The following is a 130646-nucleotide window of genomic DNA, read 5'->3' on the forward strand; positions in this document are numbered from 1 at the left end:
CCATTGCCCCATGGTGCAAAGGTGGGATGGGCACATTCTGCTGGGGTTAAATGTACACACAGCACTGGGCACTGAGGCTTGAGAGAGAGCCCTTGCCTTTGCAGTTTGGCTGCTCTAATGAAAGAGCTGACTGTGGTTACAGCCCACAGGGCCCTGGGTAAAGTCAGGCTGCTGCTGATACAATTTGCTTGTAGCTAGCCAGGATTTAAAATCATCTTTATATATATACTTATTTTTTTTTCACTACCACAGCATTCACCAGTTGATTTTTTGGCTTGAGCCACTTGCTCTGTGCATCCCATGTAGAGACAGGGCTCAAACTCACACTGAGTGAATTTACACACTGCACAGTCAGTGGTTCTAGGGCTCGTTTCCCTGGAGTTTGGGGCCACAGGAAACAGCCATATCCCCTTGTGACTCCTTGCAAGTAGCTGGTCTTTGGCTGCAGCTCTGTGGTGACTGATAACTGCTCAGAAAGGATTTTAACTGGAAACCTGCTGGGTTTTTGGTGCCTGAGCAGCTGCTGTCCTTGCTCAATGTGGGTATTTACAGAGCTGATGTTGGGTAACCCCTAGGAGAGCTCATGGACTCAGAAATGTGCTTGACAGCACCCTCAGAGGAGACCAGGAGCTTCTTCTTGGCCTGGCTCTTCATCCAAACTTTGGGACACTAATCCTGATGTTCTGATATGGTTGTCATTCCCCTGTTCAGTTACTCTATGGTTCACCAAGTTTTCCAGGCTGGGAATTTCATCAAATAATCTGTGAGTAGTGTGTGCTCCCCTGGGAGGGCTCCCTAATGAACAGAGCCTGCCTAACCTGAAGACAAAATAGCATCAGAACCATCTCTGTGGAGTTTCTGGTGTTGGCTTCTTGTCCAGTAGCTCTTACAATCATCTCCTACTCCCCTGCAATGCTAGAAAGGGCTTTTCCAGCAAGCTGCAGGTGTTCACAAGGTAAAAGGTAAAGGTAAAAGTTACTACATTTTTTCCTAAAAAGGTGAGTGCCTGTGACCGTGTTCACAGGGGTGTTAGGATGAGGGAAGAGATGAGGATCTGACTCCATGTTTCAGAAGGCTTGATTTATTATTTTATGATATATATTATATTAAAACTATACTAAAAGAATAGAAGAAAGGCTTTCATCAGAAGGCTGGCTAAGAATAGAATAGGAAAGAATGATAACAAAGCTTCTGTATCGGACAGAGAGTCTGAGCCAGCTGACTGTGATTGGCCATTAATTAGAAACATCTAACATGGGCCAAAGATCCACCTGTTGCATTCCACAGCAGCAGATAATCAATGTTTGTTCCTGAGGCCTCTCAGCTTCTCAGGAGGAAAAATCTTAAGGAAAGGATTTTCCATAAAAGATGTCTGTGACAAGTGCCAAAGTCATTGTCTCCCTACTGGATGATGCTTCTCTCCAGTGATCTGTCCAGGGGCATTAATGCTGCTCAGTGCTTTTCTCTTGATGGTCTCACTGTAGACAGGGAGAACTTCTGCCTGCAGCCATCTCTCACCTCAGCACAGCTCTGCTGTGTGTGGAGGGAGCAGGGGAAGAGCTGCACAAGTTCAGCTCCAGTTTCAGTAGTTGAAATAAAGCTATTTAGAAGGCAGAGTGTCCCACAATGTTTCCATACTGTAACCTTTGCTTTAAAGATTAAAAGCACACAGGGATCCACCTCTGCAGGTCTTCAGGAGGTGTTTTAGAAATCCCTGGGTGCCTCAGGAGCTGCTTGGATCAGGGCTTTGCATGCCAGGATTTGTTTGGAACCTGCTTTGTTCCTGTGCTCAGGGGTGCCTTGTAAACAACAGGGTAATGCTGTGTGCCAGACCCAGCAATTACAGGAGAAGAAAACCAGATTTGGTTCAGTTTGGGGCAGGGTTTGCAGTGCTGGCTCTCCCTGCTGGGGACAGGGGGCTGAAGATGCTGACCTTGTACTCAGTGTTTAGTTGTCCCTCCATCCTGTCAGACTGAGATTCTGTGTCGCTCTGCAGACAGGAGCCCCCAGCTCATTGATGTTTAAACAATGGTCTGTCAGCGTGCTCCTAATTTGCATGAGACTTGGGGCAGATAAGCTTTTCTTTTGATGTAGCTAAATGAGTTTTCTCATTGCTGTATCTACCTCTAAATGCCAGTACAGATGCAAAGCACCGATTTTCAATAGTTTATTGTAGGTACATGATATGTGTGCCTGAGGAACAATAGCAAAATAGCTGGGGAATATTGCTGCCATGAAAAAAAATCACCATTCATTAGTGCTGTCTGTATTTTTAGGATAAAACAGATTGGAACCGTCTCCTGAAAAGAGTAAAACAGGCACAAATTCTTTCTTTACCTGCTCTCCTACCTCTTCATTCCTGCTCTACTACCCTGCTCCTGGGACACTGATACAGCAAATCCTGCAGCCTCTGCTGGGCTTGGTCTGGGATGACATTTACTGAGTGGAAATCTCATGGAAAACAACTTCTGAAATGGTCTGTTGTTGGGATTTCTATGCTTTTGAAATGAACTGCTCGGGTCCCTTGTACAAATGCTTCCCCAGTGTCACCTGACTTCACTGTCACTGCCTTCAGAGTGACAGAAAGGATCTGTGTTTGAGAGGAAACATCTTGCACTTCCAACTTGAACATGACATGATCCCCCGTGATGGCTTTGATGGGATTTTCCTTTCTATCACTTAGAATTCCATCAGGAAAGTCCTTCAAGCCAGTGTTGCACTCAGCAGGCATTTTGAGAGAGGCTGGCAATCAGGTATTCGGTTCCAATTAATGTATAAAATGAAATTATCAAGAAGTTATTAAATTCTTGGTCACAAGTCTCCTAACTACTATGATGCAGCCCATGGACAACCTTGGAAAAAGGCGAATTTGGGTGTTTTGCTGTTCCATTTGTCATGACCTGGGGCTTACAGACCATGTATCATCCATAGCTTGGTCAGCACAAATGTACTGACAAGCTCAGAGGGGTTCTGCACGTCCCTGGGTACAGGCAGTGCACGAGGCAGGCACAGCCATGGATTTCTGCAAGGTTTGCACTTTGATTTTAAGGGAAAATGCTGCCACTGAGCTGCCACCAGAAACTGGCTCCTGGAACTCACTGGCTCTGGCAGAGTTCACCCAAAATATGCTGGGGTGGGGTGCTTCCCTTCCTGCTGTCAGGGAATTTGTTTTCAGCTGGCAAAGATTTATTAATTGTGGTGGTTTGATGTAGAAGGGAGGGGATTGAGCCAGAAGAGATCTAGTGCAGAAGGTATTTTTCTTTTGGATGACTGCTGTGGGGTTTAATGCTTTGTTGTATCTGGATGTGTTTGGAATATCTTGAGTTCATGGAGCTGCACAGTTTCCAGATACTCAGCACAGAAAATGGCCTTTTCCCTTTCAGCCTGCTTCTGATTGTCCCTCAGAGGATGCAAAGGCCCCTGGCTCCCAGATTTCAGAAATACCTGAAGCTAAAGGCAGCTGCTGAGACTGGGGGCATGTGCCAGGGGTGTGGGGCTGCCATGCCCCTGTCATCAGTTTAAAATGCTTTTCCCCAGCACACCTGTGGGGTGTGGAGGAGTGGCAGCTCCCACTCACTGCTGCTGCGGGCACTCCTGAGCACTCCCACACCGAGGTGGCCTCGGAGCTCAGCTGCTTCCTCCACCCTCTCCTCCTTCTCACACTGAAAACTTGGTCCCTGCTCCTCCCTGGAGGTGCCAGTGGTTGAAGGGTTCAGTCCTTCAGCCTCAGTTTCTGAGCAGCCCCTGCAGATGTTTCCAAGGCTTGCAGAGGGGGAGCTGCTCTGGAGGTGACCTCCACCCTCCTCTCCCCAGTGGCTGGGCTGACTTTGGCTCTCCAGCTTTGCTGTTTCAAAGGCTTTCAGATGTGTGTGTGGTCCCTATAAAAATAAATCTCCAAAGGAAACAAATGTTATGTGGTGAAAGTCTGCCAAGTCCCCATTGCTTGTTAGCTCGTAGTATTCTGTAGGAGGAACTTTAAATCCTGATATAGGATAACTCTCTGATGAACTCTTTTGAAGATTCAGATTTAAAGGATGTTGCTCTGTAGGGTTGAGATTGAGGCACTGACTTGATGGGATTTCAGCTGTGAGTGCCTTGACACCCTTGTCAGACCCCTGAAATGACAATTTGTCATTTCAGAGAGTTTTGGTGTTTGAGTTACATCAGTGCTTTGACAGCAGTGATCAGGGATGATAATTTCCACACAGTCCAGAAACACTTCTGGACTGTTTAAATAAGGTTATTTAAACAGGTTAAAATAAGGTTAAAATAAGAAATAGGTTAAAATAAGAAATGTAACTAAACACGTGCTTCCAAACAGACTGACTTGGAGATGGTGATCCAAGACTTCCTTCAAACCCAGTGATCACTTGGTTTTTCTGTGATTCTGTGGTACAGAAGCAGCCAGACCTTGGTTGCTTATCTCCTGTTCAGACAATGTGCTGTGCCATCAGAGGCAATTTTTATATAAGTCAGGAAATTACATAGCAAAGCAGCAGGGCATTGACACAGAGCATTTGAGACTGCAGCTCCTGGTGATGCTAAAACCTGGATTTTCTAGGTGTATGTGAAGAAGTTAGCACACAGCATCTCACAACCCCTGTCACCTGCAGTCTGCCCCTTTCCAAAGTGTCACAGTTGCTCAGCAATGTCAACAAACATGTATTTATATGGATTTAGTGACACAGGCAAAAGTCTAAATATTACCTTCCTGGAGGAAAGATGATTCACCTGATTTGAAGTAGATAATTTAATGGGAAGAGCTAAATTTATCTTTCCTTTGCAGCTAGATGAAATTATTGATGGGAAGTGGAATTTTCTTTCCAATTCTCAATCACTCACGCTGCCTAAAATTGTTTATAGTATGATGTCTCAGAGGGTGAGTCTCTTCTGATGTAAACATGTTTTGACTGGCATTAACTCCTTAAGGCCAGGGAGGAAGCTCTGAAGAAGAAATGAAGTCAGGAGCAGGCCCTTGCTCTCCTCAAGAAACTGCTGCTTGTTCCTGGCTGATGTCTGTGGTCTGGGGTGATTCTGTTCTCACCTGGAGAGAAGCAGCTATGGTGTGATTTCACTGAGGACATGTGAGATCACTCTGGCTCCAGGCCTCTTCACCTCTGATGATGCTCTGCCTTGTGAGATCCTCCTGGTCTTGTGGAGGGATTAAAGGAGGTGTTCTGGAACACTGGGGGTGTTCTGGGCACTGTTCAGGAAGAGCTCGAGGTTTTACCCAAGATGAGCATTACCATGATTTGCTGTGGAATCCTTATCCTTCAGCCAGGGACAAATCCCAGTTCTCCTGTTGGAGTAATTAGTTTAAAATGCTTTTCACAGGAAGTGCCTGTGCTTGAAAAAGCTTCTGTCCCTGTGCTGAGCAGAGGTGTCCCTGCAGACACACTCATCTCACAGTGGGCATGGGCTGGGGTGCAGAAAGAAGAGCCACCTGTTAATGGTGCTTGGCACCCTTGGCTGTCCTCAGAACTTCCCATACAAGCCAAATTTGGGAGATTGACACGTTGTGGTGCAATTCCACCTGGGTCTACATCATCCTGCCTGGTTACTTTGGTGTGGTACCTGGATCCTGAGCCACCAGCCCAAAAATCTTCCTCTTCTCTCTCAAAGCTGTGTGTGCCACTGAAGGCTGAATGAGGACTCTCCTTTTCTCTATTCTTGCTGCTGCTGTACTTGGCACATGCTGAATGATTCATATTTTTGGCAATTTTTTAAAGCACAGGCAGATTTAGATTTACAGCAGTATTGTGTTAAAGGAAAAAATTGTTGATTCTGGACAGATTAAGCTCATGGTGATGAGCAGCCAGCAATTATCTAATTCAGAAAACAGGACCAAATGGGAAGGACAAGGTTTGAAGTCCCACATACCCTTTACTGAAATATACCCTGGGGAGGACAGACCCTGTTCTTCCTCTCAGGGGCTGATTCCTGAGGGAGGAGAGCAGCTCTGTCTCCTCTGCAGTGATCTGACCATGCACACAAGGGAGCAGCCAAAAGCTCCAACAGAGGATGTGTGGGAGCCTTTGAATAAAAGGCTGGTTTCAGGGAATAAGAAACTTTTTACAAATGTCATGTGTGAAAGTTGCTGGCAGACAGAGACAGTGGGTTTGTGTCAGTGTTGCCTGGACTATCATGCACAGGGCAGACAAAGCTGGAATAAATACCAACTCCTTCTGTGTAAATGTGATACTGCTGGGATGTGCCAAAATGACAACATCTGATGTTTTCACTCGAAACAGACACAGTGTTGTTAGGAAAGGTTTCCTTCTACAGATGGGAAAACTCTCCCATTTCCAAATCCCATTCTTTTCTCATGTAAAGATGAAGCCAGCAGCAGTGGGGTTAGGAGCAGGGTTAGTGGTGCTGCAGCATAGGAATCTCCACCCAGAAAGCAGGTGAAAGATTTTGCTGTCAAAGTGAAAGAGCTCAGTACAATTTTTTAACAGCTGGCTCCTCCTGTAATGGAATCAGAAAATAAACTTCTCTTCCAGTGGGATATGAGCCACACTGGATCTGCTGGGTTTGGCTTGTGCTGGATGAGTCCATCCCGAAGCCCCTGGGGGTTTGAATGAACTGGGATTCAGCACTCTGGCTTTGGCTTGTGTCCAGTGTCAACAGAGAAAAAGCATTCAGGGGCACCTCATGCAGAACCACCAAGTGAATTCTCCCTTTCTGCTTGCCAGTGTAAACCACAGATGCTGTGTAAAACCAGCACAGGAGCAGGACTGTGCCCAGTTCCACTGGTCAGAGATTTTCTCAGTTGCCTTCCTAATGCACAGGAGTCTTGTGCCAGCACAGTGTCACACTGTGGGATTGTGACTGTGACTCCCCTGTGCTGCTAATCCTGTAGGATTGGGGTAATTATCCTGGCTTTTTTTCCCTTTTTTTTTTTTTCAGTTGAACCAGATGATTGCTTGGTACAACTGGATTCAAGGGGAAATTTGCATCCTTCCCTTCCAAACACCACCCCCAAGCGTGCCCTTCTAAACCTTTTGTTTTCTGATTTGCTGACCTATCCAGGGCTGGAATCAGCACCTCGTTTTCCCCTCAAACACAGCCTGTGAGCAGCCAGCTGATGGTGAGAGTGAGAATCACTGAGGCAAAGTTACCGTGAGGGGATGGAACAAGGCACTAGGACCTAGGAGGCGTCTCATCCACCCTGGCAGGAATTTCTTGCTTGGAGCTCAGACAACAAAGGCAGAGTGAGCCTGGTTTTCTTTCTCTGAGCATCTCCACCCTGCACGCTGAAAACCGGTGAGTAGAGCTTTCCTGAGTGACTTGCATGCAGAAAAGTAACAGAAAGGAGGAATCTTTTCTTGCTGCTTTACAGCATCTGCAGCTCATTTTAAAATCAAAACCCCGGCATCCTCTGATTCATTCCCGAAGTTGCTTGGCTGTTTCATTGTTCAGTGCATGACACCAGACTGAATCTACCCGGGCTGGCATCGTGGGGGGAGCGTTCCCAACTCGGGGTTTCTGTGTGGAATGCCTGCATTGTCATCTGCCTCCCTGCAGCCTGGGGACAATGATTTTTTTCTCGCATGGGTCACGCTGACATTGTAAAATACAGGGAAGGAGCTTCGTTCCGGCGAGTGTAAAGGGCGGGGATGAGATAGCAACAGCTTTTCCTGGGTTTATACCTGGCTGCCAAGCGCTGTAAATCCCCTTTCAGCCCTGTGTTAACATGAGGACCACATCCATGAGGTGCATGTGCCTGGTGCTGCTGGGGGAGTGGAAGGGTCTCTATTGCAGCGTTGAGGGGGGGGTTTCCTTCTCCTTTTGTGTTGGGGTTTGGTGCAGGAGAAAGGTTCTCGAGCATAAACTAGAGACAGTGCAAAATTCCTGCTGGCTGGGTGTCAGCCCCAGCCCCGGCTTTGCAGTGCTGGGAGCCCCCGTGCTCAGAACAATGAAAGGTGAGGAGCAGGGGCGGCGTGTCCCTGGGGCACGGGCACTTCCAGCTATTAAATCACTTAGGGCTGGGAGCGGGGGGTGGAAATAGCCCCTTTATTTTCTCCTCCTCATTAAACGGGAGCAAAAATGCAATTCAGAGGGGGCTCGGGCTGAAAAGAGCTTACCGAAGCTGCGTTTCAATGACAGATTTTTCTTTGCAGTCATTTCTTCTCGGAGATGTAGGCTGGTCCTGGGAATTGATTGATGGGCTAGGAGGGGGCTGCGGATAGGGGGAAGGGTGGGCTGGATCTCATTGCTAACCCTTATTGAACAGGCTGTCACAAAGAAACTGCTTATTCCCCTGTGACCATTCTTTCATAAATGCCAGTTTATTCTAATGTTAAACATTCAGATGCTCTGGGTCCTTCCGTGATTCGACAGATTGAAGGGCTGACTTACTGGGATCTCCTTGTTTTCTGTTGCCAAAGGAAACCTCACAGGGCTCAGAGGTTTAATTCATTGCCAACTGGTGTTTGGATGAGTTTTTTTGGGGCCGGGTTGTGATTGCCATGTATCCCTTTGGCCCCAAGTCCCAATTTGCTGCACTTTGAAAACTCCCAGGTGCAGGAGGAGCAGGCAGCTCTCTGGAAACGTGTTCCCTGCCCCCAGTAGTTGGATCCCTTTCAAAATGCGAGGACCCCTCCTACTCTCAGTCCCCAGAATCGATACAAATCTGGGTCAGGGGAGGGGGCGCTTCCCAAATGCATCTGTCCTGCTCCAGACACAGCCTTAACGTGGTTTTGCTCTCCGGATCGCGGCTCTAACCCATCCCTCCGCCCTCCTTCTCTCCCCATCTCCTTTCTGCCCTTCAGCTTCAGATCTTTAGGGCTCACCAAACTATGGAACTTGATTTTGGACACTTTGACGAAAGAGACAAGGCGTCCAGAAACATGCGAGGCACACGGATGAACGGCTTGCCCAGCCCCACTCACAGCGCTCACTGTAGCTTCTACAGAACCCGGACCTTACAGGCGCTCAGTAACGAGAAGAAAGCCAAGAAGGTTCGTTTCTATCGCAACGGGGACCGCTACTTCAAGGGGATTGTATACGCCGTGTCCTCCGACCGCTTCCGAAGTTTTGATGCCCTCCTGGCGGACCTGACCCGCTCCCTGTCCGACAACATCAACCTGCCCCAGGGCGTGCGCTACATTTACACCATCGATGGCTCCAGGAAGATCGGCAGCATGGACGAGCTGGAGGAAGGTACGAGCATCAGCATCCCTTGGTGCAGTGAGGAGGAGGAGGGAGGCATGGGCAGGGGGCTGCACCGCTCGGGGCTGCCCGCAAGGTCACCTTTCCCCGGCCCTGGGGCTGCCGAGCCCCGCTGTGCCCGCCCGGGGCTGGGGCCACCCCCGCCTGTCCCCAGCGCCCTGCAGGTGTGCGGCTGGAGGGGCGTGTCCGGCTGCTGGCCGTGTCCGTGTGTCCGGATGTCCTGGCTGTGTCCGTGTGTCTGGCTCCTGGCTGTGTCCGTGTGTCCGGCTCCTGGCTGTGTCCGGGTGTCCTGGCTGTGTCCGTGTGTCCTGGCCGTGTCCGTGTGTCTGGCTGCTGGCCGTGTCCGTGTGTCTGGCTGCTGGCCGTGTCCGTGTGTCCGGCTCATGGCCGTGTCCGTGTGTCTGGCTGCTGGCCGTGTCCGTGTGTCCGGCTCATGGCTGTGTCTGGGTGTCCTGGCTGTGTCCGTGTGTCTGGCTCGCGACCGTGTCCATGTGTCTGGCTGCTGGCCGTGTGCGTGTGTCTGGCTTGCGGCCGTGTCTGTGTGTCCAGCTCGTGGCTGTGTCCGTGTGTCCAGCTCCTGGCTGTGTCCGTGTGTCAGGCTACTGGCCATGTCCGTGTGTCCAGCTCGTGGCTGTGTCCGTGTGTCCAGCTCGTGGCTGTGTCCGTGTGTCTGGCTGCTGGCCGTGTCCGTGTGTCCGGCTCGTGGCCGTGTCCGTGTGTCCGGCTCTTGGCTGTGTCCGTGCCTCAGAGTGTCCCCACGTCTGTCCGGGCTGGGGTGAGCCCGGCTGGGTTTCCCAGTGGGGTGGGTGGGGATGAATGGAAAGGGAAGAGGGGCTGAGGTATTCCTGAGTGTGGGATGGGCTGGGAAGGGTTCATGAGCTCTGTGTGGGGTTTTTGGGTATGGCACACATGATGTGTATGCACAGGGGTGTGGGATGGGCTGGGAAGGGTTTGTGCTCTGTGTAGGGGTTTTTGGGTATGGCACACATGGTGTGTGTGCTCAGGGGTGTGGGAAGGGTTTGTGCTCTCTGTGTAGGGTTTTTGGGTATGGCACACATGATGTGTATGCACAGGGGTGTGGGATGGGCTGGGAAGGGTTTGTGCTCTCTCTGTAGGGTTTTTGGGGTATGGTGCCCACAATGTGTGTGCTCAGGGCTGTGGGATAGGCTGGGAAGGGTTTGTGCTCTCTGTGTAGGGTTTTTGGGTATGGCACACATGATGTGTATGCACAGGGGTGTGGAATGGGGTGGGAAGGGTTTGTGTGCTCTGTGTGGGGTTTTTGGGGTATGACACACACGGTGTGTGTGCTCAGGGCTGTGGGATGGGCTGGGAAGGGTTTGTGCTCTGTGTGGGGTTTTTGGGGTATGGCACACACGGTGTGTGTGCTCAGGGGTGTAGGATGGGCTGGGAAGTGTTTGTGCTCTGTGTAAGGTTTTTGGATATGGCACACACGGTGTGTGTGGTCGGGGCCGGGTGGGCACCTGGGGGTGTGGAGAGGGGTGCTGGGGTGCGAGGGGTGTTGGGAGGGCACGGGGGTCTCAGTCTGGGGAGCTGTGCAGGGATGTGTTGGGAGTTCACACAGCCTGATTAGGGAGGGGATTTAACGAGCGAGGCTCGTGAATAGAGAAGGGCGTTTGGACAGGCTGTGCGTGGTGAAATTTGGGGTTTATGCGTGCGGCTGTGAGGAGGGTTAACAACAGGGAGCTGTGGGGGTTTCTTTGCGCTGGGGATCGAGCCCAGGGGGTGTGGAGGTGTGTGGGGCTGTCTGTAAGGGGCTCTGGGGGGTCTGTAAGGGGCTCTGGGGGGTCTGTAAGGGGTTCTGGGGGTCTGTAAGGGGCTCTGGGAGGTCTGTAAGGGGCTCTGAGGGGTCTGTAAGGGGGCCTGGGGAGTCTGTAAGGGGCTCTGGGGGGTCTGTAAGGGGCTCTGAGGGGTCTGTAAGGGGTTCTGGGGGGTCTGTAAGGGGGCCTGGAGGGTCTGTAAGGGGCCTGGAGGGTCTGTAAGGGGGCCTGTAAGGGGTGTCTCTCAGGGGTGTGCACGGAGGGCACGGGGAGTTCGTGCACTGCAGGGCTGTGAGGAAGGGAGCGCCTCGCCGCCTTTGGGGAGCGGTCGCTGCGCTGGCTCTGGAGCATCCCGGGGCTGCTCAGGGCCGAGGTGTCCCCTTGTCCCCAGGGGCTGTGGCTGTGCCTGCTCCTCCGCGGGGTGAGGGATGAGCCCGAAATCGATGCTGCTCGGAAGGGGCGCCCTGGGGCAAGGTTTGCTCAGCTGCCAGCCGTGGGTGCTGCCCTGCTCGCTGCCCTTCCCGGCAGGGCCAGGGATGGGATTGCAGGGATGGGATTGCAGGGATGGATGGACAGATGGATGCTGCCTCCCTGCCCATCCCATCCCAGAGCGGGGCAGCTCTGGCAGAGCAGAGCGGGGTGGGCAGAGGGCACCGCAGCCACGCTGCTTTTCTCTGCCCCGAGCAATCCATTCTTTGTTCGGACCTGGAATATCCCGTTGCAGGAGGGGAGGTGCTCTTCCCTTTTCCTTGGTGTTTTTCCCCAAGCAGACATCCCTGGCCGGTTTGGTAATTACCAAAAAAATCCGCGAGGCTTTTGCCTTTAGCGAAAGACAATGGAAGTGAGGCACGAACTGCAGGGGCAGCCTCGGCTGGGAGTCATTGTGTGACCTTGACTAAAGCAGCTCTCCCTCGAATTCCTTCTCTGTCAGGCAGGATGCTCATCTCCCCAAAATACTTCGCAGGGACAAGAACGTGGAATAAATCTTGGTTTCCATAGAGGAGTTTTCCTGGGAAGAAATTGCTGCCGTTCAGAGCTGTGATGCTTCCTGGTGGAGTTATTCTCAGCCCGTTTACAGCTGTCGAATGGAGGTGTGGCCTCCCTTAATTTTAGAGATTCTGCCATGTTTCATTCTGGTCTCTTAATATGGCCACAGCCTTTCTCTAATGGAAGCTCTCAGTCCTGCTTGTCCTAGGTTTTATGCAAATCTTCAGAAATAACTCCAGGAGAAAATTGCAGTTCTTTATTCTCTTTTTACACTCTTCCTCCCCTTATACTCCTCCTTCTTTTTGTCAGTTGAGAAAGCTTTAGTTGTTACACCTCCTTTAAATGGGCTTTGCTGCAGGTAAGGAGGTACCTACTTCATGGAAATACATTTTTCTTGTGAGGTACAGACAGGAGATGCTGGCATTTGGGTTCTGGCTTTGTTCTGCCAAAATGGCATCTGGAAACAGCACTGAAGAAGAGGCACTAAAACCAAAATGGGATTGTCTGTGTGGCTGTGTCCTCAGCAGAGCATCATCTGGGAAAATAAAACCTGAGCACAGTGAAGACAAAGGAATCCATTTTTGACCATGCCAGAGTAGGTCTGCACACTGTTATTGATCCCATATTTCTGGGGGTGACCTACACTGCTGTTGCAGAAAAGCAATTTACAACACCATGGTTATAACCAGCCCTTGTGGTGAACTCTGCCCTCAGCTTGGGTGTTTGCATAGCTGTGTACAAAATACCTGAGTGCCAAAATACAAAATACCTGCATGAAACCCAGAATTTGGGAGTAATTCTGCTGTGACACACAGGAACAGTGCACACACAACCAGGGCATGTCTGCCTTACAAACTGGCTTTCTGCTTGGAGACTGAGGGTAACCAAACCAGTGCTTGTTGCTATGATGGGGCTAATTTATCATTGTAATTTCCAATAAACCAGTAGAATCTAGGAAAAGTCATCAAAGAGGCTCATCTCAGTGGTTTGATGGCAAAAACTTGTGAATTACTGGCAATATTTCACATCATGTTCCAAGTACCTGATTACTTCTGATTGAAAAATGTACTTGCATAGTGTAGCCTGAGTGTAGTCCTGGAGGGTAGAGAATGATATTGCACAATATCCTAGAGACAGAGATTTCAGGGGAAAAAAACCCATGTGGTGTGCTGTTAATTAACTGGGGCTTGGAATCACCCTTTTGTTCTCCAGACCCAGAGTTCTTCCCTGGCACTCAAGGTCACTCCCACAATGAGAACAAGTGAAGTTTTTCACACTCTTTTTTCACTTTCCTTCCATCTGTTGGGCTGAGCCTCTTGGTCCTTTCCTGTACTGCCCCCTAAGATGTCACATTTTGGAAGCCCTCAGAGCTCTGTCCCACAGGTGCCTTTTGCTGCCAGCTGAGTTCTCCCTCACTGGTCACAGGTTGCTTTTTCCATTCTTTTCCAGGGAGCTGTCTCATCTCCCAGTGCCTTTCTCTCAAAATCCTCCCACCTGATCCTTTTTTTCTTCCCCTTTTCAGTCCTAGCAGCCATCTTCCATCACTGTAGTCATTGTCTCAATCCTGACTTTCTATTTTCAGCATTCAGCTTTAATAGAAATAAATAATAAGCTATTATAATAAGTATTAGTAATAATATAATAATAAGCTTTAATATAAATAAATAATGCACCTTCTGATGTTGCTTAGGACTGCATTCCTCCTTAACCTCTGTGCTGGCCAAATGCAGGGCAGATCCTGTTCCAGCTCATCCTTCCACTCATGTCCCACTGCCTTGTCTGGGTCAGGAGTGGATGTTGGCCCAAGGTGCTGCTATTTATGGTGGCAGATGAATTTTTTGGAAAACAGCACCATGTGGGCTTTATTCCCCTTCATACAGAATTGGTTCCAGTGGCCAGGGCTTTGGGAAGTTGATTTGTGGAGCTGCATTTACTGGTGAGTCACTTGTAACTGATAATTCTGTGCCTTGTGCTGTGATCAAACTTGCATGTGAAAGATGCTAAAATAATCATGTGCCATCCTTTGCAGCCTTTCTCACGATGATCATAGAGCAGCTTGCATTTCATCCAAGTTTCAGCTAAAATTTAGTTCCTTTGGTATCTGGACGTGGTGGTTTGGTTCATTTTGAGCCTCTTCTTGTAGACTTGATGTGATGAGAAGCTGTCCCACCTCAGCTCTGATTATGGTTTGTGCTTTAATGGAGGGCTGGGTAGAGGTGGAAGCTGATGCTGTGCATTGACTTCAGCAGCAAAGGTGGCTTAGGAAATGCTGCTCTTGGCCCCTTGTTCCAGTCCCCATTGTCCCATAAATTAATTCTTTGTGGGACAAAAGGGATTTTTTTTAGCTCTCTTCATAATTTTGCTGCTTTCCCATATTCAACTTCTTGACATAATGAAATGGACAGTGAGGCACAACCTGGGAGGGAAGGCAAGGCACATCCCAAGGTGGATTTTATGCCCTGTCCTGGGCTGCTTGCTTGAAATTTGCCTTTGTTTCAAATCAAACTCTAGAAAAAGCTGAGTAGGATTTGTTTTGCTCAGTGTGGTTTTATTGCAAATGTTCTTGGGCTGTGTGAGATATTCCACAAAGTGATTCCAAGCTTTTTGTATCCTGTCATGCCCTTGGGAATATTTTCCATAATCTTGTCCAGGAGTATTTAAAGTAATCATAGGAGGGGCTCCACCCTGGAACTGAGGAGTCTGGTGTGTGCTGGGACTGAGGGATTTATAGGAAACATCCTGGAACCTCCACCCAATGTGTGTGTGTTCCAGTTTGCCTGGAAAAGTGAAGTTCCTGTAGTTTCATACTGAAACCTTGGTAACCTGAGCAATTGTTTTCTGTGGGTGTCTGTTGGCCTGATAGCTCAGCTAATTACATCCTACACAACAACATTTCTCCATGGGGCTCTGTTTTATTTGCTTGCTCACCCCAGCTAGCTGCAGCCAGAACTGATGTACTGATGTGGGCCCAAAATTCTTTAGGGGCATCGTGTGGTTCTGAAGGTGATTTCTAATCAAGCATTTCTTCCACTTCTCCAGCAGAACAAGAGGTGCTTCTGTTCATGGAGGAGCCAAGGGAAGGGAGCTCTTCCAGGGCTCATTGTGCCATGCTGGAGTAGGTCTTTCCAACTGGAGTAGGTCTTTCCAACTGGAGTAGGCCTTTCCAACTGGAGTAGGTCTTTCTAACTGGAGTAGGCCTTTCCAACTGGAGTAGGCCTTTCCAACTGGAGTAGGTCTTTCCAACTGGAGTAGGCCTTTCCAACTGGAGTAGGTCTTTCCAACTGGAGTAGGTCTTTCTAACTGGAGTAGGTCTTTCTAACTCATGAAGCAGCAGCAAGTTCATGCATTTGAAACTCAAGGCCTCCTCCAACACCATATGGAATGAACTCTGCAAGGTGTTAAGTCCACTTAATTCCCGCTGCAGCCCTGGTAAATTCCATGAAACACAAAAGCTGGGCACAGTAGCACATTCTCAACTTTGCAACTGCAGATCTAACAGCCAGAATAATTGACTGCTGCCCACAGAGACTGTTCCTGGAATAACTGTTAGCACTTAGACTTTCAAAATGGCCTCAATCCAGCTTTCCTGATTTTTCTCAAAAGACTTCTGCCCACAGTTCATTATCCTTGGAAAGTTGCTGGTGCATGCTGAGGAAGGATAACTTTTCCTGAAAGCACAGCCTGTCATTTTTAGTATTGTCACAGGGAGCTGCTCTAAGAGGGTTGGAGGATTAGCACTCATCTGGAGCTTAGGGTTTTTCTAAGGAACCTTCTCCAAGACAAACCTTATCTTTGCTGAGATCATCCCTTCTTTAGGAGCTGAATAATCTCCTTGTGCTTCCAGCAGATCGGTACCACTGGGATGTGCCCTGCACTTGGAGTAATTCTGTGTGATGCAGGCTTCAAATGGCAAATATGATGGTCATGACAGCAGCTCTGAGGTCTGCAGCCAGCCCAGCCATTGCTGAGGGCAGGCAGGAGCAGTGAGGAAATGCCTTGGCTGCTTTGGTGGCACCATAGGAATTGTGACACCTCTGGAGCACCCTGGCATGGTGACAGTGCTCATCCCCCTGTGGGCTCTGCAGTGTAAAAAGGGCTTCATGCTCTGAGCTGGCCCTGCACTGAACCAACACCGTCCTTGGCACCAGGGCTTTTGTCAGGATGATGCTCTCAGCCCCAGAGCATGAGTGTGTCTCTTTGGGGCTCCCTTTTTGGGGTTTGTTTGGAATTAATGACCTGGCTGTCCATTGTACCTTCTCTGGCTTGCAGTGGGATTTCTGCACAGCTGCTTGCTGGCTTGAGACATGCTCCTGAAAATATTTGTGCACAGATTTTTGTGCTTAGGGCTGGGAGCAATGTTCTTCTTGGAGCTGTTTCTTTTGCTCGTGACAAGATCTCACATCCCCTTCCCATCCCTTCTGTTATGCTGAGCACATCTTCTGCTCTCACGCTGTGTCTGTCAGTCATATTTCTGTGCCTGGCACAGTTGTACACCTTGACTTCTCATTACAGGCTTAGCACAGACAGATGTGGCACAGAAACCCACAGAGAGCCCACTCCTCCCTCCATGGTAGCTCTTTTCCCTGTAAGATTTCTCTTCTTTATCATCTCCTGGCCACATTGTGCAGTTCAAAGCTGCAAAGTTCACAGGTCTCCAGCCTGTGCTTGCTCAATCCTGCTACCACCATGGTAAGGTTTGGGTAAAACTCCACTGTGGGAGGTGAAATACACTGTGGAAAGTGTGTTCCTGGCTGGCAAATGCATGTGCCTCAGTGAGGAACCTGAATGATGATTTTGCTGCTGTTTGAGGGTCATAAACTGAGTCAGGGAAGATATTAGTTGAAGTGGTTTTTAGATGAAGTTAAAGCTTCAGGTCACATCCTTAGGTCAGGGAGGAAGGGAAGAGAAGCTCCTCTTCCCTGGAGCTGTGCTGCTGTGACTGCAGAGATGCTGCTGGGAAGAGCTGCTGCTCTGAACTGCTCCTCTGGAGTGTCTCTCCAAGGATATTTCTCTCCACTTTCAGAATGGAGTACACAGCACAGATTTTATTTGCTGGAGTTTGGGTTCAGTGGGAGAAAGGGCAGGTTCCATTTTGCACTCGTGAGTGTGAGCACAGCTCGAGAGGCCAGTGTGTGGATGTGCACAGCTGCCCAGGATCACATCTGTGGAACAAGCCCCACAAGAGCTCTGCCTTCATACACTGTTCCCTTTGGTGTACAGTGGTGTAAATCCCCCAACAGCTGTGCTGTGCTGTGAGCAGCTCAAAAGGACTCAGCTGGAACTAAGGGTAATGGTACTGTACCAGACAGATCAAGAATCTCTTCAGCTTACTTTAAAATATGCCACTTGTTAATGGAAAATATGCTCCAGCACCTCAGGTGTCTACAGAACACAGTGCAAATGTGCACTTTCCTTCACTGTGAAAATTATACAGATGAAGTTCAAATGCAGATGAAAGCCAAGCCTTGCCACACTTCAGTGGCTGATGGTTTATTTCTGTTTTTCAGGTGGGGAAGCAGAGGTGAATGTGAGGTCAGGAGCTGGCACAGGGAAGCTGGGGTGACAGCAGCATTCAAATCACTAATTCTTAGTGCTGCATTTAAACAGAGAAATCCCTTTTCTCAGAGGATAATGCACAGTTCTGCTGAGCACACTTAGGAGGGCTCTGCTGCCCGGGGATTATGGGCTTGGGAGGGCTCAGGTTCTTAGGATGGTTAATTCCTGGGAGCATTCCAGGCTCCTTGCTGCCCTTCTCCCAGTCGTGGAACTGGAGAGAAGCCTGGGCCTGCTCTGCACCAGGTGTTCCTTGGCTGAAGCAGATGAATAAACCACAACTTATCACTTATTAATCAGAAAGATCTGAAGTATTCAAAGCTTCTGGAAAAGGATATCCCCAGAGGGAGTTTTGTATAATGCATGGTACTCTGGGGGGTATATTTGAGTTTTTATTGAGTCAGACTCACAAAATGTTGGGGATTAAGGAGCTCCAGCTATGGGCAGGGCTGCATGGTTGGTTTATTGAGGGCTGTTGCTGTCAGAAAATAGAGATTTTTACTGTTTGTTCAGGCCAAAAGAACCTGCTGGTGGGATTATTGCTGGTTTGGGCTATACCCACTGACAAAATGCCCAACTGAGTGATCATCACGAACCTTGTCAGCTCTCTTCTGTATTTGTATTCCATCTTTAGAAGGGGAAACAGAATATCTGCTTCCTGTTGATCAAGGATTTTGGTCATTTTTATACACCTGATGGAGAAGAGATGCAGTTAGTGATGCAAACACTATGAGTGGGCATCACTGTGGCAAATTGGGTACAAAGGTGGGGTTAAAATAAGTGAGAATCCTGCATCTTTTCTATGGCTGCTTGTGGCATCACACCCTGGTCAGTAATAGGGACAGAAATACAAAGAGGGCTGTTATAAACCTGTTAAAATCTGTTTATTGTGTGTCTGCTGTGGTCTCACCATGGGTTCTGGTGCCTCCATCAGAAGTGCAATTTAGTCAGCAGAAGGAGCTCCAGTATGAAATTTATCCTGGGCATGTTATGTGCCTGGGCCACGTGAAAATCAGTGGGATGTTTGGAAATCCATATTTTGCCAACTGGATGTCAAATCCTGTCCTAGAGATCCCTGGGTGGGAAGCCAGACTTGGCTGTGGGATAGGCTTTTCAAAGATGTCTGAGCCTTGGAGTTTGCAGTCAGGGACAGACAAGGAAATGCAGCCAATCTGTTTTTGGTAAAGAAGGAGTTTCTTTTTTTTTAAAAAAATTGTCTTTCAAAATAGTCAAATCTGTATTTTGATTTCAAACATATTGTAGTATGTGAAAAACTTAATTCTGTAAGTTCAGACAAAGAAAACACCAGAAGAGACTCTAAAATCCTACATGTCATGCCTTCAGTTCCTATTAAAATTTTATCTAATGGCGAGACGAAAGCTCCTTCCTCCAGCAGTGAGTGACTTTTTTTCAGTGCAGCCTGAGTCATTTCAGACCAGACAGCTACATTCCCTTAGGGATACTGGTTTACAGTCTCATTCTAGTAATAACTCTTCCAGCATCCATCAGATTTGCAGGCCCAAAAGAAGCTCCTACAAATCCTTTAAGGTGCTTTTAAAACCTTGGATAGATAGGATCCTGTAAATTACAGACAAAGCCTGAAACTAATTTTGGGTGGGATAGGGAAGGGCTTTTTGGGAATTACTAAAAAGACCCTGTAACTCTTCTCTGCCATGTCTGAATTTGGATTTGATGTATTTTTGGTTGGTATCAGCCATGTAAATCAAGGAGTGGTATTTGGTACAGTGTTTAATCTCAGCTGCCACTAGGTCTGTTCCCTAATAAACCACTGATGCTCCAACAGTGCATAGCTGTTATGCCTGCTAGATTTATCAAGGCTACTTTTAGTGGAGACTGTTCAGGACAAGATTTTGATTATTCTTCAGGCATGATGCAAAAGGCACTTTGTGGATGAGTGCTGATGTCCTCTTGGCAGGGAATGACACACTGAAGTAGCACCTAGGTCTGTAAAGATAAAGGAAAAACTGGTAAATTTATAAAATAATCGAGGTGGTCAAATGAATTTGGTGTTCTGAAGCTTTTGAAAGCTTAGCTGCATCTTCAAGTACCTAAATACCTTTATAACTCAACCTCTCTCAACCCCTGGTTCATTATATGTATTTGCTGATGGCTGACACGCTTACTTTGTGGAAATACCAGCAATATTTAAAATAACCATAAACATAGCATTAAAACAAGGCAGATTGTTTTAAGAACAAGCTGTCGTGGGAGTGCTAATGGAAGCAATTATCAATGGTGTGCATGATTTGTGGGGGAAGAGCACAGAGCTGGTGCTTACTGCAGAATCTCGTTTCTTCCTCAAGGTGAGAGTTACGTCTGCTCGTCCGACAACTTCTTCAAGAAGGTGGAGTACACCAAGAACGTCAACCCCAACTGGTCTGTCAACGTGAAGACCTCTGCCAACCAGAAAGCACCTCAGTCCCTGGCCAGCAGCAACAGTGCCCAGGCCAAGGAGAACAAGGATTTCGTGCGCCCCAAGCTGGTGACCATCATCCGCAGCGGGGTCAAGCCGCGCAAGGCCGTGCGCGTGCTCCTCAACAAGAAGACTGCCCACTCCTTCGAGCAGGTCCTCACTGACATCACTGAAGCTATCAAACTGGAGACAGGGGTGGTCAAAAAGCTCTACACCTTGGATGGGAAGCAGGTAAGAGGTTTTTACAGATGTTACGTCTTTTTGTCCCTCTTTGTTGTGCAGCTTTGCTGACTCAGAGCAATTCTTGAAGGCTAAAATTAAGCTGAGATGATTGCTGCCATCTGTTGCCTTACAAGTATGGCTTCTCATGCCAGTGGTTAGGTTACTAAATTTTCCCTGATATTAATACCAAGTAAAGAATGTAGCCGTGGGTCTGGGTGGAGCAGATGCTCGCCCTGCACGCCGGCGTGCGGCGCGTGTCTTCTGGGCCAGCTAAATAAATAACAGGGGGGCTTGGGCTCACAGCCTCCAGCTGCACTGGCTCTGGACTCACTGGAAGAGCTCTCCAGCTGTGGCTCCACTCAGAGAAGTGCTAAGATAAAGCGATTGATCCAAGCCTGCTCTTCTGGCCAGCTCCAGAGTGAGCAGGGAAAGTGTGGAACTGTGGAGCATTTCCTTGACTAAATGCAGGAGGAGGTAACGTGCAGAAAGAGTCAGAAATATTTAGCAGGTCATCAAAATGTGCTTCATGTCTACATGTTGCTGGAACTGAAGGAAACATCTGTGTCTTGTTAGCAGCTACACAGCTACGAGCCATTTCGTATTGCTGTATCTATGAAAAGCCTTAAAGGAATGTGGGGGATCATTTTTAGAGCTGGGAAGACATAGATTCTTCAAGGACGATTCTGAGCTTGATTTAACTTTTCTGTTTGTTGTAATTGAGGAATGATCTTATTTTTGTCACTATTTTTCCTGCTCCAGATTCTGGAGTCAGGCAGCACGCCTCTTGTGTGGGTTTGGACGCTGGTTATTCTAGAGATTGATGGGTTTGCATTAAATTAACTCTGTCCTGTCTCTGCAGAAAGTTATTCAAGGACTAGCTCTGCCCAAGGAAATGCAGATTTTACAAATAAAAATGTTCATCCCAAATGCAGGTTCCTACAATGTCCTGCACAGTCCAGGAGTGCAGTGTCACTCTGACCTGATAGTCTGGTGTCCCTGCCCATGGCAGGGGGCTGGAATTAAGTGATTTTTAAGGTCCCTTCCAACCCAAACCATTCTGTGATTCTTGCTTTGTCCCATCCTGTGTCCTGCACATCAGTTACTGTCTGGTTCCAGCTTCAGATGCATAAAACATCCCATCTGTCTGACAGAACTTTCCTTTCCACTTGTCTCAACACAGCCCTTTTCCCTCCTCAGATGCACAGTTTGAACATGAGAGGGTGCCTGTCCACAGACACAAAAACCTGTTGGAAATGAGCAGTGATACCAGGACAGGTGCCCTGGAAACCTTGGGAGAGACCAGGGAAGGAGGAAGGGGATTCTGAAATGACCTGTGCTCGCTGAGGGGATCACACCTGGGCACAGGCCATGCCCTTTGGGTCACAGCAGCTTTGCAGGGATTCCATGGCTGGATCTGGCCTGAGAGCAGCTCCCTGCTCATGCTGACACAGAGTCCTGCTGTTCTCCCAGCTGGGAAGGGGGATCCTAATCTGAACCTGTGAGTGGCCTCAGTTCTTTGAGAGCTGCTGGCAGCTTGGGGCTGAGATGTTGCTTTGGATGTTGCAGAAATAGGGATGCTCCATGAGCTTCCATCAGACTGCTCTCTTCTCCCCCTTTTAGCTGTTTGCAGGGGCAAGTGGTGATTCCCTTTCACCTCTGGCTGGAGAGCAAGACAGGATCAGCCTGTTATGACATTTAACTTGTTTCTCTGGCTTTATAATTCACCATTTTATGAAATCAGATATTTGATTGCATGTTGGAGATGCAGCTGGGAGTTTCAGTGTGTGCAAATGTACACCCAGAAATGCAGTTATTGAAAACAGTGAGACTGTGATTTGGCAATAATGGGATGTTTGATATTTGTTTGCAGCACCAATTACTATTGGAGCTTCCTGAGGAGCAAACCTGGGTTCACCAAGGCTTTGTTTTTAGTGGAAGATTTCCTTCAATGCTTGTTCTTTATTACAGATGTGTGTTCTTAGTGTGGAAGTCAGAGCTAGAAGGTTATGCTGGCTCTTAGGGTTTCCATGACATACTGCTCCATAAAATCTGACCTCCTGACATGACATTAGGGGGTTTTGCATGTCTGATGCTGACATTAGAAAGAGATTACTGCGTGCGTGGTTCTGACAAACAGCGCTTTATTTTCAGGAGGAAATATTCATGCAGAAATGCAAGCTGCTCAAAGCTGAAATACTGACAAGAATCCTGACAGTCTGTCTCTTTGAGTGCCATCAGAGGCACGTTTCTCCCTCTGTTGTGAAATGATAAAATTTACAAAAGGAACGTACAAAGGGAAATCATCCTGCCTCAGTCCACGAGCTGGAACTTAATGAGGGGAGATGATTATTTTATTTATAGGCATTTCCATAGTGCTCATCAGTGCCGTAATCAAGATGCTTTAGAAGTACAGACAGTGGTGGCAGTGACAGGGTGGTGTGTGAATAATTACATTTCTGTGCACTGCAGACCTGCTGCAGTTGGAGTGCCAAAGCAGCTAATTGAGAGCTGGTGGGCTGTGTTTGAATAAATGTAGCACTCAAAACAACAGTGGGGTTAGGTTATTTTAATGAAATTGTGTCTTTTTATGTCTTGGGTTGGCTGGAGGAATATGGTCCTTGAAGCTGCTAAATTAGCATCTTGTGTTTAAGTAGTTTATTTAACTTGCACATATTTCTAACGTCTGTACTCAGGCTCCTTCCCTCCCTGGAGCACAGCATTACCTCTTGATGCACATCCCTGAGCCCAAAAGGCTTTTCAAACAGTTGACCAAAAATGAGTGTGACAGGGGATCACAACAGAGATTTAACTTTGGAACTTCCACGGCTGTACAGGAAATGGAGTGGGTGAGAGAATTCAGTGCATTAAGCAGATGCTGTAATGGGCCAAATTCAGTACTTGGTTCTGTGACTACAACTGCTGTAGTCTTGAGATATAAATATAGACAATTAAAATACACACATCCAGGATTTAATTTGGTCAGGCCTGTGGATCATGCTGGAAAAGAGTTATTTTGGTAGATTCTTCCTCCTTTTTTTAAACTCCTGGTTCTACCCCATGTCCCAAATAAGTCTGGGTTCCTGGGAGCCCTGGCTGCTTCACAGACACACGATGACAGTTCCTGCCCTGGCTCGTTAACAAGCCAAATTAGAAAGCAGAATTTGAGACCGTGGATGGAATTGCATTGGGATGTTTTGAATGCAGTAGGCTGAGCTGGACCTTGCAGAGGTTGTGTGGATTTCCTGTCCTGCTCATGCTTGAGCTCCCTCCTCACCATGGTGCACAAAGGGTCGGTGTTCACAGAACCCACCCCTGGCAGCCCAAAGCTGCTGCTGTCAGCACCTTGCTTTGCAGGTGGGCTCTGCCTGCATTCCCCCTGCCTCTCAGTGACCTGTGAAAGCTGATGTTCTGTGCGCCCTGAACTCCTCTTTGCCTGCCCTGTATTTTATTCCAAGGCCTGTGAGTTGTTCAGCCAAGTGCCTGAAGAGATGCAGTGACAAAAATCAATCCTTTTTTTATTGGTCGTTGGCTGAGTTTGGCGATACTCTGAAATTCATCAGGCATCAGTCTGAAATTCATCAATCCAGTTGTACTTTAGCATTAAGATATTCTTTTGTGACGTGGAATTTCTTCTTTTTCTCCAGCTGTTTTATTGCCATGCCTTAATTAACTAAACACCCCATTGTGTGACCCAACAATTATCATCACCAAAGCATAAGCAGAATAGGCGCTGTTCAGAGCAGGGAGAGCTTGTGTGCTTCAGCTGCACATAAATAGAGATATTCTGGTCAACAAGCAGGGAGCAGATTGTGGTTTTAGCCATGATAACATCAGTGATCTCCTCTGGCCTTTGAAATCTTCAAACATGGGGAGAAGTCTCCCATGCTCTGCTCATTGGCTGTTCCCTTGCCCAGACACTGTGCTGCTGCTCCAGCTGAGTGTTAGCTGTCTCATCAGATGAAATTACATCCATTTCCATATGTCAGGGCACTTGTGACTGCACTCCCAATAGAATTTCCAGTCTTAATAAAATGGTCCCCTCTAGCAGCCTGAGCTTTGATAAGGATATCAAGTGGCAGGTGATGAGGGGAGCTCATCCTGTGTTTGCAAAGCTGATGCCAGTGCCCCAGGGCCCAGCCCACCTCTCCTGGCCAGGCAAGAAGTTCTATTTCATTTTAGATTTCCTGCATTGAGGGAGGGCAGCAGCCATAGAGGGAGAAGCAGGATGACAAAGCTTACAGCAAGTTTGAGGTTGGGACTTGGTGATCAAAGTCAATAAATTAGTTGATAATAAAGCATCTCCTATTAGTTGATAATAGGAGATGTTGATTAGTTGATAAGTTGATTAGCATCTCCTAAATTAGTTGATAATAAAACATCTCACTGCACTAAGGCATCTCTACAGGTTGCACTGGAGAAACCAAACTTTGGAGTTGCTGCCCTGATTTTAAGCTGGTATTTGGAAAAAAAGTAATAAAAAGTTAATCACTCAAGTGTTGATAACAGCAGTGGACGAAACTCTTCCAGGATAATGTAGATCTATTGATTGTATTAATGAAATTGTATCAATGAGACGTGGAACAAGGTTTGTGCTGAAATAGAAAAATGCCTCCAACAGCTGTAATCTGTAATTGGTGCTGAGGAAGGAGGTGACACCTGTGTGACTGTGCCCATAACATCTGCACTGCTGGAAGATCAGAGGGAGCCTGTTCCCTGCAGAGCCCTGGCAGGAGTTAACTCACACCCTGAGGCACCAGGTTCAGGGTTACAAAGTGAGCAAATTGCTTTGTGTTACTGCACGTGTTATGGAGAAGGATGTCAGAACAACTCCTCCCTCTGGGCTGTTGGCTGCCCTTTAGGATGCTGAAGAGCTGCCTTGGAGACACCCCAGAATATGCATTTCCATGCACTGGTGTTGTCTTCTTTTTAAAGTTTTTTTAAACTTTCTGATGTTGACATTCTTGTAATGAACTTTCTCACACACTTTATGTAAATAACTTATTGTTTTGCATTCTTTTACAGAAGAGGAGAAATTTGATGGACTGTTGGTTTGTCCAGTGTCATTGGAGAGGTGGCACTGTCACCTTCCAATCCCCTGTCACTTTTAGAAATCTATAAATGCTGGAGTCAGAAATTAAGCACCCTCTTTTTTTACTTTAAGAGAGCTGTCTTATATTGAGACACTGGAGTTCAGCCTTGGAGGAAATTGGAGGGAAGAGCAGGAGAGGGGTGCAGTGTGTTCTGTGTCCCACCTTCTGTAAAGCTCCTGCAGCAGCCAGTGCCGAGGGCAGTCCCACCTTCCCTCCCTGCCTCACAGAGCTGGAACAACAAACCCAGATCTGCTTTGCATCTGCTCCTCAGCCCTTTCCTCTCGCAGCTTCTTCTGAGATTTACCAGGCCCTGTGTAAATCTCCCATTTTGATGGAAGAGGCCAGGCCTGGCTGGGCAGAGGAGCTGAGCAGGCAGGATCCCAGCCCACACCCCTCAGGATGGGGAGGAACCCCAGCTCCCTCCTGCCCAGGCTGCTGCAGATGCTCTGGCCCGGGCTGCTCGCGTGAGATCACCGCTCTGCAGCAGCAGGGAGCCATGCAGGGAGGATTAGTAATAATGTATGGGCTGGAGAACTTCTGAACCCAGCCACTTACAGAGCCAGACAACACAGCCTAGTTCTCCTTCTTCAGGGAGCTCTCAGTGCAAGCTGCAGCTCCAGCACTGCCTGATTCATGCAGTGACTAGACACTAACACAGACAAAACCAATTAGTCCACAGGTATCCCACAAGGATTGCAGCACTCACTAGAATGAACAAGCTCAGCTTCAATGGGTGTGTAGCTAAGTACTTAGGATAAAATATTCAGAAGGCTTCCTGAGATGTTATTTGGAAACCTTATGCTTATTAATTTCTGTTTCCCCTGTGTCTGTGGGCCACAGAATCTGGGTGAAGAGGGCCCTGTCTGGAGTGCTGTGAATCCTGATTCCTGTGTTTCCTAAAGCTGGCACAGGCTGATCCCAGCAGCTGAACTCTCCATCAGACCTGTTCTCCTGTCACCTGGTTACCACTGGTGTGGTGTCCAACCACTCCCCAAGACAGGTAGTGATGGAAACAGGGGAAAATGGATTTAAACTGTCAGAGGGCAGATTTAAATTAGATATTGGGGGGGAAAAATTCTTCCCTGTGAGGGAGGTGAGGCCCTGGCCCAGGCTGCCCAGAGCAGCTGTGGCTGCCCCATCCCTGGCAGTGTCCAGGTGGCACTAAATGAGCTTTAAGGTCCCTTTCAAGCCAAACCAATTCTATAATTGTGTGTGTAGAGCAAGGGGAGGCAGTGGAGGACAACATCATCTTGCAGACTGTGCTGGGTGTTTTGCCATTGCTTTGCCTCACTCTCAGGCTCTGGAGGAGGTGCCATCCCCTGCCTGCCATGCACAGGGCTTTGTGCACTCACTGGCACATTGCAGATCCTGGCTGGGGTAAAAATCTCTGTAAATCCATTTTTCTCTCAAGGCAGTGAAGCTCCCAGTCCATGAGCAGGCTCCAGAGCTGCTGTTTGCTGGAAATGGTTGATTTTAGAGCCACGCACTGACCACGCTCCACATGAACACCTGCTCCTCGTGCCACAGATGGCAGGCTGTCAGAATTATTGAAAGATGCAGTCAGAGCTGACCTGGTGACCTGGGAGTGTTGGCCCCTGGTTCTGCATCCTGGTGCTATTCACACCCCGAAAGAGACGTGTGCTCAAAATTCGATCCTCAGTAGCATCTTTATTTTAGCAGCCCTCTCTGTCATACAGAGTGACACGTTCCCTTTTCACTCTGCATCCCAAGAGAGAAGAGGATTATTCACTGTAGTGCCAGAGGGTTTATCTTGGAATAAATGGGCTGAAAATGAGGAAGGGAAATAAGGCTGAATATCTGGAGCTGTGGACAGGCCAAGAAAGCCTTGTTGTTTTTTCCATTGTGAGTTTGTGTCATTACGTGAAACTTGAGTTTCTGGTTCCTTTTTGATGCTTCAGCAGCAATTCCAATGTGAATGAGAGTCCCTCCTTTTCTGAGAGGGAGAAGGTTACACTTAAAATATCCTGAACAAGGGTGTGGATTCTGGTAAATGTCTTATTTTGATCACCTGAAATAATCAAATATGTGAATTTCCCCGGTTTGTAATGGGGAAATATCTTGCATATTCTGAATTCACAGAATAAGCAGAATTCTGTGCTTACTCTGCTGTGCCAGGGTCCTTATAGTTAGGCTGTGAGTGGCATCACACATTATTTTTTGCTCACCTCTCCTTACCTGCAGTAGCTCAAAGACTGAGCAAACACCCCTGAATTCCCTCAGGGGGCCACTCCTTGAGGATCTCCTGGTGGTTGGTGCCACCTTCCACATCTTCTTGCAAGTTCACCTCTTTTTCTTCACTGCCTGAAACCATTTCTTCTTTTCCCTTCCCTTACTGGCCTTCAACCAAAGACCAATTCTTACTGGCCTTCAACCAAAAAGCTGTTTTCACTCAGTGGCAGGCAAGTTATGAGACAGTTCACACTTTTCTCTAGGAAAAGCCTGCTCTAGGTGTGAATAAAGGCAAACAACCAGGTAACAGAGGCTGGGAGAAATGCTGGCATAGAGCTGTCAGCCAGCACAACAACATCTCCTTCTCTCTTGCCTCTGAACCTGGCTGAGCCAGTGATTATCCATTTTTGTGTCTAGTGCCTGTATCTGGATGGAGCTTAAATATTAAGGGCTCTGTGAGTGTGGGAGGTTCTCAAAACCCTCCTCACCCTGTGTTTTGGCCCTGATGCCAGTGGCCACAAAGGTGTTTTTATGGCTCAGTAAGGGAAGGAGGGATGGCCTTCTCCCCTGCAGAGGATGCAGCTTCCATCCACCCTCAGCTCTGCCAGGAGTGACAAAAGACATGCAGAAATGTGTCTTATAACTGTGTCTAAAGGAGCTGAGGAGGAAAAAACCAAGTTGGATGCAATCCCTGGAGCTTTTCCTGGCTGTCTAAGGCAGCCCTGCACACGTGGGGAGGTGCAGAGAGGAGCTGTGGGAGCTGAGGGCTGTCCCTGCGCTCCTCAGGATGCAGCAAATCGATTAAAACAGAGCTGAACTGCAGGTCTGCTCCTGGAGATTTGCTCAGCCTGAATAGGGGGGAATAAGCAGGGCTAATAACCAGAGCATTCCCTGCTCCCAGCCACAGGCACACCCTGTTCCCTGTGAATGTGCAGCCAGGCCTTGCTGGGTGTTATACAGTGGATATTTAATAATAATTACACTATTAAACCCAGTTCTAGTTCCCTGGTTAACTGCAGGCACCGTGTGTGTGAGTAAACATGTTTTTATCTGTATAAATACATTTTACTAAGTGTTGTACAACACAGCTCTGCAGCTCAATTTGCTGTCTAAGCAATCCTAACTCTTCCTGCAGTTAAAGAATCCCAGGGACTGGGATTGTTGTGCTCTGATATCCTCGAGCCATGTTATTGTTTTTGTTCCCTAACCCTAATAAATCAAAACCAAAGACACCTCACTGCAGTCTTTAACTGCATTTTGAAAATGTTTGCTTGCTTTTACATTATTCCTGCACATAAATGTAAATCTCAGTGTTTATTACCAGTTTTTAAATTATCCATGTAATCTAAAATAAGTAGGAAATTAATGTGTATTAGCTCATGGTGCTTTTGCATTTTTTATCTTGAAAAATACCTCAGAACAGGGATTTTTCAGCTAGAGTGGCTGCAAGATCTATGCTACCTTTTACTGTTTCTTTTTTCCTTTATTTTCCCACTCAAATGGGGGATTTAGTTATGAACAAACCCTGACATGGGGAAGATGAGATAATATGCCCCATTCATTAGCAGGATTTTTCCAGGGGATTTTGCTCCAGTCAGAGCTGGCATGAGAGGTCAGTGCTGCCAGTGCTCCAGGTCTGAGCTCTGTTATCTGGAGGACAATGAGCTCAAGGAGCTTTGATTGGCTCCACAGGAATCATTATGCAGCCCCTGAGCCTGCGGGGCAGCCGGGGAGAGCAGGGCTGGGGCTCCTTCCTCCCTGCCCTGCCCTGCCCTGCCCTGCCCTCACCATCTGCTCCCTGCTGCTGCTGCTGCTGCTGCTGCATGCCCTGGGGCTGCAGGACCCCCTGCCCAGTCCTGTGGGCATCAGTTCCTGGCTGTGGGCATCCATCTCTGGCTGTGGGCATCAATTCCTGGCTGTGGGCATCAGTTCCTGCCTGTGGGCATCCATCCTAGGCTATGGGCATCAGTTCCTGTCTGTGGACATCAATCCCTGTCTGTGGATATCCATCCCTGCCTGTGGGCATCAATTCCTGCCCATGGGCATCAATCCCTGGCTGTGGGCATCAGTTCCTGTCTGTGGACATCAATCCCTGGCTGTGGGCATCAATCCCTGCCCCTGGGCATCCATTCCAGTCTGTGGATACCCATCCCTGGCCATGGGTGTCCACTCTTTCCCCTGGGCATCCATTCCAGTCTGTGGGCATCAATTCCTGTCTATGGGCATCCATCCCTGCCTGTGGGCATCAATTCCTGTCTGTGGGCATCAATTCCTATCTGTGGATATCCATCCCTGGCTGTGGGCATCCCTTCCTGGCCATGGGCATCCATCCTTGCCCATGGACATCAATCCCTGCCCGGGGACATCCATTCCTGTCTGTGGGCATCAGTTCCTGGCTGTGGGTATCAATCCCTGCCCATGGGCATCCATCCCTGGCTGTGGATATCCATCCATCCATCTATCCATCCATCCATCCATCCATCCATCCATCCATCCATCCATCCATCCATCCATCCATCCATCCATCCACCCACCCACCCATCCATCCATCCATCCATCCATCCATCCATCCATCCATCCATCCATCCATCCACCCATCCATCCATCCATCCATCCATCATCCATCCATCCATCATCCATCCATCCATCCATCATCCATCCATCATCCATCCATCATCCATCCATCCATCCATCCATCATCCATCCATGGATCCATCCATCCATCCATCCATCCATCATCCATCCATCCATCATCCATCCACCCATCCATCCATCCATCCATCATCCATCCATCCATCATCCATCCATCATCCATCCATCCATCCATCCATCCATCCATCCATCCATCCATCCATCCATCATCCATCCATCCATCCATCCATCCATCCATCATCCATCCATCCATCATCCATCCATCCATCCATCATCCATCCATCCATCATCCATCCATCCATCATCCATCCATCCATCCATCCATCCATCATCCATCCATCCATCATCCATCCATCCATCCATCCATCCATCCATCCATCATCCATCCATCATCCATCATCCATCCATCCATCATCCATCCATCCATCCATCCATCCATCCATCCATCCATCCATCATCCATCCATCATCCATCCATCATCCATCATCCATCCATCCATCATCCATCCATCCATCCCCATCCATCATCCATCCATCCATCCATCCATCATCCATCCATCCATCCATCATCCATCCATCCATCCATCATCCATCCATCCTTCCATCCATCCATCCATCCATCCATCCATCCATCCATCCATCCATCCATCCATCCCTCTCTATGGACATCAATCCCTGCCCGTGGGCATCAGTTCCTGGCCGTGGCAGAGCAGTCCAAGCCTGAAGCACCTCCCTGTGCTCCTGGCAGAACAGTTTCTGGCTGCAGGTGTTGTTTTTTCTGTCTTTATTCAGGTTCTCTGAGCAGGGAACAGAAATGGGTTTGGGAAAGCATCTCCTGGTGTGTGCACTCTTCTGTGAAAGAAGCATTTCCTCAAGTTATTGCTGTGCCCCTGCACTCTGGACATCTTCTCCTGTGCCCTTCCTCACTCCCTCATGCCCAAAATAGTGCAGGAAGAGGAGCAGAGTGGGACTAATGGTACCTGCTCTCCTCTGTGTGTCTGGCAGTGAAAATACACCAGGAAACTCAGCTTCTGTGCTGGATAAATCAAGTGAAAGACAAAATTGTGAAAAAATGTGCTATAACATGCAAAAACCCCTTTCACCTTGCTGATCTATTAATATAAAATAATAAAACCATGGATGGGGGAGAGCCAATTAACATTTGGACTTCAAAATTCATAAGGAAGGAAAGGCTCCTGTGTAGAAACCTGAGGTAGTGATAAGAAGTGAAAATGTTATCACAGATTTGAAACATGTTTAGAAGAAGAAACCAGGGTAGAAATAACTTCTTATCAGGGTAAAGAAAAATACCAATAAACAAGTGGTGTTTACTATCTTCTGGAGTGATCTGGAGGTGGGAGCACTTGGTGAAGATGATGAAAGGGCTGCTGTAATAAAAAACTTGGGAGACTGAGATGAACAGGCAGTGTAATGGATGATCATAAGTTCAAAGCAGCACTGGTAGAAATTACTCTTATATTTGTCTTTTTAAACTAAAAATAGCTATTCTGGAGAGAGGATTGCCTTGCTGAGGCGGGCTAGTAAATAATATCTTAGCAGAGAATGAAAACAGCATGCTAAAGCATATGGTATCCATTCAAAATTCACACAGAAAGGAGCAGCTTTTTAAAATATTGCTGCATTCCATTTATCTTTCCACTTTACCTCTCCGGGTTCTCAGATGTGTCTCAGAGAATGAAGGAAATAAAGAGCTGCTCCAGTGGCTGTGCTGTGCTCCCACCTTCTGCAGCCTCCAGGAGGGCTGGGCTGGCTCCTGCAGGTGCTTGGAAACTCGAGTTCATGCAGGGTTCTGGAGCTTGGTGAGACACCAAGGGGGCTACAGATGGTCAGAGCCTCTTTGCTCTGGAGTGCTGAGTGCTGAATGACCCCTGCTGCCCAGTCTTGCTGTATTTTTGTGCCTTTGAACCTGGGAGTTTGGCTGTGGCTGGGCTATGGAGGTGACCTGGCTGCCAGCTTCACTTATTTTGGAGACCCAAAGCTTCCAGTTGTGCAAAGATGCTGAGAGAAGCTGCAGCTGTAGCTCTGCAGATGGGGAATACCCTGAATTTCTACAGCCAGGTGACACATCTTATCCCCCTGCATGGCATGGCATGGTGCAGCCTTTCTGTAAATAAAGGGGGCTTCAATAATGATGAAGGCACATTCTTAGTCTGGGACAAGGTGTAATGGTTTTAAACTGAAAGAGGGTAGCTTTAGATCAGATAAAACAAAGTTTTTTTGCAATGAGGGTGGTGAGGCCCTGGCACAGGGTGCCCAGAGAAGCCCCTGGATCCCTGGAAATGTTCAAGGCCAGGCTGGACAGGGCTTGGAGCAGCCTGGGACAGTGTAAGGTGTTCCTGCCCATGGCAGGGGGCTTGGATGAGACTCCCTCTAAAAGTTCCCTCTAACACAAACTGCTCTATGATTCTGTGGTAGAACCTTTGAAATGAGTTTGTCAAAACTGCATGGAATGACCCTGCTCTTTACATGAGGGACATAAAATTCAGTGTTTGTAGATGTCTTGGTCTTGATGGATATGGACTGTCCATCCTTCAGTCAGATGTGCTGCAGAGCCACTAACACAGCATTTGTAGCTTCTCTCAGCCATTTCTGTAACTTTTGCTTTCCTCTTAACTACCAGATAGTAAAAATGGAGTGGAGAGAAAAGTACACCCCTCCCTTTCCTCCCCACCACCCACTGTTAACAGCAACTCATAAAATATTTTACTAATGGAAAAAAGCAAAACTCCAGTGCAGCCATTTCAACTTGGTCAAGAATTATAAACTTGGCAGATAAATTATTTGGGGAGAAATGCTGAGAGGCATTTGCAGACAAGCAAAAAATCTGTGTGAAACCCTAAACCTGAGCAGCCTTCCATCATGGAGCCCAGCTTTAGCCCATCATGAACTAAACTTCTCCTTCTCAAATGTGCAGATATCAGGAACCTTATCAACAGCTGGCAGGCTGCAGGATTACATGTAAATGAAGTGTATCAAAGACTCGAGTTAGGTAGCCAACATTAGGATCTAAGAACGTTATTCTTGCCTACTTGAAAGCCCTTCATAATGGATTAGAAACAAGAACTAACATCTCTTAATACCAGCTGAAATTTGAAGAATCTTTTTTTTTTCTGCTTCTAGTGAATTTTAATATTTTGAGAATAAATGATACTGGGGATTTCCTTCATTTTAGACAGCTCCAGTCATGGAGGTTTGCAAAATGATGTGTGCATTTCACAATCAAAATGAAAGCCATAAGGCTGAATTTTGTGCAAGAGACTCAGTAGAGTTGTTGGCAAATGTTATTTTTAGCACTGTAAAGCAACAGAGATCTTTACAGTCTTGGCATTTCTTGCAGTTTTAAAATGGAGAACAGCTCTTGAAATGTCTGCTTTTCCTTGAATTTTCATCCGTATCATGAATTTCTTCCTGAACTTTTTGCACTGCTCTTGGCAGCAGGTAGTGATTTAGTGCCAAGCAGTGCAGAACTGCTCCATTTTACACCATTTCTCCAGAAGGCCCTTTCTTCCAAAAAGGAGATGCTGGAGAAAATGCTGTCTGATCCTGCCATTCATTGTTTGGGTTGTTTCCAGTTGCATGTGCTCAGCGTGGTGTAAACCGGACAGCAGATAAGGAAAAATAAAGTTGGGCCAAAAGTGCACTGAGCACTTTTTTCTCATAATGAGTGAAAACCAACTTGTTTTTTTTCTTCCCAGCCCAGCTGACAAAGACCTTCTTTCTCTCCAAAGCAGAAGAAGGTAATTGCCCCAGGAAATATCTGATGTCACAGATGAGTGGCAGTGTGCTGCAGGTATTCAGGAGTGGCTCTCAGGGCTCCTGGCCTCAACCCAACTGCACTGTGTGACCACGAGCAAGGCAATTAATTTGCTGTTTTCAGACTGGGCTGCTGTGACACATTTAAACTCACAGGGAGCTGAAATGAGTTTGTCAATTTGTCTTTAATGTCCGGGTTGGAAGAGTTTCCACACATCTCTGTCTTAGCTGCCTTTAGATAAAACAGGACTCATTTGTGATGCTGCTGAGAGCTGGGCAATGCTGGGGCTCAGGGAAGGTGCCAGCTAGGGTTTCTCAGCCCTGCCTAAATCCTGCAGGAGGAATGTCTATTGCCCCTCTCTTAACAGTGCTGTACAATCAGGAGCAAGCAGAGCACACTTTGTATGGCCATTTATCTCTCCATTCCCCCTCCTCCCATTTTATTCACTCCCTGCCTGTGTGCATGGGGATTTGCCTGTTTGCTTTGCTTTCCTTGCCATATTGTTCCAATTACCACACGATCTTTTTTCACCTCCACTTGACTTACACGTGGGTGTGACTTACAGCTGAGACAATGCAGTCGTTCTGGCAGCTGCATCGTGGGCCACATTCTGCTGCTTTTTGGACCACCAGCTAAGACTGATGGAGAGGAGAAGTGTCAACAGCATTGTAACAGACTGAACCCCCCCTTCTTTTCATTGCACAGCTCACAGAACACCTGATCTCAGTTCTTGTTGGAGCGCTGGGGATAGCACGGTCAGGATGGACAGAGACAGAGATCTCTGCAGCCAGGGCTGGAATTGGGGTTCATTGCAAAGGGCCTGGGGGCAGGGCCCTGCTGGGAGCTGCCAGGCACAGCTCAGAGCAGGACTGAGAGGAGAGAGGGGGAGAGAGGGTGAGAGGGTGAGAGGGTGAGAGAGCAAAAGGGGTAAGAGCGTAAAAGGGGTAAGAGAGTAAAAGGCAACAGCCAAGAGGCAAGAGCTAAGAGAGCAATGTTCCCGTTACAATACAATAAATCTTCTGTGTTGAATATTCTGATTCTCACTGACCAATCTATTACAATACACAAATCCTACAGCATTTACATACAGCCTATAAGAATCATTACATTACCATACTGTGCTACATTTTAAACCCTAAAACCTCCTCTTTGGGCCCTTCTGCCAAGCTGGCAGGGTCTGCTCTGACCCTTGGGCCTGTCTGCAAGCAGAGGGTGTTGTTCCATCAAAAGGGGATCACCTTCAGCTGGCCATGCCATTGTTTTCCAGTTGTTCAGTAACTGAGGGATCTCAAAGCTTGCTTTCATTTCAATCTCACTTCTAGTTTCCATATTCTCAAAATCTTTTGCCAGGCAATCATATCTATAAGGCTCTCCTGTTTCATCTTCCCCAACAAGTTCTGCAAGGGTCTGGCTTCTAGAACAGAGTAAGCATCCGGTTTCTGCCCCCTCAGCGGGTGGGATGCACTGGGGGCACTCTCTGGTGCCATATTTAGGCAGGAGACAAAGCTGAGATTGATTCAGTCCCAGCCTTCACGTGTGCTTCCTTTCCATAAGTCATGCTTTCACCTCCCTGAGCCTGGCAGCTGCCTGGGCTGGTTGCTTGGTGACGCTCTCAGCAGCACAAAGAGCTCTCAGCTGGGAGGCCGGGGCTGTCTGTCCGCCACAAACAGCTGGGATAATTTTATTTATCTTTCTCTTGTTCCCAGTAATTGCGAGGACCTGAATCAAAGTCAACATAATAGAAAAGGGAGCACCAGCAGATACTATTTATGGCTTCTTTAGCATGCACCTTTTTCTCCCTGAGTCAGGGAGGTGACAGCATGTGCCAGAAGTGGCCTGTTATTTCAGAAAAAAATGCAGGAATGAAATGAAAAGCTGTGATTGCCACTGCTGGTTCAGGCAGGCTTTTACCAGGTTCTATATAAAAGCAACATGTGAGACGGGGATTTGGATTTATGAATCATTGTTCCTTAATCCAGTGTGTGACTGCCTGCCTGTTCATTCTTTGTAATAATCCTGTGCTGTGCAGGTCATATCTGTGAAATAGCTATGAATGGCTCCTCCTCTGCCTCAGAAGAGCTCACTGCTCCTCGGGTATTGTGAAAGATAAAACAATGAATAATATGTTGGTTCTAGTCAGGTGTTAATGGCTTTTTGGTAATTTATTTATGCAAGGTGCTATGTGGTGACAAATAAACCCTAAAAGTTTACAGTTCACTGCTGAAATGCACACTAACATGGATAAACTGATGTATGAATGCTGTTAAACTCCAGACTGGGAAGTGTTGTTGGTTTCTGGCATTTTCCTCCTAGATCAAAAGCCCTGAGGTGCCAAGAAGTAAAACTACCTTTTGAGAGTTTGGGCTGCTCTGCTCCTCGGGCTAAAGTCAAGAAAGATTGAGGAACATGAGCTGAAGTGGAAATGAACCTGCCTCACTCAGTGCTAAATGTGGCATGCAGAGCTGCTGAGGCAAAGGGAAAGGGCTGCATTGGTGTGATCTGCTCATCTGATTGTGAGAATGAGGACTCTGAATTTTAGTGCCTCACACTCATGAGCTGTCATAGCAGATGTTGTAGTGGACACCTGGGGGCTTTGGACCTTTATTTATGCCCACATGCCTGCACAGGGCATTATCACATGGACCTTTTCAGTGAATAAACCGCAGCTGGGGTGGAATTTCTTTCTTAAAAAAAACAAACTTAAGCCATAATCTCTTTCTTGCCCTGCAAACATTTTGTCACTCTAATACAGGCACTTCTTGCACGGTTTTCATCCCTGAGCTGGTGCTTCCCAGATGCTTTTTGCATGCGTGGCATTTGCATGGATTTTGCTGATTCTAAATCTAGCAGTTCTCCTCACCGATTCCTTTTGGATGTCTGGAGACAATAATCAGGGCAATCCTCCAGCTCATGCTTTGGGGTTTACAGCGATCACTGAAGGGATCAGGGCCTTTCCAGGCAGCATCATGCAGAAAGATGTAAGTACATTTGTGAAGGAGGAGCTTCCCTGTCTGCTGAAACAGGGAATTCAGCTCTCAGCCCCTGACAGAGGCTGTGCATCAGCACCCATGAACGGATCCTCTGTGTCAAATCCTTATGTAAATGCAACAGCCTAATCCCCCTGCCCTAACAGGAATTTCACACCTTAATCCTCGCTGTGTTCAGGGGCAGAGACATTCCTACCAGGCAGTTTGAGGAGCCCATCCTTTTTGAGGGAAATCACTGGGTATAAGTTTGTGGTGCTAGGGAAGTCCAGTCTATGATTTGTAGGGAAGACTGAAGCATGTCACTAATAAAAGAGAGGGGATTATGTTCCTAAATTGTCAGTGGATTTCAGGGGATTTGCCACACCAAATGAGGCCATTAACCTTCCAAGTCCTTCATTTTGCCCCTGGCTGACTCATTGCTTTGGCTGGAAATGCTCCCTGGGCATAGCAGTAGGGTGTGCAGGAGTGGGAGGGACAGGATTCCCTCCTGAGCCCTGCAGCAATGCAGGCTGTGCCCTGAAGCTTGACACAGCTCCCTGGGCTTCCACTGCTCCGGTTGGAGGAAGTGTCCATCAGTGCAGGTGGTGTCATTCTGAATAAACCTGTAATTCACATTATTATGTAACCTCCAAGAGGTTCTAAAAAGGCTGGAGTACAGCACGTGGCAGGGACTGGGCAGTGACTTGAACTCATCTTTTTTTATAGAGATGGGTATGAATCTCTCAGGCATGGGGATTTATTTCTTGCCCAGCTGCAGAACCTTGTCCAAAGCTCACTGAAGTCTACAGAACACTGCCATGACCTCAGTCTGATGCTCCAATGCCTTCCATGACAAGGGGAAAACCAGCACTGCTCCTGAATTGTCACCTCTGACAAATTGTCACCTCTGCTTTCCCCTCACAGGGAGGGGAAGTTGCCTCACACACAGAGGCTCCTCTCTCTGCCTCAGAAGGGCCACGTTTGTCTCCCTTGTGCTCCTGGTTGTGGAGATCATTTTGGGTGCCAGCTGACCACCTGGATGTGCTGCCATGGAGCATCACTCCCCATGCTGTCTGCTCTCCTCCTCATGCCTGAGCATGGGTCTCACCTGGGATCCCAGCATGGTGTGTGCACAGCTTTACAAGCAGCAGTGATTAGTTGGCCATTTGAAGGAAACCTGTATAAATGTGTCCTGTTTTTCCCACTGCCAAAGCTTTCCCAGACCAGCCTTTTGTTTTACTTCATTCCTCACTGCAGAAGCTTGTTACTCCCTGCCTGCTCTCTTGTTGTGGCTCCAGCCCCTCTGGGCTGCTCTTTGTCTACCCTGTTGTCACTCCATGCTGCACTCTGGACTTGCTTTTCACCAGTGCACGAATGAGGCTCTTCAACAGTCCCCCCTTTATCCCCATTCTCAGCAGAGCCCATTCTCCCCTTGCAGCATTTGCATCCAAAATGCCAGCACACTGACTCAAATCTGCTGCTACACAAAATAAGCCTTGATTTTATGGTTCTTTTTTCCCCCTGGCCAGCTGGCTGTAGAAAGTTTTGTTCTTTTGTAACTCTAAATGCTTGTGTTGTTTTAAATTGGATTTGACTGTAGCTCACTTAAAGTTTGTGGCTTTTCCTTGGGAATGATATCACTGTCCCAGCCAGCTCCTGTGGAGCAAGGACTGGAAAAAACTACTTAAAGGCAAACTATAATTTAGGAATCAGCAATGTCTGATGTAGCAAGAAATGCAATTTTGGAGGGGAAACCATTACCCGGTCATTTAAATGCTTCTGTCATTTGGAATAAACCCATCTGTAACAGCAAAGGTCACAGCATCCCCAAGAGCTGCTTTTATTCTGTATTGTTTTATTCGTGTCTAGCATGGAGCTGGTGACCTGTGTGCAGGTCTGTCCCCTCCTGCAGATGTCCCTGCCCTGGCTGGGCTCAGAGTGTGGTTTTAGGGAACCCCTGAGAAAGGCAGAGGCAGCTGGGGCAGTAATCAAGTCTCTGGGTGGGTCCCCTGCAAATGCAGCCTTTTCTAATGGTTTTGATAATTGCATGTCATTTTTTCAGCCTGACTAAAGCAATTCTGATATTTTCTGGTCTTGATGCCCTGCATCATCAGCATTTTCTTGCACTAAAGGTGCCTAAGCAGAGCCTGTTCTCTGTTGCCCAGTGCTTTTTCAGCACTTTCTGCTTTTTCTCCCATAAAAACAGTGCATCTTGTTGAATGCAGGAATGGACATGGCTGGAGCTGCCTCAGCCTTATTTCAGATTTTAAATAATACCTGTAAGAGGGAAAATATCCAAGCTTAGGGAGAGACGAAGCTCTGTGACACTTTGCAGGTGAGGACCTCAGCCCCAGCCTGGGAACATCCCCAGTGCCACACTGTGTTTGTAATAACTAGGCATGATACTCAAGGTTTCCACCCCTTTCCTCCTTCCTCTTAGCTGGGAGCAAGATGCTGAGCTCTCAGCAGTGGAGAGCTGTGGAAGAATGACTTGTGGGTAGCACCCATGTAACTGATGGCACAGGGGTGGAGATGCTATTTCTGGTAGCACTCAGAACAAACATATTCCCAAAGCACAGTGCATGCAGGTCTAGACTTTGCAGAAATCCATTAGCAGGGCTGGTATGGGAGTTGTCTGGCTGTCACATTTAGGGATGTATTTGCAAGAGAACTGTTAGGAAAATAGATCCCTTTTGACAATGGAATATCCCCAAAGCAAGAATTTGAGACGCTGTAAACAGGAAGGTCTGAGGTGCTATTTGCAGAGGAAGAACTCACATAAGCCTGGGTCACTCTATTAAAAACAGTGCAGATTTATTGACTTACACTGGCTGGTAATCTGTTCCTAAAGCTGCTTTTAAAACCAAAGTAATGTAGTTCATATTGTTTTCCTTGTCCTTCCTAGCAGTGTTGCTCCTGTCCCTTGTTTAAGTGCTAACAGTTTAAAAATGCATTTGGAAAGGGTGTACAGAGGATTTTGAGCATGATACTGTTAGCAGGAGCATTCTTCTGCCAGTCTCAGAAATTACCCAGTTTTCTCTTAGGGCAAATCTGCCATTTTATCCACTTAGGCACCAGACAAAACAACCTTTACTATTTTCTCCCTGCCATCATCTGAGGCAGCTCCAGGCAGGAGGTTCAGCATTTGTCCTCTCCATGGCTGCAGAGGAAAAACAAAATGTGCAGAAGAAAAACCTCTCCTAAATTATCCCAGCCGAGCAGCTCAGGGTAATTTCTGCATCCTTGCAGCAGAGTTCTCTGAGCACAGGGGAGGTGAGGGCACTGGGGCTGAGCATGCAGCATCTCAGTGCAGCTGGGCTCTCACATCTCCCCAGCAGCAGGGATGGAACCCAGCACATCCTTTGTCTGAGGAATTGCCTCAGCCCTGTGGAAAAGCTGAGCTGCTCAGGCTGTGGCAGAGGAGCTGCATTGCACAGGAGAGAGCTCTAAGAAATACCTTCTCCTGCCTGCCTTCCAAGGGATATTTTCCTCTGAGGTGCTTCCCTAATTATCTTATTTTCATTCTGTTTGTGTCACTGGCATGGTCAGAGATGGACTGTCAGCCACCCAAGCTCCTGCTGTCCATGATGTGGCCCCTTTCCCTCTGCTGCATCACTGGAGGGTAAAACAAACACCTTCTGAGATGCTGCTCTGGCTCATTAATGTACAGGGATGTGCAGAACAGACTGGAGCAGTCAGAAATACTGGGATTCAAATCTCATCCGAGAATCTGTAAGCAGAACTGGACTTTATTAATCCAACCGTTTGTCTGTTTACCTGCAGAACACAAAACAATCTCCCAATTCCAAGCTTCCTCCACTTCTATGGGGGTAATTTTCAGATTTTTCTTTTGCTTAGTGAGCAAACATCTACTCCAGCTTGCACTTGGCTTCTCCACTGTGCTGGCCATCAGCAGGCACGAGTTGTGAGTGCAGCAGCAAGTGACAGGGAAATGAACCTGGACAGAGGCACTGAGCTAGGGATACACTTAATGTGCTGAGAGGAAAATAGGAAAATGGCTGACTGGAGAGGAGGAGAGCATTATATTGAACTTCCAGATACAAATGTGTGTACCAAGAGGCTCGGTGAGCCTGCCCCAGAGCTGCCACCTGTGGTGTCAAGCGCTGCAAATTGAGGGCACGGCCCCAATCTGATTGTTTGTAAACTTGACACACTTGTAATTTAGCAAGAGTCTAATCCTATTAGTGGAGGTGCTTGTTTATTGCCCAGCTGGCCACAGAGCCCCTGATTTTCTGTCTTCCTTTGCAGTCTGCTCTCACTTTATGTTGGTGTAAATGGCCGAACGAAGCCTGGCGCTGCTGGCAGTGGGGTCTGAGGGGAGCTCTGCTGGTGTGAGGTCCCCAGAGCCAGAACAGACAGAAGCAGGGCACATACAGGGCTGCTGTGCCTTGCTGTGGTAGCTGTGCTCTGCACACAGCCCTGGTTCACCTGGTCAAGGCCCAGGTGCTGCAGCAATTCCATCAGCGCAGGTGGCTGGCGGGTCAGCAGCAGCAGCAGCTTCCACACGTGCCCGTGGAGGTGAGGAAAGAGACATTTCTGCACAGCCCAGTGGGCAGAGGATTCAAACATGTGTCTGTACAGGTGAATGGAAGGATGCCCGTGGGATGTGCTGCCTCCTTCCTGCAAAAAACATTAAAATTGTTTAGGAGGCCAAATGCTCTAAATCCAGCACGGCTGGTGCACTAGACTGGAAACGTTCATCCTCTTGTGGAGCTCAGGAGGGGAATCAGGAGGTCCCAAAGTTCATTTCCTTGGTTATAAGAGGTATCCAGTCTGATGATTATTTCAGCCTTATCAAATAGGTCACCTGCATTTGCTTGCTGGAGCAGATCTCAAGTCTGAAGGGCCTTGGGTAAAGGTAAGCACTGGTTCTGTCAGGGGTCTGTCTTGGGGATATCTTGGGGATTTTATATCTGTCTTGTCCTTATCTTGGGGATAAGGACACTGAGCAGAGCCATTTGCTTGGCATCTCCATCTGTGGATCAGTGCTGCTCTAAAAGTTGTCACTGGATGAATTATAACCAAGAGACCAGATCTTGGAAGTCACCAAAAAAAAAAAAACCACCCCCAAAACCTGTAGGAGGCAAGTGTCCAGTGCCTTCTTAAACTACTATAGTGAATTTGACCAGATTCTTCTCCATTTTATTCCAGCATTTATATAAAATACGTGGACTGAAAATTAAGCTCAAACACGATTTGGTCCTTGAACACCAGGAATGAAATTCAGTTATATAAAAGAACCAACATTTACCTCCTGGGGAGATGTTATAATAATTCCTCTTGCTTGCTATCCTTCTCTTTCTCCCTAGAATAAGAAAGAATATGGATATTTTAGTGTACAGGTTACCAATGCATGGGGCTTGGATGGGTTTTTTTGGTATCTCTTCAGAGGAAAAAATTAGTGCAGGATATTTTAAGTGATGTACTAAGTTAGTGCAAATTAGTCTTGTTTATTTGCCTGATGTAATGGAATAAAAAGAAAGCAGTGCAAAGGGAGCCAAGTCATTTTCTTGCAGTCTGCAGGAGGGAAGTTCAGCACATCTGGAAGGCAGCAGCGTGGAGACAGAGTATTTGTAATTGAACTGGCACATGGCAAAAGAAATGTTGTAGCAAATCTGCCTCAAAATAAGGGTGGTGTCAAATTGGGCTCAAATTCAGTAATCACAGGCGCCAAATGGATGAATTTAAGTTCAAAGTTTAGAATTGCTGTGATCACTGTGGTTATTCTGGGCTCCTTTTTCAGACGGTCCCAGCAGGCGGCATGAAAGATTAAAAATTTTAATGTAAGGACTCTGATAGGGAAAGGCACTTGCTCCTGCAGGAATTCGGAGTGGGAAGTTCAGGGAATATTGATGAAATGGGGAAGTACTTGTGATTCAGTTCAATATAGGACACTCTTTAAGTTTTCCAGCCCTCAAAAGCTCAGTGGTAACTTTGGTAACTTGCATAAATGGATTTATGCCTCAACAAAACTGGATTACTTTGGTTGAGCACACCTTTTAATTTGGGGGAGAAAGAGCACCTTCCAAAACAAGCAGTTAGTCAGGCATAAGAACACTCCAGGCAACTCATGCTTGATTAAATTATTCAAGGTTGAGTCAGACCAAAACCCAGGGAAATCAAATACATTTGGTGTTGGATGTGGGAGGTGATGCTGCATCCTCAGGAAGGACATGCAGCTCAGGTATGTTACAAATTAAGCCAGTGCTACATCTCATTTTGGGGTAGGAGATGTCACTCTGGTCCTAAAAGCAGCCAAGACCCCTTCCCTCACTGATCTCTTTTTATTTTACACCCTCAGCCCTCTTGGCTGGTGCAGGTCCCCCAGCAGGTACCACAATGGAGAGGTTTCAGCATTTCCCTCCTCCCCTGCCCAGCCCAGTGATCCTTCCCACACCTCTCTCACTCCCCCCACTAAGGTTCCCTACAGTCCTTGGAAGGTTTATTTCTATTTTTCCTTGTCAATTAACCAGGCTCCCAGCTGCATTGTGCTGAACTGCTGCACTGTGTGCACTCCATACCTGTTCGAAATTGCTCTTCCTGGACAAAGCACGTAGGCAAATTCCATTTATCAAAGTAAGGACTTGGAGGAGAGCACAATTAATCTCCACTTATCCCTGGAGGACCTCCAGGTGGAAATGGGGCCTGTAGGTGTGAGCAGCTGAAATAACTCGATTTTTTTTCACAGCTCCAAAATGAACAAAGAATTTCTTGTGGGGGGAGGTGTGCATGGAGAGTACAGGATGAAATGAGAGGGCAACAAACAGGCTGGTGACCTGAAGCTTGGGATCATTACTTGTGCCATCTGTGGCTGGTAGAAGAGCCTCTTTATCATTATTTTGCCATAGGGAATGATTTGAAAGAGCAGGAGAAGGGAATTAGCTAAAGCAGAGTCAGCAGTGCTTTTGCAGCATCCTTTGCAAACACTGAAGTTCTGTTTGGTAGAAGATGCTTTTCAAGCGGCTTTGCTGGTTGGATAAATGGCCTTACCTGTTCCTGAAGCACCTGGATGCCCAGGGAATGTCCTGCCCCTGCTGATGCTGGCTGCAGGAAGGGAATCCTGCCCTCCACCACACCAATCCTGCCCTCCTGCCCCACCACAGAAACACATTGGGTGGGTGTACCTGTCCCCCACCATGCACCAGGCAAAGTGGAGAGCTGCAATGGACTGATAAAAACCACCTTGAAAGCATGGGCTGGGGGATTTTTCAAAAACTGGGTAAACATATAGCAAAGGCCACCTGAGGCTGGTGGCACTGCCTGTCACCTGCAGGGGTGACACTGGGGCAGTTCTTTGCATTGTCAGGACACATCTCTGGGGTTGGTTCGTGCCAGTGCTCCTTATGCTGTGTAGATGGGGGATTGTAGTAATTACATAATTACATATCCTCTGAACAGAGAGAGACATGGTTCTCCCAGGAAAATCCTGGGAAGCTGTGTAGAAGCTGTGGGAAACTTAGGGGAAAGAATTCCAACAATTATTATCTCTCTTTCTGTTGCCATTGTCATAGGTATGGTTTTCCAGAGCGTGCTATTCATAAGTTCACCAACAGGTGAGAGAAGATTCCTAAAGGGCAATCAGGTCTTAGGTCCACCATGGTTTCTATAGGAACTGTGAATTTCTAACAATAAAGTGTCTTTTGATGCCTTCTGAGGATGGAGTCTCTGTATCACCTTTGGCTGTCCCTGCCACCCCTTTGGTGCCAGGGCATGGTGGGAACCAGCTGGGTTAAGTCACCCTCAGAGAGAGAGGAGAATGACTGAGTTTAGCTCAATTCAGCCAGTTCAGTGCCTGTGCTTTACTGGCCCCAGAGCAAACTTTGAAGCCTGCCCAGACAGGATTCTGGCTGCAGCCATGGCAGGGATCCTGACCTGTTCTCCAGCCTTTGTATCTGTGAGATCCTGTCCCAGGGGCCTCCTGTGCCCATCTGCTCCTGGGAGCTGGGTCTCAGGATGCTAATCCAGCCCTTTGGAGCCGGCCAGGCTGGGCTTTGTTCTCTGCCCTTCTGCCCAGAGAACATCAAGAGGGGGGAAAAAGCCTGCAAGGCTGTCATTTGCTAAAACACTTTTTTCTTTCTCTTTTTATTTCCCTGCTCCTCTGTTACAAAATCAGGGTATTGATTTGGATTTTCAGAACTGCAGATAATTTGGGGCATGAGCTCCTGAGAGGGCTTCTCTTACCTCAAGTGTTGAGGCATCAGTAAAGTGAGGGCTCTGAGGGCTTCCCAAATCCAAAATCCAATACCTCAGGGGTAGCTTTACCTTGGAGGCCCTCACACTTGGACACTGCCTTCCCAGTGGCCTGAAACACATTGAAAAAGTGTTAGTGGTGCCCCTCACTCTTGTGTTTCCCTGGGCATCATTGGGTGCCCACAAAGATGGTAATTTTTATATCTATATATAAAAATTTATATAAAAATTAAATATATATAAATAAATAACATATAAATATAAATATATATATTTATGTATATTATAAATAAATATATTTTTATATATTTGTATATAAATATATAAAATATAAATAATTTATATATAAATTAAATATATAAAATTATATTTATAATTCTATATATTTTTAATATATAAACAATAATAATGGAATAACAATAAGAAATTAAATAATTAAATAATTAAGTGGAAGAATTAATAAAATTTAATTAAATTATTGAATAAAAATAAAGTTGTAGACATAATTTTATTGATATTTATAACAGTATTTTATATATAGATATTATAAATATATTGTATTGTTAATATATATTTATATTGTTAAAATATATTATATTGTTTATATATTTATTTATATATTTGTAATAATTTTTATATTTTATTTTTATATATAGATATATTTTTATATTATATATATTATATAGAAATAAAAATATATATTTTAAAAGATATTTAAAATTAATTTAAAAGTTTAAAAAAACCAAATATATATATATATATATTAAAAATTGCCATCTATATATATATACACACACACAAATATATACGTGTGTATGTGTATGTTTCTTTAATTAGTTTCTGTAAATCTGCCCTGATGTGTGTTGGGAAGGGGATGTATTTTGTACTGCTAGAAATAAATACATACAAATTTATTTATTCAATTTCTCTTAGGGAAACCGCCTAAAATTAATGTGTTAAATTTGAGTGCAAAAACACATATGGCATTTGATTAAAAAGACATCACTCTGCAAGTGGATTGATTTCAATTATTTTGATACATTCGCAGAGCTTTATTCAAATGCTCCAAGTTCTAACATGGGTCATTAAAGCCACCAGTGATTTCTGTAGACAGGAATCTATTTCTTTATAGGAACTAATTTGATGTAGGACCTTCAACAGCTGCTTTGACATTTTGTCCTTGAGGATCTGATGGTGAAACCACGACCTCATTTCCTCTGGGATATTGTAAAATATTATATTGTGTGTTCTTTCAAGATGTAAAATCATCTTTGTGTGCTTGCACATAAGGATATAAATATACATGAAATATATAAACATAAGCAGACGTGTACAGCTCTGCAGACATGATCTTTTATGCATTTTTAGGTGGCTCTTTATAGGATTAGCTTGGGCTGTGGAGTGAACTGAATCATCAGACTGCTCTACATCCTTCTTGCTGAGCTCTTAAAAGCTGGGAGACTCCTTTGGTGGGTGAAATAACCTGTTGGAAATAATGTCCTGCACAAATATTTGTGGTTTCCATTGCCTGATCTTGCAGAGTGTGGTGCACTGCCCTGGCCATCCACAAGCCAGCCTCTTAACTCAGAAACAGCAGCTCAGAAAAAAATAAAAAAAGATGGCGAGCATTGGCTTTATCTTTTGTGCAAATATGCATTTTTCTTTATATTTTACCAAATAACAATCTGTATTTCCATGAATAAAACTTAGTCCAATCAGGATGACTGTGAGTGAAAGTAAAAATTCAAGTTTTTTTGGTTTATGTGGCCATGTAGAGTGGCCATGGATGTTGTATCTAAAAAGCTGGAGGGTGAAAGTTTTCAGGAATGGCCTGAGTGGAGCTGGGAATGGCATCATTCTTGTGATGGAAAATCACGGGCTGAGAAACCCAGGGAGGGAGAACTAAACTGGAAGCACTACAGAAGGAAAACAGGAGCCTGGAGGGATCATTCCCTGCTTGGGACAGGAGGGAATCCCAGCAGTCACCAACACACAGGGCTCCATGCAATCATGGCTTATTAGGCACCATTGCAAAAGCAAAATGCTGGAGGAATTGGTACAAACAGTGCAATAAAATATGCATCAACATGATGAAATATGTATTGGAATGAATGCTGAGTGGGATGAGCATTATTCTCAGCTGAGTGCTGGCCTTGGCAGGGCTGGGTTAGTGGCTGGACTCAGTGATCTAAAGGCTCTTTCCCAACAGAAACCATTCTGTGATTCTTTCCTGTGAGGCAAATCAGACAGGCTGTAACTTTTACTGGGGATTTGTTATGTTTCTTACTGCACAAAATGCTCCTCCTCTATGCTGATACTGTGCTTTAAAGGAGGATTTAGCCCCTCCTGGTTTCCCCTTCCCAAGGAGGGCAGGCAGGGGCTGTCCCAGCCCCTGGGGAAGGACAGTGTGTGCTGATGCAGGCTCCAAGCCACAGGGCTGTGCTGGAAGTGGAATGTCACATGTGAGAGTTGTTTTGGTGACAGTCTTTACAGAAAGAAGGAAGAGATGAAATATTTTCTGTAACTCATTCCCACTCCAACACATGGAGAGGAAGAACGAGGCAAACCCCAAGAGGGGAAGCCCTGGGCTAAGTTCTGCCCTGCCTGATGTCATCTTCAATTTTCCTGAAGACATGAGAGTTGGACAGGGCATAAAGGAGGCAAGGCACTGCAATTCTGGCAGTGAAATGCCACTGAGGTCACAGAATCACAGAATTCACAGAAGAACAGGGTTGGAAGAGACCTTCAAGATCATTGAGTCCAACCTGTTCCCTGACACCTCAACTAAACCCTGGCACCCAGTGCCACATCCAGGCTCTGTTAGACACCCCCAGGGATGGGGACTCCACCACCTCCCTGGGCAGCCATTCCAGAACTTTATCCCCTTTCTGGAAAAAACTTTTTCCTCGTGTCCAACCTGTATTTCCCTTGGTGCAGCTTGAGGCTGTGCCCTCTAAGGTCTCTTATTACCAACTCTTCCCAGGGATGTGGAGGCTTGTAAAGGTCTCCAGTCACTGTGGAAGGACACAGAGCTCTGAGTACATCTCCACCAAACAAGATCCCCTCAGGAGGGAAACTCCAAGGCTCCTGTGGTTGTGTTTCTTAGTAGCTGTTTATGGGTTTGGCTGTGATCCTATTGTAACTATTACTATTAATCATATTCCTATCATATTCCTGCAAAGCACCAGGGAAGGTTTTCCTGAACAGATTAATCACTAATGAATCTGTAATCTGGCTTTGATCACTCATTCCTTTTGAATGCTGGTAGGTGGAGTTTACATGCCAAGATTTTCTGAATAATGAAGATACTGCCCCTAAGGACCCTTTGGAATTAATTTTTTCAAATTTGGATCTAATATGTAAACTGGGTTCCCATAGTTATCAAGAAGAAGGGACTCCAGCAAATAATACAGATACAGAGGCTTCCACGTGCTCCTCTGGAAATAAAAAGCAACATTCCCTCTCCTTGTGGAGAAAGCTGGAGCAGACAGGTAGTAGAATTGCAGTCACAAGGGCAGACAGGGTGTTATCAGAGGAGTTTGAGCAAACAGCTCTTGAAAGGTTCAATCTCTGATCCTTCTACACTGTGGCTTCCAGCACTGAGCTCTTTTGCAATGTCAGCAGCACCTGACAGCAAATATCCAGCCAATAATTATGATCAGCTTTGACACAGCAAAGTGTAAATCTCGTGTCTGGTGAGGCATGAGTGTCAGAATACGGTCTGCACAATAGCCAAAGGCAGTGCAAATTGTAATTAAAAGCATTTAATTTAAGTTAATCTTCATTAGAAACATAATTATGTCCGCACACAAATTGCTTCAATGTAATTGTCACAGTTGTAAATACCTAGTTCTATTAACCAGCTTTTCTTCAGAATAAACTGGTTGGGAGATTATCAACTGTTTTAGAGCAAAAACCCATTAGTGGATCTGTGGCACGTGTGTTTGTGTGGAATTAGACCAAACTCAGCATTTTGTCCCTTCAGAGTGGGACTAGCTCACACATCCCCCAGGGCTCCAAATCATCCACTGTGCAGAGAGGAGAGGATGCTGTCTTGGAAGTTCATTAATTTATTAAAAATTGGTTGTAGAAAAGCAGAACAAATGGCCCTCCCCCAAAAACTTGGCTTTCCAGGGGATGTTTTATCTTCAATGGCACCAGCTTCAGGCTTGTTCCTGTCTTGTAGGTTTGAACATATGGGAAAAGTCCACTTTCCATGAAGTTTTCCTTTTCTAATCTGATTATCAATGAAATCTGTCTGTGGATTTGCCGTCCTGATGCCCACATGAGAGCTGCAGCTTTTAGGAGCTGAGTTCCATCAGCAATGTTCCTCTGCTGCTGCTCAAGTGGCACCTACCAACCCCTTTCTGGAATTCTCTCCCTCAGGTCCTTGATTTCCATGGGGATTTGGGCAGGGAATTTCCCCAGTGGGGTCTGTGTGGTTGGAATCACATCTGCTGCAGAGGAGTGCAGAATGTGACACGTGAGGCTCTGACAAGGGCAGCCTGGCCTGAACCCAGAGAAGTTTGGGAGTGCAAGATTTATCTTAGGAAAGGAACAATTCAGCCTTCTTCACTGCCTCAGGAAACAATGCCATGAATACATGTAAGAAATCAAATAGCACTTGGGAGATGAGCAAAAATAACCTTGTAAGTGGAGTTGAATGCTTCAAATGGATGTCCCAACAACATAGTTTGAAAGTAGAGGGAGTTTTTAACTCTTGTCAATGCTCTTCCCAAATAATCTGCACTGTTTCTGCTAATTGGCATCAATCTTGCCCTGTAATACCCATAGCAGAGATTTGCACAGAATCCATTGCTAATCCTATAAACTGGTGAGTTTGATAAAGTGGGTTGCTCTGGGCATTGCTAATTTTATTTCCATGCTTTCACTTGCTATCATTCATTAACCCCCAAACAGCAGGCTGGGCTATGTACACAAACAAGAGAGCAACATCATCTTATTAGGGGCTGTGAGCATGAGTGGGAAATTACAACATGATGAATATGTACACAATTCAAATGGGATCCCTTTCCTTGTGTGTTGCTGTGATGCTACCTGCTGGAAAAAAAAACCAAAACAAAACCAAAGCAAGTTGTCATCAGCACATTCCAAATTAAATCTAGTTCAAGGAAATTTTACATTGAATGGCACTATTTTTCACAGGTACCCAAGGCACCTCCAGGTGGGACACAGCTGCTGTTTGTGATCCATTTTTTGTTTCAAAGTACCTGTTTCACATTGTTCCAATTCTGCCCCACACTCAAGCCCTGATCTCAAGGGCTCAGACTTTCTCTCTGGGTGTGCTGCTCACCAGGGTAAGCCCAAAATTCCCCCAAATTCTGGGACATCCCTCATCAGCATTAGAGGAGCTGCAAAGGATGGAATAAAAGCACCCCAGGGCTCCTCAGAGATGTCCTTTAATGCAGAATTGGAGTGGATAGCTGGAGCACAGTGGCAGATCTTACAAAAGTGATGCTTTATTTCTAATTCAGTGTAGGTGAGTTGAAATGGGATTAAATGGGCTCTTTAAATGATATTAGAAAGGCAAAGGCTCATCATAAGATAAGACTTCCCAGATTTCCATTTGCATCCTGAAGAGAAGAAAAAAAATCCCTTCTGGAAAAGACTGGGAACTTTTTCTGCCACTCACTGGCCTAAATCTTACATGAATAGCACTCTTTTGAGTCGCTATGTTATTGTGATATAATGCTTAGTTCTATGACCACCTGATGGTCCTTAATTAAAAGTATATTTACACATAATGTGTAAATACACATTTATACATTATAAATAAATGTATATTTACACATTATGTGTAAATATACATTTATACATTATAAATAAATGTATATTTATACAGCCTCCCAGTGAAGGAGATCTGGGTGCAAAACAGCATCTCACTGAGTAACCAGGAGAGTTTGGTTTGCACACATGGTCAGAAGCCAGCTGAATAAAACTGTGAATTAATTAAACACACCCAGGGACAATGGGTGCATCTACAGGACCAGATCAGAGAACCAGAGGAAAGGGACGGCAGAGTTCTCAGTAAAAACTGAAATACAAGTCAGCTAGGATAAATGAATTTAATACTTGCCTTGCTGCTACAAAAAAAAGGGAAAAGGAGTTGCAAAGAGAATGTACCATTCATTATCTAAGGCTGATTTTCTAGGCAGCCAGTATTTTTCTTTTGTCTAAGAAGGCTGCCTTGGAACTAAAACAAGACAATAGTGTAGATTATGTATTCTCTGGGGGAAAGAAACAAAATATTTAGCCTGGGCTACAAAGGGAGAAGAGTGTCAGGTTTTTACAATTACTTTGGCATGTTTGAGTTCAAGACAGCAAAAGCAAAATGCTTGTTAAGCTGTTGTAGTGTGCAGGTATCATGGCTGAGTTGGTGTTGCAGGAATCGACTGCACCAGCATGTTAATTGTCAGGACATGAGTCCCTAATTCTTTCATAAGGATGCTGGTGTTGCCTTATTTGGTTACAGATGTTGCACTGCCTGGGCACACAGGGGGGAATTCGAGAAAGTTGTTTTAGCACAGTGACATTTCAGTGAACTCCAGCACCAAATTCCGGATGGAAATGTATGTTCTGAACAGGATTTCTTCAGAGACACCAGGGAAAGCACAACACTGGTTTTGTTACAACTACCTCTCTCCACTGATCCCTGCTATCCCAAGCCTCAGAAATGCTGTTTTTCTGCAGTTCTTGAGCCCAACTGGAATTGCAGACATTCAGTATTTCTTAAAAAAGCGCAGCCCTGGCTGTCTGTGCTGGATGTTTATGGGAGTGCAGGAGCAAACTGAAAGCACAGCACTGAGGGGAGGGAGAGGCTGATACTGCTGGATTACCTGTCAGAAATGATCTGCCTCTGAGATGGAAGGGCAGCAAAGGGAGGCTGTAAAACATTTGAGGGGGAAAAACTAAAAATACAGAGTTTCAGAAGTGCTGTCAGTATGATCAGGGAGCAAAGCCCGAGTGATGCTCTGTGGAGTTCTCCCGTGGATTTGCACCAGGAGGCTCATGTGCCAGTGTGGCCTTGGCCCTTCTATTTACATTCCTGCTCATGACTGCATCCTCAGTGTCTGTGCAGTGCCTGCACATCCATTTATGTATGAGCAGCATTCCCATCGTGAGCAGACAACAAACCTCATTTCTTTCTTGGCATCCACAACAAAATTAAACCCTGAAACAAACAAAAAACTCCACAATTACAAGCCAAAAAGGACACCTGCATCTTTAAATGGGTATTATTAATGTGTCAGCTTTGCTGAACCTAACAAAGGGTTATTTAAAAATCTTTCTGTTTAACTGCAGTTGCAGAGTTTCTGATCACAGTCACAAAGAGGACTCAGAATGCTTTGACCCTGGGCTGCTGGGCACATAATTGAGATCAGAAACTGAATCAAAACCTGCAAAGGAAAAAAAAAACTCTTTTGTGCAGAGGTGAGGATCAGCAGGAAGGGTCAGGGGAGGAAAGAATCTGCACTATCCACCCCTGGCAAGGTGAAGAGCACTGTGAGGTGCCCCCTGTGTTCGTTCCTGCCTCACAGCAGGGTGGGGATGCCAGCTCAGGCCATGCCTGAGGCAGGACAGGCAAGCACTGTGTGACAGATGCCAGGCTGGTGTCCTGCAGGATCCATTTACCATGGAAATGACACTCAGTCTCTAGGGGTGAGGGCTGGGAAGAGCTGGACAGGGAAGGATGGGTGAGGAGCTGAGGAATTCATGCAGTGAGGGACAGAGGAGTTAAAAATCCTGGTGCATCATTCCTGGGGTTCAAAGAAGCAAAGCAACACCCAATTATCCCAGAGAGTGCACAAAGGGAATGTCAGGGAGTGCAGCCATCTGCAGCAGGCTGATCTGGGAGCCCTGCAGCCACCTCTGCACCATTCCAGGGGTGGAATGTGCTGTTTCCTAGAGATTGGCAAAGAAACAGACACACTTCTGCTTGTAAGTCTCTGGCCACCTCCTGTTTCCATCATCTATCTCTTGGGGGAATCTCATAGCAATTAGTTTCTAATTGCTTCAGTAGTCTACAATTGATTTGATGAGAAATGCCATGCAAATGTAATGGCTCTTGCATGTTTCACAGGAGCAGAAATTAATTGCATCATAATTTTAAAAACTGGCGTTCTTTCCATTCCCCCTTCCTTTCATCACATAATATTTTACATGGCAAAAAGAAAGGTCAAATATTACAAAGTCATATTTTCATTTCTCTAATCAGGTGCTCTTCTGCCACTGCTCAGTGGCCCAGCTCCACCCTGATGTGCTCTGTGTGTTTATTGCTGAGCTGTAATTTGAGTGGCTGCTCCCCAAAGCAGTGTGAGCCCTGTAATGCCTCTCCCAGGTGCTGTTTCGTTGGGGTAGGAAGGTTTTGACCTCCTGCCTTCTGGAATCCCTCCAGTAAATCAACTGCATCTTGGCATCCTCTCCAAATGAAATCTGCTTGCCACGCAGCAGCGAGGAGACGTGATGGGAGTGTAAAACAGGACAATTTTTCACTGCAGAAATACTTGAACTCACTCCAGACAATTATGCAGCCTGCCATTTTACACATCATCTATTTCACTATTCCTGCATCAATTATTCCATTAACGTTGCTGCACACTAAGCTAGAACCTCTCACTGGTCCTGCAGGCGTGGAAGGGATGAAATACATTGCAAAAAAAAGGAAAAAAAAGGTATTTTTATGTGAAAGGCTTTGGGACATCCATTTCGGCAGCCTCTCTACATGTGCTATACAAAGTATTTTTATCTCCCAGCCTGCTTAACACTGTTAATTTCTACCCTAATATGGTTTAGCTCAGGACATAAAGCTGAATTTTCCACTACTCTGTTCTCTGTCAGCTGAGTTGAAAAGACCTGTTAATTAGAGAAAAAAATAATAGCTTTATTCAAAGATTAACAGAAATTAGGGTGAAAACAAAACTCTTCTGATAGGGAAAGGATATGCATTAGCTGTAAATTCAGGATATCTCCCAAAACACAAAGAACAGGTTCAGACTTGTAATTAAGGAAGAAAATTTAGCTCCCTGGAAGAACAGCTTGATAACAATTGTTACTTTCCTTTAGATTTCATGTAGCATCTGTTACAATTTAATTTTTAAAGGCCGCCATTTTTAATTCCCATTAATCTCCAGAATTAACAGTGTGATAAAGATCCTGGCAAACATTGAAATTTAACGAGTCAAAATGCCTCTAGGAGCCTTTACAGAATATTCAAAGAATCGAGCAACAGCACTGATGCTTTGAGTGAGATGAAATGCAAAGCCAGTGCTAATTAGACACAGACCAGTTGCATCCTCCCTTAATTCAAGAATTTGGGTGACTTGGATCCATAGGCTGTAAATGAATTTGTACTGTTGGAGGATAGGACATTTATCCCTCACTAGGTTTGGAAATGCATTAGGAAGATTTATTTAGTATTGTATTTGCAGGGACCCCTGTGGCAGGGAGGAATGATGCATCTGACTCCATGTTCTCAGAAGGCTAATTTATTATTTTATTATACTCTATTATATTAAAGAATACTATCCTATACTAAAGAATACAGAAAGGACACTTACTGAATGCTAAAAAGATAATAATGAAAACTTGTGACTCTTTCCAGAACCCCAACACAGCTTGGCCCTGATTGGCCAAACAGTGAAAACAACTCCCAGCAGAATGCAATGGAACAATCACCTGTGGGTAAACAATCTCCAAACACATTCCACATGAGCAAAACACAGGAGAAGCAAATGAGATAAGAATTGTTTTCCTTTTCCTCTGAGGCGTCTCATCTTCCCAGGAGAAAAACTCTGGGCGAAAGAATTTTTTCAGAGAATGTGAATGCCACGACTTAGAGGTTGGATACTTCACACTGGTGTCTTTTTTCCATGAAGGTTGATAGCAGGAATTAAAAATATCAACTCCTTGACATGTCACTCAATGGGGGCATGTGTAGGATTGTACAGATGCACAAAACAGAGGGGCAAACCCTGTACCCGTGCCTGGGCCCCTCACATCCCAAAGGATTGGGGCACACACCCTGTACCGTGTCTGCCCTGGGCTGGGAGACCCAGCAGGGCACACATGAGTCCAAAACCATTTGCCAAAGTGCCAAATAAGATGGAGGGAAAGCATTTATCCTGTTACTCTCTTGATTTATTGTGTTTTGTTGTTTTTTGGGGTTTTTTATTGCCACTCTTGAAAAGAAGGTGATGTAGGCCAAACAAGGCCAGGCTGCTGTGAGTGAGATTTGTGGGGTTTTTGTGACTCACTCAATCCTAACCAACATCTTCTGTCTACCACAAGTGCCAAGGAGGACGAGGGTGTCCCTTTGGAAGTGTGTCAGTGTGCTGCTGTGCCAGGAGAGACACAGACAGTGCAAAATTTGCTCCTCCAGAGGAATGCTGGAGCCTGACTTGAACTGAAATGTCCCCAAACTCTCCTGATGCACTGATAAAAACAGCAAGTCTGACACTCATTTCTCCCCAGCACCTATTTTAGAAGGCAGTTACTGATGTCAGCAGGATGTGGGATAACCTGAAATAACTCCATTTCTGAGAGAGGCTGCTTCAGTGAGTAAAACACATCCACGTGCTACAGGGAAACTCATCAGTCATATTTGATGTCATGTCCTTTGTCACTCTGGGTGACTACTGAGGACAGAATTTTCTCTCACGTCTCTTTACACTATATCACAGAGGATGTAGGAACAAATACAGCTATTTTGTGTAATCCCCATTTTCCCAGACCTTTATTTGTGCTGGGATGCTGCCCTGTCCTCCCATGGCTGCGTGTTGGGCAGCAGCTGGGAAGAAGGGTGGGTTGAAAAACAGTGGATTTCCCCCTGGAAATGGAAATGCATGGATACATCAGTTTTGTCCCAAACCACTCCATGCTGGCACAGAGTACTGTGTTTGTGTTGTAAGCAAGGTGAGGATTTATTTCCCAAAATCTCCTCATCACTGGCAGTGCCTCATTCAAGAGAGACCTGCACAGAGCTGAACAACAGCCTTTCCCTTTTGTGAAACTGCACAACAGGACAGCAACAGCTATAGATTTTAGGGTTTTTTTGGAGTTGGAAATCCCATTAATGGATATTCCAGCCTCACCTTTACAGCCTCCCTGTGTCCTTACTTTCAAGACTCCCATTTCTATTAGTCTTGCTTGACCTTGGCCATGTAGTTGTGCTACTTCCAAAGTCTCTGCTGCTCTTCTGTCATCCAAAACTGCAGTTTCCTCTCAAGAGTGATGAGGGGATGCTGATTAGGATGCAGTTTTCTGAATTCCTAAGTGCTACCTGTTCTGGGGCTATTTGTGCTGGCAATCTCTCCTTTCAAAGTCAATCTGTCACCCAGAATTCCTCATTTTATGGTTTTCCAGTGGAGAAACGGTGATGTTTTATATATTGGTGTGAATGGCTGTGCTCTTTGTTCCCCCAAACTTCACAGCACGTTTATCTCAGCGTAATACCCTCATGAATGCAAGAGCAAGCCTTTCTTCTGCTTAAAAAGAATCAACAGCCTGAATATCTGTTTCACAGTCTCCTCCATATGTATAGGCAATGGGGATAACAAACTAACCTTTCTCCCAGAGGCTAATTGGATTTCACACAGTTTGGAAGCACCACTAATTCATCAGAGATATTAAAATTCAGCTTTAACATTCCTGCTGGGTAGCTTGGCTCTTGACCTCCCTCCCTCCTGTTTTTTGCTCCATTCTGTTTCAAACTTACCCATTTCCAGTTCTTAGATAAACAGGCCCTGTGTGCTGCAGCCCCTTGAGAGCAGCATTTCTTCATGCATGAACTCTTACAAGCTGCTGTGGACATACATGCATGAATATTCCTTATTCCACTTAAATAAGCATCACAAATGTTTATCCTAGAAATAATGCATATTGGTCAGGAGCTGGTGTCCCTACTCTGCTTCAGTTGCCTCATAAAGTGAGCATAAGCACTCATGATCAACCTGCTGGAGTTATACAGCCTAATTAGGAGGATCTGCATTTTTCAGCAACAAAAAGGTGTAAAGCTTCCCTCTGGCATCAAAGAAAACATTTGGTTTGGTCATGACTGGCCCAGAACTTTCTCTTCTGTAGGTGAGAAAGGAAGAAAAAAAACCTCTGCAGGAGAGTGAGTTTGATTGTTTCAATCAAACTGTGTAGGTAGGGCCTGAATGGTCTCTGTGAACACAGGAAAAAAGCTGAGATCTCTGAATAATGCATGAAGAAATGGGAAAAATCTCTGTGTTTCTATTGAGAGGTCACAGAGAAACCCAGATGGCAGAGGTGACTTCTCCTGCCCTTCATGGTGCCTCACAGGAGTAGGGGACAGCATGGCCAGGCTCTGGCCAGGTCCCCACGTGGACATTTGGTGGCCCAGGGGGGCAGAGATGGAAGCACAGGTGACAGAGGCCCCTTCCCTCACTGCTGGGTAGCTCAGAGAGGGCTCCCCAAAGTGCAGTTAAAATATTGGTGTGACACAGGCTGGGCATGCAGGGGTGCTCTGGGTCCACTCTGCAAGGTCAATATTTGTGCTTTTCCTGCTCCTCTTTTTATTGCTTATCAATTCTAAGTAGTATTTTTTCTTCAGGAAAGCAGACAAGTAATTCTCTTTCTGTGAATGCAAATGTGGAATCTATTGAGTGGGTGGGTGCATGCTTTAAAGAAATAATTGAATCCAAACATCTCTTATTTTTAAATGCAGGAAACCAGAATCTAATAAAATGTAAATCAATTCAGTATCTGCTTTGGGCTTGCAGTCTTCAGACTGTTAAAAAGAAAAATGTATTAAGTGCTGTGCATTCCAACACCAACATCTTTATTTTCCATTGCATTGCCTTAACCCTTCAGTCTTCTGCAATCTTTTTCTTTGTGGGTGTGTGGTGAGGACCTTACTACCCATGTTCATCAATTCCTTCTGAATCTTTGTGGGTCAGTCTGAGTGTGTTTGGTTTCTGTGCTGGGCTTTGCTGATTGCAGACACCCAAGTGACACATGACCATAAAGCACAATCTCCTTTGTGATGTAGGGCTTTGGCTCCTCAGACCTGAAACAAGCAGGCCACTGCCAATCTGCCTTGGAGTACAGCTGATGGAGTGTAAATAAATCCCTGAGATTGCTGCTGTGAGTTAAAACAGAGTTTAAAGAGGTTTTAGTGCCATTTTCAGCTCATTTAGCTCTTGGTGCCTGTCTGGCTGCTGGTCTGACTTGCTCAGCTCAGTGCTGAGAAAGGACAGGAGCAGGCACCTAAAGCACATTAATTGGATTTATCTGATTATTGGTTGTGCTCGATTTTACAGCACCTATCAAAGCAGCCTAGGAAAGAAAAGTGTGTCTTAATTCATCTCTGTTCTTACAGGCATGCAATTGTCTTCTGGGGTCTTTTGGGCCCTTTTTGCCTTTTTCTGTAGACAGTTTCCCCCCTGTTCTGACCTTCGGAAGCCTACAAGCTGATTCTTTAAATCTTTCTACAAGCTGATTCTTTAAATCTTTCTGATTTAAAGAAAGCAAGTGGAGATCTGTTTTCTTTGAACATAACCATTAGATTTGCAGAAATTTAGGGACTTTGAAGCTACTTATGTACTTATCATTGTTCTGCTGCCTAAATTCCTAAATGGGAGGGAGATTGCACAGAGAATGGTTTACAAAATCATTATGACTGAGGGAGAGAGATGAGAATAAGAACATTTTCTGAGTGAAAAGGACACTTCTCTAAAGGGTGAAGAGGATGGTTCAGTTCACCCTCTGTCACTGCTGTGTCCATGATTGTCCTGGAGTGGCAGGGAGGGACAGGGAGGGACAGGGAGGGACAGGGAGGGACAGGGAGGGACAGTGCCCATCTCCTGTGAGGGACACTGAGGGGCTGAGAGGGGCAAAAGGAGCTGGGAAATCCCAACCCCTCAAAGCACCCCAGGCTCTGCACTGCTGGGTGATTCAGGCTGAGGCTGAAGTCCTCAAACTTTTTATTTCTAATTCTTTTTCATTGTTTTATTTCTGAATTAATCCCAGTTTCTAAACAGTGCTGCTGCCTCCTGGAGGAAGCTGGGGACAGCCAGTTACTCTGAGCTGTGCCACTGTGCATCCTGTGGTTTTACTGCTCCTTTTCCAGGTGAACTCAGAATTCCTGCCTGTGCCAGCACAGGCATTTCAGCAACCTGTGAGCTCACATCCAGGGATGTGTGTGTGTGAGGCAAGCTCCATTTTGTCAAAATCCTGAGAAATGCTTAGTTCTACAAGTGCTGTATTAAAATGAGGCAGGGGCTCAGCAGCTCTCACAAGGCTGCAGCTTTTCCTCTCTGCAATTAAAATTGCTGCAGCAGACCCTGATGGACTGTCACTGCAGAAACCTCAGCTAGGCTGCCCTCTCAGGGAAGCTTTTTCTCATATAAGCAGAGAAGGATTTAATTGAACCAGGGAAACCTAAGGAATTGCAAACTAATCTCTACAGCCTTCTGTTTCTTCCATAATATATATTATAAGGGGGTTTAAAGGTCAGACCTTGGCACAAAGAAAAATGCTACCATCAGACCTATTAGGAATAATGACTTTGTAAGAAATAAATTGACTGGGCTGTGAAGATATGATTTCCTTCCTTGGAATTGCTTAAGCTACAGGAATTGGAGAGTAAACATTTCATGCATTATGATCCTTTCCCAAGTCAATATTGTCCTTTCAATCCTGAATTTCAAATCCAATATTATCCTCCCTTAAACAAAGGCATGCTTGGAAATCAATGCTATTTATCTTGTCTACTGTAGCCATAAACACCAGTTTAATTTTTTGTAATAGATGAAAATGCTTGGAGACTGAAAACTGCAGAAAGACAAATTCTTCCTATTTTGCTGGCTCCTGGTGTCATTGCTGAGGGTGCATGACAACAGCCACCAACAAAATCACCATTTTCAAGTGGCAGCATTGCTCCTTGCACTATCTGACTATTGGGTTTTATCCTGTGCGTTAATAAATTTATAAGTAAAAGAAAAACACAGCATTAAAAAAAAATATTTTCAGGTTATCATCTGGGGTAAATTTTTTGTTGTTATGAAGCTTCTTTCAGGTTTGTTTTTTTTTTTTTTTTCATGGTGTTCCAGGTAAATTATTGGATATAATTAGAGTGATAGATCAGAGTAAGCTAAAGCAGAAAATATTCTTTCAAAAAGTCCACACTGATTGGGGGGAGACTCATACTACATTTATCTATCTATCTATCTATCTATCTATCTATCTATCTATTCATCTATGTATTTATTTATTTATGTATGTATTTATTTATATAAAGAAATAAAGAAATTTATTTATTTAAATAAATATAAATTAATATATATAAATTTATTTATATAAATAAATATAAAGAAATTTATTTATTTTCTGAGGAAACATCAGAAAAAAGACTTCTGAAGGATGCAGAGAAGACCAATAATGTTATTTGGGAGTCACTAAAAGCCTCTACAACATTAGTGCAGGTAGAGGTTTGGCCTTGCCTGTCAAGAACAGCCCTTAAACATTCCACACTGGTTAATGAGGTCTCAAACCAGTTATCCCAGCATGGCCTCACTTCCCAGCTTCATGTCCTGCAGGGATGAGCATATCCAGGGCTTTTTCCATTTTCCCTTTTCCATGCCCCCCTCAGACGAGCTGGCTCTGGTGCTCTCAGATCCAGCAGAGAAATCACATTTTTCCCCAAAGAAAGTTCACTCCAGTGGCTTCCTCTGGGCAGGAACCATCTGGGACGTGTTTCAGGGACTCAGAGCAGTGATCAGGGTCTGGGGTTGAATAAACAAAAGGTAAATAGAAAATACCACACACGTGGTGAACATAAGCAGCAGAGCTACAGGCCCCACAGCACAGGAGCCCAGTTATTTTCTGAGCTTTGCAATGTTTTGCACTGTTTAAGGAGGCTGGGGTTGGGTTTTGGCTGCCCTTTCTGCTGTGTTGTGGTGAGCTCTCAGTAGTGGAAGTTACAACAGGAAACCAAAAAGGAACAAATAGGGCAAAGGCAGAAGTGATTGTTTCCTGAATATTCGGAGTTCAGCAAGTAGATTATTGAATTCTGTACCAGCCTCCAGTGCTCACCAGCTGTTCATAACTATTATTTTTTATATATATATATATATATATAAAAATATAACTACAGTGTGTATTTACACACAGTAACTGCTCCCTGGAGGAGCAGGCATGCAGAAAAGTGAATTGCAAGTGTCTCTGTTTGAAATGCAGTCAGGTTCCTGCCCATGGACACTCTGGGACTTCTCCATTGTGTTTGGACCCTTGGATCTGAAGATTTTCTTGATTGCCTGGACTTTGTTTTTGCTTGGGGTGGTTGTGGGCAGTCAAGGACAAAATCCACACTTGGACTTGTGACCTGAAGACAACAAAAGCCTCTGTGGGTTCTTTCTGATGTCATACAAAAGGCTGGGAAATTTCTGAAGCCTTTTGATCCAAGTTTAGATCACAGATTTAACTGCACAGTGGAGCAGAGCAACCCATGGGTCTTTTCAGTGGCACAAGTGTGGTACTTAGCATTCAGATGGGAACTGGTGGGTTGAGCCAAACCCAATTATTTGCAAATGAACCAGTGCCACACATCCTCAGGGGGAGGGCTGTAATACCAAGTGCTGGTTTGAAATGTCATCTTTTCTTTGGGAGAATTCTCTGTAGATTAAGTTAGCTATTTTCAATCTAATTTTAGACAATCAAAAATAGGAATTCACTGGAGTTAGCAGAGGAAATTTTAACTCTGATCATCAAAGGCATGGCAGATTTCAGCCTGCTCCATTTTGAAAGTCATGACAATGTGAAAAACATTCTTTTCACTAAGGTTTGGCATTGTAACCAGAGCTGGCACTCACGGGCAGTGCTTTAATTATACATTATCCTAACCAGTGTGAAATACTGAGCCTTATTAAGATAGCCAAAAGCCTTCTTTAGAGTTGATTTATTAGAGCTTGAAATTAACTTTTCACAGTCCAGCTCCAAGAGATCAGCAGATACAGAAGCTCAGCTCTGCCTCCAGTGAGCTCCCCATGGTGATCTCCAGTGCTCTCTGCAGTCCCTCCCAGTGCCCAGACATGGTAAAACCCTGCTCAGCAGCAGCTCCCAGCCTCTCACCTCCATTGCAAACACCAGAGCTGACCCTGGGCTTGCCTGGAAGGGTTTCCTGGGAAAGTGGAGCTTTGGGAAGCCACCCTGGGCTTGCTGGGTGCTGGGTCTGTGGCTGCCCCAGGCTGGCTCTGCTGGAGCTGTTCCACCCTGGGGTGATTGCAGGTGAGCATTTGGGCTGCTCCTGACACAACAGTTGGTCAGGACATCTGGGATATCAGGAGAGTGTTAGGAATTGTTAAAGCAAGTCCATCATCTGCAGATCTTTGCCAGCTGAAAATGGGGAGGAGCTCCCAGCCTGATGGGATTTTAAATTTTTCTCTCAGCAACCTGAAAGCATTTTCACGTTTCTAAACTCCCAGCTATCAGTTCTCTGACTAAATCCATGGATCTGGGGCTCCCACATCCTGTGCTTTGTTTCTGTTTGATGCTGCAAGGCAAGGCAGAGTTTGGATCTCCAGGTGCTGCAAGATAAAACTTCCTCCTATTGAGGGTGGCAAAAATGGGGAGCAAGGCACTCAGTGAGGGAGAGGCTGGCACAACACCTGCAGTAAATCTGGATTTAAATGGTGCTGTGGTGGGAATGCTGTCCTGTCATACTTTGGGTTTCTTCACCAATAGCACAGAAAAACGTTTTGGCTTTAAATTTGTCACCAGGATTGCTCAGGAGGAGTCACAGCTCTACACCTGTGCTTGTCCCCAGTGATTCTTTGAGGGTTTGGGCTCTGTGGGTACCAAGACAGCCCCAGCACAGGCAGTGGTGTCACAGCCCTGCCAGTGTGGCACAGGGGGCACCTCTGTTGATATTTTAGAAGTTGCTGTGTCATTCCTTCAGGTCACTGATGTATCCTGTCAGCTGGGTGGGAAAGGCCAAACCTCCAAGACCTTGCAAGGGAGTTGTTTGGGGGTCTCATCTCTGTTTTTTGGGGTTGTTTAATGCCTCTGTTTGGCTTGACCAGCCCTGGGCAGTTGTGTGTGATGAGCACCAGCCCTGGGGAAAGCAGGACCACATTAACCTGGGGTGGGGGAAGAGCAGAGAGGCAGAGCCCCCTTCTGCTTCCCCAGAGCTGGGCCCCATCAGGACGCTGCTGCAGCCCCACATTTCTCTTCACAGAGAAAAGCAAGGCACAATTCTTCACAAGGATATTCTTATCTCATTTGCTGTGCCTGTGTTGTGCCAAAGTAGAATGCAATGTGGAGATTGTTTACCCACAGTGATGGTGTTTTGTTTCCTTGGCCTGTCAGGCCCAGGTGTGTGTGTGTGTTGGGACTTTTGGGGGACAGTCACGAGATTCTGGGCAGTGTGTGCAGGGTTGAGTGTTGGGAAGGATGAAAGTTTGACAAGAAAGTCTCACAATATGTGTGCTTGGCAGAAAGATTTTTAAATGTTGAGTCTGATGAAGGAATAGAGATGGAAGCAAGTTTTGATATAGAAGAAAAGAATTGCTGAGCCAGTCTGACTGGATAACCAAGGGTGTGTTAGTTAGAGGGGTTTTATGGCTTAGAGCAAAGGATAAACCCACCCCAAACAAGAAGATGTTTTTACCAAGCAGAAAGAGAGCACAGGCAAACAAGGCAGCAAAGCTGCAAGTAGAAAAAAGGTCTCAGAATTTTCCACTGCAAGAAAACTGAAAAACAACTTCTAGCTTAAACTGTAATGTACTGACTTTGAGTGATTGGAGAACAGTAACATGAATATGGTAATTATAGTAGTTATGATAGGCTAGAGATAAAAGTTAAGGTATAGTTTGGTTCTGCTGTATTAAGATGCTCAGCAAAGAAAAGTATAGAATGCATTGTAACCTAAACCAAAGGGTGTCCAGGCCTGCCTGCAGCTGGAGCTGGCAGCTGTGGGCACAGCTCTGTCACCCACAACCCTGGATGCTATAACTCTTGGGTACAATAAACTGCATTTTGGAGAGCCCCTGGAGTCCCACATCCCTCATTCAGGCTCTTACCGTCGAGTGCTTGGCAGATTCTGTTTAGATGTAATGTAACACTGTATAATACAGTATAGAATAATATAGCACAATAAAGTAATGAATTCCCACTGAAATGCATGCCTGTGCTCTCCCTGCAGGTGACCTGTCTGCACGATTTCTTTGGGGATGATGATGTGTTCATCGCCTGCGGCCCCGAGAAGTTCCGCTATGCACAGGACGACTTTTCCCTGGACGAGAGCGGTAACACCAAACCCACCCTGAGCCTCTGCTGCACTGCCCTTCCCCTGCTCCTGCCTGGTCCCAGTGCTGCATGCTTCTGGGCTGGTTTATGACACCCTGTACATGGAATTTAACTACAGGAATGTGTGTGACCGTGTTCACAGGGGTCTCAGAGTGAGGGAAGAGACGAGGATCTGACTCCACGTTTCAGAAGGCTTGATTTATTATTTTATCATATATATTATATTAAAACTATACTAAAAGAATAGAAGAAAGGATTTCATCAGAAGGCTGGCTAAGAATAGAAAAGGACTGATAACAAAGGCCCGTGGCTCGGCTCTCTGTCCAAGCCAGCTGACTGTGATTGGCCATTAATTAGAAACATCCAACATGGGCCAATCCCAGATGCACCTGTTGCATTCCACAGCAGCAGATAATCACTGTTTACATTCTGTTCCTGAGGCCTCTCAGCTTCTCAGGAGGAAAAGTCCTAAGGAAAGGATTTTTCACAAAAGATGTCTGGGACAAATGTGTTTTCTGTTGACGGAGTGACAAAACTGTCCTTTGTCTCTTCAAAAAGGAAAGAAGCCCAGAAGTTTCTCTCTTTGAAAAAAGCCACTTCATAGGCTCAGGGGACAGAATTTCAAACTTAAGGATAGCTAATTGGACAGAAACCAAAAAGTCTCACTTGGGCAATTTACTAGAAATAGAAGAGAACAAAGGAACTGATGGCTTTTGTGGGGTGTTTTACCAGGAGCAAGAACCTCCTGCACCTGGCTCGGTTTTTCTGTTTGTTATTTTGCCTTTTCTTAAACCTTTTTGTTTCCAACACTGCAACAGAAGCCATCCTGCTGATTTAATGCTTCCAAAGGTAGCTGAGCTATCTTGGGTGTGTTATAGACCTCCAAGAGCTCATGAGACCTGGCTCAAGAAGGCTGCTATAACATTTAACATCCTTTTGGGATACTTATCCAGTCAGCAGAATTATAATCAGGCAAATACTGACTGAGGTATAGTCAGAATAAATTAAGTCCTACAGAATTTTGACATTTACTGCAAAATCTGGGAGCGTTTATACTTTCAATTTTTTCCAGTCATATTCAGAGAGATGCATTTTTCTTGAGAATTAATCATCCTTATGTAGACATATGCATATTAAAAATGGAAACAAGCAACAGTTGAAAAAAAAAATCACATTTCCACTGCTTACTTCTACTGATTCAAAAAGCAGGGCAATAATTCCCTTTTTGGGGGCATGGCTGGGACAGCACTGTTATTTTTCCTTGTCACCACTGCCAGTAGAAGTCTGTAATGATGTGAGTCTCTGTGATCAATTGCGCCATGAAATCTTTGATTTTACAGAATATACAGAGATTGCTTGTAGGACTTACCACCCACCCCACCTGGCAACTGTACCCACCTGTCTGCAGGTGCCAGTGAGTGCAGCAAGAGGAAATTAATGTCATTTTAACCATTTAAACTGAAATAAAGTGCTCTCCAAGCATCTAGGCACACTTCCCAAAGCTCGAAGTGTGTTGTGTGAGGAACACAAGCCCCATCCTGTCCTATATGCTGCAAACTGGCTTTGTATTGAGGACCAAAGAGGATTTTTGCTGGATGCCAGGAAGCCAAGCAGCCTCTAATCTCCAAACACTGAGTTTTTTATTACTCCCTTGCAAGCCTGAGTTTATTTCAGTGCTTCTAAAGTGCTTCTTTAGGTACTTCTGACCTGTGTACTCCAGATGAACCCATTTGATGGTCTTGGGGTAATTCAAAGGAAGTTTCCAAGGTTCAGCTGAGCCTTTGCAGGCAGAGAATAAAGCCTGTGTCGGGCTGGGGAAGTGATCTGTAAGCTGAGCTTCACGGTGTTTTTCACCACTCAGCAGCTGAGTCAGCTCCACAGGGAGCTCCACGCTGGAAAACAGCTTGGATGCAGCCCTGGCAGAGCAACTGGATGGAAATCCCAGCCCTCTGCCCCCACTTCTGGGCACTGCTCACTTCTCCAGCTTGCATTTCTCTGGCAGAAGGAAGCCAAGTTTGCTGTTGGGAAGGCAGTGAGCAGCTCCAGGGGTGTTTTTGGAGGAGCCTTGCAGCTCGCAGGGAGCAGATGAGGAGCCTCAGCAGTGTTTCCCCATTGCACACCCATCACCCTTCCTCCTTCTGGAGCAGATGCTGCCAGGAGAGCTGCAAATCCTGAGCTTTTGCAGATGAGTGTCGCTGAATAAAATCTCCTCTGTCATGGGGGAATTTCTCCTGCCTGTTTGCATGACATGCACCAGGATTGCTGGTTATTGTGTTCACTCTGGCAGGACGTCAGGAAACAAAACAAGAAACAGCACAAGACAGGATTATGTCATCTTTTTCCTCCTGGCTGCCCACCACAGCTTCCACCCTCTAATCCTGCTGCTGAGCACCTTCCAGATGACATTGCTCTGTCCCTTTTGTACCCACTGGTTTCAGCATGGTGGAAATGTCACACTTTGGTGACATTTAGAGGCCTTTTCGCACCAAGCTCAGCACAGCCAGGTTTCCACCTCCTGCAAAAGCTCAGGGATTGCCTCTGACACTTGCCAAGGGCTGAGCTGGAGGAATTCCTCAGAGTCAGCCTTTCTGTGCTGGAAAATGCAAAGCCAGGTTTCCTTCCAAGGAATTACTCCCCTGGGAAGAGCATAAATTTGGAAGCTCTTGCAAAGACCTAACATGAAGTATTTTTACTTTTTTGGTTTATTTTTTTTTTTTAGTGAGTAATTCAGGTGACTAAACACAGCTGTCTGACACCCTTTGAGTCCCCTCACAACAGCAGAACTGCTCTTCATGTATAATAGAGCCCCAAAAAATTGGGGCTATATTGGGGCTGGACCTCTACAAGCCTTTCAAGTGACATCATCTGTGAGAATTCAAGTATTTTTGAAGGAAAAAAACCACAACCTTTTCTACCCCTAATTTACAGTTTAGAAAATTGATTTAGCAGGAGAGAAAATAAGCTGACTGTAGGTTTAATTCTTGCCATGCAGCATCCCTGGAGCACAAGGCCTCCTCTCCTGACATTCTTGTGCTGCATGGCCCAACAGCAAAACTCTCTCAAACCATCCAGAAGGAGCAGAAATGGAGCCTTGGCTGGCTGAGAATGAGCAAAGCCTGGGGAAAAATTGAAGGCAATTACATTTTTGTAGATACACTGATATATAATTAAATAACACATACATTTAGGTCAGACAGCTTGCTTTTGGTTGACCAATTATTTATCTGCTCTGTGCTGTCTTAATTCCATTGGGGACTCCATTCCAGGGGTCCTCAGTGTGGAGCATGTGGGGCTGAGCTGAACTTTTCCATAAAAAGCTGCCTGCATGTGGAACACGTAATTCACATCTGGAAAAAAGACACATTTTTCACATCTTGGTGAGGACAAGCTGTTAGAGGAGATGAGGTGGAACCAGCTAACATTTGACAAAAAGGAAATCCCTTTTTTATTGCCTTCTTCTTAACTGGGTTAAGTTAATAATTTGAGGGGTGGAAAGTTCCTTTTCTGTTAGCTGTCAATGTAAATAAAACCCAGTTCTGAAGATCAGGCGTGCCTGAAATCCTGGGACACGTGGAGGTTTGTTAGCATTTCAGTTCCCCTCTGCAGGACTCTGTAGACCATGTTTACATTTTCCACTCTTCCTGGCCTGTTTAGTTTTTAAGGAAGCACAGTTGGGGTCCTCATCTGCTCACATCTTCCAGTAGATAAATCTGCTGGGCTTGTTTATACAAACCTTGCTGAAAGGGATGAGTGGCCAGGACAGAGGATGTGCTTTGTGAAACCATTTTGTCTCCTGTGTTTTGAGCATCTGAAAAGTTGCAGCTTGTTGAGGACAGAAGAGGCTGGTTCCAGCTGGGTGAAAGCCTCCTGGGGCAGCTGCCCCATCTGCCACTTGGAGGCTTCATTTACAGCACACCAGGAGCTGTTTGCTGCCTTTCTGCACCTGCAGAAAGGGCACTCATCATTCCTGGGACTGGGTCTTCATGGGAGTTTGACCATGTTCACAGGGGTCTCAGGTTTAGAGAAGAGATGAGGATCTGACTCCATGTTTCAGAAGGATTGATTTATTATTTTATCATATATATTACATTAAAACTATACTAAAAGAATAGAAGAAAGGATTTCCTCAGAAGGCTGGCTAAGAATAGAATAGGAAAGAAGAATGATAACAAAACCTTCTGTCTTGGACAGAGGGTCTGAGCCAGCTGACTGTGATTGGCCATTAATTAGAAACAACCCCATGAGCCCAGTCCCAGATGCACCTGTTGCATTCCACAGCAGCAGATAACCATTGGTTACATTTTGTTCCTGAGGCCTCTCAGCTTCTCAGGAGGACAAATCCTAAGGAAAGGATTTTTCATAAAAGATGTCTGTGACACGGGAGGGTTACAGCAAATTAACTGGATTTTCTTGAGTGTTCCCTCAGTCAGTGTTGGCCATTGTCATTGTGCTCAGGAGAGCCAAGGGAAGGGCAGAAAATGTTTGGTGGGAGCCAGCCTGACAGCACAGAGCCTCAGCAGCTCCTCTAGAGCAGCAGAGCTGTTCTCTTTGCCCTCCCCTTGATGAGTCTCCTTTCAGCCCTGGAGAACAAGGGACCATGTCAGCTTTTCCCTTGCCCTTGGGATTCCCTGCATCTCTCTGGGGACCAGGCACTGAGCTGCCCAGGCTGTTCCACAGCAGGGCCATAACCAGGTGGGTCTGTGTTCCCCCAGAGTGCCGGGTGATGAAGGGGAGCCCAGCAGGTGCCACGGGCAGCAAATCCTCTCCCACCCCTCAGAAGAGCTCGGCCAAGAGCCCCGCGCCCATGCGCCGCAGCAAGTCCCCGGCCGATTCAGGTAACCACCAAGATGGTGAGTGATTGTTTCTTGGTGTCTGCCTTTCACTGTGCTCCAGGGAAAAGCACAAACTCCCTGTGCTTGCTAAGGAAACTCAGGTGTCTCTTGGAAACAAGGAGCTGATAAATATTGGGGAGGAATCTCCTGGTTGGTGAAGTGCGGTCGCGGCTTGGGGTTGTTCCAGCCATAGGCTCACAGCTCCTTCCCCAAAATGTTTTAAAAGAAGTTTCTGTTCCCCAGGCAGGAAATCAAGGCCCACAGTGCTCTTAGATGGTCCCTGCAGATACAGAGTGATTTAGGGTAACCTCCTGTGCAAAGCAAATGGTGATTATTGCACAGGTCAGGAATGGCTCCTCGCAATGGTTATTTAAAGGAAACCAGTGACCTTGCAATTGCAGAACTGCTGATGGGTTTATTGATGGGACACTGAGACACTCATTCAGTAATGGAAGAGAGGGAAAATGGGAATCCTAATTTGCTGCAGCAGCTTGCACCATTTGAAATGGTTCCCTCTTTCTGCAGCAGCACCTGGGTTGGCAGCACATGTGGGGAGCTGCAGGGCCGTCAGTCCAAGGCTGGGCTGCATATTGCAGAAATTCTGGTAATTGACAGTCTTTAGAGTCATGGAGACTTTCTGGGGTTATGATTGATCTCTCACCTGCCTGCCTGTTCTGTTGCAAAGGAGAACCAGACATGGCCTCTGACTAAAATGGCCAAATCATCAATTAAACATGTCAGAGTTCCAGGAGAGCTTCACAGCTTGAGTTCAGGTGTCCCACACCATCAACACAGCTGATATAAACCAAAAATTCCTTTTCACCATCATGCTAACATGCTGCATATTGCATGGGAACATCACACAACAGCTGATCATCAGTAGAAATGGGATTATTAGTCAGAAAATTCTCTTGGCAGTCGTCAGAAGGATTTCCCCCAGGAAGCAGTTCATTTATTTAGGGTGTGTGGGTGTTCTTCAGCTACCTAAAGGGACAGTGTGAAACTAGTTGGCACATGCCAAGACTCTGTATTTTTTTAAAAACCATTTCTTTCTGAGGTGATTTTGCATTCACAAAGTTTTTCTTCAAGATTCCATTGTTGGCTATTCTCAAACTCAGGCTTGCCATAATTTAACCATTTTCACAAGCCCAAATGCCTGCTGAAGCTGTGTAGGCACATTGAAGGCACAGTGGGAAATGTGATTTACAAAACCCAGAAGTAACACTCAGTGATGTGGGAGTCAGCTCATGCATGAGCAGCTTTAAACCTTCTCCACAAGTATCAGGTGCTGATTCCCACCAGAAGCAGAGTTTACTGCATGAGCATAGAGTTTAATATGAAATGGCAATTATTGTGTGCCTGATTTTAACTGATTGAGCGATTCCAGGCCCAGGATGGTGACTCATCTGATGAGCTTTAATGAACACACTTAGCAGAGCTTTTCAGGGGGGGATTAAAACAACCAGAAAGGCTGAACAATAACCAGTTCCTGGAGTTAAGGTCAGTAATGAAGAGCAAATCAGGTTTCTTTAATCCATCCAGACAAGAGTCTTTCGTGCTTTCCTGTAATTTCAATAAAGGAAAAAATGGCACTTGTCCTGCTTAATGAGAATAAAAAAGACTGAGCTCTTTTAGTACTGAAAAATAGAAGACTCTTGTTTTCTCAGGGCAGAGAGAAAAAAGAATACTATTTTGTATTCCTGTATTGAACTGGTAATAAATTAAGTGGATTTACACATCTTTTAAGAACCAATATTTACATTTAGATGAGATTTTGGAGTTATCACATTCAAAAAGCAAAGAAAGCTGAATGAAGTCTGATTAATAAAATATGATCTGACCTATTTTTTCCCCCCAGAATCTCACCCATTTAATGTGTGAAACTATTTTAAAGCAGTTTTACTTCAAATATATGCAATATTTCTGCTGTGTGTTTGCTCTCCTACCCATTTGTACCTTTTGTCTTTGTTGTTTTTCCCTCTGCTGTGGTTGTCATGTGGAAACTCACGAGCGTTTCCTTGGTTTTGTGTTGTTTCTGTTCTTCCCAGCTCTTTTCTGTGCAGGTTTCTGTATCCTATTCTCCCACCAAGGTCTCCAAGGCCATTGTGACATGTCTGGGCACTGATGTCTGGGCAGGTTTGGAGGGGAATCTTTGGGTGACAGGAGTCTGAGCCCAGTGAGCCTCACTGTGGAAAGCTCAATCCCTTTAGGCAGCCAGAGCCCTTCAGTTCCCAGGATATCCAAAAAAGTGAGGTGGCAAATCCACAGAAGCAATTTAAACATTGTTTTCTTGGCACAGCGCTTTTCTCTTACCATGCAGTCATTTAAATGAATGAATGAAAATTAAATGAATGAATGCAGAACAAAGAAGTGTCTCCCTGCTCCAAGGATGGGGACTCACCCCAATCCTTGTATTCCCAAGGGAAATCCTTTCTCCTTTCCCTCACTAACACCCAACCCATATCTGTCCTTCCTAAGTAATGCCAGTGGATTTCTGGCAAAATTGGAGTTACAAAGCTTCTGTGTATTTCTAACCTCAATCTTTCTTCCTAGGGAGTCAGCTTTGCTAAAAGACCCAGCTCAGAGCAGTGAAATCCATACAAACCTCACCTGCAGGGCACCAGCCAATTCCTTCTCCTAACATGGCAGAGGAAAACTGGGCATGAGGAGCCTCTGTGCTTCTGCTCTGCTCCATGAGATCTAAATGGAGTAGGGTCAGCATGAAGTTTGGCAGAATTTGCTTAACAGACTGCTCCAATAAGGAGTCAGGCTGAGCTAAAGCCAGAGCTAAATCTCAGGGGAGAAATACAGGAGAGAAAATAATGATGTCATTTACCATTCTTTCTTTGTTAAAAAAACTTGAATTTATCTTACACAAACTGACGTGCCAAACAAGGGTTCAGTTGTATAAAAACATGTGTTGTGATGGGAGAGCTTATGATTATTAAAACCAGGACAGTCACAGGTACCTGAACTGAAATTTGAAAATGTCTTTGCCTTGATTTGGCCCGGGGAGAATATGAGCAGGGCTCTGAGGCTGCTGCAGGACCTTCATGTCTCAGTCCACTAATGGACAGAGGGACAAAAGCACATTCAGCAGGCAGCAGCAATTAGCAAACAGACCCAGAGTGTCCGTCTGTCCTGGCTGCAGGGCTGCTCCCAGGGGTCATTATGGATGAGTGTGTCCAAGGCAGCAGATGTCTGGGGAATGCCATGATGCCTCAGGTTTTGGCTTTTCCATTTTTCACATTCTGTGCTGCTTTAGTGGGTGGGTCTGGGTTTCATATGAGGGGATGCTGAGCTCTGTGCACAGAGCAGGGAGACAAAACAATTCCTGCTCCAGCTGGGGACCAAGGACAAATGATCCAAATCTCAGCCCAAGAGCACAAACAACGTGGGCTGAGAGAGAAAAACAAGCAGGATGGGACTGCATGGGCTGGAGCTGGAATGGGACAATGAACTCTGGATCCAGAGCCCCAGTCATCCCAGCAAACCTAAGCAACACTCAGGGAACAATTCCATGTGAGAAAACTGCCAAAAAAGGACCTCAAAAAAGGCTGAAGAGGGACTTTTGACAAGGGCATAGAGTGATAGGACAAAGGGGAAATGGACTTAAGCTAAAGGAGGGCAGGCTTAGACATTAACAAGAAATTCTTTGCTGTGAGGGTGATGAGGCCCTGGCACAGGTGCCCAGAGCAGCTGGGGCTGCCCCTGAATCCCTGGAAATGCCCAAGGTCAGGCTGGACAGGGCTTGGAGCAGCCTGGGACAGTGGAAGGTGTCCCTGCCATGGCAGGAGTGGAATGGGATGAGCTTTAAGATCCCTTCCAATCCAAACCTTTCTGTGATTCTAAAATACCTGTGGGGGAAGCAGACAGAGAATTCAGTCTCCCTGGACCTCTCATCTCAAATATGACAGGAATATTCTCCATCCTCCCTCTCATGTGCTGGACAAGTCTGATTTCTCTCCTGAGTACAAACTGCCTCGTGCACAGGGGGAGGTGAGGATCCTGTGGAAAAAAGGTGCACATGCTCCTTCAATTAAAGAATATTACAGATACACTTTAAGGTAAATTGATGTTGCAGAACAAATTCAATGCCACGAATAAGCCATAATGCACAAAGAATAAAATGGTGGAAAACCCCCAAAGAATTGAAAGGAAAGCTGGTTCTAAAGAACAGTTCCTGGTAGCTGAGTGTAGGTGAGATCCTGAGCTACCCTAAATCATCAGCAGATTTTAGTGGAGCAGCAGTGTTATGCACCACCTGGGACCTGCTCTTTGCCTCCTGTTATTTTCTTGCATTTCAGTTCAAAGGAAATGCAGGCAAGTTTGCTTATGAGCACTATTCTTCATTAGCAGGCAGAGAAAATTAAACTGGGCTTCTTCATTGTTGCTCCTGCTGCAAAATTCTGCTGTCTTTGTAATGATATCCATCCATCCCATTCCATTTCTGATCTGGATGTCACATCTGGTTTTTTTGTTGATGCTCATAAAATATTTACATGCCTGCTGTAGCACTTAAAACTCTCATTGTATTAGGGAATTTCTGTCCTGCCCTGCAGCAATCACATCCATTTTGCTGCACACTGGCTCTGCTGTTGTTCCAGTCTTGTTTGTGGAAAGGAAATTGGGGTTTCTTGCAGAGTTGTTAGGTGGCATTCTTCAGCTTAGGAAGGATCAGTGACAATTGGAGATAAAAAAAGAGGCATTTTAGAAATTGGAAATGGATTCTAGCTAATGGAGATTATATCAGTCCTCTTGTTCCCCATATTTTCTTTAATAGGAAACACAAATTCACTCAGTGAAATAAAACATAAAAGAGATCCAAGTTCTTTTTTACTGAATTGCCTTCATTATTTGGCATACAGTTATAAAGAACTCTACTTTTTTTTCCCACCAGCCTGGAGGGCAGCTCATTTTGTAGAGTGGCACAGCTCAGTGCAGGAGCCAGCAGGAAACAGCTCCTGCTTTTCCAGAACAGGTTGTTTCCCCTATCAATAAAGCATGGTTTGAGTGAGATAAGGAGGTGAAGTGTCACACTGTTCCCCAATTATCTATAAATCATTATTTCTTCCACCTTTTAAAAATATCCATTTCCTCACTTAGGTGCATTTGTGATAGGAAAAAAGCTGTGTGTGGTGAATAACCTCTTCCAACAGAGGAGGAAGTGCATGGAAATGATGGATGTGAAGGCAGAGGACCCACACCACCATGAATTTGTTGCTTTAAGGTGCTGGCAGCTCCTCCTTTGTCCCAGGGCTTTGAGCACGTTTCTTTTCACACCTGCTTGACCTCTGCCTTTGCTGCAAACCTGAGCTGCTCCTGTTTCTCACAAGGAGGTAACAGAGGAGAGCACTGAGGTTTTCTGAGGCTTTAAAGTGAGAGTTGTGCTGGTTTAACTCTTAAAAATACAACATTCACACATTTTACTCTATGACACTTTATTACACTTCTTCAGTCTCCTCCAGACACTCAAGTACTTGATGAATTTTAAGTAACTGATTTGTAGATTCAGCTGTCACAATTGAGAGCATAATTCCATCAGGCTCTTTGGTCACTTAATCCCACCCAACAGCAAACTACATCCAGGGCATTCCATGCTGCTGTTTGTCTAATTTTTCATTTCTATAATTGACATCTCACCTTGCTTGGGTAGGATTCAGGATATCTTCAGCCTCTGGTTTCCAGTCATGCCCTTAAACAGTTTGAGAACACAGAAATTGTTTTTCTGGTGATATGTGCCTTGGATTGTCTTGGTGAGTATTTGTTGGGTGAAATATTGCTCCCTGAATTTATTTTGTATCTCACTGTATTTTGCAGCTGAAATCCTTGAGTTTTCTTTACAGCTATGCTGTTCACTTGGTTTGTTTGTTTTTTTTCCTCCTGCCTAACATGAATAAACCATGGTGTTAAATGTTTGGAGGCCTTCCATCTCCCCAGAGGAGCAAAGCCTTCCCCTTGCTTGCCTGATTTCCAGCTTGTGTCTTGTTTCCTGCCAGCCAACGGGACCTCCAGCAGCCAGCTGTCCACCCCCAAGTCCAAGCAGTCCCCGATCTCCACGCCCACCAGCCCCGGGAGCCTCCGCAAGCACAAGGTATTACGTTTCTTATACCTTACTACACCTCCTTCTGCCTCAGCCCCTCAGCTCTGGGGGACCCTCAAGTCATGGCCATACCCTCTGGGAAAATAACAACAACTCCTGGTGTTCAGACAGGGGAGTTTGGCCCTTTACCTGTAAAAGTTGTCCTTTAGGGCATGGTGGTGAGCAAAGCACTGGCCTGAATGGCCCTGGAGTTGATAATGTGTGCTGGAGACCATCCAGAGGTGGATGGAGAGACCTTAACCATGAGTTTGTACCACTGTTTGAAAAAATCATTGATGGATGTGGTTTCATGTCAACCCTCCTGGCCTGAAAAGCTTCAAGTGTTGGCAAATCAGGCCCATTAAAGAGCAGAAGCAACACAAATGTTACTGGAGCTCTCAGACATCACTTTAATGATGCTCCTGAAGAATTTAAGTTTTTTTAAATTATTTAAGGCCATGCCCTGTTTTACAGGAAGCAGGTGATTCTTGCAGCTGGTGTGGTAATTGTGTTGTGGAACAGGCCAACAGGTAGCACAGCATCCTGGCAGGGACCAGGAAACCTGTGCTGGCTCATGGATAATTCATGTATTGATTTATTTAAAAGGTACAGCAGCTGTCACAGCTTCTTCAGTTCCTGTTATTCAGGGCCACTCTGTGCTGAGTTCTGACTTTCATTTCTGTGGGCCTTTGCATTTCTGGAATAGCCACAATGCTGCTTCCAACAGTTTTCACTTGATACGGGAATTGGAGCTTGGGCACAAAAGTGGGTGAGAGAGGAAGTCAGGGGGGTTTCTCTTTAGTAAAACAGAATGCACCTCTCAGCCTGACTCTGAAAGCATTGACTCAAAGATTTTGAAGAGTAATTTAAAAATGCTGGTGATGCTGAGGTTTTTCAGTCAGCAGCCACGTGGAACCCACCGCGGGGCAGCTTGCAGGGGTTGAACCAATTCTGTTTAACAAAGGCATAGCTGAATCCAAATGAAAACTGTGTTTTCCTCAGGACCTCACTCTGCTCTCAGCTGCTCAGTCTAAGTTTGAGAAAACACACCAAATTTAACACAATGTGTCCAGATTTATTGTTTATTTATAATTGAGGACAGAATCTGGCCCATGGTCTGAGTTCATCAGTTGAGCAGAAGTAATGCTGCAAACTGCATCCTTTGCTTCAGCATTAGGAACAATAAATATTTTCCAAACTTTCCATCTCATTGAGAACTTTGCAGGTGAGGATTTGTTCCTTGGTCAAGACAAGTAAAACTCACCTTTTTAATGTTTTATGTATGTTTGCAGCTGGCTGATTTATGACCTTTCCAGTGCAGCCCTGAGACCATTTGTAATAGATGGTGGCTGCTGAGGGCAAAGCCAACCCAGCTATGATTTTCTCCACTAAGTTAGGCCAATCAGCAAACACAAATTCAGCATTTTAGGTTACCAGAATATTCAGGCATCATTGTCTTTCTTCCAGGAGCAATTTCCTGCTTATGATGAAATCACTTTTCTTTTTTCCCCTTAAAGCTCAAGTGATAAATGCTTAGGTTGAGCTCACCACAAAGTCCTATTTTACCTCTTCTTATATCAAGATTTCTGTGAATTTCCTTCCTGAATATTTGGGTTTTACTTCATTTTGCTCAGTTATTACCTGTGTGTGGGTCAGAGCTCAAAAAGATTCCAGGAGAACTCTTGAGCTCGTTCCTGTACCTTGTCCCACACTGGACTTTAAACAAGTGGAATAAAATGGTTACCCCAGAAAGGGACACTGGAGAAACTTTATATTGAGCATTTGATCCAAATAACAAACTTGGGATTATTTTATTAACCTTTCCAACTGATTATAAGTTACTTTAAAATAAAGAATAAACCATGGAACATGTGATTTTCCTGGAGATTTGTCCTGAGGGCAGCTGTCAAACCAAGGTAAGACTCTTTATTGTGGACTTAGGTTTAAAGAGGTGTGTTTAAGGCACGATGCTGCTCTTTCATGCATGTGCTGGAATGGCCACATTGATCCAGAACAATAAAAAAAACCCATTTCTGAAACTTATCCCTGAATAGTCATCAGGAACAGAGATGCACTTGCTGGAATGGCCACATTGATCCAGAACAATAAAAAACCCATTTCTGAAACTTATCCCTGACCAATCAGGAACAGAGATGCTCTTGCTGGAATGGCCACATAGATACAGAACAATAAAAAACCCCTGAAACTCATCCCTGACCAATCATCAGGAGCAGAGATGCTCTTGCTCCTCTGTGCAAGGAGCCTGCCTTGGTTTTAGCCTGTTGCTCCCTGGATTCTGGTGATCCCAGCCCAGTCACCAGCACACTCCACCCTCTGGAATGTGAATTTCAGCCTCTGGGCTGCCCAGAGCCACTCAGCTGCTTCCCTTTGCGTGGCCAAGGGTGGGAGCTGATGGTGAGGGTTAACATTTTCTCTTTTCTCCCTACAGGACTTGTACCTGCCTCTGTCTTTGGATGACTCGGATTCCCTGGGAGACTCCATGTAGAGTGAGATGTCCACGTTGCATTTGGGATACAGCAAAGTACCTCTGCCACACAAGCAGATCGGTGACTGGTGCTTTCAAGTCAAAGGACACACAGTTAAATGTCATTTTTGTTCTGTGATTTCTCCTCTCTGTGCCACAAACCAACACCTGCCAGTCTATAGAGATAGAGGGATACCATTCTTCTTAGTCACAGGGGTGCAAAATGGGCATTGTGAGAAATTTGGGGCCTCCGTGCCAAGGATTCCGTGCATTTCCCATTTTCTTCTGTTGTTTCTTCTGCTGCTGCAACCATGTGGTTTTCCTGGTGTTAGTAAAGTAGCTCCCCTGGAGGTGTGCAAATGGAGCCCTTGCTGGGCAGTTTGCAGGCTGGAGCAGGGCAGGTGATGCTCTCCACCTGTGCAAACTGCCAGCTCACCTGCTCCTCATTCACAGCCCCAGTTTTGGCACCTGCATTCTAAAGAGTCTTGGTTTTATTGTGGAGAGCAGGAAGGGAATTTCTAGTTGGATGCTTAATATGCCAGCAGAAGCTTGGATGAGATTAGGAATGATTGTGTCAGATGCTAAGTAAGGTTAGTACAATAATTCAAATTATTCAAATATTGTTTGGGATTTTTTTAATAATTAAGTAAAACCCCCCATAAATCAGCTGAGTTATCTGGTGTAGAACATCTTCCACATGCAATGCTGCTAGCTGGTAACAAATATTTATACCTCCCCTATGGTATCTCTCTATCTCTGTTTGTAACAGTAATGCCTTGTGAACAGCCAACACTGAAAACACTGTGAGAATTTGTTTTCAGGTTTGACACCCTATAGGTCACTTTTTATAGCAAAAAAATCAATACACTTTTTATAAAGGAAAACCTTTTATCTGTGTTTTGGGAGTAAGGATTCAAGCTCCTTCTTTTTTATAAAAGCTGGTAATTTTCTTTTGTTTAAAAAACACGTTCAGAAAAAAAAAAGTACAAAAAAAACCAACCACAACTGCAGAACAATAATAACAGCAACTCAGTTTAGAAATCCTGTCATCACTGCCAAAACAGACACGTGTAGGGGGGAAAAAATGGTCAATTCAAAATATTGAATGTTTTGATAGTTTTTGTAATGTTTAAGACTACGTATTTGGTTTTTTACACTTCAGTATTCCTAACTATGGCCAGATTCTCTACTTATATAACAAATGAAGTTTTGTGGTGTTCTAAAAACCTGTATTTTAAGAAACTCTTCTATCTGAGAAAAACAAACTCGCTGTATTTAGAGAAGCTTTTGCTTTTATTAATCAGTAATGCCTCCTCCAGAATGCAAAGTTCATCTCCTCACGCAGGCCTGGTGGTTTTTACTGCGCCAAAGCTTCGTCCTAGGCCAGCTGCCACTGCCTCCCTCCCTCATGGAATAAGCTTTGATGAAACTGATTCTTGCAGAACTTTACCTAAATGAAATCTGTGCAATCAAGCCTTTCTTTGTTGCTCTATTTGCTTTTTTTTTGCTTTTTTTTTTTTCCAACATAGACACCTACTCCCTGTTGCCTTGCAACCCCTTGTGGTTAGGATGGATTTCATCCTTGTGATGTTTGATGCTCCATGAATGCTGGGTTGTTCCCAAAGCCACTCCAGGTTTTGTTTGCTTGCATTGCTGGGATGAAACAATCTGTGCAGGCTGCATCTTTTGAGGCTCGTGTGATCATACTTATAATGCAACTTTTTAAAAGAGATTCATCAGAGAGAGGCCAGGATTGGGAATTGTCAAGGGGTCAGAGTTATCATGCACCAAATTTGCACCCAGTAGTCTTAGTGCATGATCATTTACAGCCAGAGTTTTGCACAAGGGGCCATTTGTTCTCACTGATAGCTTCATTTGATTGAATAACTCTCTGACTGCACAACTGCTAAATGGTCATTTTAAATATTGTAAATAGAATCCTGGGGTTAGTTCACAGGCTAAGGGCTCGTTGAGGGTTTGTGGGGGGAAGGATGGTGCTGTGGACAAAGCTTGGGTGCAGCAGTCAGCACACCTCTAAGCCCTTGGCATTGCTGAATTTTGTGTCTGAATGGGAGCAGGTCTCTGAGTAACCCTGTGCCTCAATCTGTCTGTCTCTCCCTGCAGGGACAGCTCTGTTCTACCTCACTGGGGGTTGTGAGGCCAAATGTTGGTTAACATTTGTCAAGTGCTTTCAGATCCTCTAACAGAAGGTGCTGAAATATTCTGGGTGCAGATTTGGTTATGGGTGCTAATTTTTGGCTGTTTAATCCTGTGAGTGCTACTGTAGAAGCTGGTCATGAGCAAAAAGGACTTTTTTAAGCATAAGGATGTCAAAGGCCTTGGTTATGCTAATTACAATATTATTCATCAGAGCTTTTGTCTTAGGGAAAGCTTTAGTGGGACAGACCACTTAACATGCTTTTACCCTCTCCTCTGTTCTGCTGGTGGAAATCCCAGAGTCCCTCCCTGAGTCTCTGCCTCTCCAGGGACCCTGAGCAGTCACCACAGATGGACTGGAACTGCAGTCCAGGGTGTTGTCACACTGTGACAGAGGCCATTCCTGTCACAGTCAGGGTGAGCCTGTCCTGCCACCTTTCCTCAGACAGAGCAGGAGACCAGCCATGCAGTCCCAGCCAGGTTCTCGTGCTGCTCAGTGCAGGATGCTCACCACAGATCCAGCAGGAAACTCAAATCTGGGCTGCTCTGGGCTCAGCAGCCTGAGCTGCTGGAGCTGCTGGTGGAAAGGAATCTGGGAGATGCTCTCACCCAGTTTGTGTAAGAGAAAGCAGGATCCCAAGGGAGGAATGATGCTTTGTTTGGATGCTTGTTGGGCAGGGCTTCCTTTCCTTCCTGCCAGAAGCTCTGTTTGGTTATTTGGAGATGCTTTTCCTGGTGGAGCATCACTGAGGAATCACTGAGCTCTTCCTCCTGAGCTGCACCTGGTGACACATCTCAGACCTGATCCTGCCAGCTCTCCCTTGGGAATGCAGCTTTGTTTGCATGAGGATCATCCTGTGGTGGGGCTGAGCCCAGCAATTCCTTCAGGGAATTAGGGGGACCTTGAAAAGGCCTAAAAGGATTAGAATTAATTGTTCAGTGGGAAAAATAGCCATTCAAACCAGCAGAAGCCACAAAGAAAACAGGGTATGAGGTCAGACTCCCAAGTTTTAAGAAGCAATTTTCTGGGTAGAAATGCCTGGGCAGTGGAAGTCAGTGAGCATTTCAGCTGTAGCATAGAGTGAAGTCTGTATTAATGCCAATATTGCATGAGTTCTTGTACAGAAATGCATGTGGAATGTTACATACATTCAGAACTAGTTACCTTTGGCTTTGTAGGATCCCTCATCTAGATTTGAATACAAAGAGAAACAGTGCACAGGCATCAGACCTTAGTTACCGAAACAGAAGAGCAGCTGTGATTCAGGAAAAAACCTAAAAGCTTAAATTTTAGCAAGTGCTTTACTCCTGCTGACTTTTCACGAGATTAAGCTTGGATTTGGTCAGAAAGCTTTCCTGAACTGCTGTGAATTAGTAATTACTTCCAATTTACTATGGCAATTCCAGACCCTGTGAGATCCTGGAGCAGATGATAGTAATTCCACTATATACTCCACAGTTCACCTTTCATATTGATTTTTTTTTTTACATTTACAAGCACATAAACTCCACATGATATGAGGATTTGCCATATTAATTCTGCTATAAAAACCCTGTCTAATTTGCCTCATGAGGCTGCCTTTAGTGCTTTCAGAGACTAATTGAATCACTGAGACTATATTGTTTTAAAACAATACAGTATTTAAAAACAAAATGGAGAAACTCTTAAAATAGCAGGGCTTTGTTTCTTTGAAATCTGTCTTTATTCAGAATAATTTAGCAAATTTGCATATTAAGATCCCTGTTTCAGACACAGTCATTAGGAAGGAATAGTACATATAGAAGGGTTTAGCATTTTTACACTCAGGTGATGGTCTTGACTGTAGAAGATGAGAGGAATGCAGCAAAACCTTCAGCCTTGGGATTTTTATCACTTGTAAAGCATTTATAATCCTGAAGTTTCTGGTTTAAAGCCTCATCTGGTATATGATTTGGAGCTAGTTCAGTTCCACCAGCTAAATATCTTGAAATGATTTGGAAAGAGTTTGATAATGAGATTTTACTTTGCAGTGGAAGTTGGAAGCAGCTTTTCCCTACCACTGTCTGTGTTTCCAGTATCTGCACATTATTTATTGTCTTCTCAGGAGCTAGAAACCTTAATTGTGTTATTTCCATCGATAATAGAATAATCCTGCTTAGAAAACAACTTCCACATCTCTCTCACCCTCAGCTAACACACGTGTAGGCATACAGAAATCCACACACTTGGTCGAGCTGCCATTTCTCTCTCATCTGCTTGTTCAGTACTTTTGAAGGGGAAAAAAAGGAGGCAGAACCAAAAACTGTGGCAAACAGCAAAGCAGTGTCACACCCAGGCATTTCCAATGGGAAGCAAGGGCATTAAAGTGTTCCTTTCTCCTTATCCACATGGAGAACATTTCCTGGGATGCCTTTTCATGCCTTTGAGGTCAGTGCTGCTCTTCCTGCTGCTTCCCAGCACAGCGTGTGGGAGTGCTCTGGGATTCCAGGCTGGATCCCTACCCAGACACTGTTCCAGGGACAGCCATCCCTGGAAGTGACATCTTCTCTGCAGGGCCCCAGTGTGGGTTTTGCAGCCTGAGCCTTCCCCAGCGTGCTGAGAGCACTGCAGTGATTTTGCTGCTGACCTCCGTGGTGCCCCACAGCCATGCAGAGCAACCAAGAGTTCTCTTCCACTCTAGTAGAGGCAGAATCATTTTTAGAGAAAGGGATAAAAGATAGCCAAGTGAAGTAGATATAAAATTAGCCTAGAAAGTGTCTCCTCAAGCTAAGACAATCCATAACCAGAGAAAAGCTCTGTAGAGGTGTGTTTGCCACACACCAGGTGCTGACCATGACCACAATGGAATAAAACAGCTTTTTTTTCCTTGTGGTGACTTAGGCTCCAGGTCAATTTTCTGGTTGCTGATGGAAGCAGGCTGGGACAGTGTTTGGGACTGGTGAGGTTCTTTGTAGAAGCAAATGGATGGCACGAGGTGAGGATCTTTTTTCTGTGTATCTAAAGAGTCAGGCCAGTCCTTACAGCAGGACAAGTGCTTTACACAAGACACCTGGAAGGGATCCAGCTGGAACCCCACCCTGGTGTGATGAGAGCAGGAAGGTGAAGACTTTAAGTGCCTTCTAACATCCCCTGGGCTTCAGAAGCAGGACTGTGCATGTGCCCAGCAAGGCCTGGGGTTCAATGGCCTTGACCAAAGGAGACAGGGCACACTTGAATTCTCGAGGTATGAAACCCATCTCTTGAAAATTGCTGTCTCCAGAACCACAGAATTCTCCTGGCTGTCCCATCTGCATGAATCTGAGCCTCTCCACAGTATCTCAGGAAATGTTAAAGCTGAGTCTTGTGTCTCACTGTGGAGTGAACAGGGCTGGGTTCTGCTGCAGTGGTGGTTGATTCTGCTGTTCAGATCTTCTTCCTCCTCCTCCTCCTCTGCTCCTGGCTCGAGAGCTGCTTTCTCCTGGTGCCTGCAGGTGAAAGGCTGGGAGCAGCAATGTACAGACCCCCCTTTGCTTTGTTTTGTTTCCTCTGGAACAGTTCTAGTCAGTGATGACTGAAGGTCTGAGGCCAAGGTGACAAAGCCATGTTTTAACAGGGAGAGGGGAGATTTTCAGGGAATATAAAGTAGGTGGATGGAAAGGGTTTTTCCAGCAATGCCATTGCACAGCTGCTCTGGCAGGATCCCAGCTGTAGAGCATGGTGTGAGTGCTACACCTGCAGAGGAAAATGTGCAGTTTGGGGTCACAGACCACTACCCATCCCTTGGGACATTGCTTAGAGGAGGTTAAACACATCAACACCTATTTTTGGCCAACAGATGAGCTTCTGGGCAAATGAGAGTCAAACCTAGTGGATTCAGCAGTGGGTTTCAGAGCTGTTGGGGTGTGGCACACTCTGGACAGATCACTTCTCCTTGTGCCAGTGCACAGGGGGCTGGTCCCAATACTTCCCTCCACCTGTAGGGTGCTTTGAGATAAGCTGATACAAAGAGCTTGATTTTAAAGTGTATTCATTGCTCAGCAAAGTCTGAACACGTTACAGAAGCAAACTGGCAACTCTCTCACAGAACTCTGGCTCCCTCAAAACTCTGCTGTAAAAATGTTTAAGTATTTCAGTCATGGGGAAAGAGAGACAGCTCATTTTTAGTTCCCCATTGAAACCATGGGGGAGCCAGCAACAGCCCTGGGAGGAAGGAGGTGCCCTCATCCAGCAGCCCCTTTCTCTCCTGCCTGATACAGCCCCTACTGCCCCTCTTTTTGTTAGATGTACGTGCACATACCAGGGCAATTCGTGCTAGTAGTCAAAATATGGGCCTTCTGTTTACAAACAGTGATTAAGTCTAATTATTTCAGTGGCTTTCTACCAAGAAAACAGTGGGCCAGGTGTTGAAAACCTTCTTGTTTAGAAAGTGTTCATGGTCTACATGGGAGAGAGCAGTGTCCTTGCTTAGTGCACCTGAACTCACCTCCTGTGGCTCTTGCTCTTTGTCTCCCTGAACTCAGGGCTCTTGAGCCAGTTTGGAGGTTCCCTGGGTCTGACTGTTTATCCCTCAAACTGAAGAAAAAGGAGGATGCCCAAAGGGAATTAACAAATCTTGGCAGTAATTAATCTGTCAGCTGGAAAAGAGAAAGCTGGCATCATCAGGGAAGGATGGCATGATGGAAAACACAGGGAATGAAGGGAGAAGCCTGGTCCTTGGAGGAATGGTGGGGGGTGTTTGTCAGGAGGTAGGTGCTGAGTCATGAAATGAGCTGGAGCCTCAGAGAAAATCCAATGGCAGGGAGAGCACTGGACATGTCAGTGCCACTGATGTGTGGGAATAATGAAAGACAAAAGGCAAGAAATTCCAGGGACAAAGAAAGAAGGAGACTGGGGCTAGCTGAGGATCTGTGGCTTGGTGTGGGCAGAAGAGCAGCAGCAGCTCCTGGCTGTTTGTTGGGAGCCGTGTCCCTGCAGGGACCTAGGCCAGGGCATGGTGTCTGTCCACAGCAGTGTCTGTCCCTCTCCCCTTGGCAGCAATAAGGCCAAACCTGGCTGCAGGCAGGAGGACCTGGTGTGAAGCTCCTTCCCTGCTGCTGTTTAGTGTGACCGTGTTCACAGGGGTCTCAGGCTGAGGGAAGAGACGAGGATTTGACTCCATGTCTCAGAAGGTTTGATTTATTATTTTATGATATATATTACATCAAAACTATACTAAGAGAATAGAAGAAAAGGTTTCACCAGAAGGCTGGCTAAGAATGGAATCAGAAAGAATGATAACAAAGGTTTGTGGCTCGGGCCCTGTGTCCAAGCCAGCTGACTGTGATTGGCCATTAATTAGAAACAACCAACATGAGCCCAATCCCAGATGCACCTGTTGCATTCCACAGCAGCAGATAACCATTGGTTACATTTTGTTCCTGAGGCCTCTCAGCTTCTCAGGAGGAAAAAATCCTAAGGAAAGGATTTTTCATGAAAGATGTCTGTGACAGTTTAGCTCTGCTGCCAGCACGTGCCATCCCTCAGGGGGAGAAGGAAGATCCAGGTTTATTTACACTGCTCCCTGGGTCAGATCAGAAACAGCAATCACTGATCAGCCTGCCCTGGCCTGGAGAGGACAGACCTGGCACTCTGGGGGATGTAGGAGAATAATGAGGGCACCTGAGAGCCTCCCATCCCCTCCCACAGGGCTCAGCCTGCTCTGGGGAAGGGGGCAGCCAGGGGGAAAAGGCAGCACAGACTGCTCAGGGTGTGCTGTGTGGGCACAGAGCTGATGCTGATCGTGCCCAGGAAATGCCCAGCCCCTGTGTGAGAGCTGCTGCAGCCACACAGCCATGGGAGCTCTGTGCTGAACAAAGGCACCTGTGTTTGCACCGCTTTTCTCATGAGATCTTTTTCCTAAATTCAGTTGAGTTGCTTATGAATTTAATCCTAAACCACAAAATAACTGACTCATCCAAACACTTTTTTGCTCTACAGTCTCAGATTATTTATTTTGTTGCATAAAGATTGCATCTCTTCTATTTCCATAAATTCTCAGACACTCAATATAATGCAAATGGAACCTAATACACCTAATTTTCTGCTGCTTTAACCAGGCAGAAGCTCCTCTGTAATTAATTTATGAATCTATCTGGTCCGAGGTTGGTGTCCTGTTTCAAAGATTGATTGCAGTTGATAATTCTTGTGTGATTGATTACTTGAGTGCAGATTCAGTTTCCTGGGTGACAGCTGCAGCCTTTGCAGAGAAAACCTCACTGACCCCAGTTATCAAGTGATCTCTTGTATGGACCTTGAATAGCAAGTTGTAGATGGGAGATATTTTGTATAGTTGAATTATAGTTACTGATAAAGCTGAAACAGTTTGCTGAAATACATTACAAGTTTTAGAATTGAAAATTAAACAAGGAACCTCAGCAAATCAGGGCCTCCTCCATAGTTTTTGCTCCTAAAGAGTGTTGACTTTATCTCACTTCACTCTCACTCAGTCTACCAATAGACATGCCCTGAGCCCAGCAGGTTTATGGGACTAGAAGTAGTATTTCTATTTTTACCAGTATTTTTCTACTCTAGTCCCAGCTAGTACCAGGCAGAACAGAGATTTGTGGTTGGCTTGGTTTTTAGAGAAAAGCATTGCCAAATGCCTCTGAAATAAAAAGGAAGGTTGGGGTCATTTCAGGTGACTCATCTAAACTCAAGGCAGCTTTTGAATTTTATCCAAGCTGGTTCTTCCATCTCTCTTTTCAAGAGTTATTGATAGGAAGTGGAGCGAAATTGGAGTCACATTTGCACAGGGGGTTGTTGCAGAGCACTGGGGCTCACCTGGCCCGTGCAGGCAGGATGGAGCACGGTGGTGGCACCAGGTCAGGGAGAGCCAGAACCAAACCCTGGCTCTGGGAAACCCATGCAGAGGCTCAGGCTTGGGAAATACCTGTAAGGGACCAAAGGATTCCAACCTTGGCTCCAGGCCCAGTTCTTAACGTGACAAATTCTATTTTCAGAGAATCCCTGAGAAACATTTTGTGGGGTTTATTTTTGTTGTTGTTTGGGTTTTTGGGGGTATGTTGGTGGAGTATTTTGTCTTCTTTTTTAAATTACAGCATGGCTGCTTTTCTCTATCTGCTTCCAGCCACTGCAGAGCATGTATGGATGGACTTGTAATTCACTTTCCTCAGCAGGTGGCAGGTGAAATCCTGTGATATTCTGTTTCCCTCTCATGCTGACCATACAGTCACAGGGGGGTTGCAGAACACACAGCTTTTTTTCCTTTCTCTCCCTCTCTTTAAGACAGAGGAGCTTTTTCCAGATTTAGTGTGATGTCTAATGATGCATCTGCCTAAAAAGAAGAATGTCTAGGGAATTAATTGCACTTAATTGGTGTTTTTAGATATGGTGAAGCAGGAGTATTGAATGTAAGAACAAGGAAGCCTGTGAGTTATAATTACATGCTGAATTCTGACATGTGAAATTGTTGTTAGTTTGCTTCTTATTTAAATGATGGGTGATCCAAGCAGCTTGAGCACCATGGCAATCCTAGTACAGCTGTGATTAGTAATTAGAAGACACCCAGGGTCTTTTGGAAAGAGGAAACCCGTCTAGCCAAAACTCTTCTGTTCTCTGAAATGACACATTGCCCTCCATAATTCTCTGGATTTTGTGACACAGTCTAGTCTGGAAGCACAGGAAAGGAGGATCAGCCTGCTGGCTTTGCTGTCACTAGCCTTTGTCTGCTTTCTCAGTAACAAATCCTGTCCCAAGCTGAGGTGAGCAGCTGCCAGCCTGAGCTCTCACACTGCTCTTGCCTGGGGAGCAGGAGCTGCCTCTGCTCAGGACCCTGTGGCTCCCAGAGCTGCAGAGCCACCACCCAGCACTGCTGAGGGAGGGGATGTGCAGCTGAACTGGCACCTGATGGTGGATTACTGTCTCAGACCATGCATTGAGTTCGTATGATTTCCTCATTAACGACAAAGCTGCAATATAATATAATAAAACTGAGAGGCCACGATGGATTTTCTCTTGTGGTTCAGAGGGTGGGGGTTGGAGGGGCAGCTGGGTTTAAAGTTTAGCTGGTATACTTTAAACTCTGTGTACATAACCTTGGAGGACACGGGGGTGGGAAGGGGTCTGTGGTTATTTTGGTGGGATTGGTAAACTTCAGGATGTTTTTGTTTAAAGAGTAAGGTATTTAATTAATGACATTGTACAAAGAGTTATTAATTTAAATGGTGCTTTTGTTCTCCTACCCCAGACCTGTCTAACCTTTCTTTTTGGCAAGCCTGCAGCAATGCTGATCATGTTGACTTTTGTACCTTGGGGGAGTGTGTGGAAGGGGAGGGGAAATGCTTTTCTCTTCAGACAAATAACGTTGCCCATAGTTAACTTCCTGCTTGGATATGTACCTTGAATTCCCTTTATGCCGAATTTTTATGTGAAGGTCTCTTCAAAGGGACAGAACAAGCAGAGGTTATTCCAAAAGATCTCAACTGTATCATCTTGTAATATATTGCAGCTTTATGCCAATGATTCCTTGCTTACCTGTACACAATCCATGCATGTTTTGAACTAATTTTGCATTCTCCATTTGTGGTGAGTTACTTAGCATTTTAACCACCTTTTGTGCCATTCAACTTGTACAGAAAACATTTTTATTGACGTTTTAAAGGGAGGGGGAAGAAAATAAAAAGACCCCTTCTGCTCTCTAGTTGTAGGTAGAACTCAGTTACTTAGCAAACAGATGTAGATGAGTGGTTGTAGTGTTAGAAATGTTGGCTTGCTCGTGAACAAGCTCTTGAGAGTAAATGCATGGTCCTGTACCTCTCTTTTCTTAATTAGCTCTTCCTTTCCTCCTGGAAAGATTCTCTCTCTCTCTCTCCCTCTCTCTTACTCTGTCTTTGTCTCTCTCTCTCTCTCTCTCTCTCTCTCGTGGTTGTAAAGTACAGATTTGGGCATAAATAAAACGATAAACGACCAGGTTTGAAAAGCAGTTCTCAACAGGTTCTCTCGGGGACCGTACTTCTCGCAGTGCCTTGCCTTGGCACGTTGATCAGACCCAGCTTGCAGGATACAGCAGGAGGAGATCAGTCCCCAGCGCCTCTGCCCGAGGAGCCGGGAGCGAGTGCAGCCTTTGGAGGGTTGGCTCTGCGGGAGGGTGAGGCGCTGCTGGGCCGCTGCAGCTGAGGCAAGGGGCACGAGCGGCGCTGGCCGTGGCCTCCACTCCTGCGGGGGTGCTGGGGATGTCCCTGGGACTCGTCCCACGGCCCCTGATTTGCGGAGTTTGCACACACTTTTGATTTTCCTGCATACACAGCAAGGGGGTGGGGATGGGATATGGGAACTATGTTGTTGGGGGGGTCTGTAAACAACTCCTTCTCCACACTCCTGAGCTCTGAGTTGAGTACAAGGGGCTTCTTGTTCATTAGCTGTGGTTCTGTTGGCAGTGAAGGACAGAAAAAATGGGCAAAGTCTTGGAAAAGATGGGGTCACACACAAAGACGCATTTTGTAAGAAATGGACTTTAAGAAACCCCAAAAAGCCGTGCCACGAAATCACAAAGTGTACCTAGATCCACACCTCTATTCCCTATGGCTCTTCTCCCTTAACAGAATTTCCTTTTGTCAGAAGATTTGACTAGGAAAAAATTCCATTTTTGTGAGGTGTTGTGAACTGTTTTTACTACTTGTAATAACCATCCCGGGTCTGAGTATTCTTGTAATGCAATGCCATGCAGCAGAGAACCTGTCCACTTTATAGCTTTGCTCTCAATATTTGTTACTCATTGTTTTCTCATCTAAATGTACATTTGCAAGATGTGTGTAATGTCATTTTCAAAAAATAAAATTTGGTTTCAATATCTAGGCCGATAAAAACCTTTCTGAGGCTTTTATTTGTTGAGTGTGTGTTGACTGTGACTTGTGAATTATAGAACACTCATTCATTGTGATACCTCAGCTTTTCCAAATCTGCCCCACTTGTATAAATGCAGGAAAAAAAAGAGGCTGGGGAGGGAATTTGATGCCCCTGAATTAATAAAGATACAAATCTGCCTGACTGAAGCAGCCCAACCTGTGCAGGACCCATCCTTTTGCCTAAAGGGATGAGCTCTGTGTGGGTCCCACTCTGGGAGAAAAGGGGAAAATAAGGGCAGCTCTTTCCCTGTGTGAGCACTGCAGATAAAACTGTGGATTCAGAGCAGCAAATGTGGCCCCCATCTGAACTCTGCCCTGGCATCCAGAGCCTGGGCAAGGCCCGTGCAGTCCCACATGAGCTTGGGGAAGTTTGGTGAGATTTGAGAGCTGCACTGTGTTTGTCCTGCCTTCCCACACAGGCCTGAAAAAGCTCCAAGTTTTCCCTTCCCAGCCTCTCTGTCAGAACCACAGTGAGGACAAAAGCTTTCCTCCCTGTGAGCCCTGGGAAATGACAATAAAGCTTGGACCACCAACCCATCGCCCCTCTTGGCAAAGTGCTGGCACCCACTTGTGCCTGGACAGGCCAGAGCAGCACAGACAGTGCAGTTCTGTTTGCAGGGAAAGGCCATGAGGAAAAAAAATGCAGTTCCCATCATGAAACCAGGAGAAAACCACACTCAGGGCAGCCTTTATGTGAATGTGCATGGGCTGAAACTGAAGGAAATGTTATCAGAAAAGCAGAACGAGTGCTTTAGAAAAATCTCTGCTTGTGTCCCTGTGCACTCGAGGAGCCAACAATAAAGCAGCCTGGTGTCTCTTTCAGGGGCTCTGTGCTGGATCAGGTCAATAAAATCCTGGAGGAAGTGCTCCTGCCCATGCAAAATGTTCTGAAAAACCTGCTGTGTGCATCTATCAGAGCTATTCCAGGGACTCTGGAGAGAGAGTTAAAAGGAAATCTAAATGCTGGTAGTGTGGCACCCCCAACCAGCACTGCAAGCCATTGGAAATGATGCTGCTGTCTTTGCAGGAACTCCTCTGGCACATATGGAATCACTCCAGATTTATTGTTGTGTCAGTGAGAACAAAATTCAGCTTCCACAGCCTGGCCTTCCTGCTGCATCAGCCTGGATCTAGGCAGAAATGAACATCAGGGATGCTGGAATATGTTGGTACATCAGAGCAGCAAGAGTGCTTGCTTCTGAAAAGTCTCAGTCCAAGTGTGTCAGCCCTTATGTGGTCTCAGTTGCTTGGACTGAAGTAACTTCTGGCCTGGTTCAAAACCCCTTGGCTGCTGTCTTCTGCTTTTCCTGGTTTGTGAAGACAACACAGAGGAGAATTTTAGACCCCTGGAAATGATGCTAAGCACCCGTGTTCAGATTTTGGGCTTCCTGAGCTATCAAATCCAGAGTTTGACCCCACTTTCTGCTGCTCCCTTTCACCATCTGCCATCAAATCTTGTGATTTAAAAAGCTTTTTTTCAGCTTGTCACCCCAGGCTGGCTCTGTGCTGTGCTCCAGACAACACACCAGGCAGTGCTGGGCCACGTTCTAAAGCAGAGGTGTCCCAAAGGATGGGAGTGACCCATAACCATGGGGAGATCCCCTGAGTGGGATGAACACCCCAGTGGCACTGCTTTAATTGTATCAGTGCTTTGTCAGCCTCATCAGGCTGACCTGCATCTTTAGCTGCTTTAAAAACTTATGCAAAAGCATTTAATATTAATATATTCTGAACATGAGAGACCTGACTGAGAGTTCCCTGGCCTGGTTTTGGCTGGGAGAGAGTTAATTTTCTTTGCAGTAGCACCATCCTTTGTGGTTTGGAGTTGGTGTGAGGATAATGTTGATAACACTCTTGTTTCCAGTCATGGCTAAGCAGTGTCTGTGCTCAGACTTTTCAGCTTCTCATGCCCTGCCCAGAGAGGAGATTCAGGGCACAAGGAGCATGGAGGGGTCACAGTCAGGACAGCTGACCCAAGGATATTGCAGACCATCTGGAGTCATGCTTATCACATCAACTGAGGGAAAGCCATCCATGGGCTGGACAACTGCATTGTGCAGCACTTGCTTTGTACATTGCAATTCTCTTTTATTATCAACATTAGTTTCTTCATTTCTGACACATTAAACTCTCTTTATCTCAACCCATGAGTTCTCTCACTTTCACCCCTCTGACTCCTCCCCAGCCCCTGGGAAGGCAGTGAGTGAGTGGCTGCGTGGGGTTGGGGTTAAACCAGGGCTTGGGGTTAAACCAGGGGTTGGGGTTAAACCAGGCCACCTGAGATCATCCCCCCATGTGACAGGGCAGGGGCTGAGCTGGGCAGCACTGCTGGGAGGCAGCACAGCTCCCTCACTCCCTGATGTGGCCTTGGTGTCTTTGGGGACATCGCAGGGTCCCTGTGAGTGCCACAGCCCGTGTAAAAGAACACTGGGGGAAGCAGAAGGACCTTCCTGGGATCTGCTCAGGTCTTCAGGGTTGGTGCAACAGGAGAACTCAGTTGCTCTTCTTGGGAACAGGAGGGGGACAAAGATGCCACTCTGACATGGCCTCAGTTTTGCTGAAAAATAAGGCACCGATGCCAACATAAGGTTGAATTAACACAGGACAGAAGCCTGGAATAACCTGCAGCCAAATCTGTCATCAACCTGTAAAATGCTGTTTCTTCCAGTGCTGCCTAGAAAGGTGAGCAGCACCTAGAGCAGGGTGCAGCAATAAAACCTTCATTTTAAATTAACACAAGACCAGCCTGGCCTCTGGAGAGAGCCACATTTATGCAAGCAGGAAAGAAAATCTTTGGAAAATGCCATTCTGTCACAAATTGTCCATGCTTTAATTAAGAAGTCCTCATCAGGCAGGAAGATAACTATGAGATCCACGAGGGGAGGAACACAGTTGATCTATAATGAAATCAGCTCTCAAATGAGGTCGCCCACCCAGGCACTGCTTGTGCACACGCAGCAGGAGCAGGAGCCCCGTGCAGGGAGAGGAGGCCAAGCTTTTGTAGCTCTGAAATGAATGGGTCATGCTGTGGGTGGGGAGGGGACACGAGGGGGGGGGACACAGTTACGTGCTGGAGAACTTGAGGACAAGGGCAAATGTGTCCTCCTGTGCTCTCCTCTTAAAGGACAATTCCCTTATTCCTGTGTTTTGTGACAAAGTGCCCTGGAACACAGGCCAGTGCAGCATCCCCACAAGGCATACCCCATTAAACCAGAAAAACACCTTTCTGTCCCCTTGACACAGATTTAGGTACATAAAACCAAGCCTGCCCTTAATATCCTTCATTTTTTAAATTACTCACCATATTCTGCTTTTCTGGTCAGAAAAGTAGATCATCTAAATGCCAGGCACCAGAACTAGGAAAAGACTATTTAGAGCAGTAGGCTAAAACTTAGGAGACTTTTAGCTCTTGATGTGGCCACAGGTTTCTGTGTCACCTGGGGAATCACCTGGGACCACAGAAAAAAACACAGCAAGTGCCCAAAATGGGCTTAGAATTTCCTTGGTCTCCAGGCACCAGCAGGATGGGGATAATCACACCTCCAGACTCCACATGAAGAGTTTCACCTGGGAAACGACAACAGCACAAGAAATCACCTGCACTGTGAGAGCAGAAGACAAACATTCGCTAAATAAAAACTGCAAGAAGACAAACATTCACTAAATAAAAAAATGGCAGTGCATGATCAACACGCCACCAAAAATGGCATGTTCCAAGGTGGAACATCCCAGTGTTCAAAGCAGATGTGAACTGCAGTGAGCATGGCCTGGGCACTGCAAAAAAACCCTAAAGCTTGGTGCAGTGGGTTCTATCTGGGGGTGCAGAGCTGCTCCTGTGCTGAGGGAGGTTTGGACAATGTTCCTGCAGCAGCAGCATCCCACAGAGCAGGAATGACAGGGCAAACATGAGCCAAACGCCGTCCAGCTCCTGCCAACATTAAACAAGGCTCTGATTTCAGGCTGTGTGAGAGGGGCAGCGCTCCTGGAGGCCCTGGAATCTCTGATGGAGAAGGGGAACACGCTAAGCCTGAGCACATTTCTCATGACCCTGAGACAGGAATGGCTTTATCCAAATCCTACCGTGAAACAAGAGTGCTACAGGCAATGTTTTAAATATTTAATGTTTACACAACACTCGGAATACAAATGGCAATTCAAAGAGAAGGAAACTCCTGTCTCTGTGAGCTCCTCAGGGAGTTTTCTCTTCATGTGTGTTTTTCAGCTTGATTGACGCCTGCCCACACAGAGGGCGAATGGCAGCAGGGGATGTGTCCTGTGTGCCCCAAAAACACTGTCCTGCTCCACTGCACAGGGCCCTCACTGCCAGAGAAGTGGGGAAGAACTGGTGATTTCAGCTCCTTGGGTCCCCATCCCACTGGGCTGCCCTGGGCAGTTCCATCTCCTTCCCTGTGGCATTTATTTCAGCTCCACGTGGGTTTGGGTCTGCCTCCAGGGCTAAGTTTTTATGTTCCCTAGTGGCCCCAGTCCTACAACCTTTATTTCATAAACGTTACTTACCTGTGACAGAGTTCAAAGGGGGTTTTTGGATGAGGGAAGAGACGAGGATCTGACTCCATGCTTCAGAAGGCTTGATTTATTATTTTGTGATATATATTACATTAAAACTATACTAAAAGAATAGAAGAAAGGATTTCATCACAAAGCTAGCTAAGAATAGAATCAGAAGGAATGATAACAAAGGCTTGTGGCCTGGACTCTCTGTCCGAGCCAGCTGGGCTGTGATTGGCCATTAATTACAAAGATCCAACATGAGCCAATCCCAGATGCACCTGTTGCATTCCACAGCAGCAGATAACCATTGGTTACATTTTGTTCCTGAGGCCTCTCAGCTTCTCAGGAGGAAAAATCCTAAGGAAAGGATTTTTCAAAAAAGATGTCTGCAACACTTACCTAATAAACAAATTAAAAAATACAATAAAAATACTGTATTGCAAAACATTAGTGGAACATAAAAGCAACATAATAACAGAATAAAAAAAACTTTATTGCTTATATTTTTAATATTACTTCAAGCTGTACTGGGCCGCATCCTGCAAACCCCTCATTCAAGGACAACTCTCCCCACACAGGCTCTGCACCAGCCTCCAGCAGTGCCTAGGGTTAGGGTTAGGTTTCTGAAAACCACAAAGCCCAGAGCTCCAGGCACAATGCAGCTGTAAAAGGCATCCCAAGGGGAACAAAAATCAGGATGCCTCCCAGACCCAAGCTGACACCAGTGCCAGCTCAGGCTGGTTTGAGAGTCCCAACCGCCTCCCACAATCTGCCATTAGGAACCTGGAAGGGTGAGTTTTGTTTGCCATAGAAAAGTACTCATTTTTTGTTCAGGGGTGTTGTCTTATATATCAAGAGTTCCATTATCATTATAGTGCAAGGATTCCATATCATCAGTTGTGTACCTCCTCAATGTTTCTCGTAGGCAGCTCCTCTAAGCACTGACTGTTCCTGGTCCTTGCAGTGGTCACCTGACTCCAGCTCCCACCAATCCACTCTCTTATACCACTGTTCTTATTGGCTACAGCTGTGGCCTGTTAACATCAGGCCTGCTCCTAATCTTTAGTAATTGGTCCAGCTGCAACTCACTGGGGGCTAAGATTACATTCTATACCACCTTCATTTACCCATCCTGTATCCCCCTACACAGGGGCCTGTGGGTGCCCAGTCATCTGCTAGGGTTCTGAAAACCACCAAGCCCAGAGCTCCAGGCACGCTGCAGCTGCAAAAGGCATCCCAAGGGGAACACAGAATTATCATAACATGGCTCTGTCTCTGCAGCCCTCCACTCAGGACCACAGCCCCCTGTAGACTGACATTGGTGGTTTTCTCTGAGAAACAATCTCACCAGGTTCCTGATGGCAGTTTGCAGGAGGCCTTTGAGTCTGCCAGGGTAACCAGAGTTTTATTTTGCTGCAGCTTTGCTCTGGGCCATATGGGGTTGCCCCCTCCTTATCCTTACCTTCTCCCCTCAGCCCTCTTCTGTAATGTCTCCTTCTTGCTCCCCACCCCTACTCCAACTTCCAGCCTGGCTCTGCCCCATCCCTCTCTCCCCCCACTGCCCACCTGTGACTCCCTGCAGCTGCACATGGGAGCCCACTGCTGGCAAGGCATAAACATGATATGGCTGGGGGTGAAACCCCTGTGGGACAGGGACAGGGTAAGGACTGAAGGGTTGGAGATAAAATGGAGATGCTGCCAAGAACCTGGAGCAGCTTCACCTGACAGCAGTGGGGAGATGGAGAGCTGGAGTGGAAACTGAGCTGGCAGTGAAGTAAAACTTGTGAGGCTGGAGCTGAAATAACTGCGGGGTTGGGATGGGAGAGCAACTGTAGTGGTGGAGCTCATGGTGGGGCTGGGCTGGCAAAGAAAGGCAGGAGGTGCAGGCAAGGAAAGGTACATTAAGGCAAGGGAACACAAAGCAAGGGAAGAATATGCGAGGTAAGGCAAGGGAGCTATCACACCTTAGCTACTCGTCCCTTCCCTTGCCTTTTCCACCTCTCCCTTGCCTTGTCTTTCTCACCCATCCCTTGCCTTTCCCTTCCCATCCTCGCCTTTTCCACCTCTCCCTTGCCTCGTCGTTCTCACCCATCCCTTGCCCTTCCCACCCTCGCATCCCTGGGCGATGCCGCCACCTCGCGGCCGCGTTCCCCCCTCCCCGGGCTCACAGGAGGGAGGGAGGGGAGGATTTCGTGTGTCCTGCAGGGAAATAAATCCCGGGGCCCTTCCCTCGCAGGGCTGTTCCCCTGCTCCTCCTTCCCCCTGTGACCAGTCTGCCTGGAAGATAACTCCAAACCCCACTTCAAAGCCTGCAGGGTAGTGCTGCCTTGTCTTTTTGGAATTTTTTCTGCTGATTGTGGTTAAGGTGGTTGGGGGATAAAGCCTGCTCTGTACACATTCAGCCTCTGTTACAGCTGTAGACAGGGGCAAAGCACAGCCCCTTCTGTGACTTTTGTTTTAGGGATTGTCCTCCTTTAACTCAGTGCTAGCAAGCCACCAGTCTGGGGCTGATCCCTTACTCCAACCCCTCATGTAATTTATGCTTTAGGACAAAGTAGGAAGGAACCTGTTATCAAAATTCCACAATGTGAAGGATGAGTGATCCAGGTTCAAAATGCTGTTGTTGAGCAAAATCAGGCATGACTGGATACACAATTCTGAAAATTTTCAGTGAATCTTGCTTAGTTTTCAGATTATTTTGGCTCTTCTTTATTCAAACTGCTTAAATTAGAAAGGGTAGAGTAAACATGTAGGCTTTAAGTCGAATCTCTACTGGAAACCACCTCATGTTTTATTAATAAATTGCCCCATGAAATTAAGTGAATAATAGATGAACATATCTCTGGTGGGACACAAGAACCTGGCAGTGGAGTGTGTGTGCAAGGTGATGGGCAGGAATTCCTGAAGGTGTGATGGGCTCTGAGCTCAAGGTGCTGAACATACAGATGTGGGGTACAGAAGACCTTGTGAAGGAGCAAGTTCTGGTGGTTCCTTGCACTGTGGTGTCTCTTTACAAAGCAGGCTGGCTCTGGGCTCTGGTTTGCTGCTGAGGGTGCAGGAGGAGTCAGGTTTAGAAAGCAGCGAGTCTGGAGCAGGGGAGAGTGTGGTGGGCACTGCTCAGGGAGTGCCTGCAGCTGTGCAGGAGAGCAGGGAGCAAACTGGGGACACCAGGAGATGCAGCACAGCCATGGGTGGAAACCAGTCCAGAGGAGGTGACACATCCACCAAGGAAGCTGAAGGCTGCAGGGTTCATTCGAGGATTTCAGGTACCATGTTGTAAGGTTAAATGGTTCACAATAACTGAGACCTCTTTTCCAGGTTTTTGGTTTTTTTTTTTTTCCATTAGTTGCCATCTGTGTAGCTCATCTTGCTGCCTGTCCAAAGGAATTTCTGTTTCTGACAAGACTTCCAGCAGGAGCTCCTCCTCAGCCCAGACAAATCCCATCCAAGTCTTGGATTACACAAAAAGCTCACATCAAAAAGTTCTCATGGTTTTGTTCTGCACTGGATCAAAGCAAAGGCAGCTACTGCAAGAACACTTCTTATAAGCTGTGAATATTATTATCAGCTCAGAGAGTGGAATTTTGTTGTGCTGTTGTGGAGTTTTCATGTTCTTCCTTCAGCTGTGCAAATGAATCTCAGTGAATATACAGGCACCAGCTTTTTATTATGATTTAAACTCTGGGCTACTTACTCAATCAGGAATTGGAAACACATGGCTTTAGTTTGTAAGGCTTTTTTACTCATGGAATGGTAAAACCATAGTGGCAGCTTCCAGGGACTTTCAGTCCAAATTTCAGCGTGCGTTCTAAAGGAATTGGGGTAAAAGAGCAAAGAGTCCTGTGGTGAACCTTGCAGTACAGAAATTTGTGATGCTTCTTAATCATCTTCAGAGTAGTTTGTGGATGTAACTCATCCCCTGAGGTCCAATCTCCTCTAGGAAATTTGTTCAATAATAATGTTCAGGAGAAGGAATGAACCTATTTGTAAACTTAGACCAGTTATGCTAAAATGAGGATTAAATGGAGGAAGAAAACGGGGGAGAATATATAAAACTATGGTACAGATGAAATTTTGTAATGCATTTTGAAATGGTGCTTGTTCAAAAATGGGACTACATTTACTAAAATACAAATAAAAGCCACATAATGGCAAAATAAAGGTATTATAGTCCTCAAATCAGAAAAAATTCAAGTCAAATTAACCCAGATGTTTAGGATTTACCCAAGAGGAAATTGAGGCTGAGCAAAGTACGGAGAGAAGCTTGTTTTTCCAAAACAATTTCTTGTTGAGAATTTCTTTGTGTCCTGCTTTTTATTTTGCTACAGCACCTAGAAATGTATTATTTTCTGTGTTCTAAACTTTGTTACCCTCATGAAGTGATACCAATTCCTTTACTAGGACAGAGAGAAAAGAATGAGTGCTGTGCAGTCTAATAAGGAATGTAACTTTTTTTTTTTCATGGTGCACATTAATCTGCTGTTTTCCCTACAACCCTACAAAAAAAAAAAAAAAAAATCCAAACAAACCCTGCAACTCTTGCCAAACAGCCTGGCCTTATCTCCTTCTTTAAGAGTTCATTCACAGTTCCAGCCACAGCTGATGGTTTGTGTGTCAGGAGCGCAGGAGCCTCTGCACTTTTGGGCAGCTCGGAGCTTTCCTGGTGTCCCTGGGACATCCCTGGAGATGTGATCGTGGCACAGCCCAGAGAATTGCACTGAAGAAGCCGAGGGATCGCTGTTTGCAGGAGCTGCTTTGGAGCTGGGTGTGCCCAGCAGGTCTGACCCCAGCCAGGTGAGTGCCTGACGGGTGTTTGCTGATTAACACCTTTAACACCAGGAATGAAAGCTCTCTGTGAACCCTAACGAGCCAACACAGTGAGAAAATGCTTTGCATTACTTGAGTTTGTTTAGTATATAGTTCTTTCAGAAAGTCACAGCTCTGTGCCAACTCTGAGCCAAATTTATTGCAGGATTTATTACCAAAGCATGGGTGCTCTCCTTTCTTCTGGGACAACCAGTTCTACTCTTCTCTCTACAGGCATCCTTTAGTTATTGTCCTTTACAGACTGAGAAAATGTGATTTGATCTCTGCTCATATAATTCCATTTGCCATCCTGTCTCTGATCTTCCAAAATATTGTCAGTTCTCTCCGTGGATTCTTTCACTGTGAAATTCAAGGGTTTGTTTTGTTTTTTTTTACTTTATTTCATTGTTCTTGTGAAGGAGAGATTTTTGTACTGTATCTAAAATAATTGATAAGTGGATATATAAAATAATGGAGTGGCCTGATAAGGAGTTACTGATTAATTTGCAATCTCTTTTTACCCTCTTTATTTAAACTAACTTTTCATAAAAGGCAGAATGGAGAGGTACCGGAATTCTGAAGAAAGCTTTTTCCTGTGGTTTCAGCACAAAACCTTGGCTTGAATGAATTAAGTGACAATGCTATGTGCATTTTCTTCAGAGCTTTTTATGGATCACTTGATTGGATTAATGTTAATTGTAACAATTGCCATCTACTGTACTAAATGACTTTTTAAAAAAATCTAACTAGAATTGTACCTCTCTGATGTTAACTGAAAATGTGTCTGATTCTGAGGCTATGCTGGAAGCCACTGAAGGACAAGGTTTCTTAAAACATGAGGACACCTGTGCACTTTGGAAAATCCTGAAAGGAGCCATGGGTTTTGTCTCTGCTTGCAGAGATCTTTAAGAATTTCAGGATTTTGTGGAAGGTTTCACCTGGAAGTCAGGTGGAGGGAAAAGTCTGCTCTGCTGCTAATGCCATTGCTTTTTAAATCTTTGCCTTTGCCTGGGGGGGAGAGAGAGCAGGTAAAGTGTTCCACGGGCAGCTCCTGTGGGCAAACTCCCATGGGAGAGGGAGTCCAGGCAGAGTTTATCCCCTCTGAGTGTGTTCTCCCAGGACTTTGAGTGGTTTTGACTATGAAGTCAGCATTGTACTGCTGAACAATCACGGGTGTATATTGATATCACTCTGTTCTCAAGCTGAAAGATCCCACACCCCCTGACCATCAGCCAGCCCTACGAATTTGGGGTGTTTCTGCTCCTGCCAGGTGCAGCTGCTCCCCCTTGGGCACAGTCACAGCTTTCCTCAGCAGCTGTTTGCTTCTCTACTCCCATCCTGAAGGGTCAGAGTGAGTTTGCACTCTATCTCACCGAGAGATGGAGAGAGAACGAGCTGTGAAAATCAGGGGCAGGTTCTTGGCAGAGCCCCTGCTCCACTCCCGGGCTTAGGGAATGTCAGGCTTGGTCCTGACCCAGCACCACCCTCTGCAGTGCAATCTGAGTTCTGACTCCCTGCAAAAGTACCACACAACCTCTCCTATCCCAGTGAGATGAGAAAGAAGAACCTGGTTAAGCACTGTGCTGCTGCAGTACAAGTGTTGTAATTAATTTTATTGTGGAAAAACTTTGGTTTATAGCCTGTTGATTCTGCCAGGCCGCCATGCTGTCTGTGAAAGCAAACAGCTTGTGGGCTGTCCAGTTGCTCTCCCCCACATTCCTGCTCAGAAGTGATAGGATATGGGTTGGGATACTCCCAGATGAAAATATGTGGTTTTCTTTCTCGATTTTAAGTGCGGCAAAACTGCGCAGCAGAACAAGGTTGGCATGGTCCTGTTTCTGCAAGAAGGCAAAGCTTGTGTCTCCTTCCCATAGCTAATTCTTGAGCTGAGCAACAGAGAAACCTTCTTTGTATGCCTATAAAAGTCCTGAGTTACAGAGGCTATAGTCAAACTAACCTTATTTTGTTGGAAAGCCCAAATACTGGGTGAAAGAAGGGCTAATGCTGCACAGCCATGGCATCCCCAGAGCACACAATAAACTTGGTGTTTCACCCAGTCAGGGAGAGCACTGCCATCCAAAACTACTGAGAACCCTGGATCAGTCATTTATACTGGACAGGGTGCTATTAAATTATCCTGTGCAGCAAATTTGATCAACATTGAATATATTCTTACTAATGCAATTGCACATCCAAGCAACACAGATTTAACACTGACTTTATACATTTTTATTGGCTTATGTAGAGGAAGAGAGGAGATCCAGTCCAGCATAAAGCCTCCCAGTTAATGTCTTGGGCTGTTTAAAGAATTTGAATGAGTAAATTTCTCCAGAAGAGATGCTTCTACTGCAGCAGTAGCAGTGGAATAGCCAAGATCATAAAACCACAGTGTTTATGAAGTGGAAGATTTTCAACTACTTTAAGTTCCCCTATACTTAATACAGATTTGCAAAGTCACTGTGTTGTAAGGGCCTGTGATCACTCTGCACAGCAAGAAAGAGCAATAACCTTTTCCAGCTGGAGATTTGGAAGTTCCTTTAATTAGTTTAACAGAAACCCAGTTCAGAGTAATTTAAAGCTTTTGGCTGCAGGGCTGCTTTTTTGGAGGCATTCACTGGTTTGATTGTTCTGAAGCAAACTCTGGAGACAGAGATGTTTGGGAAAATACAAAACTATGTTTGCAAACAGTGAAATACTTGAGTCCCTGTTTTGCTCTTGTAGTCCAAACAGTGGCTTTGAGGTTTGGTGAGGAGTCAGTGTTGAAGGAGCAGAGTTTGGAGCTGGGATGTGTTTTTGTGCTGTCAGGACAGGCATACAACTGTGTCACAGACATCTTTTCATGAAAATCCTTTCCTTAGGATTTTTTCCTCCTGAGAAGCTGAGAGGCCTCAGGAACAAAATGTAAGCAATGGTTATCTGCTGCTGTGGGATGCAACAGGTGCATCTGGGATTGGGCTCATGGGGTTGTTTCTAATCAATGGCCAATCACAGTCAACTGGCTTGGACAGAGAGCCTGGGACAGTTGCCTTTGTTATCATTCTTTCTGATTCTATTCTTAGCTTAGCCAGCCTTCTGAGGAGAACCTTTTCTTTTATTCTTTTAGTATAGTTTTAATGTAATATATATCATAAAATAATAAATCATGGAGTCAGATCTCCATCACTTCCTTCAACACAAGACCCCTGTGAACACCATCACACAACTGCAGGTACAAAAGAGAAACCTGAGAACCAGGTGTGGCCCTTAGTCCTGCCAAGGTGACAACTTGGTACCTGCAAATGGACAATAATCTTCAAGCTGGGTTCATACAATAACAGAATGCTTTGGGTTGGAAAGCTCATCTCATCCCACCACCCTGGGCAGGGATATCTTCCAGGCTGCTCAAAGTCCAGTCCAGCCTGGCCTTGAACACTTCCTGGCATGGGCGACCTGTGCCAGTTCTCAGGAAAGAATTTCTTCCTGGTATCCTAATCTAAACCTCCCCTCTTGTCCTATCACTCTCTGCCCATGTAAAAAATTGCTCTCCCTCTTTTTTTTATAAATTCCCTTTAGGAACTGAAAGGCTGCTCTAAGGTTTCCCTGGAGCTTTCTCTTCTGCAGGCTGAGGCACCCCAGCTCTCTCAGCCTGGGAGGCTCCCCCAGAGCATGGAATATGCTGTGTGCATCATTCCTGGCATCCCTCCATGGCCTTCCCAGTCAGGGGCTCCTGAACCAGCAGCAATGTGGGCCTGAACTCGGGATTCTCAGGAAGAAGCAGTTTCATTTTCAAAGTTTTGTCCAACTGTGGCCTTAAATCCTGCCTGGAAATGCACTTTGCCCTTTTAGTCCTGGTGCTGTGCATGGAAATTCCTTGGAGTCCTGCAGCTGGAACAGCAAAGTGGGGTGTGTGATAGAATTTATGTGTTACAACACATCAAGCCTCCTCCTTGCAGAGGAGTTTCATCTGGCACCAAGGGCCCTCTGCAGCTGCTCGGCCTTTGGGGCTGAAAATGCTGGGTTTGGTTAGGAAAAACCCAGCCCTGCTGTTCCTGAGCCCCTGGGGCCAGGATGGGAGTGGGAGGGATGGCTGGGCTTAGCAGCTGCAATAACTGCTCTGCCTGGGTTTTTACCCTGCAAGTCACTTGGTCCACATAGTAACCAAACTGGGATGAGAGCAGGTGAATTCTGTTCAGGTTTGTGTGTTTATTGCATGAATTCAAGGATAAGGAGGGTGTAGTTCTCCCACACACACCTGTCTGGACAGTCAGTGCTGTTTGTTGTGGATCTCCTGTGTAGCAGCTGGGGGAGAGAAAGGTTAAGACAGGGAAATGTGAGTGTAAAGAAACACTGTTGGGTAGTTTAACACTCAAAGCTTGCCTTAATGCTCTGGTGAATACCTGGATTTCAAGTGGATGTCCCTTTAATTTCTGGCTGCTGCTAAGGCCAGGAGCTGCTATTTGCCCAGTGCTGAATGGGATTTAGCTGTGCTCTGGCTGGCTCTGGCAGAGGAATCATCTCTGAGAATTAACTGTAAGTAAAACTGAGATTGTTCTGTGGCCAGGCTGAGGAAGGGACTCTGCACTAGCTCCACGTCACTCTTCTGCTGAATCCCTTTTCTTAATCAAAATAGGAAACTCTCTGGAAAAACAGAGGGGCAGGGAAAGACTTAAAAGCTGCAAGGTTGAAAGCTCAGTAACGTGAGGCCTCCTGTACTTCTGCTGATACCCCAGGGGATTGGGTGACCTGTAGAGCTCTTCAGTGTTTTTTCCCCCTTCTTTTCTCCTCTGTCCCTCCCCTGCAGTGGTCCCTTATCTCTGCAGAACCACTGTGTCTCTGGGCTGGGGTGCAGTATTTTTAGGACTGTGTTTCTTAGCCCACTGTGCACAGCTGATTGGTATCACATGGCAGAGCAGGTGCCAAGCCCTGCAGTGTTTCCTCAGCCCTGCAAGGTTGGAGTGCCAGCTGAGCCAGGGTAAAGCTGTGGGTGTGGAGCAGGGGTTGCTCTGCTGCCCCAGCTGCAGGAAGGAGGAAGGAGTGTGTGCTTCTTAGTTTGGGAGCTTCAGTCATCAACTGAGGGTCAAAAACTGGGAGCTGCTTCAAAAATAAACCTTGGAATGGGAGCCAGGTCTGCCTCAGGCCATGTCCTGGTAGGTGAACACTCCAGGAGAGGTGGGCTCAGCTGTGCTCCTCCATCCTCAGCACTCAAACCACCAGGCTGTTGTATAGAAACTGCCCTGGCATTCTTGATGGAGGGCTTTCAAGAAGAAAGGGATCTTTTTATTGAATTTAAAATGGGCAGCTCTGGGTTCCTGTGAAAGTGGGTTCCTCCAGATGGTGATGAGACTTCAGTTCAGGGCCTCCTGGGTAGGGGTGGAACATTCAGCAGCCAGGATGAGCAGCCCTGGGAGCCTGAGCCCCTAAAACACACTGCAGATATCACAGGGAGCCTGGAGAGGGGCAGGAGAAGAGGCTGGCAGGAGAAGCCTCCTCCTTGTTGGTGTTTCCCTCTCTGTGCAGCCCAGGGCAAGGCAGTGCTTTGCCACCACCTTCTGTGCATTGCCACAGAACATTCCAGGCTGTTGTGGGATGGAGTGTTAATCCTGGAAGGACTCACGTTCCTGTCTGGCAGATAGGTGGGGAGGAAGGGCAGGGGAATGAGGTCATGAAAGACCTGTCTCAATGAATTAGGCAGTGACAGAAACCTCATCACCCAGGGGCTATTTTAAAAACAAATAGACTCGGTTTAGAATGTTAGATAGCTCATGGGGAATTTTTAATGATCAAGAATGCCAGTTATCATGAAATAATCTATATCCCACCCAAATTAGTCAGACTATTTTGTTGTGGTCCCTGAGGTACCTCTGTAAAATTGACGAGTTGTTCTACACTTGAATTTGAAGAACTGGTTTGTGGGGGGAAGCAAATCTATTTGCCCTGTCTTGGGAGGCCACCTGCCAAGTGAGAGGCCTTGAGACCTTTCATTGAGGGAGATAAGTAAGCAGAAAGCAATAGAATCACAAAATGGCTTTGATAGGGAGGGATCTTAAAGCCCATCCAGCCCCACCCCCTGCCTTGGGCAGGGACATCTTCCACTATCCCAGGTTGCTCCAAGCTCCATCCAGCCTGGCCTGGGACACTTCCAGGGATGGGGCATCCACAAAGAGCTTTCACTCACAAGAACAAAGACCACGATAAATTTGATGTTTCCAACTGTTCCTCATTACTCTGTATTTCTCTCACTGTGCTCACTTGCACACCTGCAAAAGCTTGGTTTAGTTTCCTGCAGATTTGTGGAATCTCATCCAGTTTGTGCTGCAGGTGGCTCAAGGAGCACCAGCTGAGCTCCCTGCAGCTGGACACAGCGGGTGGCTGCCAGGACCGTGTGGTGCCATGCTCCAGAGCAGGATGTTGGTTAATTCAACCTGCACTTATCTTTATTGCTGTAGGCAAGGAAGGGGAGATACCTCTCTAACTCCAGCCTGTGTCCAGAAGGAAGAGGAAAGGAACTGACACACAGGACCTTTCCAAAGAGGGTAAGTTCAGATGCTCTCACCTCTCTCTCTCTTGAAGCAGAGATAGCATCCCTCATGTCCTCCAAATTTCAAACTACCCTGAGTGATTTCTGTAATTGATTCCTCATTTGTAAAATGTTTTAAAGCAATTTATTTGAGCTCTATGGGTGCGACCATAAACTTGCCAAGTTTGATAATCAAGATTCTGGGAATTATGGTTTGAAACACATTGTTCGGGTTTTTTATTGTTGTTATGCTTTTTAAAGATACTTTTAGTTCTCGTCAATTATTTGCAAATATTTTCTCCTTCTGGGAAACTGTTCCCTGAAAAGTAACATGAAGTTCAAAGACAATACTACAAGCCAAAGTATTGTCACTTAAATTAAGATGGAGAAATGTGGAAATCTGGTTTTGGTTTTTTTAGGCTCAAGATTTGGAGTAGATAATTTGAGCTTTAGAGACCAGAAGAGGAATGTAGGATAGAAAGATGGCCCAGCCCTTCACACATGGTGCAGACTGAGAGCCAAGCCTCACTCTGCTACCTTTCCAATCAGTTAGACAAAGCAAAATGTTGGGTTTGTGCCTGGCCTGGGCTCTTTTCTGATAAGAATTCTGTTCAGACAAAAATATGATCCTTATCTATAAGATCTTCTTGGGTTTATACTTTCCCAGTCTTTAACCTAATCTAATTTATAATCTGGGTTTTTTTTGTTTTATTGTAAATAAATCAGTAACCTCATTTAGAACAAGTTACATGCTCTCTTGTTCAAGACCAGGGAGTGGTACCAGCTATGGACTTTCAAGAGCCTTCATGGTTTGTCCAATATTGATCTTATCTAGACAGAGGATGTCCTCATCAGTGCAGCTCTTCCGAGATCAGAGGTACCACGAGCTGAAGGGGCAGTGCCTCCAGCAGGGGATCCTCTTTGAGGACCCTGAGTTTCCAGCCTCGGATGAATCCCTGTACTACGACTCAGCAGCAAAAGGGAAAGTGGAATGGAAGCGGCCAAAGGTAATGGATGGGCGTGTTTGCACTCCTGCTGGCTCCTCCAGCAGAGACACTTCCACCAAGAGGTGTCTGAGCAAAACTTTGTGTCTTGGTTTGGAAAGACAGGAGTCTGCTAAGGAAGGCAGGAGCCTCCCCTGAAATGGAGAATGTAAACCCTCCCCACCCCTCTGAATTGCTGTAAATTTTAAATTAAGGGGCTCTCAGGCAAAAATATGGGAGCAGGAAATAACAGTTCTTTAATAGGGAGGCAAAAAATAAAAGGATAAAATAAACAATGCAGTGCACTAGAACAACACTGACAGAGTCAGAACCCAGCCTGACACCCTGTGGGTCAGGCTGTTGGCACAGTCCCATTGGAATTGTGGCTCAGCCCTCCTGCAGTGCCAGGGGTGGCTCTGCTGGAGCAGGGATCCTGTAGAGAAGGATGGATTCTGCCTCTGAAGATCCAGGGGAAGGAGAGGCAGCTGCTGTTCCTCTGGGGAATCCAGTGCAGAAGCTGTGCTGGTGTTCCAGAATCTCCAGATTATATCCAGGTAGGAATGCTTGGCTCCTCTCCCTGGGCTCACATCTCCCAATGGGATGCTGTAGCTCTTATCAGCCATGCAGTGACATTCCATGGCTGTTATCAGCAGATGTCCCCCCTGAGGGAGGAGTGATTGTGGTCACTCAGAGAGAGAGATCAGGCAAACTGCCCACTTGACAAAGGTAATCTGCCATACAGATGGTAATGGAAAACATCTTGCATTGCAATCTGAAACACTTTGTTCTGTTCTGAACTGCCACCCTCTTCCTCAGCTGTTTCAGTTTGGTTCTGGTGAAGCCTTAGCAGCAAGTTCTACACAGAGAGAGTGGGAACTTCTCCTTTATTGGTTGATGCCAGCTGTGGTCTCTGCGTGGCTGTGCTGAATTCACAGTGGATTTTGTCTCTGACTTGTGTAGAACCTCAATTACCCACCAGTGATTTTCTGTGCCAAATGATCAGCAAATGATCTGTAAGCAACCAAGAATGCTTGTGTCTGTTTGCCACTTTTACTGGCATCTTAACGGGAAAACAAATATGTCATTTGCTTTGAATTGGAACTAATGTAGTAGGCATTCCAAATCATTAATATCACCTATATCTGTGGTCTGTTAATTCATTTGCTCTGAGGTTTTATGCTTCACATGTATTTTTAAATCAGTTCACAGCCATAAGCAAACAATTCAGAAGAACAAAAACCCATCCCCAGTCTGGCTTTCCATCAGTGTCATCTGTTCTCTTACTGTGACAGGTGTAATGGAGAGGACAGTGGAAGCCTCCAGCCAGATGCATGCAGTATTTTTGCCCTTAAGCATGATGAATCACTCCTTTACTTCACCCATGTCCACTTTTGGGATTGGAGTTCATCTTCTGGAAGCACAGACTTGGGTGTCTTTCCTTAGAAAACACGATGCCAATGTGATGTCCTTCATATGCATCTGGGGCTGTTCTGTGTCCTCTGTGACAGGGAACAGCAGATGAGGCTGACCAAGGCTGGACTCTCTTTGCCAGGATGGCCTGAGGCTGCTTCTCTTTTTTGCTTCTCTTCTTCTTTCCTGGTGGTGCTCATTCCTCACAGCAGCTTCTCTACTGGAATTCCAGTGAGCAGTCCAAGGGTTGCTTTCCTTCTTCTCATTTCAGTGTTCCAAGTAAGACATGAGACTGAAGAGTGGGGAGAAGTAATTTGGGAAAGAAAAAGAAGACATTCCAAAGTCTGTGGGTTTATTTTTATTTCTGAGCACTTTACTGTTTATTGGAGTCTTTCATCCCCTCCTAGAAGAGGAAATACTGTGCAACCATTTACAGTGAGGTCAGAAGAGTGTTTGTTCTTCATAAAAGATGTGAAGCAAGAGCTAAACTCTAGCCAAGGATGCCATTTTGGGCCATTCTTGTGCCTATGAGTTTGTTCAAGGTGGTGGTCAGTGGTTTGAAGCCTAATTGTAGGTCAGTGATTACCTTTGCATTCAGTTATTACCCATTAAACATGATTTTAATGTAGGAAGCCAAACATATTAATTAATGTTAGTTAATTAATGTAACATATTTATCCTAAAACCAAGCACAGATTGACCTGACCTTCCTGAGATGTTGAACCATATCTCACCAGTCCCTGCCCTCTGCCAGCCAGCAGTTCAGAGGGTGAATTCTGGTGTTGATGCCAATAACACAACCATAGAATCTTCTAGGTTGAAAAAAGACTTTTAGGTTGAAAAAGCCTTCTAAGATCACTGAGTCCATTACTAAGCTGTGTCCCTAGCACCAGGTCTCTAAAAAACCACGTCCAGCAGCAGTCAGTTCCAGTGCTTGACAACCCTTTTGGTAAAGAAATTCCTCCTTGTATCTAATCTAAGCCTCTCCTGGTGTGTGAATCCTTTGCTGGTGTTTCAGAACATTGAGCTCTGCTAATACCCCAGTTCCTCTGAGAGAAACCTGTGAAATAACTGGGCTGAGCATGACCATTTCAAAGGTGCAGCATCTTCCAGAGCCCTTCAGCTCATGCAGGAAGCCTCCTGGGGAGGTTCTCTGTGGAGAAAACCTGATGGTTTGTTGGAAAAAGGGTAAGAAACATTCCCTCTGGTTAGTGGACATTCTTTCTGCCCACTGCTATTAGCATCATCCTGCTCTTTTCCTGTGATTTTCCTGGAGTTTCCCCCCTCTGCCAGGCTGAAGTGGGGCTGGGGGCAGCTGTGTCCTGCCAGGAGGGGGGTCCTTGGCCACCTGTTCTGGTTAACACTGCCTCTGTGTGGTGGTCCTGCTCAGCATGGCCTGAAAATACCCAGCAATTCCTGTCACTGCTGAATGGATGCTTTGTCTGATTTTTAACTAAACCTCGGGTTTGTGTGAACTTTTTCACTGACCCTGCAGAAAGGATGGAATCTCAAGGACATGTTTGTCAGTGTTAAACAAACAGCAGTGATCCCCCAAGCAGGGCAGGCAGGCATGTGAGGAAGGAGTGGGTAAGTTTGCTTCAGAGATAAACAGTGTTCTTTAGCTATTCACAAGGGAAAATAGTCTGATCCTACAGAATGAGACTTTTATCATGTGCTTTCCTGGTTTCCCTGCTTGACCCTGTGTTTTTAAGCCCTAATTCTGCTTTCATCTGCATCTTTGCTTTATGAGAGGGCTGTGATTGCACCCTGAAGGCAGAGCTGCTCTGTGTCCATGAAACAGCACAGAAAGGCACCGTGAGGCAGGGCTGCTGATCTGCTTCCCCAGAAACCCCTCCTGTGTCCCAGCCCACTGAGGGACACTGCTCTGTTTGATTGAATTCCCATTAACTCCAAAGGTCAGATACCTGGCTGAAGGTGGGCAGTTGCATCTGCACAGCCCAGTGCCCTTTTTCCTGCAAATACTGCATGCCATGGGCTCCATTCTCCACTCTTCTCACCAGTTTTCCAGCCTTTTTCAGGGGTGGTTATCACCCTGAAAAATATGCAAGTGAAAAGTCCAGGAAATAAGGCAGTACTGTGTTCTGGAATTATACAGTGATAGGAATAGATGGAACAAGTGTCTCCCCACTTCCCAAATTGGGGTGTGTGTGGGATGAGCAGGTTGGTGATTTATCCAGGGCTGAGGTGCCAGAGATTCCGGGGGCTCTGACTTCTGCACCTTCACATGTTTATTGGAGGCAGCACCAGCTTTTGTTTGCTTCTAACTGGTGGGAAATGATCCATTGTCTCAGGAGCTGAAACATCTTCATATTTACAAATGTGCTGATTGAAACCCTAAACCCTCCTCTCCCTTGTTACCTGAAGGCAGAGGAAGCTTGGGGCAAATCCCTGTGTAGGCATTTAGTCTGGGTGAGCTTTACATTTTGCATTAATGTTCTTTATTCCACAGGATTTGTGGTCTCAGTATCCCCCAGAATATTCAGCAATAACCCAGTTGTCATAAATTTCATGGAATGAGGGTCATGAAAGATTTGGCTGTCAGGTTAAATGTCCCTCAGATGTAATGCTCTTCATCATTTAATTCCTGTCTCCTCTGTAGCTGTGTCACTCCAGTCTTACCCTGTTTTCCACTTTGAACAAGACCAGAGACATCTGCTTATGTTTGGGACTGGTGTGGAGCCCAGTGGTGCCTGCAGGAGAGGGAGGTGTCCTGGCACTGTGTCAGGCTTTGAGCAGTTCCATGACCACTGCAAGAGCAGTTTTGGGGCATGGAGAGGAGGGACAGCTCCTCACACCCTGGGATATCTGCCAGGATGGGGCCTGGGGGGAATGCAGAGCTGGAGGAGAGTGGGTATGAAAGGGGAATCCATCAGCTGGCATGGCAGTGATGTGCACTCCTCTCAGAGCTGCCTTCTGTGTGACAAATGCTGGGCCTGTAACAGCCCCTGTGAACAGGGACACTTCCCTGGTCTGCCACATCCCCTCTCCATGCTCCCAGCTCCCTTCTGGAGTGTGGCTCATGGTTCAATGATCACTTTTCCACATCTGAATGTGCCTTTTTCATTCCTTCAGCCCCCTTTTTTTCCAGTTAAAAATATGGAGCAACAGCAATCATCTTGCTTAATTAGAATAGGGGTCCCTCCCCACCTCTCCTCCTCACCCCTAAAGATTTGCATGATTATAGTTATTAATACTTATTCTGCAAAGGCCTCATGTACTGAAACAGCTGAAGTTTAGGCTTCTGTTTCCCTGCCTATCCCAGAATTGTCCACATTCTCTGCTCTTGGTGGTTATTGACTCTTGTTCAAGTGTAGGTAAACACAAGTTGCAAAGCTCTGTGTGCTGACATTCGTGTTTGCACTGGAAATAATGGCACCTGTGGCATCTGGGGGGTGAGGAACTGTGTTTCAAAAGATGCTGAACTTCTGCTGAGCTTTGAGGGAGCTCACAAATCCTTTCATGTGCCTCAAGCACAGCTGGGGACACAACTGTGGTTTCAGGTTGTAGGCTGTGTGAGCCAGTGCCTGGTGGTTTGCTTGTTTGCTGGGCTTCTCTGGGACCTGTCTGTAGCAGAGAAGGGCTGTGAAAGACTCAGCTTTGCACTAAGATGAAACCAATCCTGAACTGGCTTCTTTTCCTTGTGTGTCTGTCACATCCTGGATCTCTACACCGTGGATGTTGTCCTCACAGAGAGCCCAGCATACTTCAGTGGGTGGCTTTCAGACATTCACTCCATGAGTGCAGCTGTACAGGGCTACTGGAGGATTTTAGGACTTTCTAGATGGCACTGGTGATCCTCTCAACAGGCACTTTGTGTGCTGTAATTAGCTGTGAGTGCACTAGCAGGGAGGCTGTTTGCCATTGCTGGAAATAGTTTTCCTTGCCATTAAAAGCAGATTTAGCTACAGCTCATTATCTGTGGAAAAGTTGAAAGTCAGATATTCCTTTGTTAACTGCATGTGTGTGTATATAAAGAGAATGATTGCAATGCACCTTAATTTTTACAGAGGGGCTTAAGCCTTGCAGGCTCAAAAGTGGTATAAAAGCCTTGCAGACTCAAAAGTGGTATAAAGGTCACAGGCAAAGTAGGCTCTGACCTAAGTTTAAACCCTTCATCTTAAAGAAATGGGAAAGCTATTAAGAGCTAAGCGCTGGGGAGCAGTCTGCCCTGGAAGATAATCACAGATTCATGGGGAGGTTTCTGTACACATTAATCATGGTTTTTAGGTTAAAATTGTGGAGGCAGGGACTGTGTACTCCTCCAGACATGGTGCAGTCCTCTGTTAGTGTAGAGGGGGTGGGTGAGGGGACAATAACAGGCAGATGGGTGTTGCAGACATCTTTTTATGAAAATCTTTTCTTTGGGATTTTTTTTCCTTCTTGAGAAGCTGAGAGGCCTCAGGGACAAAATGTAACCAATGGTTATCTGCTGCTGTGGAATGCAACAGGTGGATTTTTGATTAGCTCATTTTAGATGTTTGTAATTAATGGCCAATCAAGGCCCAGCTGCCTTTTGTTATCATTGTTTCCTTTCTATTCTATTCTTAGCCAGCCTTCTGAGATGAAACTTTTTCTTCTATTCTTTTAATATAGTTTTAATGTAATATATATCATAAAATAATAAATCAAGCCTTCTGAAATATGGAGTCAGATCCTCATCTCTTCCCTCATCCTCAGACCCCTGTGACCACTGTCACAGATGGGAAACCACCAGAAGCAAATAATTCCTGAATGATGGTGAAGCATCTTTTCTTTCCTCACTGAGGACAAACCACGTACCCCAAAGCTCCTGCAAACGGAGTCTGGCACTGCTGCAGTTTGAGGGGAGCTCTTCCATCACCCTGGGTGCCCGGAGCTGTGGGGCTGAGCTGCATCCATCTGTCCCTGCCGTGCAGGTGTCGCTCTGCAGAGCGGGAGGAGCCGCCTGCCAATGGCAGGAAGGACAGACAGGCGGCTCCCGGGCAGGAAGGCGTTAACCCCATCCCATCCCAGCTGCGGGAGCTTGGCACGGCTCCCGAGGATGCAAGTGGCAGCACAAAAGCATCCTCTCCGCGCCCGTTGCCCTGGCAACTGCACATTCAAAGGGCGGGATTGGCAGCGGGATCCTGCAGGAGATGATGCAGTCGCAATTAAGTCGAATTGTCTTCACGTTGTTGGAATTAATTCTGAGCTGGGAGGGAAGGGGAGGGGTGGTGGAGGTAGGACAATGAGCTGCCACCCCTCTGAGATGCCGGCGTGGGCAGGGCTTCATCGCGCTCTGGGCTTCTTTAAGGGTAAATTAGTGCTGGCACTTGGCTTCTGAGCCTTGGGGGTTTTTTTGTTGGAGAGACTAAAAATCAGCCTCGGGAGCTTTATTTGTTTAATGAGGGTGGATTTGGTGGAGTGAGTGATCTGCTGTGCAGTTATTGCTGTTCTTGCATCCTGGTGATCCACAGACTGGAAATGTAGGGATCACCGAGATCCATGGGGATTGGGCTCCTAGGAGGAGGTGTCCAAAAGTGGAGGGCAAGGTCTTTCAAAAGGTGTCCAAAAGTGGAGGGCAAGGCCTTTCAAAAGGTGTCCAAAAGTGGAGGGCAAGGCCTTTCAAAAGGTGTCCAAAAGTGGAGGGCAAGGTCTTTCAAAAGGTGTCCAAAAGTGGAGGGCAAGGTCTTTCAAATCCAGGTCAAAACAAGTCTTACCCCTTCCTGTATGGCTGCAATTCTGGATCAGCTGGGTTCAGAATCTTCTTTCTTCTTTTATTTGGTGAAATCAGTTGTTTTGGATATTTTTATCAGCAGCTGGAAATGTAATGTCATTTTCAAGAGAAGTGTGGCTGCCTGGTTTTGCCCTGGAGTGATGAGGCAGAGGAGGTCGATTGTGATTTGGTGCATGAGATACATGGGAATTCACTGAAATTTAAAACTTTCTAAAGCACTTAGCAGCCAGGATTTTGAAATCTAAATGTAATCTAAATAAGAGTTCTAATAACTCAAATACATGTAGGATGCACTGATCTACAGAGATCAAAAAAGTCACTGGAACCCCTTGGAACTGGAATTCTCATTTTACCAACCAAGAATGGAAGTTCTCATAGAGCACATCATGATAGAATAACATTGTCATTCTTTGTGCTACCCTAATACAATCCTGTAATCATTTTGAAATTAAGAACAGTCCCAGCTGTTCCAAGGAATTGATCATTTTGAGGAGCACACACATTTTGTAAGAATGGAAGGGAGAAATAGTGGGTTTTTTGTGGGAGAAAAATACTGGGTTAAAATACTTTTTGGTTTTAATTTTAATGTTGCAACTTTTCCCCAAATGTGCTAATAAAGCTGAAATATTTATTGAATTTTTTTTCTTGGAGGCAAGGAAACATTTTTCAGCCCTGAAGGGCTTTCCCTTGTTGGTGATTTAGGGTATTTAGAACAGCATGTTCTGATGGTGTCCAGCCAAACAATTCACTGAAAACATTGTGGGCTTTGTTTTATTTTTGCCCTTCTCCCATTATTATTTTCTCCTAAGGTTTTGAGGTTGGGTTGTTTTATTTTTTTTTTTCACTGAACATGTTCTGAAGAGAAGATGTGGTACCCTGGCAGGTGAAGATAGGCAGCTCCAGGCAGCTGTTTCCTGCAGACCATTGCTCTTTTTTTGGCTGAGAAATAGCACAGGTGTAGGTTTTTTTTGGGAGTGTGTTTGTGTGTTTCACAACTGGGAGGTTCATTTGGGATTTTTTTTTTCATAGCTGGATGGAAAAGGAAGAACCGAACAGGAGGATTTTTGTTACATCAGGCATGTAAAACGTGCTTGACAGCTCACAAAATCTGAGAGCAGCCTCCTGAGGAACCAGGAAGACTCCAAAGGAGTTTCCTGTATTCCAGGCTGATATTATTATCAATGAGTTTGTTAGCCAATCTTTTCTGGAGCCAACCTGCAGTGCAAAGGGAACGGCCTTTATTGCCACAGCAGAGGAGACAGCCCCCACAAAACATACCTTGTTGAATATAGTAAAAATACTTAATAGTCAGCTGAGGAAATGTTATGTTGATCCCAGGAAAAGGGGATGGGAAGGTTGAAATGCCTACACTGTGGCTACTGTGCTAATTCATGTTCAACATGACACTGATCCTTTCTCTGTGGCTATGACTTCCCTGCTGCAAGCCCTGCCTCAGCCTCTGCAGGTGTTCTGCTGTCACCAGACAAACTGGAAAACGTGTGTTGACTTTGTCTGCAGGTTTGGCCTATTATTATTCTAAAGTAACCTTTGTCACCAAAGCCTCCAAGTAATAATTAACAGGCTTGTCTCTGGAAATCTGATGGGCATCGGACCCTGAGAAAATCCTGTTAAGAGCAAATATTTCATATTGGATTGCATCTTGCTAAAGAGAATTTTAAATTAAACAATATAAACTTCATATACAATTATCAATTTCACAATGTAACCCCCCAGCAAGCTTGAAAATCTTGATTAATTTGCAACAGCATTTCTGCCTGTGATGAGACCAACCCAATTTCAAACACAAAAATGAAGCCTGGATGGTGGGCTGTGAGGACATGAACCCAGAGCAGGCAGGCAGGGATATGTTTAAATGGACATATGCACATGGATGTGTGTGCATGAATGGGGCAGGAGCTTGGGAAGCAGGATGCTGAAGGGTGAAGGCTTTGGACTTGCTTTGCCACCCTGATGAGGTCTCTGGTGTCAAGATGACCCTGAGGTGTTAGAAAGTCTCTTTTTCCCAGCCCCAAGACCGAAGAAGGAGTCAGGATTCTTCTGTTCTGGTGTTCAAGGTTGTTTATTTTCTCTTATCTATAACATTCTTTCTCTGACCTGCCGAGGTCTGTCCAGCAGGTCAGTCCATGGCACACTGCCTGCCTCAGGGCAGTGTTGTCTTTTATACTAAAAACTACATGTACATTATTTACAATTATTTTCCAATACCCATCACCTATGTTAGACACTGAGCTTCTACCTTAAACCAATCCAAAAGTGCCAGCATCACCCAGAACATGGAGGCTAGGAAGAAGAAAGAAGGACAGGGCACACCCAAATTCCTCCATCTTGGGACCCCGAGCCCCCATTCTAAAAACCCCAAAAATCTACTTTTCACCCTGTGACAAACTAACTATCATTCTGCTTAAACTTTAGTGGCTTTTAAATCCTCATATAGGGTTGGTAATATTTTCCATGGGTTGAAATAAAAGGCAGAGGGGTCTTGAGCTCTGTGCCAAGGTCTCTGAGCCCCCTGGCAGGGGCTGGAGCCATCCAGGGCAGCCAGAGGGATGTCCTGGGTTCTGACACCACCTCAGAGCAAATCTGAGGCATTTGGAAGGCAGGCAGGGCCCCAGAATCTGTGCTGTACAATTTCAATGGTGGTAGCTTTATAAGGGAAATATAATTTTTTTTTTGTACTAAGAGTAATGATGGGAAAGAGGATGGGTCCAAGGAGAAGTGGCTGGGCTGAGCAGCCACCAGACACAAAGGGTTGTTGCAGATGTGTTGTTGAGCACTTTCTTTCCCAGCTGTTTGGGTCCTGGGGGCAGGAAGTGGAGCAGAGCTGTGTGTGGTGCCCCCAGGACTCCTCTCACACAGCCAAACAAACAGGGAGGAATCTCTTAATTCCCTGAGTCCCTCCCAGCAGTTATTGCTGGCAGGGGCTGGGATTCCACTCTCAGCCTAAATGGAGAACAAGACATCCGAAAAATAGGAGAACTCCAAAAGATGCTACCCAGAACCACCCTCACCCTAACAGGAACAGCATTCCTGGCAGGATTCTACTCAAAAGACCAAATCATTGAAAGCCTAAACACATCCTACCTAAACACCTGAGCCCTGCTTCTAACCCTTCTAGCCACATGGTTCACCTCATGACTGTATTAGCACAGACCGGCTTCGTTCGAATTCCGCCCTTAACCCCAGTAAATGAAAACAACCCCGCAGGAACTTCCCCCATCACTCTCCTTGCACTCTGAAGTATCCTGGCAGGATTCCCCATCACCTCATTCATCATCCCCACAAAAACCCTTCCAATAACCATACCACTTTCCACTAAAATAACTGCTCTGATTGTAACAGCCCTAGGCATCGCTTTAGCCCTAGAAATTTCAAAAATAGCCCAAACACTCATCCTCACTAAACAAACTCCTCTCTCAAACTTCTCCACATCCCTAGGATACTTTAACCCTTTAATCCACTGCTTAAGCATAACCAACTTCCTCAACAGAGGACAAAACATTGCCTCCCACCTAATTGACCTCTCCTGATACAAAATACCAGGCCCAGAAGGACCAGCCAAGCCGCAACTAACAGCAACCAAAGCTGCCACCACCCTCCACTCGGGCCTAATCAAAGCTTACCTAGGATCACTCCCTTTATCCATTCTCATCATCCTCATATCCACATACAGAAACCACCAATGGCCCTCAACCTTTGTAAAAACCACCAAATCCTGAAAATCATCAACAATGCCCTAATTGACCTCCCAGCACCATCAACATCTCAACATGATGAAACTTTGGATCTCTGTGAGGCGTTTGCTTAATTACTCAAATTGTCACAGGGGGTCGTGTCCAGCTGTGTGAGCCTTGTCCAGGTCCCATTTCCCAGGGTCTGCAGGCCACATCCAGGCTGAGGCTGAGAGTATAGGGATAAAATGTTTCTAAAGTCATGGTATATTCAGGGGAGGTAGAAAGAAAGTTAGGCTTTGTAGGCCCTGGGAAATGTTAGGCCTTGTGTTTGCCAGATCATGTGAAACTGCACCTGTGTAAGCAGTATATGATAAATGATATAATTGTTAATGTGATGATTGCTTAGTAATTAGATATAATTATTGTTTAATTGTAAGAAGAATCATGAGAAGCTGTGTTCAAGGATTTGAGGGGGATCATGAGAAACCCATGCTTGCATGAAATCAATGTATACAATGGAACAATGGAAATTTAATAATTAATATGTAGTTATAGAATGATAGAATATAAAAAGCATGTTCATCCCAAACCCATGTTGGAGTCAGATTTGGGTCTGTACCCCTGACACCCAGAGCTCTCAGTAAAAGCACCTGCATATAAACATTCTGTGATTATGTGTTCCTGAACACTAACAAGGTGAGTGCAGGGTGCTGTGGCTCTAGACCAGAAACCCTGAGAACCTGATAAAATTCCATTTCTGTGTCTGAGAAGGTCCACCAGGGACAAGATCAGGAATTCCACACTGTTGTAGGATTTTGTGTCTCTCCTCACCTTTCTGCAGCAGGCTGGTGATGCCCAGCTCTGGCAGAAAGCTTCACCCCAAAGAGATCTTGTGTGTTAATTTGAAAAATGAAAATATGGGAGCACACAGTGCTCCAGAACTTGGGAGGACCTCACTGTTTTTGAGACGAGTGTTTAATTTAAGAAGCTCTATTGAGACTGAAACAGATACTGTTTTGTTCTCTTGGGGATGTTATTTTAAGAATATGTCTTTTCTAAACAATAGAAACTTATAAACATAGTTTAATTCAGTTTTAGTCCCACCAGTGATTTATGCTGGTACACCTCAATATTAATATCAGGGTTTTTGGTCCCTGGCTCCTTTCAAAGCTTTGGGAATCTCACTGTGTTCTGTTTGTCACCTTGTCTGTCCCCCAACAGGCTGAGTATGGGAGGCATCATGAAAGCACTGTTTGGCATGTTTCCATCTTGCTTTCTGACTGGATAAAACATTCCTCCCATAATATTCTGTCCTTAATGTTTTCAGCTGGGGAAGTTGTGACATGTTCCTTTCTGGAATTGCTGAAATGTTCCCAGAACTGAGCTGTTGCTCACCCTTATTCTACGAATTCCATCATTTTATTTTTATTTTGCCTGGAAAATCTTGTTAAGATGGGGCTTGCCCAGAAGAAGAGCTGAGCAAGGCACCATAAAGCCTGGAGGTCTGAGCTCTCCAGTGCAGTCTGGTGACTGAGTGCACCCCATATGACATCAATGTGATGGCCCAATCCCACTCCTGATGTCAGTCAGAAAATTCTTTGGTTTTAGTTGTGCCCTTTGTTGCTGTTTGCATCCTGACAGGAAGCAAAAACCCCACAGTGGCCACCCTTTATTTCCATAGGATGGAGTGGCAATTTTGGAAAGTGGCAGCTTGCTCAGTGGGATTATTCACCCAAGTCTTGCAGGACTATAATTAAAGGCAAACATTTGTAAATGACATGCATGCTTGCCAAGCAGACAGCTCTCCAGATGCCAGTATTCTGTTATCTTCTCTCTTGGCACTTTTTCCAGTTTGTATTTCCCTCCCTCAGATTGGATGAAGGCTTTCTTATGTTGTTGTGGTTGTTTCCTCTAAAGAAAAAAATATTAAACCACCTCAATGTCATTTCTAGAGCACAAACAGTACAATTCCAAGGCTCTGAATGTTTCTTTAAAGTTTAAAATGTCAGGTTTCATTTAGTTGGTTCAGTTGTCATTAGATGAAAATTGGTTTCTCAAACCGTTTCTGTTTGTCCTGAGGCAATGTGGTGATGGCAAGAATGACATGGTAAAATTTATTTTGAGACTGTAAAACAAAAAGCCTGAGGATCATATCCCCAGCTAGCATAAGTCTTCTTACAGTAATTGGTAGTTCATTGATTTAGTCTTCCAAAAGAATTAAATGTCTGACTTCTCTGAAGCAAAAATTACAGCCTAAACGTGCCAGTTGCAAAGGAAATGGAGGTATTGTTCTGTCAACACTCTTCAGCAAGAGTGGAAAGCATCCACATCCAAAAAATGCTTTCTGTGTGAAGAGCTTCATGCTTTTGTCATATTATTTCCATATTTAAAAGGGTATTTGGGATGAGCTGGAATTTGAGGTTTAGTAAGCCATTCTGCCTTCAATTTGCAGAGTAATTTGTTTGAATTTCATGCTGTGTTCCTGTGATTCAAATGTATGTTTCCTTCAAGATTAATTCTATTTAAAGATTAAATAAATATGTATGTTTCCTTGGCTAAAAAGAAGCTTTTAAAAATCCTTCACAGCTGAAAGAACCTTTTAGAACTGCTTTCTTGCCTGTATGTGGCAATGTTTCTAACTTAATCACAAAGGCTCAAACATTTTGAATTTGCATTTTTTTTCCAGCTTTCAGGAAATAAAATGTTGCTCCTCTGGAAAAAATACACTTTTTGTTAAGAGCAAGGGTTATCTTACAAGTATTCAGTTCTTGCACTGAACTTTGGCCAGTGTTGGAGGTGGCAGAGGCCTCCTTGAGCTCCTCATGTGCATCAGGAAATGGAATTTGTGTCTGGAGCTGTCCAGGAGCCATCTGGGCACTCCTGGGCTTGGGAGATGCACAAGTGGCTCCCCAAGGTCTGCTTGGGGTGTCTGTGCTGTAGAAAGCACACTGAGGTCTGATTTTTGTCTGGAGACAGCACTTTCTCATCTGGTACAGTGAATAATTATCAAAATGGGGTTGGTTTTTTGCCTAAGACTGTACTGAATCTTCAGTCCTGTGATGGTGAGTAAAAAATTAAATCTCATTTAGCAGTGATCCACCTGTGGGCTGAGCTTTGGTGTGCATGTTTAGAGCTTTATTGCTGCTGCAAGTTTACCATGGGAGCTTTAAGGATGCACTTGTGGGACTGATAAAAGACAAAAATTCAGGAATTTTCTCTCCCTGGGTCAGTAGGATAACTACAGATAATCCATTTGTGTGCAGAGCTGCATTTGCTATGAGTGACCACTGCTGTTTCCTTCTCCCTTCAGATAAGGGCATTTAAGCCTTGGATTTTCCTCCCTAAATGGAGATGTGAATGCAGCACCTCATCCTCTGGCCTCTCCTCCCTCACTCTCTGACTCTGTTCTCCACAAATAAAACTCCTCACAAGTGACAGTTGCCTAAAAGCTGCTTTTCACATTTGGGCCCATGACCTCACTGGTCAAACAGCTGGTGTCTGCACTATAAGAGGAATAACTCAAATTTAATCCAAATATTTCCCATGTAACCCAACCATGGCATTTCTCCTTCCTGATCTTAACGAGCACATTTATTCCCCTAAAATGCTGAATGAACCAAACCAAAGCTGTGTGTGCCTGTGGACAGAGGTGGATTGAGGGGACTTGCAAGCACCATCAGCCCCTGGTTTAGCTGAAGTGAGGATGATTTGCAGCTGAGGATCTGCCCTGCAGCTCTGCATTGGGTGGAGTGCAAACTGCAGACCCTGAGGGCCAGGCCCTGCTTGGAACACACAGGGACCCCAGGTTAAGCTGCTTGTGCAGACATTCCAAAATCTGCAAAGAATTAAAAACCAGCATCGCCCCCAGTGAACATAATGGCTGAACTGTAAACGCTTATGTTGTAAGACAAGGGAAAAGCAACACTGACAAACCTCAACATTATTAGAAACAGGCTCCTCTCCTGTCTTTTGAGAGTTAAGAAATGTTTCCTTAGGTTTTTCACTGACTTCACTTTAGCTGTTAGTCCCTGATTAAATAAAGATGATGAAGTTCTCACAGCAATTCCTAGATATTCGTAGAGAATCTTCATCTTTAGAGGAAATTTTGTGGTGCTTTGAACACACAACAGGAACTGGAGGTCTGGATCACTTTTGTTTTACCCAGAATGTGGCTTCAAATCCATAATTCCAAATCAAACACTTTGTGTTCTCTGGGAAGTGCTGTGAGGTTGGGCTCTGTGAATGCTCCTATGGCTGCCAGTAGTCATTGCAAGAGATAGGAGGGAGATTATTGGGATTCCAAAGATTTCTAAGCTGGTAAATCAGGAGGGTAATTTCTCAGTGATGGCACTGATGTTAGTGTTTAACAGAGAAATTTGTCTGAAATGAAGTGATGAATTCAACTCATTGTATTTACATCACATTGGGAAAATCAAAAATTAGCTGAAGCAGTGAAAGAGCTGTGGAAAGAAACAGCTTGATAGAAACAGGGAAAAAAGTTTCTTATTCTGTCTTTGCAAGCAAGAGGTCTCTCAAATGTCTGAACAATTTAATCACAAAGATGAAACCCACTGTGCCTCAGCTGGGATAAAGCCATGACCAAGTAAATGTTCTGACTCCACCCTGACAGGCTGAGCCCTCCCAGGCAGCCAAGGGCTCTTGTCCATGGATCTGACTGGATCTGCTCTAGTCTTTGTTTTGGGTTGAAGCAGAAGAGAATCCAAAATTAATGATCATTAATGGTGCTAGGGAGCTTACAGACTATTTAAACAGTGGTAGAGCTCCACATTTTCACAAGTCCTTAAGTGATTAAAGCATACAGGTTCCTCTGGCTTTTCCATTTTTTGGGCTTTTAAGCTGCACAATAATAATATCCAAAGGGACATGCAGAGTTTGTAAAAACATTAAAGCATATTCAGATGGTTTATCCTGGAAATTCTCTTGAGGCTGGAATGAAGAAATCCTCAAGATCACTTTGTATAACAGCATGTTGTCCAAACATATTTAATTCATTTTAGTACTCTAATAGCCATCTGTGCCAGACAAAATAATCTACATAGAGGGAGAAGCATGGGCTTGATTGCCTGGCAGATACAGCAACTGTGATTTTCCTTAATTTTTCTTTGGAAGTCACTGATGTGGGTTTTTCAGTGTCATCACTCCAAACTGAAGAAACTTATCTCACATGCTGATAACTTTATTGCTAAATGAAAATCTTTCCAAGACAAAGTTTAAAAAGTTGTTTTAGAGATAGAAGCTGCTGTTTGTTTTCAAGATGTGTAAATCAAAGCCTTCCTGGTAGTTACTGTGAATTTATGAGTCTGTGATACACTGATTTGGCTGAGTCATAAAAGTGCTTTCAGTATTCAGGATTAAAATGAAGGCTGCTGTGTCACTTTTGAGGCAATATTTTCATAGCTTAGAATTTGAACCCTCTATCTTCCTGAAAGAAAAATACTCTTGTTTACATGTTCTAAGGCTCCTCTTTGCCAGAAAGGATGTCCAGACTAGAATTTAAAGTCTGATATGTGTCATGTTGGGACAGAGACCCTGCATAGACTCTGACCTTCACAGGCTCAGCAAAGCTGTTCTGTGCTGGCTAGAACAAAATTTCTATTAAAAACCAATTCCAAATCCAAAATTTGTTACAGCTAATAGTCTATGAAGCTTGTGTCTTATTCTCAGGGCTTTATGTCATTTTACAGTTCCTCTTTTTATGTTATGAAGCAAACATCTAGTCCAGAATGGTGTGGGGTGGATTTCTGTGCAAGCTGCCACTGGATAGGCCTTGAACTGTTATCCCAGGCACTCACAGATTTTTGCTTGAGGCAAAGAAGTGGGAGAGCACCTCAAGGTGCAGTCTGAAAAAGATGAGAAGGCTGGGAGAAGAGGATAAAGGATTTTTATCCTTAAGTGTCCGAGATAAATGCCATGATTGGAAGATAGTGGAATGTAGGCTGAAACAAACCCTGCTGGAAAAGGGCTGTGGAAAGGAGGAACGTTTTGCTAAAGGGGTTTATGCTCTTTAATGTGGTGTTTAGACTTATGCTTTTTAATCTTTGTAGTCTGTGCATTGCCACTGGGCAGGGGAGAAATATCCTTTAAGGAAAAACAAATCATCTCCCAGATTAATCTGAATTTTCAGTCCAGACAATGTTTGGATGACTTGACTTTAGTTTTGCCACAAAACACTCAATGTAATAAAAAAAAAATATAAATGTGACTTTGCTGAAATCTGCCTGATACTCTTTTGTAAACAGCAAATTCCCTTCCTCAGACAAGGCAGTGATGGAGAATTCCATCTGCAGCAGCTGCCAGCCCCCTGAGACACAGCAGAAGGTCAGACTGGACAAGATCATGGCCCCTGAGCCAACATGATGCTCATTATCAGGCAAACAAATATTTTCCTCCCCAGGCAGAGCTGGACAGTCAGGAGTACTGACCTGGGAATGGTTTATTCCACTCTGCTCCAGTGCTGAATATTTCAGTGCTGTGAAAAAATGTGTGTGCCTTTTTGCAACCTCCTTTTTTTATTGTTTTTATTCCCCATCTGAGGAAACTCATCCAAGAATTTGATGGACAAACATGTTTTGAGGCAGCAATAAAAAGCTGGAGCTGAGCAGTGGGTGGCCTTTGAGTGTGGTGAGTGGCCCTACAGCCCAAGTCTGACCTCAGCCACGTCAGGGTGTTTAGGAAATGATGTCAGGGAGTTGCTCCAAGGACTGGCTTTGTCCCTGGCCATCCTCCTTTATTGCATTTAATGCAAAAAAACATTTCCCCTGCTTTGGTGCATGGTTACATTCAGATTTTCTTTCAAATGCTGCTACTACATTTACTTGGTTTTCATGGAGCATCACCACCTCAAAATAGCAGTAAATCCTTGTAAAAGTATTTTGCAAGAAAACTCCATATTAGTGATCCTAAAATGGTCCCTTTAGGATGGAAAATTATCACTTTTCCCAGGAAGTTGAAACATATACCTTTTTAACCAATTAAATTGGGACTTTGATTAAATTTTTCCCCCCCATCATGTCACAGTTGCTGTAGCATTGGAATAGCTGAAAATCAAGTTTCAGAGGGGTTGGAATTGCTGTGGACTGTTGGTTTATATGATCAGTAGGGACACAGGGTCACAGCAGCATGGCAGTGGCAGGGTGATGTCTGTGCACTGCCCTTTGGAAGGACCTGAGCTCTGCTTCCAGGGGAGTTTGGATACCTGGCTGAGAGAATTTGATATTGCCTGAGGTGAATCCTGTCCTAAGAATGGCATCTCTGATTGCTGCTGCTGGGGAAAAGTCACACAAATTGAGTTTAGAGAAGGGAATAGGTCCAAGGGGAAGAAGGCAGGAGGCAAAGGCTGTGTTCTGGTAAATTCAGTGAAAATCCATGTGTTCTTCTCAAACAAGGCAGCTTTTCTCTAGAGGTGTTATGGATGTGCTGCAGTTCTGTAGCAGCACAAACTCAGAGGGTGCAGCAAGAGGTGATTTGAGGTGGTTTGTCCTTGTCTGAGGGCTCTGGGAGAACAGCAAATCTTCCACTGGAGTCTGCAGTGGCAGAGGACTGGCAGAGCTTCAGCAAAGGCTTTGTCAGGAGGTTCAGGAGGAGTCAGCCCTCGGGCCCAGCACTCAGTGAGCCCTGCCCAGCTCTGTCAGCATTCTGGAGAGAGCAGCTGTGCTGCTCCAGGGGTCAGGTGAAACCCACAGACAGCCAGGATACACACCACACTGCCCAATTCCAGTTTTTTGGGGGTTTTTTCTTCCAAAACATCGGTCCAGATCCTCCCCAAGCACACGTGTCCCACAGGCAGGGCAAGGCTGAAACCCATGGACTGAGCATTAGTCACCACTAGCCCCAAACTGAAAAAGGAAAAAAAGAACACTATAAAAATGTCTGTGATGCATTTGGTTTTGTAACAGGACTTAGCTGAGAGGGAGGAGGGGCAAGAAGCATTTCTCAATCCCCAGATAGCTGAGTTTTCTTTTACACAAGGCTGGAGCTCTGGCATGTCCTTCCCCTTGCTCCTGTGCTGCTCAGTTTCTCTTGAAGCAGCACTGGGCATTATCTCACTTTCAGGAACTGCATGATGGGCACAGAGCTTTCAGAGGAATTGCACATCCTGAGCTCAGGGTGGACAGACAGAAACCTGGGGCTAAACCTGCCCAAAGTCCCCTCCTGGTCTCAGTTTCAGTCGGGTCACGTCTGACCCTGGGTTTTTTTGGATGCCTCCTGTGGGGTCACTTCTCTTTTTCCACTCCGCAGGCAGATGTTTTTCAGCCACAACAAGGTCTAAAAGTCTTTAAGAGTATCCAGTGCAGCTGGGCTTTGTCCTTTTGCTTCTTGGGGCTAACTGCAGGTGCTGTGGCACACAGCCTGTGCTGGGCAGAGCTTCTGTGGCCATGCCAGCACAGCTGGGGTTTATTGAGGATGGACAACCCCATTCACCTGTTCAGCTCCACCACCACACGGTGCTGTCTTTGCTGCCTTGCTTTAGATGAGATTGGTTCAGTGTCAGCTGCAGCCAAAGCTGGATTTTCCCATCCATGTTCAGAAAGAATTTCCTTCCCCCTGCTCCCTACACTGCCTCTGCAGGAGTTATCTCAGGGTGATGTGAGGCTGGGAGAAGGGAGGAAAATGGAAACAATTCTCAGCTCTGACAGAAATCAACCTGCTTTAAAGAATTTAAGGCAATGGTGACTGAGCTTAAGTAGATCAGTCTGATAGTGCCTGCCTCTGTAGGTCTCATGTGCAAGCAAAGGTGGATTATTTGTCATGCTAGGGCTGGGTTCTTTAAAGGGTGCTGGCAAAAAGAAGCTCTAAATACTACAAAAACCTTTGAAAATCTTAGTTGCAAACAATTACTGGTCTTCTTTCTTATTCCCTTGACTGAATATTTGTTTTTCTCTGAGACAGCTGACAGGCCCTAATATGTTAAAAAATCGTGTTTCCCTTTTTGTGGATGTCTGAGATCTCTCTTAATGTTTTACAGTTAATGTTTTTTACAATGCAGCTTCAGCTAATGCCTGTGAAGACACACAGCTAATTAATTAACCCTCTGAATGTCTTTCTCCCTATTTCTAACCAATGCTGCATAACTTTTAGTTAATGAATATTGGTAATACTCACACTGGGAGATGCATGTTCAGAGCTAAGGGGAATTTTCTCCTTCAGCTAAATTCCTCCAAGAGCCAATGCATTTATCAATGCACAATCAGTTACCTGCTGTACTTTCAGTGGTGCATCTGGTCTCAAATAAAACCCATCCTTTCTTTTTAATTTTTTTTTTAATTTTAAGAAATTGTGGCAGAACAACACACAAACCATTTCATGGCTCCAGTGAAATGAGTTTCTGTTGTCTCCCATGGTTCACATTGTTTTGCAAAACTCCTTCATGGGGATGCATAGCTGGAGAAATAAATTACACTTTCAGGTTGTGTTGCTGGAGTGCTACAGGAATCTCCCCCATCAGAATTTTCATTGCTGCTTGGATGAGGGGCTGGGAAGGCAGGTGTGGGAATTCTGTAGGATCCAGACTGGGATAGGATTACAAGCCAGTTCACCAGGTTGCTCTGTTACAAATAAAGGGACCATTTAAAATCAGGAAAAAGGGGTTTGTGAGCCACTTTATTCCTCACAGCATCAGTGTCTGAATGTCACATATTTCAACTACACAGCAAGGATGGGAGGTGACACAACCAGAATTCTGCCATGCAAATGAAAGCCTGGTAGGACAATGAGGGCATCAGGGCTTTCAGCAGAACCACGAGGCCCTGAAACCTCCAACCTCACTTGCAGACTGTTCCCAGCCCAATTAGAGCTCTGCAGATGGTGTTTATTCCACTGTGTACATGTGTGAGGGGAGAAATGGGGAGAGCTCTGCACTGGGGATGCTCCCTGCAGGCACAAATACTGCAACAACTGCTTCTATTGTGGGGCTGTGTCAGAAACAGGGGGGCTGCCAGGCACTAATGGTGTGTAGTGGGATCCTATAGTAACTGCCTTTAAATGTTTCCTTGGAAATGGGAAGATATTTCTCTCCTTCACAGCACAGATGATGCATGATGATCCTGAGAAAAAGGATTGGGGTTAAACCATTGTGTCTGCAAAGGAGGAGGTTCTGGTGGAACTCACAGCCCCAGTGCTTGGGTGCTTAGGCAGCAAGAGAGAGAAGGGATTGGGGCTCCTGAAGTGCCTGGATCACCTCTCCTGTCAGTGTCTCCTCCTTGGAATTCCTCTGATAGTAACTGGCTTGATCCTCAGCTATCTTAAATTGGGAACATTATATTGTCACAGACATCTTTCATGGAAAATCCTTTCCTTAGGATTTTTCCTCCTGAGAAGCTGAGAGGCCTCAGGAACAAAATGTAACCAATGGTTATCTGCTGCTGTGGAATGCAACAGGTGCATCTGGGATTGGGCTCATGTGGTTGTTTCTAATTAATGGCCAATCACAGTCAGCTGGCTTGGACACAGGGCCCGAGCCACAAACCTTTGTTATCATTCTTTCTTCTTCTATTCTTAGCCAGCCTTCTGATGAAATCCTTTCTTCTATTCTTTTAGTGTAGTTTTAATATAATATATATGATAAAATAATAAATCAAGCCTTCTGAAACATGGAGTCAGATCCTCATCTCTTCCCTCAGCCTGAGACCCCTGTGAACACTGTCACATTATATATCCTAACTGCTGGAGCATTTAGAAAAATATCTTTTTAAATGTTTTTTTTCAATTTTTAGTTTTACATGCTTGGGGCAACCAAAAATGCTTAAAGACTGTCAAAAGGACTGCAGAATAATATATTGAAACAGCACATTTCTAACTTGTGTTGGGGGAATTGTGGCTTAAATAGATAAAAGTATTCCTAAGAATTTACTGTATGGCATAAATGGTGAAAATCACAAAGCCCAGAAGAGAGCAAAGAGCTGAAATGAGCTCTAGGCTGTGCCTCAGTGTTATTGTGTCTCATCTGAGCCTCACAGTGACAGTCACCACAGAAGCTGTTAAAATTACATTAATTCTTTAATTTATTAATTTATTAATTAATAAAAGAAACAGAATTGGTGGCATTTTCTTACACTGTTCTTTAGCCCCAGAACTCCAGGGCTCTTAGATGGTTTAATCAGAAAGGATTTATCAGGCAGGATCCTGGAGAATTTGGTGGCTCTGATGGGAGCAGGGAGGTTCTGTTTCTGAGCTCTGCTTTCCATGTTTGCTTTGGACCCCAGCACTCAGCAAATGCTGATCTCATCCATAAATTTTGGCAGTTGGCACATGCTGCTCTGTTTTTCCTCTGAGGACTTTGTCAGATGCAAGACACACTTCAATTAAAACATGGCAGTTTAATGTGGTTATTTTTATCAAAACAAACCAAATAAGATCTTTGTAATACACAGCAGTGCTTAATTTCTTTCTAAAACTAATTAAAGTTTTGGCTTCCACTAGTGACAGAAAAGTTTGGACAGTTTTAACCCCAATGGCTCCATTTAGCCCTCATTTATTATTCTAAGAAAATAACATTTTGAAAGGAAAAACAAACTAGAAATTATTAATGCCATAGATGCCAGGAAATGGGATATAAAAAGGAATCTGGCCCATGTGGATGAGGCCCATGTGTGCTACCACCATGAAAGCCAAGTGGCCAACTGATGTCCACCTGTCCTGCAGCTAGGTGGATTCACATCTCTGAAGAGCCATTCCATGTCAGAGCATCCAGGGAGGCTGAATGAATCTGTCCACGATGCTGATGAGCATCTTGTCTGTTCTCAGTTTTCCTCCTGGGCACCATTCTGTTACTCAGATTTTTGTTGAGGTCTCTTAATAAGCTTTGAATTTTCTCTAAGTGCACACACGTGAGAATTCCTGACAGGAGAGCAGTGTCGTGCAATGATCAGTTGTTTGTTTCCCAAAAGGCCTTTAAAATGTCTGTTTATTTTATGAGAATGAAATAAACTGTTATTTAATGAGAAAAGCCTCCTGCCAAAAATGTGATTTCCTTAAGGAGAATGGCTGCAGCTCTATGAATTCCATGCTGTGAGCTGATTTCAGGACCCATCAGCTAAACCAGCCTGGGTTTTGAAACCATCAGCTGAGCACTGAGGTGGCTCTTTTCTCTGGAAATGAGTTAATCTGGCACTGATTTGTCAGAGTCACATCAGAGGGATACATGCCTGTGGTGTGTGGCCATGCTTGGGTTGCACTCCTGCTATTTTGGGATCATCATCTTTAATTGCCAAAGGGCAGAGAGAATTCCGTAGGTAAGGAGCACAGCTCCTTCCTCTGCTGCTGATGGCAGACAGGACAGACTGCAGGAAATCTGGGGTCCCCTGCCATTTTGAGATGAGATTGAGTTACTTATTCTGCTTTTCTAATGCTTGGATATAGGATCATCTCCACAGTGTTGAAATTCAGGTTTATTAAACTGTGAAAGAGCAGAACTTCTCTGCCATCTTCTCAGCCAGGAAGAGCAGTGACTGACAGGAGAGTGCCAGGAGCAGTCACTGGCTTGAGCCCTGCAGGTTCCACACCAGTTAGGGATGAAGCATTGGTGGGAGGCTCCCTCTCCGTTCAGCAGGACACCTCTGCCAAGGATTTTGTGGGGACAAACACATCACTGCTGCAAAATGCACCCCTGTGCCTTTCCCATGGTCCAGGAAACTGAGGGGTTCTCCCTTTAGTGCAAGGGGCAATCCAGGGAGGAGCAGGGAGACATCCCAGCCATGCTCTGGTGGGAAGCTGCATGTGGATAGAGATGGAGCCAGGAAAGGAGGGACAAATAGTTCTAACAGGAGCCGGAGCCATGAGAGTTATGAGACCCAGAGAATAAAAAGTGTGCTTCACACAGAGTGTTCTCCTCCTGCTGTGGTGCTGTGGGGCCACTGCAGTGACCCAGGCTGTTGGTGAAGGAGGTTTCCAGTGTGTCAGCCAGAGGAATGGCAGGGAAGATGATGCCTTGGAGTGGCTACCTAGAACAAGGCAAAGGACAAAGTTAAAATAAAAAAGTGGGTATTTATTAAAGGCCTTTAACAAGTTCACCTTGGGCAGTGCAGGAGCCTGGCAGAGGCTACACCCAAGATGGACAATGGTCATGAGCTCTTTGGGCAGATACAAGTTTGCTCTATTTGCATATCAGAGGTTCATTCCCCAATTACAGCTTCAGGTAATGAAGTCACATTCCCTCAGTTTGCTTCCCCCCTAGTTCACTTCTGTTTGTACTTTTCAGACCCTGAGGCTGTAGGCTGTCCTTGGGCTCCCAGCCCAGAGGAATTGTTCTGTCTGACCAAAGTGTGAAGACAATAGTTAACA

The 130646-nt window shown here is 45.5% G+C and overlaps 1 protein-coding gene across 7 annotated transcripts; it reads left to right on the forward strand.

Annotated features, from left to right (window-relative positions):
* Positions 1-7107: 7107 nt before the first annotated feature.
* DCX (doublecortin) lies at positions 7108-89681 on the forward strand. Of its 7 annotated transcripts, none has more exons than XM_077186215.1 (7): positions 7108-7266; positions 8775-9165; positions 19817-20157; positions 64212-64314; positions 69028-69165; positions 75147-75244; positions 77679-89681. In XM_077186215.1, the coding sequence occupies exons 2-7, from the start codon at positions 8802-8804 to the stop codon at positions 77733-77735; spliced, it is 1101 nt and encodes a 366-aa protein (XP_077042330.1). In that variant the 5' UTR covers positions 7108-7266; positions 8775-8801; the 3' UTR covers positions 77736-89681. The 7 variants fall into 7 exon arrangements, with proteins under 7 accessions (XP_077042330.1, XP_054497489.1, XP_077042331.1 ...); XM_054641514.2 differs by having other exon boundaries at positions 75147-75241; XM_077186216.1 differs by having other exon boundaries at positions 69028-69150.
* Positions 89682-130646: the final 40965 nt, after the last annotated feature.

This window comes from Agelaius phoeniceus, chromosome 14 (genome assembly GCF_051311805.1).
Source record: "Agelaius phoeniceus isolate bAgePho1 chromosome 14, bAgePho1.hap1, whole genome shotgun sequence".
NCBI lineage: Eukaryota > Metazoa > Chordata > Aves > Passeriformes > Icteridae > Agelaius > Agelaius phoeniceus.

What these genes read in the sequence shown, in the direction of transcription:
- DCX (XM_077186212.1), top strand. Translation starts at nt 8,802, where the DNA reads ATGGAACTTGATTTTGGACACTTTGACGAAAGAGACAAGGCGTCCAGA. An exon ending in ACACCTTGGATGGGAAGCAG is followed by an intron (nt 20,158 to 64,211) that starts GTAAGAGGTTTT and finishes CTCTCCCTGCAG; the next exon opens with GTGACCTGTCTGCACGATTT. An exon ending in TTCAGGTAACCACCAAGATG is followed by an intron (nt 69,166 to 75,146) that starts GTGAGTGATTGT and finishes GTTTCCTGCCAG; the next exon opens with CCAACGGGACCTCCAGCAGC.